This window comes from Megalobrama amblycephala, linkage group LG2 (genome assembly GCF_018812025.1).
Source record: "Megalobrama amblycephala isolate DHTTF-2021 linkage group LG2, ASM1881202v1, whole genome shotgun sequence".
Taxonomy (NCBI): Eukaryota; Metazoa; Chordata; class Actinopteri; order Cypriniformes; family Xenocyprididae; genus Megalobrama; species Megalobrama amblycephala.
This window is the reverse complement of record NC_063045.1, coordinates 1855343-1981610: the sequence shown is the minus strand read 5'-3', so window position 1 is coordinate 1981610 and position 126268 is coordinate 1855343. Positions and strand designations below refer to the sequence as shown.

The 126268-nt window shown below is 41.8% G+C and overlaps 7 protein-coding genes and 3 long non-coding RNA genes across 15 annotated transcripts; 7 read left to right on the top strand and 3 right to left on the bottom strand.

The window, feature by feature from the left end:
* The first annotated feature begins 16590 nt into the window (after positions 1 to 16590).
* On the top strand, positions 16591 to 17420 carry LOC125263153. Of its 2 annotated transcripts, XR_007183704.1 has the most exons (3): positions 16697 to 16715; positions 16786 to 16923; positions 17010 to 17420. It is a non-coding gene; the product is annotated as an uncharacterized LOC125263153 (long non-coding RNA). The 2 variants fall into 2 exon arrangements; XR_007183703.1 differs by having other exon boundaries at positions 16591 to 16923.
* Positions 17421 to 20585: 3165 nt separating this feature from the next.
* On the bottom strand, positions 20586 to 24044 carry sdhb (succinate dehydrogenase complex, subunit B, iron sulfur (Ip)). Its single transcript, XM_048182064.1, has 8 exons — positions 23890 to 24044; positions 22815 to 22948; positions 22657 to 22742; positions 22444 to 22580; positions 22248 to 22364; positions 22070 to 22171; positions 20934 to 21056; positions 20586 to 20860 (listed from the first exon to the last, which is right to left on the bottom strand). Exons 1-8 carry the CDS (start codon positions 23950 to 23952, stop codon positions 20780 to 20782), a joined length of 843 nt encoding a protein of 280 aa, XP_048038021.1. The 5' UTR covers positions 23953 to 24044; the 3' UTR covers positions 20586 to 20779.
* A 315-nt stretch (positions 24045 to 24359) lies between these two features.
* Positions 24360 to 25905, top strand: mrpl20 (mitochondrial ribosomal protein L20). Its single transcript, XM_048182065.1, has 4 exons — positions 24360 to 24581; positions 25314 to 25424; positions 25499 to 25576; positions 25655 to 25905. Exons 1-4 carry the CDS (start codon positions 24495 to 24497, stop codon positions 25826 to 25828), a joined length of 450 nt encoding a protein of 149 aa, XP_048038022.1. The 5' UTR covers positions 24360 to 24494; the 3' UTR covers positions 25829 to 25905.
* Positions 25906 to 26650: 745 nt separating this feature from the next.
* On the top strand, positions 26651 to 37639 carry atad3 (ATPase family AAA domain containing 3). The gene is made up of 16 exons (XM_048182055.1): positions 26651 to 26949; positions 27118 to 27194; positions 31057 to 31158; positions 31239 to 31298; positions 31377 to 31446; positions 31531 to 31696; positions 31791 to 31860; positions 31936 to 32091; positions 32178 to 32234; positions 32317 to 32442; positions 32524 to 32648; positions 32829 to 32880; positions 32959 to 33029; positions 33109 to 33276; positions 36725 to 36833; positions 37027 to 37639. Exons 1-16 carry the CDS (start codon positions 26676 to 26678, stop codon positions 37306 to 37308), a joined length of 1965 nt encoding a protein of 654 aa, XP_048038012.1. The 5' UTR covers positions 26651 to 26675; the 3' UTR covers positions 37309 to 37639.
* A 2283-nt stretch (positions 37640 to 39922) lies between these two features.
* Positions 39923 to 47059, top strand: fbxo42 (F-box protein 42). The gene is made up of 10 exons (XM_048182056.1): positions 39923 to 40077; positions 40727 to 40961; positions 42371 to 42487; positions 42735 to 42869; positions 42948 to 43101; positions 43321 to 43431; positions 43503 to 43599; positions 43677 to 43733; positions 43868 to 43984; positions 45680 to 47059. The coding sequence occupies exons 2-10, from the start codon at positions 40751 to 40753 to the stop codon at positions 46640 to 46642; spliced, it is 1962 nt and encodes a 653-aa protein (XP_048038013.1). The 5' UTR covers positions 39923 to 40077; positions 40727 to 40750; the 3' UTR covers positions 46643 to 47059.
* Positions 47060 to 47918: 859 nt separating this feature from the next.
* slc25a34 (solute carrier family 25 member 34) lies at positions 47919 to 64227 on the top strand. Of its 3 annotated transcripts, XM_048182063.1 has the most exons (7): positions 47919 to 48296; positions 48609 to 49190; positions 51086 to 51151; positions 53972 to 54124; positions 54275 to 54409; positions 54540 to 54761; positions 64177 to 64227. In XM_048182063.1, the coding sequence occupies exons 2-6, from the start codon at positions 48723 to 48725 to the stop codon at positions 54711 to 54713; spliced, it is 996 nt and encodes a 331-aa protein (XP_048038020.1). In that variant the 5' UTR covers positions 47919 to 48296; positions 48609 to 48722; the 3' UTR covers positions 54714 to 54761; positions 64177 to 64227. The 3 variants fall into 3 exon arrangements, with proteins under 3 accessions (XP_048038020.1, XP_048038018.1, XP_048038019.1); XM_048182061.1 differs by lacking the exon at positions 64177 to 64227 and having other exon boundaries at positions 47921 to 48296; positions 54540 to 54951; XM_048182062.1 differs by lacking the exon at positions 64177 to 64227 and having other exon boundaries at positions 48289 to 48430; positions 54540 to 54951.
* Positions 57909 to 65926, top strand: fblim1 (filamin binding LIM protein 1). Of its 3 annotated transcripts, none has more exons than XM_048182058.1 (8): positions 57909 to 58170; positions 58510 to 58568; positions 61889 to 62118; positions 62366 to 62469; positions 62722 to 62809; positions 62884 to 63053; positions 63308 to 63486; positions 64056 to 64373. In XM_048182058.1, the coding sequence occupies exons 3-8, from the start codon at positions 61893 to 61895 to the stop codon at positions 64297 to 64299; spliced, it is 1011 nt and encodes a 336-aa protein (XP_048038015.1). In that variant the 5' UTR covers positions 57909 to 58170; positions 58510 to 58568; positions 61889 to 61892; the 3' UTR covers positions 64300 to 64373. The 3 variants fall into 3 exon arrangements, with proteins under 3 accessions (XP_048038015.1, XP_048038014.1, XP_048038017.1); XM_048182060.1 differs by lacking the exon at positions 57909 to 58170 and adding an exon at positions 65444 to 65926 and having other exon boundaries at positions 58365 to 58568; positions 64056 to 64176; XM_048182057.1 differs by lacking the exon at positions 57909 to 58170 and having other exon boundaries at positions 58309 to 58568; positions 64056 to 64372.
* A 128-nt stretch (positions 65927 to 66054) lies between these two features.
* si:ch1073-335m2.2 (msx2-interacting protein) lies at positions 66055 to 90511 on the top strand. Its single transcript, XM_048182054.1, is given in 16 exon segments — positions 66055 to 66323; positions 67114 to 67434; positions 69166 to 69657; positions 71341 to 71501; positions 72512 to 72864; positions 77634 to 77759; positions 77919 to 78032; positions 78115 to 78228; positions 81004 to 81104; positions 81215 to 81456; positions 81459 to 87785; positions 87788 to 88239; positions 88328 to 88420; positions 89059 to 89253; positions 89549 to 89707; positions 89789 to 90511. Coding segments are annotated over 16 exon segments (9465 nt in total). The 5' UTR covers positions 66055 to 66240; the 3' UTR covers positions 89921 to 90511.
* A 14258-nt stretch (positions 90512 to 104769) lies between these two features.
* LOC125263144 lies at positions 104770 to 105212 on the bottom strand. The gene is made up of 2 exons (XR_007183701.1): positions 105148 to 105212; positions 104770 to 104853 (listed from the first exon to the last, which is right to left on the bottom strand). It is a non-coding gene; the product is annotated as an uncharacterized LOC125263144 (long non-coding RNA).
* A 14613-nt stretch (positions 105213 to 119825) lies between these two features.
* On the bottom strand, positions 119826 to 120607 carry LOC125263145. The gene is made up of 2 exons (XR_007183702.1): positions 120543 to 120607; positions 119826 to 120248 (listed from the first exon to the last, which is right to left on the bottom strand). It is a non-coding gene; the product is annotated as an uncharacterized LOC125263145 (long non-coding RNA).
* Positions 120608 to 126268: the final 5661 nt, after the last annotated feature.

Below are 126268 nucleotides of genomic sequence, written 5' to 3'. Positions count from 1 at the left end.
CCGAGACAGTGCATGCATTCCAAGAACTAAAGGAACGGTTCACCACAGCACCTATTCTCCGTCACCCAGATCCAGAACTCCCCTTCATAGTGAAAGTGGATGCCTCCAGTACGGACATTGGGGCCATTCTCTCACAGGTAACCCAGCTAAAATGTTCCCCTGTGCATTCTATTCTAGAAAACTGTCAGCAGCGGAGCGCAACTACGATGTGGGTAACCTGGAGTTACTGGCAATGAAAGCGGCATTGGAGGAGTGGCGTCATTGGCTGGAGGGAGCGCAACATCCATTCACTATTCTCACTGATCACAAAAACTTGGAATATCTACGATCTGCTAAACGCCTGAATACTCGGCAATCCAGATGGGCCATGTTCTTCACTCACTTCCAGTTCACAGGAACTTACAGACCTGGGTCAAAGAACACCAAGGCGAATGTGCTGTCATGGCAGACAGAGGAAGTGGGACGGACGGAGAATGAGGAGAACATAATTCCCGACACATTACTGCTCGCCCCGGATCAATGGAATGTCATGACCGAAATCACGCAGTCGAACAAACAAACAGCACCTCCGCCAGCATGCCCACCAGCTCGCACATTCGTACCAGCACATCTCCGGGACAAGTTACTACACTTTCCTAGTTCAGGCCATCCGGGTATCACAACCCTACTACATCTCCTGCAAAACCGATTCTGGTGGGAGTCCATGCTGGTAGATACCACACGATTTATTAACAATTGCTCAGCCTGTCAAACCTCCAAAACACCACATCAAGCCCCGGCGGGTCTGTTACAGCCTCTACCCATTCCCCAACGTCCCTGGTCTCATATCGCCATTGACTTTGTCACCGATCTCCCCAAATCCCAAGGCCATACCACCATACTTACAGTCACTGATCGCTTCTCGAAAGCATGCCAAATCATACCACTTCCCAAACTAACCACAGCGTTTGAAACAGCGGAACTGCTGTGTAACTATGTGTTTCGCTTGTATGGCCTGCCGGAGGACATCGTGTTGGACAGGGGTCCACAGTTCACCTCTTGGGTTTGGGCAGCCTTCTTTAAACACCTAAACATCAACATCAGTCTCACCTCATGGTACCACCCCGAATCCAACGGGCAAACCGAGCGCATGAACCAGGAACTCACCAGATTCTTATACACATACTGTCAACAGAACCAATCGGACTGGAGCCGCTATCTGCTGTGGGCTGAATATGCTCAAAACACTCTGCAAAAACCTGCCACTGGTGTCATGTCTTGGGTTTTCAACCTCCACTTTTTCCCTGGTCCGGGGAACCATCCAACTTGCCATCTGTAACCGAATGGATGCAACGAAGTGAGGAGACCTGGGATCTGGCTCACCGTCACCTGCAACGCGCTGTGAGAAGGCAGGAAATGCAGGCCAACCGGCATCGTCACCCCAATCCTCAATACACCGTGGGACAATGGGTTTGGCTGTCCACCAGGGACTTACATCTAAGACTTCCATGCAGAAAACTCAGTCCCAGGTTTGTAGGGCCTTTTCAAATTATCAGACAAATTACACCTGTATCATTTAGTTTAGACTTACCTGCTAATTACCGTGTTTCTCTCACTTTCCATGTATCGCTGCTAAAACTCTCTGGGGTTCCGAAAGAGGAGAGTCTGAGGGAGCCGTGGCCCGCAACCCCCCCACCCTTGATGATCGAAGGCGAGGAAGCCTATCAGGTGCGAGAGCTGCAGGATTCCAGGCGCCGGGGTAGGAGACTACAGTATCTAGTCGATTGGGAGGGGTATGGCCCGGAGGAGCGATCCTGGGTCAATGCGGACGATATCCTGGACCCATCACTCATAGAAGAGTTTCATCGGACGCACCCGGAGAGACCGGCCCCTCAACCATGTGGTAGACCCCGACATCCACTTCCTCGCGTCTGGAGCCACTCACAGGTGGGGGGGCTCTGTCACAAATATGGCTCCCGCGGCTCTTCCTCCGGGCCACCGGAGGGAACCATCACCCGAAAATTGATCATCTCCCATTCGGACTACATTTCCCATAGGCCCCCATTCCTGGGACTGATTGCACACACACCTGCACCACATCACACTCACACTATTTAAGACACACACACGCACACACACACACACACACTTCGCGAAGTCTTGATTTGCCTTGGTGATCATTTCTGAGCATTTTCTTGTGGACTGTTTATCTGTTGCCGTTTGGATTGTTTATTCCCTGTGAACCTCTGCCGCCTGTCCTGATCCTTGCCTGTTTACTGGACTTTGTTTGCTTGCCGTCTGCCCTGATCTCTGCCTGTGACCCGACTCTGTTTGACCGCCGCCTGCCACGACCATTGCCTGTTCCTGTTTATGCATCTGCCTTTGCCCTGTCTGCATTGCACGTTGTTAAATAAAAGCTGAAAATGGATCCCCACTCTGTTGAACCTTCATTACAACAACTGTCATTAAATGTCATTCACTCAATTATGTCATTTTTAATGCAAAGATGACATTGTTTGAGATATCCGAGTTATGACAACTTGACATAAACCAATACATCATAACCTGTCAGTGTCTTTGTCATGACAACCTGACATCATTTAGCTTTATGGGTTAACATTACATTAAACTGTCATGTCGTTGGTTTTGTCATGAGGCCATTATAATAGTGTCATAAATATGTATCTTGACCTCAACTACAGTGGTACAAATTGAACTTGTTATTAAAATGTCATTAAGTGACAATACTCTGACAAATAATTTTATAACAGCGTCATGAATATTTTTCATTTCATGTTTTTTTTTTCTCCAACAGAAGGTCAGATAATAGACAATTTCAAATTTCTTAAAAAAAGATGACACTGTTATAAAATAATGGTAACACTTTATTTTAGGGTCTTTTAACTAGTTGCTTATTACTATTAGCATGCATATTACTAGAATATTGACTATTTATTAGTTATTAATAAGCAAATATTAATGCCTTATTCTGCATAAACTTATTCTAGATTCTTAATCCTACCAATACCTAAACTTAACAATTAACTATATTTAAAAGCAGTAAATTAGGAGTTTATTGAGGAAAAAGTCACATAGTTAATAGTTTATATGTGTTTATATGTGTTTATATTGAAGTGTTACCAAAATAATGTAATGTAATGTTAATCCATAAAACTAAGTAGTTTTTTAAGTTTGATAATTAATCTGCTATGTCATGTTTATGACAGGTTATGATGTCTTGGTAATGTCAAGTTGTCGTAACAAAGACATCTCAAACAATGTCATCTTTGCATTAAAAATCACATAATTGAGCGAATGGGACTTAATGACAGTAATCATAAACATGCATAAAACCTCCTTCATATTCATGACACGTGTCATGACATGATAATGAAGGTGTCATGTCAGTCTTATGCACAAGTAAAGTGTTACCGTTTTTTGTTTTAAAATTTATTATTATTATTGTTATGTTATGAACATATGGAGCCCCGCACATGACATGCAAGAAAAAAATCAAATTGTGCGCACGATTTACTATTTAGTTCCCTTGATTTATAAATCATGCGCATACTCAACACTGAGGTACATAAGCTCAGATAAATAAGGCCTACGATCGATCTGTTCCAAAAATAAATATAACACACGTCACACTTCCTGGATCTAGTAAGAACTCAACACAGGCAAACATTATACATGTGATTTACTGGCTTTTGCGTCAAGTGAACCCTGTGATATTTTCTCTTTATTTGATCTGTTCAAGCATCAGTGTGTCTGGTTTGATCTGTCGGTGGATAAACAGCTTCTGCTGGATGTTTGTCGTCTCTGTGTGCGTCAGCAGTTTGAGGCTGAAGTGTTTCTTCATTTTCTCTCCTGATAATAAGAAGATCACAATCTTCCACTCCACACTAAACATCTTTACACTGAAATAAAGTGAATCCATCAACTGTCAAATAAGAGTCGCAGGTCAGAGGTCAAATATGATTGACAGCTCACAGCACTAAATAACACACCAGTAGATTCAGATATCTAGTCCAATATTTCACTCTTCTGCTATTAGTTTTCATTCAGGCCAGAATTCATTTGAAAATGCAAGATCAGCAAAAACTTGTTGATTTTCGTGACGGTAAAGGAGACGGATGTGTGAGCGGAAACTAACTGAGGATGGGGAGGATTCACACACAACCAGATAAATATCACAGTTCAGTGTGTTTCAGATCAATCTGAGGGTTTTCAGACATTTTAAGAGTCACTATCGTGGGCTTTTCAGTGAACCGATGAAGAAAATGTTCCTCAAGTTAGTTTTGCTCTGTTTGTGGCGTCTGGATGGTGAGTTTTGAAATGTGTTTTTATGGCTTCAGTTGTGTCTGTTCTGGTACCATGTGATAAATTACTGGTTAAATTAGTTAGAGAAGATTGAACATTCACTGTTAGTGTCAGCGACGGTGGCTGTAGTGAAGCGCAGGACTCAGGAAATAACTCAAAGAACAGTCTTTAATCTAATAATCCACACAATACACAGGAGAATCATGAGGAGAAACACAACCACGTAACGTAGACGATACCGGACGATGAACTGAACAGAACTCAGGCTTTAAATAACAGGGACTGTTAAAGATTTGGTGTGAAGAGAGTATTAAGTGCCTTCAGGGTTGTTTTGAATGTTCTTTGTGACCTACAAAAACGTATAAAATATATCCTAATAACAAACCATGTGTATCAAAGAAATTTAAACAACTATTAATTCAGAAGAAAAAAGCTTTCAAAGAGAAATCAAAAAGTCAAACTAAAGTAGATAAGGCCTTAATCAAAGAATTGATGCTAAAATGTCACAAGGAAATTCTAAACAGGTCTGGGAGGGAATCAGGACGATGATTGATATCCCACATAAGAGTATAGAGAAGAAAATTAGCTCAGATCGCTCTGTCACTGAATCATCTGAAGAGGTTTCTCGCTCAGTAAAACAAACAGACCGTATATCAAGAGAACAAATAGCGCTGTTGTTGAGTTGATTCACTAGTTTGATCTACGCTGCACAGCCAAGTGTCAATCATTTAACAGCGGTAGAGAGTAGCCAGTACGGTTTTACCTGTGGTTACCAAGAATCAGTCTTCACTGTCAGAATAATAAATTCTTACCAATAACTATGAGCTTGTATAATTAATATTTTTTTTAGAATTCAAATAGTTGTACAAATCTGTAAATTATTAAGTTTTTACTTATGGTCTTATATAGTGTTGCTTTCGTCAACGAAAATTATGACTAAATATCGTCGTCAACGAGGAGACGCGACGTAAATGCTGGTCATGTGACGATGACTATAATTAAATGTATAATGCAATATTGTTGACGAATAAAAACGAGACTAAATGTGGTTTACAAAATAAAAACTATACTAAAATGTCTCTTAATTTTCGTTGACCAAAACGAGACGAGACGAAATGTTATAACGTTATTTCGTCTCATTTAGTTGCGTTATTATTATTATTTTGCAGTATTTCTGTTTCTCACTTCAGACCATAGACTGTAAAAAATATGGACGTAGTGTCCGTGACGTCACCCATAGAGTTCTGAACAGCAGTTTTGACGCAAAAATGAGGCCGCGGCCATCTTAGCTGCACGTGACCGCACGTCACTCACGGATAACTGAAAATGGGCAAAGAGGCGGGACGTAGTTGGAGCCCATGCGACTTGTTGCTGAAACCACGCCCGCCTAGCATATCTATCTTAGATACTATCTAAAATATTAATAAAGATAACAATATCATTAGAAAGTACTAAAGGTTTACTGTCAATCTACGGTGATTTTTAAGATAACGTTATAGATGCTCTAACACCAGTAGGCTAATTAATTTGTGTGGGGTGTGCAAATAACACAAAAAAATCAACTGGGACTTCATACCTTTAATGAAATAGAGATCGCGAGATGAATCCAATCCGTTGCACTTGGGTAAAATGTCCATTTCAAAACATAAAACATCGTTTATAATGTAAAACTCTATACGTACATATATAGGTACCAGATATCTGTATAACTCTCAAATGTTCTCTCAAACTAATGAGCACGTGTCCAAAGTATAATTTTTCAAAATAGTGCAGCAGTTTTAGTTATAATATACAAGCAGTGCTGTCGGAGTTGTATATCCTCCTGGTATTGTCATTGTAGTAAATCTCAGGAACAAAACCTTTAGCCAATGCCACGATGATCCAACAACGTGTGTTCCGCATGCGAGCACATGTAACGTTACACAGACTGACATCTGTCTCGAGTATGCAGCAAGCCATATATTGTATAAAATAATCCAGAAAAAAGGCACAAACACGGCTGATATGCCAAATTCAGCGGCTAGAATTAGCTGAGGTAACATGACGGCTCACAGACAGCAGCGCCGATCCACCTGTCACTCAAGTGACCACGCCCTTAATTATGCAGAACTTTAAGGCTTAATATAATTTAAACGGATGAGTTATAAAAAAATTCACCCCCCTCAGAGTTGTCATGAAGGACAAAATTAGCAGTATAGACCAAAACACAATGTGAACCAGAGTGTAAACATGTTTTTTTCTGCTGTAAACTTGGCTGTTTAAACATTATGGTCAATGAGATTCTGCTCCCTTTTGCAGCCTGTCCCTAGCGGCCAGTCGATGAATCGCAGTTTAAGTTACTTCCGTATTGGCTTCACGAGAAACTGGGGGAGGTTGCCGCTTGCTTCAGACTCGCATCAGGTCGCACTGCGCAGACGCAGGCGACGTCACTTTCTCAAGCCCCACTCGCAGCATTATTTAGAAGATGCAGCTGCAGTGAGGTTAGCATAAATGACAACAAACAAAGTTAAGTCTGACACAGAGAAAGGGAAATATGTATATTTCACGTGCTCATAACTTCATAAAAAACGCACAGATCATAGAACATGCACATCATTATTTAAAGCAGATTCTTACGATTCTTACGAAATGAATCCAAAATCAACATAATATATTGCGTTGTTCACAAGATATTACACAGGAAATGATTTAACATACTTGGCTAAAAACATGTCTCTTTCCAGGATGCAGTGTGTATCCAATGCATGTACCCATCCATGTTCGTTTTCCAACGTGGAATAACACAAAATAGGTATTATCTTAAAGCTTAGAAACTCGACTTTTTAATGCATCTAACTCCTAAGGAGTCCTGAGAAGTGCCTTTTAAACCTGAGTTTACCGCCCGTGGGCACCATCGAGCTGCGAAAAAACGAATAACACTTTATTTAACTATACTTTATGCAACAAAATTTGAACCAGATGCAGCTCACATATAGGAGAGCATCACCAAAAAATAATTGTTCTCTGATCTTATTGCCTTCCTGAGTTATTCCATGTCAAACAAAAAAAATAAAATAAAAATTATAAAAATGTTTGTCTTTTATCAGCAGTTTTTCAGCATGAAAATGTCCAAATGTAATGTAATTTCTATTTTCTAAAAAATTAAAAAGTGTTCTATCAAATGATACCTACCTTTTGACTCTCCTTGCTACAGTTTTGGAGTTATGAGTCTTTACTTTTGTGTTTGTCGCTCAGAAAAAAACCCTCTAAAAAAGCCTTCAGGTCTTAAAGGGTTAAGAGACATCGCAAGGCATTATAAGATATTATCTATAAGATAACAATAATATAATAAGATAACCTTGTTTGAAATGGGTTTGGCTAAAAGAAAATTTTGGTTTTGTCTATACTACTAGGTACTAATACTATATTGACTGGGTTAAATAGAATTGCATTACTAAAAAGAGACTAAAATACAATTTTCATTGACTAAAATTAGACTAAAATGTCATCAGTTTTCGTCGACTAAAACTAGACTAAAATAGTCATGGATAATTCTGACTAAAATAGGACTAAAATGCTCAGACTTTTAGTCGACTGAAACTTGACTAGACTAAAAAGAGTATGAACGTGACTAAAACTAATAAAAACTAAAATTACCGCTTGACACAAAGACTAGACTAAAACTAAAATTAAAACAGGCCGCCTCTGTATACTGTTGGGTTTCAAGTTTCTAAGTAAATATAATACTTTTAAGGTATATTTTAGCTCATTGTATTGAAAGTGTTATGCGTCACCACAACCCTCAACTTTTCGGTTTGAAAATCCGACCCTCAAATTAAGCTAATTGAATAGTCCTGCAGTAAACTAATAATGAGCAGTGGGTTCTGGGAAATTCTTCTGGGATTAACAGAGTCTACAGAGACAATAATGGACGAGGCTGCCATCTGCTGGTACACAATGGCATCTGCAGCTGACAGGTAAAACATAGCCCTTCCTCAAGGGGCAGCTTCCAGATGCTCCAACACAGAAGAATCGGTGGGAAGCAGAGCAGAGGTGGAGCCGGCAACAGGAAGGTGGGCCAGGACCATGGAGCAGCAACAGATGCAGGAGGAGAAGCAGGACCAAGAGCCAGAGACCAGCAAGCCGGATGTGAGGAGATCATAGACTAGAACAGTTTCAGACTTAGGCTCAGGATCAGACTCAGGATCAGATCTGCAAACTAGGTCTGGGTCAGGAACAGACTTAGAAACAGGAAAATGCTCTGAATTGTGTGCAGCAGTCTTATTCAAAGCCATTTTGACAAATGTTCACCAAACACACCATAGCGCCACTGCTATTACTGAAAGCACCAAGGAAGGCCAGATGAATTCGGGAACCAGAAATACGTCAGCAGAAATACTAGATGATAGCGGCTTAGGAAATCCGGCTTCTCTGACCATTCTCAGCAGGGCTTGACATTAACACCCACCAACCTGCTAAATGTGGGTGGATTTCAGCTGTGGCGGGTAAGACAGACAGGCACGTGCACACATAGACATAAAAGGGGGCTTGAGTTGCAACTTCTTCATCCGGTGCTTCTCCATCCAGATCAGATTCTGAGTCAAACTGAAACGCTTGAAGGACTGCGTGTCTACGAGCCATCACGATACATCCACTGTAAACATTAGCACTTGGTACCATGGCCGCAAGCTGGTTAAGGCCACACCCACCCTCCACCTTGCCCCGCCTCTCTCCTCCTCATTAGCATTTAAAGCTACAGACCCAGAAACGGCACGTCCTGAGGAAAGCTCATTGTGGGACTGGCTCAACATGGCTGAAATTCTGTACCAAGGCTGAATTTCAGGAAAGAGACTTCAGATACAGTACTTAGGCCTATATAAAAGCATCCAAAAAGTAGCATGTCATGGGACCTTTAAAGGAATCAGACAAACAGATTTAGAGAATCTGTCAACAATCACCAGAATACAGGTACAGTTATTGGAAGCAGGGAGGTCGGTGATGAAGTCTACTCCTAGGTGTGACCAGGGTATGTTGGGAACGGGCAGAGGATGGAGTTTATAGGAGGGAAGATGACGAGGGCTCTTTGAGATGGTGCATTCCTTACATCCCTGCACGTACCTTCTGACGTCAGCTGCCATGTTTGGCCACCAGAAGCACTCTTTCAGCAGCAAGAGAGTTTAATTGACCCCAGGGTGGCCAGTGCCCAGTGACGTGTGGGATGAGTGGAGTGCGCTGTGTCCCGGTGATGTATTGGAAACCTGGCGGGCAACCCGGCGGAGTGTTGGTGGAAGCATTGGAGGAGGGTATGGTTTCTTCGGACCAGGTGATGGGACTTACAATGAGTTTTTCAGGTAGGATGGGCTCATGTTCTTTGGTGTTTTCTTCAGGACTGTAGAGACGAGATAAGGCGTCCCCCTTGACATTCTTTGGACCAGGATGATAGGAGATGGTGAAACTGAAATGAGGAACAGTGCCCAACGCGCCTGTCGTGGGTTAAGTCTCTTTGCGTCTCTGAGATACTCCAGATTCTTGTGGTCAGTTAACACCAGGAATGGGTGTTGTGCACCCTCCAACCAATGCCTCCACTCTTCCAGGACCAACTTGATGGCGAGAAGTTCCCTGTTGCCGTTGTCATAATTTACCTTCGCCGGGTTGAGTTTGCGGGAGAAGAAGGCATATGGATGGAGTCTACTTGGATTCCCCTGCTGCTGAGATAATACCGCTCCCACTCCAGTGGTTGAGGCGTCGACCTCCAAGACGAAAGGTTTGTCTGGGTCAGGGTGAACAAGGATGGGAGCGGTAATGAAGGCTTCTTTCAGGGTTATGAAAGCGTGGGTGGCAGCTGGTGTCCAGGACAGAGACTTGGGCCTGTTGCATAGTAGGATGGTTAATGGACTGGAGATGATGCTGTAGTCTTGTATGAACTGGCGATAGAAATTGGCAAATCCTAGGAAACGTTGGAGTTCTTTGATGGTAGAAGGTGTTGGCCAGTTCCTGATGGCATCCACTTTCACCTCGTCCATCCGGATGCCACTGCTGTCGATGTTATATCCAAGGAACTGCACTGTGGGTTGGTGAAAGGAACATTTCTCTGCTTTGAGGAACAGGTGGAACTCTCTCAGGCGTTGCAGGACCTCCGCAACGTGGTGGCAATGTTCGGCCATGCTCCGGGAGTAAATCAGGATGTCATCGATATATACCAGCACGAACTTGTGAAGGAACTCCTGGAAGCAGATCGATGGCACAGTCCCATGGCCAGTGTGGAGGCAGCTTGAAGGCTCTCTTCGGGCAGAAGACGTCACTGAAGGGGGCATAACAATGAGGGATGTCAACGGAACGTTTCTCCACAGGACTTTCAATGGAGGTGGCACAGACAGACAGATGTTTGGAACATGGAGATGATGGTAGTAGTACTGCAGAGAAACAGTTAGGAAAGCAGTTATTGCCACTTCAGGACCTCGCCGGGTTCTCCAGGAAATGACGGTTGTGCTGCTCCAACCATGGGCGCCCTAATATCACGTCAGCGGTGGATTCCTCCAGAACCAGCAGATGTAGATGTTCACTGTGTAATACTCCAACTTGAATCTGTATTGGTCCAACACTGTGATGCACCCGTGTTCGGCTGAGAGGCTTTCCCGTTATTGAGTGGATCTGGTAGGTGGACGGCGTTGCTGTAGTCTTAAGCTTGAGTTGGCAGCAGAGGGCACCAGAGATGAAATTGCCTGCTGACCCAGAGTTGAGGAGTGCATTGACTGGAATGGAAACATCAGCAGCAGTAAGGTTTACAATAGTGGTGAGTGGCTTCATTTTATTTATAGGAGGAAGAATGGCACTCACCATGGGACAAGGAGGACGAATGGGGCCTACGGGGATAACATGCCCAGGAGATCGCAATATAAGCACAACTTTTGGGTCAGCCGCCTCTGCCGCTCTGTAAGCGTCAGCCGAGTGTTGTCCAGTTGCATGGGTTTATGAGCTGGTTCTGGAGGGCTGACGGATTCTGGTCGGCGGAGGGATGTCGTAAACTGTGGCTGGCCCTGGTGTTCTTCGAGACACGACGGCATACGAGTGGCGTAGTGTATGGAGAGTTGGAATCCTCATATGCAGCGAGATGCAACCGCACGCGTGGATCCAATCCCTGACGATAGGTGGTTAGTAATGACTGTTCGTTCCACCCACTGGCAGCTGCAGGAGTCCTGAACTGAAGAGCATATTCATCCACAGTCATAGAACCTTGTTTTAAATGATACAGTTGCTCACCAATTGACCCTTCACCGGGAGATTGATTGACAAGCGATCTAACCAATCAGAACACCGAATCCGTCATTTTGTCCGACAAAGCAGCCAGGAGTTAACCTCGGTGGAGTTAAACTTGAAAAATTGTGTATATTGACATCTTTCTGCGTTTGAAACAACATTGATTCTCATGTTCATTCATGTTTACATGATGCTATAAATGAACTAGTAGGAAGAGATGATCGGTTCACGAACCTCTTGAGCTGAGGCGCTACAGCGATCTGTTATGACACATTAAAGAGCCACAAAATGGTTTTTATTGTTCGAATTTCTTAAAAAACTACACAGTTTGAAAGCTGGGACTTTGTTTAATATCATAGGTAACCTGGTTTGTCTTGTCTGTCGATGTGTTGTCCGTGTCTTCTTTGCTCCACGATGTATTTTTCACTGTGTGTGGCATGACAGTGCCATGGCTTGTCGGACAAAGCAACAGTAACTAAGGGGGACGGGTCTTTGCGAAGGGTCAATTGAAGAATCCCATGCAGGTTTTATGAAAACCTCCTTGAAATGGGTGATGAAACTGGTGAGTGACTGGGTGATAGCATTCTTTTGTGACCAAAGCGTTTCAGCCCATCGAAGCGCCTTGCTGTTTAACTGTGACATGATGAATGCTACCTTTAAATGGTCATCGGGGTACAGGTGCGGTTGCATCTCCAGGACCAGCGAACATTGCAGAATGAATCCGTTGCAATCCTCCGTCGAACCAGAGAAGGGCTAAACCGGAGCCATGGGACTGGTGTATGCAGGTGGTGAAGGAGTGACGGCGGTGTTTGCTGAGGTGATCGCTGGTGGACTGGAGGTGAATGTTCGGCGCAGAGCGTCTCAAAGTGCTACAATAGAGGGAGAAAAAATAAAGCAATTTAGGAATTAAGTTAAAAATCAACTGCCAACTAAAACTAACACACAAAATTTAAACACTAAAAGAGTTTTAAACATTAAATTTTTTTTAAAAGATACGTTTTTCGGCCCTTTTTAAAACCATTAGTCGTTTGTGGAGCCCTCAAGTGTTCAGGGAGGGCATTCCAGAGCCGAGGGGCAGTTCACTGTGATTAGTTCTCTTTCAAATAAAATTGTCCTGATAATTTACTCACCTCCATGTCATCCAAGATGTACATGTCTTTCCTTCTTCAGTGGAAAAGAAATGAAGGTTTTTGAGGAAAACATTCCAGGATTTTTCTCCATATAGTGGACTTCACTGGGGTTCAACGGGTTGAAGGTCCAAATGATGATGAGTTTGAGCTTTTGCCTTCAGGTCCAAGATTGAGGATGCCAGAGTTTCTCAAAATCAGGGGGAAAATCCTTTATTCCACAGGCTGTGAAGTGTTTAAATGAAAGAGAGTGAAAGAGTTTTCAGAGAGAAAACTAAACCTAAACAGAACAAACACGTTACAGTTCGTCTCATATAGAAATAACTGAACTGTGATTTTACTGTCAGATCAAGTTTGAATTCAGCTCTAAACTCAGTTATTATGGATTGATTCAATAAAATAATATAAATATGAAGCTCAGATACTCAACAGCATTAGTTTTAGTGTGACATTAAACATTAAAAGTGTCTTTTTTAGTTATTGATCCATATATAAATCTATTTCTCTTTTCATTCATCATCTTTTGTCTTTGTGCTGCTGCAGAATATTATTCACGTCACATTTAAATGATTCAAAGTATTTCAGTGAAGCTTCATCAAACCAACATCAAGTGATTTTAAAGCTTTAATCTGTGAAAAACTCTGTTCTTCAGGAGGGTTTGGTCATGATGTAGTAGATTATGTACGGTGGAGAGTGTTTGAGGGAGATTCAGTCACTCTTGACTCTGATCTTACTGAAATGAAGGATAATGATGTGATTCGGTGGAGGTTTGGAGATGATGGAAACACTTTAATAGCTGAAAAAAATAAACGGGTCGACAGATTCACTGTATATGATGATGTTCTTGATGGGAGATTCAGAGACAGACTGAAGCTGGACAATCAAACTGGATCTCTGACCATCACAAACATCACAATGAAACACACTGGACGTTATGAACTAAAGATCAACAATAAGAAAGCTCTTATCTTTCTCGTTGTCACTGGTGAGTTAAATATCAGTTTCACTTGTTTTATATTTTGATCATCACAAAGATTCAATTATTAATCCAAACTCAATTTTGCTTCTGTTGTTTAATGATGATATTCATTTAATAAATTTCAAACTATTTACTTTTGTAAATGAGTGTCTTAATCTGTGTTGAACCTGTTTCTGTTTGTTCTCCATGTGTGTGTTTGATTCAGTGTCAGTGAAGGAGGGAGATTCAGTCACTATAAACTCTGATCTTACTGAAATAAAGGATGTTGTTCTGATTCGGTGGAGGTTTGGAAATGCTTTAATAGCTGAAATCGATAAACGGGTCGACAGAATCACTGTACGTGATGATGTTCTTGGTGGGAGATTCAAAGACAGACTGAAGCTGGACAATCAAACTGAATCTCTGACCATCACAAACACCACAATGAAACATGCTGGAGAATATCAGTTAGAGATCAACTATAAGACTGTTGCTTTCTATCTTGCTGTCATTGGTGAGTTCAAAAATGTTTTCACCTGTTTTTAATGACAAAATTGAAATTAATTCATACGTCATTTTATTTCTTTTTGCTCTTTTATGATATTGTTTATTTCAAATTTAAATTTTAAATATTTAATTTACAAACCCGATTCCAAAAAAGTTGGGACACTGTACAAATTGTGAATAAAAAAGGAATTAAATAATTTACAAATCTCAGAAACTTTTATTTTATTCACAATAGAATATAGATAACATATCAAATGTTGAAAGTGAGACATTTTGAAATGTCATGCCAAATATTGGCTCATTTTGGATTTCATGAGAGCTACACATTCCAAAAAAGTTGGGACAGGTAGCAATAAGAGGCCGGAAAAGTTAAATCTACATATAAGGAACAGCTGGAGGACCAATTTGCAACTTATTAGGTCAATTGGCAACATGATTGGGTATAAAAAGAGCCTCTCAGAGTGGCAGTGTCTCTCAGAAGTCAAGATGGGCAGAGGATAACCAATTCTCCAATGCTGCGGCGAAAAATAGTGGAGCAATATCAGAAAGGAGTTTCTCAGAGAAAAATTGCAAAGAGTTTGAAGTTATCATCATCTACAGTGCATAATATCATCCAAAGATTCAGAGAATCTGGAACAATCTCTGTGCGTAAGGGTCAAGGCCGGAAAACCATACTGGATGCCCGTGATCTTCGGGCCCTTAGACGGCACTGCATCACATACAGGAATGCTACTGTAATGGAAATCACAACATGGGCTCAGGAATACTTCCAGAAAACATTGTCGGTGAACACAATCCACCGTGCCATTCGCCGTTGCCGGCTAAAACTCTATAGGTCAAAAAAGAAGCCATATCTAAACATGATCCAGAAGGACAGGCGTTTTCTCTGGGCCAAGGCTCATTTAAAATGGACTGTGGCAAAGTGGAAAACTGTTCTGTGGTCAGACGAATCAAAATTTGAAGTTCTTTTTGGAAAACTGGGACGCCATGTCATCCGGACTAAAGAGGACAAGGACAACCCAAGTTGTTATCAGCGCTCAGTTCAGAAGCCTGCATCTCTGATGGTATGGGGTTGCATGAGTGCGTGTGGCATGGGCAGCTTACACATCTGGAAAGGCACCATCAATGCTGAAAGGTATATCCAAGTTCTAGAACAACATATGCTCCCATCCAGACGTCGTCTCTTTCAGGGAAGACCTTGCATTTTCCAACATGACAATGCCAGACCACATACTGCATCAATTACAACATCACGGCTGTGTAGAAGAAGGATCCGGGTACTGAAATGGCCAGCCTGCAGTCCAGATCTTTCACCCATAGAAAACATTTGGCGCATCATAAAGAGGAAGATGCGACAAAGAAGACCTAAGACAGTTGAGCAACTAGAAGCCTGTATTAGACAAGAATGGGACAACATTCCTATTCCTAAACTTGAGCAACTTGTCTCCTCAGTCCCCAGACGTTTGCAGACTGTTATAGAAAGAAGAGGGGATGCCACACAGTGGTAAACATGGCCTTGTCCCAACTTTTTTGAGATGTGTTGATGCCATGAAATTTAAAATCTACTTATTTTTCCCTTAAAATGATACATTTTTTCAATTTAAACATTTGATATGTCATCTATGTTGTATTCTGAATAAAATATTGAAATTTGAAACTTCTGCATCATAGCATTCTGTTTTTATTCACAATTTGTACAGTGTCCCAACTTTATTGGAATCGAGTTTGTACTAAATTATAATCTGTTTATCTGTGATAAACCCTGTTTCAGTGTCAGTGACGGAGGGAGATTCAGTCACTCTCGACTCTGGTCTTAATAAAATAAAGGATGATTATCCGATTCATTGGAGGTTTGGACATAAAAACATTTTAATAGCTGAAATCAATAAACGGGCAGACAGAATCACTGTATATGATGATCGTGTTGGTGGGAGATTCAGAGACAGACTGAAGCTGGACAATCAAACTGGATCTCTGACCATCACAAACACCACAGTGAAACACACTGGAGAATATGACCTAGATACCCACACTTTCAATTGGCCTTCTTATATTCATCTCATTGTCTATGGTGAGTTAAATATCAGTTTCACATGTTTTATTTATTACAGATAGATCTAAAGAAGTATCTTATCATGACTAATGAGTTCAAATGACTAATTCTCTCACTTTCACATGAACAGCAGGTTTATATTTAACTTTCTATTCAATAGTTTTAAATGCTCTACTTTTGATCATCTTGGTTCCTCTGGATGTTTCTTGAATCTCTTCATTCATCCTCATTTCTCTTTATTCTCTCATGTTTTCAGCTCGTCTGCCTGTTCCTGTCATCAGCAGAAACTCTTCTCAATGTTCTTCATCATCATCATCATGTTCAGTGGTGAATGTGAGTCATGTGACTCTCTCCTGGTACAAAGGAAACAGTTCATTGTCCAGCATCAGTGCGTCTGATCTCAGCATCAGTCTCTCTCTACCTCTGGAGGTGGAATATCAGGATAAAAACACCTACAGCTGTGTGCTGAACAATCCCATCAGCCACCAGACTCAACATCTGAACATCACTCAACTCTGTCACACATGTTCAGGTACGGCAGCGCTGATGATATTAGCGTTTATTGACTGAGCTGATCTCACTTTGATGTTTTTGTTCCTCAGTCCACTGTTGTGGTCCTACTGAAGCTGTGATCCGATTGGTCCTCTCTGCTCTGGTGGGCGTGGCTACTGTCATTCTTGTGGTTTATGACATCAGATCCAGAAGAGCTGAAGGAGATCAAGCACATATTCACACATCAGGTACATGATTGATGATGACTGATTCAGCATATATTAATATTGGTGAGATTGATTCATTTATGGCTTTACATGTTCATCTTTTTCAGGAAGTGCTTAAATCTGAAGCAGAACGCTGAACTTTAAAGGTTCTTCAAGTGTGTTTTTGTCATAATAAATACTGATGATTATTTGAGCTTCTCTTTCAGGGTCAGATTTGTAAAACTCTTATTTGTAAGGCTTTATTGTTTATATTTCTCTCAGAGACACAGATCTCACTTTACTACTACTGCTGTATATTTGTCATGTGTATTTTACACTGTTGTTGATGATCAAATTAAAATAGGATCTTTTTAATGTGTCTGACAAATTAAGTTCTGAAGTGAATAAATGTACATTTTTAGAAGAAAACATTTTCAGAAAAACCTGTTCCCTTACATGTTCATTAGCTGAGACCTTTGTCTACAAATATATCAGTTTATAATAATGTGTTATTCAATAATAAAAACTAACATCTCAAACATGTTTGGTCTCTTCTCTCAAGAATCAGTGAGATTAAGTTCAGACTTCTATTCTTGCCATAACTCTGATATCATTTCATGATCACTACATTGCAATTCTAAGATACATTTATTGATATTATTAAATTATAAAGGAACTCCAGGTGAAATTCACTATTGTATGGAAGTTTATTAATGCCAAATGTTTCTGAAATAAAAAGCCTGTTGAATTGCACTAGCTAACTGAACAAATGTGCATTAACCCTAAAATTCAACATGGTCGTATACATAAGCTGTGTATATTTCAATTCAAAACATTTCACACACATTTTCATTATTAAAAATTCAAAGATTCATATTCACCTTTGAGATTTCTCTGCCAAAATATTCATTCTGTTTAAAAATACAACCAAACATTTTCAGTCCATTTTATTACACTTCATAAATTCACTTCCAGAAATTCAGTGGTTCAAATTCGACAGCAAATCACATTTATTTTCGCTGTATGTACCGTTGGCTCGTCACGTGACCCTCATCGCCCTCATGTGACCGAACAACAGCAGTCGTCTAAACCTATGGCGTTATTTTACTGTCTAATGTCGAGAGCACATTATTGTGACGCGAGAGCATATCAATGTAATGCGCGAGCGCAAATCTGTCCGCTCGCGCGCGGATTTCCTTTGCTCTCGCGCAAATCTGTCCGCTCGCGCGCGGATTTCCTATGCTCTCGCGCAAAACTGGACGCGCGCTCTCAAATATACAGGGCTCTCTCATGAACTGCCTCTCCTCTAGCTCAGATATTGCGTGTGCACACTCAAACTGTTTCCTGCGTGCTCAAACGTGACCTGCGCGCTGAAACTGCACACGTGCGCTCACGAATCTCTCCGTGCTCTTGCAGAAATTAATTTGCTTTTGGATTAAACGCTGTCAAAAGTTATCAACCAATCAGAAGAGACGACTGATCCATGTAAATGATACGTGGAATCTTATTGGCTGAGAGTGAACTGCGCCTGGAATTCTTTCGACAAAAATGGATATTTCATAATATTTATCAAATGTAACCTAGTAACTGCATCACATTACAGGTCAAACCCCAATTTATCTAAACAAACAAACAAAAAATGTTTCTTAAAGTTATTGTGGTCATACGTTTTGTGTTGAAATTTATATAAAAAATAGGTAACATTTTACAATAAGGTTTTTATTTGTTAACATTAGTTAAATGTATTATCTAACATAAACTAACAATGTGCAATACATTACTGTAATTATTAATCTTTGTTAAGGTTAAAAATACAGCTGTTTGTTGGTTGTTTACTTCACAGTGCATTTACTAATGTTAACAAATACAACTTTTGATTTTAATAATGTATTAGTAAATGTTGAAATTAACATGAACAAATATTAATAAATGCTGTAGAAGTGCAGTTCATTATTAGTTAATGTTAACTAATGCAGTTAAATAATGTTAATGAAACCTTATTGTAAAGTATTACCAACAAATATCTTCTGATTTAAGACCGAACAAGATCAGGTCAGATCATCATTCCCTTAATACTTAAAATGTGGAGATCACATATACCACCATAGTCAATTTCTTTTGAGGTCGGGTATAAAACATGACATACAAAAATACTTAAGCTCGTATGTATGCATGATTAATCAAAATAAAACGATCTTATTCCTAAATGACAATGATTCGGTTATGTCTATTAAACCTTTGAAATTACGAACATATTGGAATATTTAAACCTGGTTTTGCATTGCCGCTGAAAGCAGTGGTCATAAACTATATGTTTTAAACAGCTTCACAAAGCGTTTTCAACAACACACTATTGCTACTTCTGTGTTGCAAACATTAAATAATAATGCAAGTATTGCAATAACAATTTATAGTCCGAATATACACTGATTTTAGCAATAAATGACCTTTGAAACTAATGTTATTACACTGTTCTGCCAGTAGGTGGTGACCAGTGACTGTTAAAATGTATTTGATGATCAGAATTATTAATTCAAGAAATTCATTTAAAAACACTGGACGAATCATATCTTCATTAATTTCAAACGATATTGTAATGAATTCATTTAAATTAATACATATTTTTAAATAGGCTTTATAACATTTTACACATTTCTAAATAGACTGATTTATAACATTATTAGTTGTTTAATCTTTTGTTTTTAATTAATGTTTAATTTAATGTTTTGGTCCATGATATTGGCTAATATGATGGTTTTTGATAAATCGTTCAGTGGGGTTTGACCTGTAATGTGATAGCTTATTAATATAGAAAACATCCAAGCGCCCCATTCCAAGCCATTTCTAAGATATGTCCTGCATTTTGATTAATATTATTAAATATTATTAAATTGTAAAGAAATGAAATATCCATTTTTGTAGAAAGAATTCCAGGCGCAATTCAATCTCAGCCAATAAGATTCCACGTATCATTTTCATGGATCAGTCGTCTCTTCTGATTGGTTGATAACTTTTGACAGCGTTTAATCCAAAAGCAAATTAATTTCTGGAAGAGCACGGAAAGATTCGTGAGCGCACATGTGCAGTTTGAGCACGCAGGAAACAGTTTGAGTGTGCACACGCATCTGAGCGAGAGGAGAGGCAGTTCATAAGAGAGCACTGTATATTTAAGAGCACGCGTCCAGTTTTGCGCGAGAGCATAGGAAATCCGCGCGCGAGCGGACAGATTTGCGCGAGAGCAGAGGAAATCCGCGCGCGAGCGGACAGATTTGCGCAAGAGCAAAGGATATCCGCGCGCGAGCGGACAGATTTGCGCTCGCGCATTACATTGATATGCTCTCGCGTCACAATAATGTGCTCTCGACATTAGACAGTAAAATAACGCCATATAAACCTGCTTTATTTTAGTTGGAACAGCTAGAAGACAAACACAAATTGTGGCTGTATTTTTACTTTAATGTTTGTGGATGTATGAGTTGTACTGTACAGTAAAAGACATGAATCTTTCACCTTTAATCGTTTTAAAAGCTGGAAATTAGACCAAGATGAAGCTCAAATCTTAGCGTTTACTCCATACTTCCTCTTGTGTTGAGTTGATCTTCACTTTATTTATCATTCGATCATCAGAATAAGAGTCCGAATGAGGAGACGTTTCAGTGTTTGATAGACGTGTTTTCAGATCAAGTCAGTAAAAACACAGAACATTGTGAACTATAAGCATGTATTTATTTAATATACAGCGAGATCTCCAGATAAAACGAGTCTCAAGCGTCTCTGAAACGACATACACACGTGTCTGTTTATGGAGTGATGAACAGATCACATGATCTTTGTCCTGTCGAGAGTGTCTAGGTGTGCGAGAGCTGGTCTGTACATCTTCGGTTTGAACACGAGACGTTTACGCCGATGCCGCTTTCTTCTCCTTGTACGTGGCCATCATCTTCTTGATCTCAGCGATGGCTTTGCCTGGATTCAAACCCTGCGGGACGAGAAACTCTGATCAGAAACAAACCTCCGCCGGTCAGACGTCTCCTGAGCTCAGTGCGGTTTACCTTCGGGCAGGTTCTGGTGCAGTTCATGATGGTGTGACAGCGGTACAGAGAGAACGGGTCCTGGAGTTTGGAGAGCCTCTCCTCGGTGAAGTCATCGCGCGAGTCGATCATCCAGCGGTACGCCTGCGACACAAACACAAAACCACACGGTTGCCAAGGTAGGTCAGTTTTAACCCTTTAAGACCTGAAGGCTTTTTTTAGAGGGTTTTTTTCTGAGCGACACACAAAAGTAAAGACTCATAACTGCAAAACTGTAGCAAAGAGAGTCAAAAGGTAGGTATCATTTGATAGAACACTTTTTAGATTTTAAGAAAATATGAATTACATTTTCATGCTGAGAAAAGACAAAAAATATATAAACATTTTTAAAATAATTTTTCTTTTTTTATTATTTGACATGGAATAACTCAGGAACGCAATAAGATCGGATAAAATTTATTTTTTGGTGATGCTCTCCTACATGTGAGCTGCATCTGGTTCAAATTTTGTGGTGATAGCATAAAGTATAAATTGTTATTCATTTTTTCCGCAGCCAGGTGGCGCCAACGGGCGGTAAACTCCGGTTTAGAGGCACTTCTCAGCACTCGTTAGGAGTATTTCAAAATGGTTAGCTGCATTAAAAAAGATTTAAAATAATACCTATTTTGTGTTATTCCACGTTGGAAAACGAACATGGATGGGTCCGGGAACATTGGATACACACTGCATCTTTCACAAGTGTGTTAAATCATTCCGTGAGTAATATCTTGTGATCAACGCAGTATATTATGTTGATTCTGGGTTCATTCTAATCGTGAGAATCTGCTTTAAATATTCTCCTGTATGATCTGTGCATTTTTCCTGAAGTTATGAGCACGTGAAATATACATATTTGTATTCAGTTAGCGGCTGTGCTGTTTTTGGTGTAAACGCATATTACTCAGACTCATTAGAGGGTGAAAGCAGCACAACAGGAGCATGTTGGAGGCTTGATCTGAGCATGTAAAGTCTCTTGTTTTGTATGCAAAAAGAATTTTTGTGCTACCTATATGGATTCAGTTTTTATTGGCTCTTAAAGAGAGACACGCAAGTGGGAGCGCCGGCGCTCCATCCGGTCTTAAAGAAGAACAGCGAAAGCGACGAAGGCGATCTCTCACCTGCATGAGGACGGCCGGGCCCAGATACTTGTCTCCGTTCCACCAGTAGCTGGGACAGCTGGTGCTGCAGCAGGCGCACAGGATACACTCGTACAGGCCGTCCTGACAGAGACGGACACGTGAGAACACGGACACACTCCTGCACACGTGTGTGTGTGTGTCGATGCGTTCACCCTACCAGCTTCTCCCGGTCCTCCACGCTCTGCAGGTACTGCTCCTGCCCCTGTTTGGACTCGTCCTTCTTCTTCAGGTACGGCTCGATGGATTTATACTGAGCGTAGAAGTTGCTCATGTCCTGCAGGACACACACAGCGTCTCACACACACACAGACGGACACACGGACAGAAACACACGGAGCGGTTCGGATACTCACGGGCACCAGGTCTTTCACCACATACATGTGCGGCAGCGGGTAGATCTTCGTCACTTTGCTGGTGTTGCTGTCGATTTTGTTCAGACACGCCAGCGTGTTTCCACCGTTGATGTTCATGGCGCACGATCCACAGATTCCTGCAGACCAGATCAGAACCGGATCAGAACCGAAACACACCAGAACGAGTTCAAACGCGACGGGTTATCTCCTCACCCTCTCTGCAGGAGCGTCTGAAGGTCAGCGTGCCGTCCATCTCGTTCTTGATCTTGATGAGAGCGTCCAGAACCATCGGCCCGCAGCTGAGGGACACAACACACGCTCAGTCGACAGACACACGGACTCTGGAGTCACGCGCGGACGGCTCGACTTACGTGTTCAGGTCCACCTCGTACGTCTGCATGCGAGGTTTGTCTCCGACGGTGTCTGGATCCCAGCGGTAGATCTGGAACTTCTTGATTCTGGGCTGAGCCGCCGGCGCCGCCGCTGTCTGCGCGAACCGCACCGCCTGGAGAACAGAAAACACTTTAGAGGATTAGTTCAGTTTCAAATTAAAGTTTCCTGATAATTTACTCACCCCCATGTCATCCAAGATGTTCATGTCTTTCTTTCTTCGGTTGAAAAGAAATTGAGGAAAACACTCCAGGATTTTTCTCCATATAGTGGACTTCAATTGACTCCAAACGGTTGAAGGTCCAAATGTCAGTTTCAGTTTTAGAAAATGTCCGATGGTTTCTCTAGATAAGACTCTTATTCCTCGTCTGGGATCATGTAGAGCTCTTTGAAGCTGCACTGAAACTGACATTTGGACTTTCAACCCGTTGAACCCCAGTGAAGTCCACTATATGGAGAAAAATCCTGGAATGATTTCCTTCATTTCTTTTCCACTGAAGAAAGAAAGACATGAACATCTTGGATGACATGGAGGAGAGTAAATTATCAGGAAATGTGAATTCTGAAGTGAACTAATCCTTTAAGTTGATGCTGGTCTGACCTCTAGTGTCCACAGACGGAATTACACTCTGATTACATCACTGACATTGTTACCAAACACAGTAAACATGAAACACTCCTAATTAAAACATCGATCACTAATGAACTGAATGAGTTTTATTTAATTAAACGCCTGAGAGAGTTTAATCAGTAACTGTGAGGAAGCGTTAATTAATAAATTAAGCGTTATTAACATCGACAGCACTCACACACAGCAGCATAAATGGATAAAATATGAAATATGTAACATCATAAGTGCTCACACCTTATCATTTCATATTCACACGACAACATTAATCACAATAAAGGTTCCCTCATCTTTATAAAACAATGTTAATCTCTACAGAACTCCCGTGTTTGTAACTCTACAGACTCTGATCTGATCTCAAACTCTATCGATCATCAGATATGCTCGATCAGATCCAGCGCTGATGAGCGTGAGGTGATGTTGCTCACCGTGATCGCGGGTCGGTGAACGGCAGCGCAGCAGCGGCTCAAGGAGAAACACACAGCAGCCATGATCGCGACAATCTGACCCTGCGCTCCTCCAGCAGCCCACAATGCACTGGGGCCGCGCCTCAATAAGCGCGCGCAGCTGCCTATCGAGACAGCACTGCGTCTGTAATGAGCACACATGATGTGTACTAGGCAGGCGAGATCACTAAGTTTTGAAACACAGCCCGCGAGTGATATAACGATGATTGTAGATCGCTTTATATGAATTCCTGCTTGTTTTACTCAGTGTAAATGTAAAAATTATTAACCGCACATTATAGCACAGTGAAAAACATGGTGTGTTGTCTCATTCATAATTCTTAATTATCGTATATTTTAATTCATAGCGATTATATAATAATAATATTTGTATAATATTAGTATTTTTTAAATAAACTTTGAGCTTTTATAAGACTTTTATTTTCGCACGCTGACGAGGCCCCGGATATGACGTCGCGTCACCGGTGCCGGCAAACAGCGAGCGCACGAGAGAGAGGTCACACATGTAAAATCAGTTGACATTCATCTTCAGTCAGTTATCAGATCGATCTGTCTGATTGATCATCATGGTGTTCCTCACGCTCTCCTGCTGGATCCGGAACCGCGGACCGGACCGGTACTGGAAAGTCCAGGAGCTCCTGAAGAACGCGCGGGTGAGATGATGGAGGAATATCTGTCCATCTTTATTATAGTTGCTCAGATCATAACTGTGAGAGTTATTATATCTCCCAGCTAACAGAAATGTTATTTGCTAAGTTATGAAAACGTTTTCTGAATGTTCAGTTTATTAAATGTTTTAAAAACGTTTCTTTTTGGTTATGTGAAGGTTAAGGAATCTTTACATTGTATCATTCTTCAGACATTATGGGAACGTTACTTTTGAATGTTCTCTGAACGTTCTGAAACAACAGTGTTACTTTTAAAAGTAATGCATTACAATACCGCGTTACTCCATAAAAAAGTAACTAATCACATTACTTAGTTACTTTTTATGGAAAGTAATGTTACGTTACTGTGTGTTTGTTTTTATAACAACAAAAAAGTTATATTTTTGGCAAGGCCATTTCACACCAAAAGTGAATTGAATATAAGCCTGAAGTAATGCGTTACTTTACTAGTTACTTGAAAAAGTAATCCGATTACATAACTCGCGTTACTTGTAATGCATTACCCAGAACACTGTTCAGAAACGTTCCATGAACGATGTATGTTTTTGTGCTAACGTTTTGAGAACATTATTAAAGACCAGATAACTATGAATGAACGTTCTATTAATGTTACTGGAACGTTTGATCGTAACTTTAAAAGAATGTTCCGAGTCACCCCCGATTCTTCTGTGTTCAGTGAAATAAAGTGAACGTTATTCCGATTTTTGTGTTTTCCAGCATTTCCGCGGCAGGAAGAACCGCTGCTACAGTCTGGCGGTGCGCGCAGTCCGCAGAGCGTTCATTTACGCCAGCAAAGCGCGAAAAGCCAAACGACGCAATATGCGACAGGTAGAGAACACACCTTTCTTTCAGACGCATGCGCATCACACCTGTCAATCACTCATGACCTGTCTGTGCCGCAGCTGTGGATCTCGCGCATCGCCGCGGCCTCCAGAGAGCACCACATGAAGTATCCCGCGCTCGTTCACAACCTGCTGAAGGTCAGTGCGCATGCGTGCTTCTGATTCATCACTGTCCGCGCGCGATGGCGGTTAAATACCTGTGTTTGTCCCTCACAGAGCAGCGTCCAGCTGAACAGGCGTGTGCTGTGCGACCTGTCAATCACAGAGCCGCGCTCTTTCCTCGCGCTGGCCAAACTCGCGCGTGCGCGCCAGCAGGAGGGGTTCAGAGCCGCGCTGGGCGACGGGAACGAGCCGCCGGGGGTTTTCTCCCGCATCACACAGCTGTCCTGACCGACCAATCCATGTGTTCCTGTAAATAAGTGTTGTTTGTGTGTGTTTATGAATACCAATAAAACATTTTCCTGTAATGGCTGCTGTGTTGTGTTTATAATGAAACTCCACCTATATTAGAATCATACAGAACACTTTCAATCTTCTCAGATCCTTCATAACATAAACATTTCATCTTTGGGAAAATCAGTTTGCATGAGAAATTATGAAATGTCTCCATATAAGCCTTGTTATATTATAATGTGGTTTGACTCGTTAAGTCAAGTGTGTGTCGATTACTAAACTTTTATTACATTTAAAATAAGTACAAAAATTATCTGAAAATATGACTGATGTTAAGAAAAAAAATAAAGACAAGTTTCTTCATCATTCTAAGCCGTTTACACACATTAATACTTTACACATCACTTATAAATGGAAATATTTCTTATTTTATTATTCTTATTGCGTATTGTTTCTTATTATTCATACTCTATCGTGTAACACTGTAGTGTTATTGTTTATTCTTAAGCCCTTATTATGTATTCGCTTATATTTATTGTTTACCCCATCTTTCTTGAGAGGAACAACAACAACTCACGTGTCTGATGTATTGTTATAAAATAAATCTGTATTTATGATTATTATGCGTCATCACTTGCATAATTCATAGCAAATGTTTTATAATTTCTCTCTATTATTGAACGCATGTGACGATGAAAACTGACGCAAGACTCGCGCAGATGCTTTCAGGCATCTTTCGGCCGCCGTATGCAGTGAGGGAGGCGTGGCTTCCTCTCTGACCTTCTGGAAGGACGCGCGCATCGGCCAATCAGCGCAGAGCGGCTGCGCGTGAGGAGCAGGGCGCATGCGCAGAGCGCGGCGTGACACTCGTGTGGAGTGGAAGTCTGTCTGTACCCGGTGGTTCTGTGTCTGTCAGCGGATCATGTCGTGGCTGTTCGGGCTCAATAAAGGTCAGAGTGGCGCTCCGCCGGAGGGCCCGGTTCCGCCCGCTCCTCCTCCTCCTCCGCCCGGCGGCTCCGGTTCTGGTTCTGGTGATAAACCCAAGGACAAATGGAGCAACTTCGACCCGACGGGGCTGGAGCGCGCGGCGCAGGCGGCCAAAGATCTGGACCGATCCCGTGAGTACCAGAACCGAGCCGCGTTTCTGACGCGACGCGCGCCGCTTAATTCATTATAACGGAGGAGTTGAGATGCCACAAGCATATGAAGGGTATTAGGTCAAAGGTCACGCAGTGTGACTGTACTACAATGATGCTGTTAATGAGGTTTGACCCCTGTGACCGCAGGTCATGCCAAAGAGGCGCTGGATCTCGCGCGCATGCAGGAGCAGACCGTCCAGATGGAGCATCAGAGCAAAATGAAGGTATTATAATGTTCACATACAGCGATAAAGATTAATAATATATTCTAATTCAAAGGGTACATTTACTCAACAATGATGTACAAAAAAAAAAGAGGAAAAGTCTTTCACATACTGATGACAACATTGTCAAAACAATCCCACAAGAAGCGTTCACACAAGAGCGACATCCAACTCCGCCCACATTCTGGTGTGATGTCAGAAGCCACGCCCATGCCATCCTGCAGCCGATTCTTAAGATTTTATTGGTCATGTCAATCATAGCACTGATTGCATACACCAATGAGATGCATCAGCACTGCACAGACCGATCTGCGTATGATGTCAAAGTACCGTGAGAGCGATTCAGATCCGTAAGGAGTCGTCTGCTCTCCAAACGCACTCGCGGAACTTTAATATCATACGCAGATCGGGTCTGCGCAGCTCCGATCCGTCTCCATCAAACCTATGGATTCCTAAACCTAACCATCACTGTAACCAATGAAATGACCTGCAGGGCGGGATTACTGGTGAAGTGGTTTAGTGTGGAGTCATGAGTAGTGATCGACCGATGTATCTGTTTACCGATATTTTTCCCGATATTTAAGCATTTTTCCATAATCGGGTATCGGTTTTGTAATATCGGATTAGCCGATTTACGGCGCCATCTTGTGGCCGTTTTGAGATTTCCGCCATTGCAGCCCGGGCGTCTGAGGAGATCAGTCAACAACAACTCAGTGCACAGGTAAAGTATATGTTCTACTTGGTTTGCTTTAATTAATCAACTTTATTTAACATAACAGATATGCACAAATGAGATCTGAGACATAAATTCCTGATATAGTTAATTTATGCAGCATGTTTCTAAACAATTGAGACGAACTCATTGAGTCACGTAGTGTAATTCGTCATGTCCTGCCCCAATAAAGACGTAACTTTACATGACTTAAATAAAACAGACATGAATGAGTGCATGTTGAAAATAAAAGCGCTGAATTTAATTCTCTATCTGTTGTATTTGCTCACCATTAGTCTAGAAGAAAAAGTTCGTTCATATTGCTTAGCAACTGACGGATGATCAGGAGGCTTAAGCACGGCCACTGAATGAAACTTTTGACAAGATTATCTTGTTTAAACACCCTAGATTATATTATCATTTACTACATAACAATTATTTCGCTAATACACATATAAATATAGCCTACCGCTTTGTGGAAATTAATTATTTATTATCTCCATGCGCGATCGCGGTTGATTAAGTTATAGTCAAACAGCACTTTGTCAGTTGGCATTTCATGATTTAACGTTAGATTAAATTTAGATCATAAAATGCCAACTGACAAGTGCTGTTTAACTTTATATAGTCTCGGAAAAAAAAGTTCGTTCATATTGCTCAGCACCTGAATGGGTTGATGATCAGGAAGCCTCAAGCACGGCCACTGCATGAAATTTTTGGCAAGATTATCTCGTTTAAACACCCTAGATTATATAATCATTTGATTTACTACATAACCATTATTTAGTTAATTGCACTTTAATTTTTTGGACTCAGACCCCTCTATTTATTTGTGTATAAATATAAAGTTTTTTTTTTTGTATGCAAGGAGGGAGTGATTGTTATAAATAAAATGGTTTGTTCAGCTCATTTGTGTTGTAATAATTGTCAAAAACAGAAGTATAACAGTAAATAAATATCGGTTCTGCATATCGGTTATCGGGTACATAAACATGCAAATAATCGTTATCGGTATCGGTTATAAAAAATCAATATCGGTCGATCACTAGTCATGAGGTGATGTTTTGGGCGTGGGCGTGGCTTTTGATGTCACACTTGGAAGTGGGCGGAGTTGGATGTCGACCTCAGGCTGGAGCAAGCCCTACTTTGTTCATACAGGTCTGTGAAAAAGACTAAACTTGCTGTATTCTACTGTTATATAGTTATTGTTATAGTTATCGTTCGCTGGTATGGACGCTAAATATAGTTATCGTTACGGTTATCGTCCACTGGTGTAGATGCTAATATAGTTATTGTTATAGTTATCGTCCGCTGGTGTAGATGCTAATATAGTTATCGTTATAGTTATCGTCATTAGTGTGGACGTTAATATAGTTATCGTTACAGTTATCGTCCGCTGGTGTGGACGCTAATATAGTTATCGTTATAGTTATCGTCTGCTGGTGTGGACGCTAATATAGCTATCGTTAGTTATTGTCATTGGTGTGGACGTTAATATAGTTATCGTTACAGTTATCGTCCGCTGGTGTGGACGCTAATATAGTTATCGTTATAGTTATCGTCTGCTGGTGTGGACGCTAATATAGCTATCGTTAGTTATTGTCATTGGTGTGGACGCTAATTTAGTTATTGTTATAGTTATCGTCCGCTGGTGTAGATGCTAATATAGTTATCGTTAAAGTTATCGTCATTAGTGTGGACGTTAATATAGTTATCGTTTGTTGGTATGGACGATAATATAGTTATTGTTACAGCTATCGTTCGCTGGTATGGATGCTAATATAGTTATCGTTACAGTTACAGTTATCGTTACAGTTATCGTCCACTGGTGTGGACGCTAATATAGTTATTGTTATAGTTATCGTCCGCTGGTGTAGATGCTAATATAGTTATCGTTATAGTTATTGTCATTGGTGTGGACGGCAATATAGTTATTGTTATAGTTATCGTCCGCTGGTGTAGATGCTAATATAGTTATCGTTATTAGTGTGGACGTTAATATAGTTATCGTTACAGTTATCGTCCACTGGTGTGGACGCTAATATAGTTATCGTTATAGTTATCGTCTGCTGGTGTGGACGCTAATATAGCTATCGTTAGTTATTGTCATTGGTGTGGACGCTAATTTAGTTATTGTTATAGTTATCGTCCACTGGTGTAGATGCTAATATAGTTATCATTATAGTTATCGTCATTGGTGTGGACGTTAATATAGTTATTGTTATAGTTATCGTCCGCTGGTGTAGATGCTAATATAGTTATCGTTATAGTTATCGTCATTAGTGTGGACGTTAATATAGTTATCGTTTGTTGGTATGGATGATAATATAGTTATTGTTACAGCTATCGTTCGCTGGTATGGATGCTAATATAGTTATCGTTACAGTTATTGTCATTGGTGTGGACGCTAATTTAGTTATCGTTACGGTTATCGTCCACTGGTGTAGATGCTAATATAGTTATCGTTATAGTTACCGTCATTGGTGTGGACGTTAATATAGTTATCGTTCGCTGGTGTGGACGCTAATATAGTTATTGTTACAGCTATCGTTCGCTGGTATGGATTAGGGCTGGGCGATATATCGCATGAGATTGTCATGCGCATTTCGTCAGTAAAGCCGGTTCCCTGATTACCGCTAAATCGCCATCACCTGCTTTCAAATGGAGCGGCATTTAATAGACAGAGCCGTAGATCACTGAAAAGCCACGCAATATCGCCCTCATTATCGAAGGCGATTAATCTGCGATATGAACGCGATATTGCGTAGCTTATCAGTGATAACGAGACTACGGCTCTGTCTATTAAATGCCGCCCCATTTGAAAGCAGGTGATGGCGATTTAGCGGTAATCAGGGAACCAGCTTTACTGACGAAATGCACGTGACAATCGCATGCGATATATCGCCCAGCCCTAGTATGGATGCTAATATAGTTATCGTTACAGTTACCGTCCACTGGTGTGGATGCTAATATAGTTATCGTAACAGTTATTGTCATTGGTGTGGATGCTAATGTAGTTATTGTTATAGTTATTGTTTACTAGCGTGGATAGTAATATTTTTATTGTTACAGTTATCGTCTGTTTGTGTGGTTTATATGGTTTCTCCACACACTGTTTGGTTTGAATCTTTTGTTATTATTGTCGTTCAGGAGTACGAGGCGGCCGTGGAGCAGCTGAAGGGTGAGCAGATCCGCGTTCAGGGTGAAGAACGCAGGAAGACGCTGAACGAGGAGACCAAACAGCACCAGGCGGTGAGACGTCAGACTGATCACGAGCGTTTGAGCAGCAGATTCATGATGATGATGATGATGATGAATGTTTCCGTCCACAGAGAGCTCAGTATCAGGACAAACTGGCGCGGCAGCGGTACGACGACCAGCTCCGACAGCAGGTTCGTGTCCTCAAATTCACTCGCTCTTGATTCAGACATGTGACTCTAACATCTCGACGTCGTTCTGTTCTTCCACAGCAAATTCTAAATGAGGAGAACCTGCGCAAACAGGAAGAGTCTGTGCAGAAACAGGAAGCCATGAGGAGAGGTGAGTCAGCACTCGTGACGTTATCCTAAAGAAATCAGTGTTTTTCTTCATAATGTGAACGTTAATTGGTATTTGTTCCTGAAGCGACCATCGAGCACGAGATGGATCTGCGGCACAAGAACGAGATGCTGCGCGTGGAGGCGGAGTCTAAAGCTCGCGCCCGCGTGGAGAGAGAGAACGCTGATATCATCCGCGAACAGATCCGACTGAAGGCGGCCGAACACAGACAAACCGTACTGGAGTCCATACGGTAATATTACTTCATATATTACTACAATATTTACTTAAATAATATATATACAAATATATGGCTTAATTAACATTGTTGTGTTTGCGTGCTTCAGGACGGCAGGCGCCGTGTTCGGAGAAGGTTTCCGCACGTTCATATCCGACTGGGATAAAGTCACAGCTACGGTAAGCACCCGTGTGTCTCTTGCGTCTCAAGACGCCCGTGTCAGACCGTGGCTCACACTCCATCTGCTCCTGTAGGTGGCGGGACTGACGCTGCTGGCGGTGGGCGTTTACTCGGCACGTAACGCGACGGCTGTGGCGGGACGCTACATTGAGGCTCGGCTAGGAAAGCCTTCGTTAGTACGAGAAACTTCTCGAATCACGGTGGGGGAAGCCCTCAAACACCCAATCAAGGTATGACAGGAATGTGTAGGATGAGCTCTTCCTGCGCAGACAGGAAGTGAGGTGTGTTGCGGTGCTAACGTGTTTGTGTGTTTCAGATGGCAAAGCGTTTGAAGAGTAAAGCGCAGGACGCGCTGGAGGGAGTCGTCCTCAGCGTGAGTGTTTGCGCATCGTTCACTTCCTGTTAGCGAACATGTGCGCGGTGAGAAACGTGTGTCTCTTCCTGTTTCTCTGCAGCCGTCTTTGGAGGAGCGTGTGCGCGACATCGCCATCGCCACCAGGAACACCCGACAGAACCGCGGACTGTACCGGAACATCCTCATGTACGGCCCGCCGGGGACGGGGAAGACACTCTTCGCTAAGGTAACGCACTCGCACTCACGCGCGTTTGTATCATCGTCACGGCAGCGGTGCATCTAACTGTGTCTGATTGGCTGTGAGCAGAAGCTAGCGATGCATTCTGGGATGGATTACGCCATCATGACCGGGGGAGACGTGGCTCCGATGGGGCGTGACGGAGTGACGGCGATGCACAAGGTGTTCGACTGGGCCGGAACCAGCCGCCGCGGGTGAGACGCTCCGCTTGTCACATAATTCGCTGAATAATCATCAGAAATTGTATTTGCCGCTCAAAATGATAATATAATTTTATTCTTTATATTAAATGTAAACATTTACAAAGTTATAGTATGTAATTATACAAATTGCAGTAATGATCATGTGTTGAATTGTGCTGTTGTGTGTTTCAGGCTGCTGTTGTTTGTGGATGAAGCCGATGCATTCCTGCGCAAGAGATCCACTGTGAGTCATTGTGTGTTCACTGTGTGTTTACGCGTGTGTGTCACCGCATCAGCTGACGTGTGTGTGTGTGTGTTTCAGGAGAAGATCAGCGAGGATCTGCGCGCGACTCTAAACGCATTCCTGTACCGCACCGGAGAACAGAGTAACAAGTAAATGCACCTGTCTGTCTGTCTGACACACACCCGTCTGTCTCTTGCTGGTGTGTTGATTGTGTGTGTGTGTTTGCAGGTTTATGCTGGTGTTGGCCAGTAATCAGCCTGAGCAGTTTGATTGGGCCATAAACGACCGAATTGACGAGATCGTGAATTTCATGCTGCCGGGACCCGAAGAGAGAGAGAGACTTGTGCGGCTGTACTTCGACCGATACGTGCTGGAGCCGGCCACTGGAGGACGCCAGTGAGACACACACTGAACACACTCATACACTGAACACACTCATGCACTGAACACACTTGCACTGAACTCTCGCACTGAACATACACACACTGAACACGCTTGCACTGAACTCTCGCACTGAACACACTTGCGCTGAACACACACACTGAACACTCTCGCACTGAACACACACACACTGAACACGCTTGCACTGAACTCTTGCACTGAACACACTTGCGCTGAACACACTCGCACTGAACTCTTGCACTGAACACACTTGCGCTGAACACACTCACACTGAACACGCTTGCCCTGAACACTCATGCACTGAACACACTCACAGAACACTCGCACTGAACACACACACACACTGAACACACTCGCACTGAACACACTCGCACTGAACACACTCGCACTGAACACACTCGCACTGAACACACTCGCACTGAACACACTTGCGCTGAACACACTCGCACTGAACACGCTTGCACTGAACATGCACTGAACACACTCGCACTGAACACACTCGCACTGAACACACTCGCACTGAACACACTCGCACTGAACACACTCGCACTGAACACACTCGCACTGAACTCTTGCACTGAACACACTTGCGCTGAACACACTCGCACTGAACACACTCGCACTGAACACACACACACTGAACTCTTGCGCTGAACACACTCACACTGAACACACTCGCACTGAACACACTCGCACTGAACACACACACACTGAACTCTTGCGCTGAACACACTTGCGCTGAACACACTCACACTGAACACACTCGCACTGAACACACTCGCACTGAACACACTCGCACTGAACACACTCACACTGAACTCTTGCGCTGAACACACTCACACTGAACACACTCGCACTGAACACACTCGCACTGAACACACTCGCACTGAACACACTCGCACTGAACACACACACACTGAACACACTCGCACTGAACACACACACACTGAACACACTCGCACTGAACACACTCGCACTGAACACACACACACTGAACTCTTGCACTGAACACACTCGCACTGGACACTCTCGCACTGAACACACACACACACTGAACACGCTTGCACTGAACATACACACACTGAACACTCTCGCACTGAACACACACACACACTGAACACACTCGCACTGAACACACACACACTGAACTCTTGCACTGAACACACTCGCACTGGACACTCTCGCACTGAACACACACACACACTGAACACACTCGCACTGAACACACTCACACTGAACACACTCGCACTGAACACACTCGCACTGAACACACTCGCACTGAACACACACACACTGAACTCTTGCACTGAACACACTCGCACTGGACACTCTCGCACTGAACACACACACACACTGAACACACTCGCACTGAACACACTCGCACTGAACACACTCGCACTGAACACACTCGCACTGAACACACTCGCACTGAACACACACACACTGAACACACTCGCACTGAACACACACACACTGAACACACTCGCACTGAACACACTCGCACTGAACACACACACACTGAACTCTTGCACTGAACACACTCGCACTGGACACTCTCGCACTGAACACACACACACACTGAACACGCTTGCACTGAACACACACACACTGAACTCTTGCGCTGAACACACTCACACTGAACACACTCGCACTGAACACACTCGCACTGAACACACTCGCACTGAACACACTCGCACTGAACACACTCGCACTGAACACACACACACTGAACACACTCGCACTGAACACACTCGCACTGAACACACACACACTGAACTCTTGCACTGAACACACTCGCACTGGACACTCTCGCACTGAACACACACACACACTGAACACGCTTGCACTGAACATACACACACTGAACACACTTGCACTGAACTCTCGCACTGAACATACACACACTGAACACGCTTGCACTGAACTCTCGCACTGAACATACACACACTGAACACGCTTGCACTGAACACACTTGCGCTGAACACACACACTGAACACTCTCGCACTGAACACACACACTGAACATACACACACTGAACACACTCGCACTGAACACACTCGCACTGAACTCTTGCACTGAACACACTTGCGCTGAACACGCTTGCACTGAACTCTTGCACTGAACACACTTGCACTGAACACGCTTGCCCTGAACACACACACTGAACACTCTCGCACTGAACACACACACACTGAACACGCTTGCACTGAACTCTTGCACTGAACACACTTGCGCTGAACACACTTGCGCTGAACACACTCACGCACTGAACACGCTTGCACTGAACTCTTGCACTGAACACACTTGCGCTGAACACACTTGCGCTGAACACACTCACACACTGAACACGCTTGCACTGAACTCTTGCACTGAACACACTTGCACTGAACACACTTGCGCTGAACACACTCACGCACTGAACACGCTTGCCCTGAACACTCATGCACTGAACACACACACACACTGAACACGCTTGCACTGAACATACACACACTGAACACACTCGCACTGAACACTCATGCACTGAACACACACACACACTGAACACGCTTGCACTGAACATACACACACTGAACACACTCACGCTGAACACACTCACGCACTGAACACGCTTGCACTGAACACTCACACACTGAACACACTCATGCACTGAACACGCTTGCACTGAACTCTCGCACTGAACATACACACAGACTGAACACACTCGCACTGAACACACTCACACACTGAACACACTCGCACTGAACACACTCGCACTGAACACACTCACACACTGAACACACTCATGCACTGAACACGCTTGCACTGAACTCTCGCACTGAACATACACACAGACTGAACACACACTGAACACACTCGCACTGAACACTCACACACTGAACACACTCGCACTGAACACACTCACACACTGAACACACTCACACACTGAACACACTCACACACTGAACACACTCACACACTGAACACACTCGCACTGAACACACTCACACACTGAACACACTCGCACTGAACACACTCACACACTGAACACACTCACACACTGAACACACTCACACACTGAACACACTCGCACTGAACACACTCACACACTGAACACACTCACACACTGAACACTCACACACTGAACACACTCACACGCTGAACACGCTTGCACTGAACATACACACACTGAACACACACTGAACACTGAACGCACTGACACTGAACACACACACTGAACACACACACACTCTCTCATACACACACTTAACACTTTAATTAATGTTGTATTTTAGCTTTATTTCAATTAAAGTTCATTTTTACAGTTCTAGTTTTAGTTTACACTAACAACACTGATTCAGACATTTTTACACAATTGGGTTATAAATTCTTTATGAAATGTGGCATAATGAGGTTGATTTGATTGATTGATTGATTGATTGATTGGTTGGTTGTGTGCAGGCGGCTGAAGCTGGCTCCGTTCGATTACGGGCTGAAGTGTTCAGAGATTGCGAAGCGTGTGGACGGCATGTCTGGACGAGAAATCTCTAAACTCGGAGTCGCATGGCAGGTCAGTTCCTCGTTCAGCAACTCTAAACATGAAATGATAAACTTTAATTCATTTTGGATTTGTATTAGTTGAACTGAATTCAATATGATTAAAATCATCATCTTTATAACTTAAGTACAAATAGAACTGATGTCCCACAGAGGCTCATGGTAATATGTATGTGTGTGTGTGTGTGTGTGTCTGTGTGTGTCAGGCGGCGGCATACGCGTCCGAGGACGGGGTCTTGACTGAGGCCATGATCGACGCCCGTGTGGACGAGGCCATCCGGCAGCACCGGCAGAAGATGGACTGGCTTCATGGAGAAGGAGTTCTGGACAACGAGGGCCGACCGGCACCAGAAACACCCACTAAAGGCATGAAGACGGGCTTCACACCAGCGCTGAAGGCACAGGAAGTGCTCAGCCCTCTGCAGGAAGTGCAGGAGGACAGCAGGAAGACATCAGAACAGAGCAAACCTGACGGGACTCCTGTTTAACGCTCGTTTAGAGTCGCGATCATGTGTTAGTAGAAGGAATGATTAAAACCGCAGTAACTGCGTCTGTGTTTGTGTCGGTGGCTGATGTTTACTTCACTGTCAGTGATCACAGAGACTGGAAACAACTTCATGAAATCAGATGGAAACTGTTTTTATGTCTGACAGTAAAGCAACATTCATTTCTTACGTCTGTTCGAGTTTGAGTTGAACCATGTTTTTGTCTGCCTGTTGACTCAATCAACACGAACTGATTCAGAAATGTTTAACTTGAATGTAATGTAAGACGTTTTGGTGAAATGTATCTGCAAATGCATAAACTTGACTAACAATATGCACATGATATTTGGTTATAAATTATTTACATACATATATATTTAATATAATTAAAGCAATAATACAGAGTCCAAGAAGTAGTGCTACAAAACAAGACATGCGGAATCTGTTCATTTACAAGAACTGTCCGAATGAACCAATTCACAAAGATGAGCCAGGCTTTGCTGAGCTACGTGAGGTTTGTTTAGGAATCGATTCACTGGAATGAATCAGACTTTCCAAAGCTACGTATGTAGATGAGAGCCATTTAGAACGAACTGAATCACTGAAATGAATCATACTGTCCAAACCTACATGTAAGAGCCATAGACATCTTGTGCTGCTTTGGGACCCGAGTCTGCGCAGTAGTGAGCAGGAAGTGGAGTCGCACGCTATCAAGGCCCTGCCCACACTCCAGCAGAATCATTTAGTACAGTTTACTTTGGAACAACTCATTATATCGTGAAATAAGCAGTTTTGAAAATGTAGAAGTCAATGCTCCAATCTCCTCCTGAAAATCCTGAAAAAGTCCATTTGTGCCTCAGTGACTACTTCACTCAGAGGAGCTGTCAATCATGTCGTCACATCCCTGTTTTTATAGGATCAAATAACCAACTAAAACCAAACTTATTTTAAAAAACGAACACCTGAATTTACATCAGCGTGAGATAAAAACTACTAAATGACAGAAACCGTCTTTGGAAAATAATTATTTGAAGTGTAATTTAGTTGTTTAGTTTGTCGCACATCCCATTAAATTTCATAAGGAGGGTGGGGTTTATGACCTATACTGGGACCAACCACCTGGGGGCGATCGAGACGCTTTTGCTTCACTTTTCACGACTTGTGCGGCACGCTTGGTAAGACTGAGGTCCATTTAGAATGAACTGATGCACTAGAACGGATCTGACTATCCAAATCTACATATGAGATTGTGATGTTTGGAACAAAACGACTCTAGAATGATTCAGACTTTCTGAAGCTAAATGTAAGAGTGAGGTCTGTTTTGGACGAGTTGACTCACCGAATTGAATTTCTTAAGCCCTGGGTACGCTACCGCTTGTGTACGCACACAGTCAAATGCACAATCTTGCAAACTACACTTCACTTGGACGCGTACACAGGCGTTTAACGCATGCACAGTTTTGAGCAATCTCTCACCATGAGTTACAACCCACATAAATATATTTGTATTCTTTCATGCTAGAGTTGTACAAATGAGGGTACTTTCTAACCTCTTCACACAATCTCTCGTCTATATAGGCCTCCATCGTCGCTGTAGCTCGCATGTGTTCTGGTCTGTTCTGTTTATGCAGCAGTGTTGCAATTGCTTTCAGTTGAATGTAGCTAAAACTTGTCACTAAATGTCGCTAGATGACGTCACACTTGTGAGTCCACTGATCTATATTAATATAAATATAGATCAGTGGGAGTTACAGAATCTAGATAAGGTTTGCAAGAAGTTGCTAGATTTGTAGCTAAGCTTTTGAAAAAAGTCTGAAAAGTGGCGGGGAAGTCGCTAAATCTAGCGACAAAATCGCTAAGCACTGTTATGCAGGTTTTCTTTGACTGCCTTTTGAATTAATGCCCCCAGGCAGGGTTGCCAGGTTTTCACATTAAAATCTGCCCAATTGCTCCTCAAAATTTGCCCAATCGCATTTTAGCGGGGTCCCACAGTAAAAATCACGGTCTGGGGCCTAAAATTCACGTTTTTGGCAGGACTCCACAAGTAAAACTGGCATTCCAGGGGGTAAATATCACTTTATTTTGAGTCGATTCAACCCGCGGACTTGGCAACACTGTCCCTAGGACATGGTCGCCACCTTGTGTATAAACTAATTACTGCAAAAAAAAAAAAAAAAAGTGCATGTGCGACCTGCATTAAAAGTAAATTGTACACAACAAGTGAGGTATACTTTGGGGTTAAAGCTACATATGAGCTCGCTCGACAGTAGATTAATATAAACATGACATTACGGTGATTGTTCCACTAAAAATAAAATCGCATTGGTAAAAATGATTTACTTGGTTAAATTATTGGTTGAAATATTTACTTTAAACAATTGAGGACATAGAGGTCAAAGAAAAACTGGATCATTTTCACATTTTTAACAACATCATATAGAATATGACAATTGACACAAAATTGTATTACTTACAAATGGCCAAAAATCAATCCTTAGACAAACAAAATAAGTCTAAAATATATGACGGATATATCAATAAACATTTACTTCAGAGAAACTGCGGGCGCGCCCAAATGTAACGGACGTCGCCCCGCGCGCGCGCGCTCTGAGACGTGTGACGCGTGTACGTGCGCGCTCCCGTGCGGAGGAAGATGGCGGATGTTTGGAGTGAGGAGGTTCATGAGAGCAGCTGATAAAGAGAAACACAAACAACAGCAGAAAAACAGAAGAAGCGCGCGGACGAGAGACGGACAGAGCGTCCAGCAGACAGGTAAATCCACGCGCGTCAGTCTCGCGCCCCTCACAGCGTCATCATCAGCGTTAGACGCGAGTGAACCGGCTGTTAGCGCTCAGCTAATGAAGCAGCTGCTGAAAATACTCTGAATTTACTCTAGTAAACACGCCTGATGCGGTGCACGAGTGAATGTGTGGAGTTATACTGTACTGTGATGAAGATCAGATCAGGGAAACACTGACACACATCCAGAAACACTTCTGTTGTTATAAACGACACTGTCATGAAGTTCACCGTCACAACTGCTTAATTCATAAATGCTTGCTTTTTAAAGAGATTATTGCAGAAGCACTTCTAAAAATTAAAGTGTAAAGTTATAAAAGTCTAAGTTTACTGTAAAGCAAATGTACTGAACTAAACATTTTTATTTTATTCAAAAATTGTTTTATTAAATAATTTGGTCTTTATAAATGCTAGAAAATCAAAGCCTGTCTGACCAAATTTGAAGTTGATATCACAAAATTGATGTACCGTTTCCATGGTAACGCGGTTTCAGAACGGTTTTCACAGGATGAATTTATGATGATTATTAAAACATGCCATAGTGGAAAAGCAGTTTTAAATGTTCGCAATCCTAAAACCGGTGCGGACGATCAGTCACATGACCTCTGACGTTTCCCCTCAGATCCGCAGACAGACAGACGGCGTCATGTCTCGCTGCTCAGACGGTGAAGACAGCTGCCTGGTTGCCATGGACACAGAGGAGGGCGGGGCTCCGGCGAGTGGGGGCGGGGCCAGCGCTCACAGCATGGGCGAGCTGCCGGAGGAAGTGCTGGAGTACATCCTGTCCTTCCTGTCGCCCTACCAGGAGCACAAGACGGCCGCGCTGGTGTGCAAACAGTGGTACCGCCTCATCAAAGGTCAGGTGACCCTGAACACGATCAAGGGCCGCTCACACCGAGAACGATAACGAGGGTTTTATAATGGCAGAGTCACTATAACGATAACAACACAGACGAACGATATCACTGGAATCACTGTCATAACAATTTTTTTTAGCTGATGAACGATTAAAACACTGACAGCCAATCAGAATCCACCCTGATTTAAACAGATAGAGCATTTAAAGAGACAGATGACAAAACTGCAGAAAAAATATTGTTATTGTTATAGTTATTAGGGCTGGGTAAAAAATATTGATTTCTCGATTTTAATCGATTCTCATTTTTACGAACCGATATCGATTCTTAAATCCCAAGAATCGATTAGTCTAGTCTGTTTTCAGTTGATGAATGAGCAGAATATGTAGCTCCTCCCATCCAATAAATCACAATAATCTTTGTTACTTTTGATATGAAGCAAAGTCTCAGATTTCAAATGACGTCCATCTTATTATGAGATTCAGAAAATAAATAGCGTTTTGGCGCTGTTTAATGTGGCGTGACAGATCGCTTTAGCGCCTCAGTTAAAGAGAAGCATGTGATCATCCTCTCCTCCGCTTTAATACCAGTTACAGCGAAATAAACATGAACATCTGAAGGTATGTTAAAATATACAGTACAACTTACTGAAATCCGTATCATGTCTCGTGTAATCGCTCAATCACTGCTTCAACCTCGGAAAGACGTCAATAAAACAGCTTCAATGTCACGTGACGTCACATTTACCTCAGAAAAACACATTCAGTGACCATAAACTCATTAGTCAGGTAGAAAAGTGACTCTAGAAAGACAAATATAGCTATGCACTGTTACATATTTATTATAATTTTAATGTTCTTCAATATTTAATGCATGTTTGAATAAATCAGGCGTGATTTAAATGTTTATATTTCAAAAAACGAATTGGAGTAGAAATATGATTATGTAATTCTAAGCTTTATTTATAATAAAAACATCATTGAGTGTAATTTAAGTGTTTGTATATAAATAAGTTAATTTAACCTTCAATATTATTACAGTAGCACCAGCTGACTCTCATGTGTCGTTTACAGCATTAGTGAGAGATTTTTTCCTCTAGAAAATTTGCCATGAACTGAAACTGAAATACTACATCCAAAATAATCGATATCAAATCGAATCATGAAAATTGTCAATACCCAGCCCTAATAGTTATCATTATTTTTTCATAGTTATATATATAGTTATAGTTATATAGTTATCATTGTATTTATGTTTTTAGTGTGGCGCTGATGCGCTGTGACGGTCATGTGACACTGAGATGTGTTTAAGTGTCAATCAGACATGTGACACAGGAGCAGGAAATCTCACCTGTCTGTGAATGACCCTCTAAACACCTGACCGTCTCTGTGTGTGTGTGTGTGTCTCAGGTGTGGCGTATCAGTGTTACCATGGTTTCCTGCGGGCCATTCAGGAGGGAAACATCCAGTGGGAGAGTCGCACCTATCCGTATCCTGGAACACCCATAACACAACGCTTCTCGCACAGTCAGTAACGCCACACACACACACACACCAGTTTGATGTTCAGCACTGTGCGAATCTGCTGAACTGCTTCAGAATGTATTTTTTTAAATGACTCTTTTGAACCAGTTCTTTCGAAATGAATCACAAGTTATCAGTTTGAATCATTCTAATGAATCACTCACTGATGGGATGAATCTCTCTGTGAAAGATGAAGTTTTGACTGTTCCTGAAGATGCTGGTTGAGTGACGGCAGGTTGTTGTGCTGCAGGTGCGTGTTACTACGACTCCAATCAGTCGATGTACGTGTTCGGCGGCTGCACTCAGAGCAGCTGTAACGCGGCCTTCAACGACCTGTGGCGTCTGGACCTCAACAGCAAAGAGTGGATCCGGCCGCTGGCGTCAGGTCAGACAGAGTCCCGCTGCAGCGCTCCGATGGGAGGCGTTCACTCGCTCACGCTCTCTCTTGTGTCGTTGTGTTCAGGCTCGTACCCGTCGCCCAAAGCCGGAGCCACGCTGGTCATGTACAGAGATCTGCTGGTGCTGTTCGGCGGCTGGACGCGGCCCAGTCCGTACCCGCTGCACCAGCCCGAGAGGTTCTTCGACGAGATCCACACCTACTCGCCCTCCAAGAACTGGTGAGAGACGCCGATTCGTCACATGATCATTCGTCTAATCAACTGAAATCCTTCAACTATAACAGTTTAACAATTCCTGTGTTCTGTGTTTTGATTTAATACAGATTTATCATCAAAAGATTTAATATTTATTGATTTCATCAAACTTGAACATTTCGATAATCAAATGAAAATACTCAATTTATTTAGGCAGTAACCCCGCCCCTTTCTGTCCCGCAGGTGGAACTGCATCGTGACGACTCACGGGCCGCCGCCCATGGCAGGCCACTCGTCCTCGGTGATCGGCAGCACCATGGTGGTGTTCGGAGGCTCTCTGGGCGCGCGGCAGATGTACGTATGACGCTCTGAGCGCCGCGGTCAGCTGACGCACGCGTGCTTCATGATGTGTGTTTGTGTCTCAGGAGTAACGAGGTGTGGCTTCTGGATCTGGAGCAGTGGTCCTGGTCCAAACCCGCCGTCAGCGGCCCGTCTCCTCACCCGCGCGGAGGCCAGTCTCAGGTAACTCACGCTCTTCAGTCTCTCCGCCGCTTCCCATGATGCCTCTGAAACTGATGCGCTCACTGTGTCGCCCTCAGATCGTGATCGACAGCGAGACGCTGCTGATTCTGGGCGGCTGCGGCGGGCCCAACGCTGTGAGTATCTGCTGTGTAATGAGCGGGAGATCGACCTGCATCAGTGCTCCACGTCAGAAAGTTGATAAAAAGATTGAATCCAATATTTGTTGACATACAACCAGAGATTTATAAGAGTGTGTGTGTGTGTGCAGCTGCTGAAGGACGCCTGGCTGCTGCACATGAGCGCCTCCAGCTGGACGTGGCAGCAGCTGCGGGTGGAGAACGAGGATCACGGCGCGCCCGAGCTCTGGTGTCATCCGGCCTGCAAGGTGAGCGAGACTTCCTGTGTTTGAGGAAGCAGATGTGATTCAAATTTATTCACTCATCAATGCTACTGGTTTTATACCACATCTGTTATATTTAATAGTTAATTCACACTAATAATTTAATAACACTGTTCAGATCTTAAAATGATTAATCATGCAGCTCATTACAATGTTGTGTTGCCTACATTTATTTAATTTCAGCATATAAAAACATTAATTTTTATTGTTTAATTTCATTTTAGACAAAACAATACTGAATTTTAACAATATATGGGCATTTATTGATTATCAATCAGCTTATTATATCTGCCATTATTTTAATATTGTTGCATCCCTATGAATAAACAGTCATAGATTTGAATTTAATTGTATATTTTTTTTATTTAGTTATTGATTAATTGATAAACAGTTTCCTATAAAATGGAAGATGATTTTTATTTCACAGAATTCTCTGATCCATCCATTAACCAACTGTTTTGATGGCTGTTACTTGTCTTAAAGGGTTAGTTCACCCAAAAATGAATCTTCTGTCATTAATTACTCTCCCTCATGTCGTTCCACACCCGTAAGACCTTCATTCATCTTCAGAACACAAATTAAGATATTTTTGATGAAATCCGAGAGACTCGTCCATAGACAGCAATATAATCAACACTTTCAAGGTCCAGAAAGGTACTAAAGACATCGTTAAAACAGTCATGTGACTGCAGTGGTTCAACCTTAATGTTATGAAGAGACGAGAATACTTTGTGCACAAAAACAAAAATCTCTTCTCTTCTGTCATTATCTTACGCAGGTGATGCAGTAACACAGTGAAGCTTCCGTGTTTACGTCCGAATGCCGGCTCAGAATTGGCCGAAGCTGATCACGTGATCAGCACGAGGCATGAGTTACACTGATGCAGGAGCCGGCCAATAATGAGTCAGCGTTCTGACATAAACACGGAAATGCAGCACTGCGCCAGCTGTGTAACAGACGTATTCTCATCTCTTCATAACATTAAAGTTGAACCACTGCAGTCACATGACTGTTTTAACGATGTCTTTAGTGCCTTTCTGGACCTTGAATGTGTTGATTATATTGCTGTCTATGGATGAGTCATAATTTTGATTTCATCAAAAATATCTTAATTTGTGTTCATAAGATTAATGAAGGTCTTACGGGTGTGGAACCACATGAGGGAGAGTAATTAATGACAGAAGATTCATTATGGGGTGAACTAACCCTTTAAAAGAGTTAGTTCATAGAAAAACACTTATTTTAAAAAACGGAATAATTGGACATCAGAATTAATGATGTAATTGTGTCTGTTGCAGAACTAGTGTTGGACTATAAAGTCTCTCTGTTGTTTGACTGTTTAATTATTGATTCAATTATTTCCACTTGATATTGTCGTGAACGATTTGTCCATGTGTTTCATTTTTAATCTGGTGATTTTAATCAAAATGTCATAACCTGATCTTCCAGTGAAACGACTGACTTCTCCAATCATCTCGTCCGCTTAAACTCCGCCCCTTTCTTACAATCCACTGCAAGTTCACATTCAGATCCACCTCCTTTTGAGTGCCACGCCCCATTTTCAACATCCAATGAATGGACAGAAATTTAGCAAATTTAGTCCTAGGTTTAAATCACTGCATCCTCAATATTCACATTAGCTCATGTCTCTCTCTCTCTCTCTCTCTCTCTCTCTCTCAGGTGGGTCAGTGTGTGGTGGTTTTCTCTCAGGCGCCGTCGGGTCGAGCTCCTCTCAGCCCGAGTCTCAACTCTCGGCCGTCTCCCATCAGCTCTACACCCGCCCCTCTGGGCCCGGACCCGCCCTCTCTGCGCTCGCAGTCTCCGGTGCGCAGCGGCGCGGCAGGCGTGGTGCTGGGCGCGGTCGAGGAGGCGCCCTGTGTGAACGGTCGCTGGGGAACCCTGCGGCCGAGAGCGTCGGCTCGAGCGCGGGACGGCAGTCCGTCGTCGTCACAGCAGCAGTCGCCCTCGCGAGGTCCCGACAGCCCGCCGCTGCTCAATGGCTCGTCGCCGTCCCCCCGCACCAGCCCCGTCCAAGTGGCGTCCCCGCCCACGCGGCCACACGCACCCACAGACTACAGCTGGGACGCCGATCCGCTCAGCTCCAACGGGCTGCACACTCCTCCGCAGGCCGCGTCGCCGCGCACCCCTCCGGGCGCCGTTTCTCCCGCCGCCCTGCGCCGAGGTCTGGAGGCCGTCAAAGCCTCGTCATCGCTGCCATCCTCGTCCTCGCAGTCCCAGCCTGCCGCTTCCGCGTCCGGCGGCACCCCTCCCGCCTCCTCCAGCCCGCCGCAGGCCGCAGCGGCCGACGGACACTCCATCCCGCCGATCGCGCGCCGGCTCGGCCACCACCCGCCGCAGAGCCTAAACGTGGGCAAGCCGCTGTACCAGTCGCTCAACTGCAAACCCATGCAGATGTACCTGCTGGACATTTCTCGTGCCAAGTCGGACGGCGTGGTGTCGTGGAAGGTGTACGGGAGCGGCGGTGCACCCAGCGCTGTCACAGGACCCCCGGAGACCAGCCTGCACACGGTGGTTCAGGGGCGCGGAGAGCTCATCATCTTCGGCGGCCTCATGGACAAAAAGCAAAACGTCAAATATTACCCCAAAACCAACGCCTTGTACTTCGTCCGCGCGAAGAGGTAATGGAGGAACGCGAGCCGGCGCGACACTGACAGGAACGACTGCTGCCCTTACACTAATTTACCTTAAAATACAGCTCAACACATATAAAGGACACTCAAACATAGTTGTTGTTTCAATTTATGAGTGAATGAATGATGTTTTTGCTATGTGCTCTGCAAGTGTGTGTGCGTGTGTGTGAGAGAGAGAAATCTAGAAGGGAATGTTTTATTGTTTCTGTCGCATTTCACCCTCAGAAACGCTGATCTGACTGAAGGAAACACGATTGTAGGACGAACCGATGAAATGGACCTTTTTTACCGCTCTTTCAGCCTGCATTGTTTACATTAAACGTGTGTATGTGCGATGGTGCTGTTGAGGGAATGAGACCGTGGATTGTAAACGGAAATAAAGAAAGTTCTCCATGTCTTAATTCTCTGATATAATGTTGAGTGCGTTTTTACGATCTTTACTGTAACGGAATAAAGCCGTGTGACGTCACCTGATCTGCTTCTCAAACATCGTCTCAATAGAGGGTATGTATCGACGTCACTTTCCCGCCGGCGCGCTCCCTCAGCTGGACTGAGTGGCAAAAGAACCTGCTTCATGACTGGATTTAATAGAGGAAACTGCGAAAACGCGAGTAAAACAAAAGGTTTACACTAAAGGTTGGACTCGAAAGTGTTCCTTATGACATGCATATTGACATGCAGCCAGGAATCGTGTTTCCTGACGTTTCGTGTACCTGATTTCGACGCCGGGGAAATACATAAAGCAAATCTGCCTGTGAATATTTTATATAACTACAATATAGGTAGGTTTAAATCCGAGTAATCACTTATATCAATGTTATATCGTCATACTGTCCAGCCCTAAAACTTGTATAGTTTTTGTCAGTGTTTATTTAAAAACAACCAATTATGCAGAATATAAGATGGTAATTGATGATTTGTCAACACAATATATAACAATACAATATATACGGTATGATTTTACCTCAAAATCCAACATTTTGACACAAAATGATAACTGCAAATTCGTTTCTCTGAGCGGAGTTCAGCTGTTTCTGTGAATTGCAGCGACATTTGCTTCTTTTTTCTGTAGTGTTTTGTGTGTTTTTCGCGGCATTTACGTCTCTTGCCACTCAGTGGGCGTGACCGCAGTTATAATGGGCGACGGTGACGTCACGTACATACCCTCTATAGTTCTACACACTGGATTTTGAATGTCATTATTATGTTAAAAAACTACATCAGCTTATATTTTCTTTTAATTGGCTTCAGCTGAAACTGTTGAAACCTGACATTCACAGAGAGTATTATTGGTATTATTTAATATATTCCTCACAGTTGAGTGAATCTTAATAATGTTCTTATATGCGTTTGTGTGTGTAACTGCAGAGATTTATACCCATTTTTTGTCCTGGATTTGAGTCAAGAATGCGAGTTTAAGATCTGCAGCGGGACTTTAGTCCGGATTTCACCCGCATCATTCACCTTTAACCCATTTGAATTCAGTCTGTGGTGCTCCGACGCGATTGGCTGTCCGCTGGGGAGGCTGTGAGGTGGCGGAGGAGCTGCGCGGTGATTGGTCGGGCAGGAGGCGTGGGCGGGGCGGTCTCTGAAGCGCTTCGTGTTTACGAGTGTGTGAATCACAAACAGAAAAGCCATCAGACTCGGTAAGACACGCGTTAATACTGAGAAAATGGTCATGTAAAGTTTATCGTGCGGTTTAATTGTTTGTATGTAGCGTATATTAAACACAAAACATGCTTCGATGATTTCCTGTATGTGCAGATCGTATGTCATAAAAGTATGTAAATATTATGCTTCATAACATTCTTTCCATGTCAGTATGTTTACTTATGTTTTCAGTACCAGTGTTGTTAGAGGATGACTCGCCATGTAAATGTTCTTTTTTAAATGGAAATGTAGTAGTTGTTGATAAATCAACCAGTAAATCAATGACAGTAACTTTTGAACTGTTGTAGATTTGAATCCTGGACACTGGACACATTTCTGCAGTGTGGAAACATGATAATACAGTATAATGTCACATACGTGAGATAACACACACCAGCAGGATCTACAGTGTGTTTCCGGACATGCCTGTCATGCGGTTCATAAACTCACCATTCGCCCCGCAGCCCTCCATCGCGCCCGTCGCCCGAGCGCCGCCCGGCCCCGCGCACGCCCCTGGGGCCCTGTGGCTCCCGCTGGACTTCACCCTGGGCGCGCTGGCGTGCTGCGGGGCATGCGTGTTCACCAACCCGCTGGAGGTGGTGAAGACCCGACTGCAGCTGCAGGGCGAGCTGAGGGCCCGCGGCTCCTACCAGCGGCACTACCGCGGGGTCCTGCAGGCGCTCTGGGTGGTGGGCAGCACGGACGGCGTCCGAGGGCTGCAGAAGGGGCTGACGGCGGCGCTGCTGTACCAGGGTCTGATGAACGGGGTGCGGCTCGGGTTCTACTCCTACACGCAGGCCTCGGGACTCACGGACGCCCCGGGAGGGAGTCTGATCGCAGGGGCCGCGGCAGGAGCCCTGGGGGCGTTCATCGCCTCGCCCGCGTATCTGGTAAAAGACTAATTTGCTGAGCATCTGTACTGGTGGTGGTGATTTCTCGCTTCTAATCACTAGCTATGTTTCCATCCACCTGTTTTTATGCCCATTTTTGGGATCAACTGTGAAAGCAGAGGCTGTGATTGGATAACTGGACTAACCAGCAGACCAATCGCATCGCAGCATCTCAAATGTTGGTTTGATTTTACTAAAATGGCTGTAACTCATGAGCAGAATGAGATATTTTCACCAAACTCAGCACACTCATTCTGTCAAAAATGAGGCGGCAACTGGCCACTTGGTGGCACTATAACATGAAAAAAACAAGAAAACGGCTATAACTACTTCACCGTTAGTCCGATCGACTTGAAAATTGGTATGCAGTGTCTTCGTCCGATGTGCCATGACTGTCTATGAAGACATTGACGCATCTCATAAAACATGTCCGCCATCAGCCAATGAAATTTGAGCAGCTATCAGACAAGGTTAACGTATCAGAACGAAACTCGCGGGGCCTGTTTGACTCACGGCTCTAGAGGACTGTGAGAAATTAAAAAGAAATCGGCCCCCAGGGGGCACCTTTGTGTTTTTCACATGCGTAAAGGATTGTGAAGCGAACGATTTTCATTCGTTAAATATTGGAGATTATTTCACAATCCAACTTTGGTGAACTAGTCCTAAGGTTTTTCGCTCAACCTTGATAACAGTTTAAAAGCTTTAAAAATGATATATATATATTTTTTTTTTTGTGGTAATTTGCCTGTATTTGCTGTAAATAGTCTTTTCCATCTATGATCGAGATGCAGGCTTGCTTGATAAAACATAATACCATTTTATACATTTACTTAAAGGCCTTAAAGCTGCTCACAGCTGTATTTATTACTGATGTTTTGTGCCAGTTTCACAGAAAGTGACAATATTGTTCTCTTGAACACATGGGATGGAAACTCTGCTTTATTCACAAATGTTTTATGTCTTATTCAACAAGTTAAATTCACAACTTTGGATGGAAACTAGCTAGTGCCATAATCTGTGGGCTCAGCATTGTGTTTCCGTCATGGAATAAAAAAGTGATTGAACTTTTTATCTCTCGATTCTGACTTTTTTTATCAGAATTGCGAGTTATAAACTTAGAATTGCAATTAAAAAAGTCTAATTGATTTAAAGTTTAATTACGAAATTTAAAAACTTTTTATCTCATAATTGTGAGTTTATTTTTTAAAAATTCTGAGAAAAGTCTGTTTGAGATGTAAACTTTTTTATTCCGTGCTGGAAACAAGCTTCACACGCGCCACACTCCTGGTCCCTTGACTTCCATTGATAAGCATGTGAATGCAGGAGACTGGAAATGCAACGCATGCGAATTTCACTGCATTCCAGACTTTCAGTTGGGCGAACTCTGCCTTCTGAAGCCATGTGACTAACAGAAGATTGACACATCACGGCGTGACCTTTTAGCTGAATCAACAGAATGCAAGCTTTAAATATGCAGAATTGCAGCATTTCCAGTATTGTGGTTGTTTACCGTCTTCAGCCGACTCATTTTCAGGAACAATCTGAAGCAGTAACTCGAGCTGTTGTCCGTTTGCTGCTGCATTAATCACTGCAGCGCTACATACATAGACAGGGTCACTCACACACACACACACACACACACACTCTCTCACACACACACACACTCTCTCACACACACACACACTCTCACACACACACACACTCTCTCACACACACACACTCACAGAGTGTTGACAGTAAGACAGCCGGAGACGGGCTCAAATATCAAAACAGCAGAGGAAGTTAAGCATTTGAGTGTTTTACGACAGACTCAGAGTCAGTGTGTTACAGTGCGGCTGTGATTAGTGTGTGATGCGTTTCCTGTGAATGTCACACTCTTGTGTGAATTTGTGCAGGTGAAGACGCAGCTGCAGGCGCAGGCGGTGGCGGCCATCGCTGTAGGACACCAGCACAACCATCAGGTACAGAGATCTGCGGCACCAGTCATGTGACTTGCATCTAATTCAGTCTTGTTTTCCGTCAACCACCCAAAATATGTGACCTGACCGGAGTGTGTGTGTGTGTGTGTGTGTGTGTGTGTGAACACACCTCTCACTGTTCTGCACTGGCAGCCAATCAGAGTTCAGCGCACAGAGGCGTGCATCAGCATCACATATTACAGCTGAACTCTGACCGGTCACCAGTGCTGGATTTTTATCAGCCAATCACAGAGGAGACGCCGTCGTCAGTGTGACGTCATCATGGGTCGGTGATTCTGATCATCGCTGATATCTGACGCTCAATAGTTCATCTGTGGCTCCATGGGAAATCCCTTTCATTAATTTAATGACTTATAATGTGTCTGCAGCCATAAGTTTGATAATATACGCTTTTCAATCTATATTTGTTTGTTTGTGTATATTTGAGTGTTTTTGAGTTTGAGTGTATATATATTATAAATACATTTGAGTATATTTTAGTTTACATATATTTGAGTTTGTTTGTTTGTTTATTTGTGTTTATTTGAATTTTTTTAGGTTATTTGAGTTTGTTTAAATATATTTAGGTTTGAGTATATTTGAGTTTATTTGAGTATATATGAGTAAATTTGATTAAATGAGTTTGAGTATATTTAAGTTTTTTTTTTTTTTTAGTATATTTGAGTTTATATAAGTTTAAGTATATATGTGAGTAAATTTGTTTATATGAGTTTGAGTATATTTAAGTTTATATGACTATATTCAAGTTTATCTGAGTATATGTGAGTTTATATAAGTTTATTTGACCATATTTGAATTAATTTGAGTATATTTGAGTTCATGAGTAAATTTGTATATGAGTTTGAGTATATATGAATATATGTATATTTGATATTATATTTAATAGTTTAATGGAGTATATTTGAGTTTTAATAAGTTTATTTGACCATATTTTAATTTATATGAGTATATTTGAGTATATTTGAGTTAAAATATGAGTTTGTGTATATCTGAGTATATATGAATATATGTGAGTATATTTGATATTATATTTAATTGAGTATATTTGAGGTTAAATGTGTTTATTTGACCATATTTGAGTTTATATGACTTTGAGTAAATATGAATATATGTGAGTATATTTGATATTATGAGTTTGAGTATATTTGAGTTTTAATGAGTTTATTTGACCATATTTTAATTTATTTGAGTATATTTGAGGTTAAATTAGTTTATTTGACCATATTTGAGTTTGAGTATATGTGAGTATATATGATTTTATATGAGTATATTTGAGTATATTTGAGTTAAAATATGAGTTTGTGTATATTTGAGTATATATGAATATACAGTATGTGAGTATATTTTATATTATATTTAACTGAGTATATTTGAGTTTATTTGACCATATTTGAGTTTATATGACTTTGAGTAAATATGAATATATGTGAGTATATTTGATATTATGAGTTTGAGTATATTTGAGTTTTAATGAGTTTATTTGACCATATTTTAATTTATTTGAGTATATTTGAGGTTAAATTAGTTTATTTGACCATATTTGAGTTTGAGTATATGTGAGTATATATGATTTTATATGAGTATATTTGAGTATATTTGAGTTAAAATATGAGTTTGTGTATATTTGAGTATATATGAATATACAGTATGTGAGTATATTTTATATTATATTTAACTGAGTATATTTGAGTTTATTTGACCATATTTGAGTTTATATGACTTTGAGTAAATATGAATATATGTGAGTATATTTGATATTATGAGTTTGAGTATATTTGAGTTTTAATGAGTTTATTTGACCATATTTTAATTTATTTGAGTATATTTGAGGTTAAATTAGTTTATTTGACCATATTTGAGTTTGAGTATATGTGAGTATATATGATTTTATATGAGTATATTTGAGTATATTTGAGTTAAAATATGAGTTTGTGTATATTTGAGTATATATGAATATACAGTATGTGAGTATATTTTATATTATATTTAACTGAGTATATTTGAGTTTATTTGACCATATTTGAGTTTATATGACTTTGAGTAAATATGAATATATGTGAGTATATTTGATATTATGAGTTTGAGTATATTTGAGTTTTAATGAGTTTATTTGACCATATTTTAATTTATTTGAGTATATTTGAGGTTAAATTAGTTTATTTGACCATATTTGAGTTTGAGTATATGTGAGTATATATGATTTTATATGAGTATATTTGAGTATATTTGAGTTAAAATATGAGTTTGTGTATATCTGAGTATATATGAATATACAGTATGTGAGTATATTTTATATTTAACTGAGTATATTTGAGTTTATTTGACCATATTTGAGTTTATATGACTTTGAGTAAATATGAATATATGTGAGTATATTTGATATTATGAGTTTGAGTATATTTGAGTTTTAATGAGTTTATTTGACCATATTTTAATTTATTTGAGTATATTTGAGGTTAAATTAGTTTATTTGACCATATTTGAGTTTGAGTATATGTGAGTATATATGATTTTATATGAGTATATTTGAGTATATTTGAGTTAAAATATGAGTTTGTGTATATTTGAGTATATATGAATATACAGTATGTGAGTATATTTTATATTATATTTAACTGAGTATATTTGAGTTTAGTTGACCATATTTGAGTGTATATGACTGAGTAAATATGATTATATGCCAGTATATTTGATATTATGAGTTTGAGTATATTTGAGTTTTAATGAATTTATTTGACCATGTTTAAGTTTATGTGAGTTTGAGTATAGTTTTCTAACGGTTGGCGTGTCGTTGTTCTTCAGGGCGTGTCGAGCGCGTTCCTGTCCATCTACCGCCGTGAGGGAGTGACGGGTCTGTGGCGGGGGGTGAACGGGGCCGTGCCGAGGGTCACGGTGGGGTCAGCGGCTCAACTGGCCACGTTCAGCTCGGCTAAAGACTGGGTCACACGCGCACAGGTCAGCACACACAGCTGCTCATTAACACACAGAGACTTTTGCTATAAAAACCTTCATTTATTGGGTTTATCTTCCTCAACTGGAGGTTTAGTCCTTCAGGAGGCAAACTTGTCCCTAACTGTGAACTGGTGTCTGAATGTGTGTCTGCAGTGGTTCAGTCCTCACAGCTGCCTCACCGCTCTCATCGCCGCCATGATCAGCGGAGTCGCCGTGACGATCACCATGACGCCGTTTGATGTCATCAGCACTCGACTGTACAACCAACCAGTGGACGAGTTTAAGAGGGTAAAACACACACACACACACACATTGTTTACCAAGCAGGTATAACATTGCAAAAATAAAAAGAACAAAAATGATTATATAAAATACATTAAATGAAATGCACCCCGCTGTGTCTCTCTGTGCGTCTCAGGGCCGTCTGTACCGCGGGTTTGTGGACTGTCTGATGAAGGTTTGCGCCACTGAAGGGATTGTGGGTCTGTATAAAGGAATGACGCCAGTGTTTGTGCGTCTGGCTCCTCATACGGTTCTCAGTATGCTCATATGGGACGTCCTGAGACAGCGAGCACTGCTCTACACACACTGACACTCCAGAGCTGTGTGTGTGTGTGTGTGTGTGTGTGTGTGTGTGTGTGTGAATGATGCTGGAGGACGCTTGTGCTTCATCACACACAGATTCATCCAGATGCTTCAGCTTGAAATGACTCTTAATGCAGTTGAAGAGGATCATGGGTTTTACCTCACCAGTGTGTCTTATATCCGATATAACTGTAAAGACTCTTTGTATTTTTATCATGCAGTTGATTAAAGTTTTTACTGACTGACTTCAGTGTGTCTGTGATTATTAGTGCAGCTTCAGACTTCAGTTCATGTCTGTCTTGAGCTCCGAGGTCAGAATTTGCAAATGTTTTCTCAGATAAACCTTTTTTTATCTAAAATACTTGAGAGTTTAAGTGAATATTTCAATAATTTTCGACACATTGCACGGTTCTGATGTCAGATAATGGTCACGTGACATGCAGCTATAACATCTTTTTAGTAATTGTTTTTATTTTGATTGGTTTTAATATAAAATTGTTAATTTGTTGTAATTTTGCATTTTTATGGTTTCATTAGCTATATGATTATCTTCATCAACTCACGACTCTGCAGCTGCCCAGTTCCAGAAACACGGTGTTAAAATACCGGTAAAATATGACAAAATAAACTTTTAAGCATTATACTTTTGTTTATAATCTACAATGTTTCTCTTCTAGGAATAAACGGATCAAAATATAGATGGCTTCGCAAATCCCGCCATTCTGCTCTGAGGTAAAACTTGTTGTATCACGTGACTGGTGTTTCACTGATAGTTAAATCCACTCGCCTCTCGTCGTGTCCTCTCATTTCTCTCATGGTTCTGAAGTTCTGTGTTGGTTCCGAGGTTCTTTCTTTGATAGTTCTCCGCTGCTGCTGGTTGAAGCTCTCCGCTGTTTCTCCAGCAGGTGGCGCTGCATATTGAGTCACTGCGGCTGTAAACGCGCCTCTCTGTCCGTGATGTTCTTCTCTCAGTCTTCGAGATGTTGAAGTCAAAGAATAAACACAAACAAGAAGCGACACTCAATAGAAGGTTCCATTGCAGCACCGGCGCCCAGCAGCAGCCCTGCGCTTCCGCCATCCTGGAGTGAAAGCGAGTCGGCGATCCACTAGTTTCTATGGCAATATCAGCTGCTTTGTTAAAACAAAACGTACATTAAAGCTGAAATCCAACCTGAATGATGACAACACAGAATAAAATACTATCACTAGTGATCATCAAATCCTTTTAACAGTTTATTTTACACACTTTGTGTTTAAGTCTTCCACTTTTTTCACAAAACCTTTGCTCTCTAGAAAATTAAAATCCTTTAAAGGGCTTTAAAAGGCTTATAAACACTGAATTATTACCAACATATGAAATTAAATTAAGGACATGCATCAGAAAAATTGGGAATGTTGGACAATAAATATGAATATAACAGCTTGATTTTGCAGTGTTGTCTAATGTCCATTAAAGCAAAAGTGTCCAAAAGTGTGAATTATGGGATAGCGGACACAGCAATGCATCATGTATTATAAGATCATTATGTTTGTAGCGTGATCCATTAAAACATACTATATATATATATATTTCAATTTAGACCTAGATATTGTTACTATTACTCCACTAGGTCTGAAATATATTGTTCGCTGCAAACATGATGATCTTAAATGTATTAATTATTAATTTACTATGAATAAATGTGTAAAGTTTCATAAAATGGAAATACTCAGTAAAGTAGGCTAACTACGTTACCTCAGATGGTGAATGGTTGGATTCCACAACTGGTAAAATAAAACATATATAAGACAATACAACATTTACTGTAGGATCATACAATTCACTGGTGACTTAATTTAAAAACTGTTCTATTGCGCTTCTGATTTGACAGTGAAATTCGCTGATTTTGGGTGCGTAAGATGTGAAGGATTCAATGGTCCAGTTAGTTTCACCCCATAATGGCGGCCGCGCTACCGGAGCGCCATCTAGTGGCTGTTACCCAAAAAGTATCAAAGTGTCGCCTCTTGGGTTCTAAGCTCTTTGTTGAAGTTCACTCACTCTAACTTTTCTATTTTAGTAATTAGCCATCATCCGCAGGTATGAAAAAACAAAAACAACGCCTTTTGCCGCGTTTAGATCGAAATGATTGCTTACTGCACAGTGGACGTGATTTACGAGGGCCACGTGCTGTTCACTGTGCTTACTAGAGCCTTCATAAATAGTAAGGATAGTTTGGTGGTGTACGAGTTAATCTACAACAGGAAATGAAGGAATCTAAATAATTGAATCATTTGTTTTGGTGTTTGTACTTTTACCTCAGAGAGCATTCATAAATGTTTACGGTACACCAGTGCAGATAAATTCCGGTTAATCACTGACTAAACAGGTTAAACGTCTTGCTCAGTGCTGGCAGATCATGATTCACGACATGATTCAGGGTTTGAACCAACAACCTTTCAATTACCATGTCATCAGCCCTCATAAGTCTATGACCTCACAGACACTTGTGTAGTCGTGTGATTGACGCTTATATTAGATAATGAAATGTCAAAGCGAGGCATGGACGCTGTTCTTCTCTGTTTCTGCTCAGATGTTCCTCATCTGGACTTTCTGCAGGCCTGATGTCTTGTGGGCGGAGCTTGTGTGAGGAGGATGATGTCATCGCTGAGCATGCTCCCTCCTGCAGCAGTGACATCACTGATGCATTCCACAGACCCTCCCCCTCTCTCTTCTGTGTTTCTTCAGCTCCGCCCCTCCAGATTCCAGCATGATGGAGGTTCTTCTTGTGCTGTCGAGGTTCAACTCACACAATCCCACTCAAACTTCACAGCTGCATGTAGTTTGTGTAGTTAATTCATGATGTTATGTAGTTCACATCGTTCACATATAGTTTCCATAGTCTATATAATTTGCTTTATTCACGTAGTTTATGTAGTCTGAAGTTTATATAATTTTAGATCATATAGTTTATATAGAATAAGTTGTAAGTAGTTTGTATAGTTTATGTATGTTTAGTTTATGTAATTTGTTTTATTTCATATAGTTGAATATTTTATATAGTTTGTTTATAGTTTGAAAAAAGTTTAGGAAAATTTGTGTATAGTTTATAATTTTAGGTCATATAGTTCATATAGTTTGTTTAGTTTTTGTAATAATTTTAGTTCATACGGTTTATATAGTTTGAGTTTGTATAGATTGTAGTTTGTGTGGCTTATATAGTTTGTATAGTGTAAAATTTGTTTAGTTCATATGATTTGAATAGTTAATGTAGTTCAAATAGTTAAAAGCTCATTTGTTTGATGTCGTTTTCACTGTGAAGTCTGGTGAGTTTAATGTGGGAGAGATTGAGAAACGAGTGAAGTGGGGGATGGGAAGAGAAAAGAGGGCAGACACACTGAGGGAGGTAGAGAAAATAACACTGACAGAACAATGAGAGAGAGAGACGGACAGACGGACAGACGGGGAGCTGAGCTGGAAAAGGCAGGTACAGTCACATCCTGTTGCCTCTGTTTGATAAAGCAGAGAAAACTGTGTGTGTGTGTGTGTGTGTGTTCAAGTAACTGCATGCCTTTGTGTGTTTGTAGACATGCATGACTGCCTGAGTGTGTGTGTGTGTGTGTGTGTGTGTGTGTCATTTTACTGCTCTTTGTCAGTCAGTAACTGTTTAACTCTTCACCTCTGCTGATCTGAGAGACAGACAGGCAGAGAGAGAGAGACAGGAGGGAGGGAATGAGGGAGGAAAAGGCGTGTCCTCGTGCAGATACGATCCTTACTGCTACAACTCTCTCTCAATCTCTCTCTGTCTGTGTTTGATTCACTACAGCGCTGCAGATCGCAAGGAAAGAGGAACAACATAGTGGAAGAGTTTGATCTGCTGTTCAGGTACGTTTGAGAAAGAAAAGAGACTCTATCAGACTCAAACTCAGTGATTTCTCAACAGCTGGAGAGAAAAGAAACAGAGATTCAGCATATTAATAGATGTGTTTGTGTGTCAGTGTGAGCTGAAGGTCTGAAGTTCTTCATCTGTCATTCAGTCATGTGTGTCGCTCTTCAGCTCGTTCATGTGTTGTTCTCCAGCGCAGGTGAGAGTCTGTGACGCGTCCGACACACTGAACGTGTGTGTCTTTTCTGATTTATTCTGTACGTGAACTTTATATCACTGCAATACGAGCGAGAGCTTCTGAGGAACATGTATTCCACCTAAAACAGCGTCGCTCGACACATTCATGAGTGATCTTTGGTATTGAAGACATGGACACGCCTAGTAACACACCTTATTTGATGCTTACTTTCTATTTGTGTGTAATACTACATACTAATTGTAAGTGTTCAGTAATTGTATATAGTGTATGTTGCATGTAGTTAGGATAGTTCATGTGTTTGTATACTTTATATAGTTTAAGTTTATGTAGATTGGATAGTTTATATAATTTGCTTAATTCTTAGTTGTAACATGTACGTTCTGTTTTAGTTTAGTTTTCATTCTGTTTGCTCTGTTCCTAGCTAGTTCCCTAGTTTGTTGATTAATACCCACACCTGTTTCATTTTATCTTTGATTACTCTGTTAGTATTTAAGCCCGTAAGAGTTTCCCTAGTTCATTTGTCTGTTATGTTTATGTGGTTGTTTGTATTATTACTCCTGTTATCTCCTGCGATCTCCTGAGCGCTTCAATATAGCCACTCAGTGACCGAACAACGGACCCTCATAGCCAGTAAAAAAGAAATGCACTTACAGGCAGCCCAGCTTCTCTGCCTGGAGCAGGGGCAATCCCTCGAGGTCCACACCAGTGGATTTTTACAACTGGCGTGCTTCACTTACTTTCCCGATCACTGTCTGTGCGTCTTCTATCATACCAGTCTCAATGCGGAAATAAAAGCACGCCTGCCCAGTGTGGGTCTTTGGGGGAATTTCGCAGACTTTGTGGAGTGGGTGCTGGTGAACTTGCAGATCCCTATTCACCATCTGCCCGCGCAGAAAAAGTCTTCACCAGCCCCGCTCCAGTCCCAGAGCCCAGCCAGTTGTCCACACTGCTCTCCATGCCTGAGCCCACCACAGACACTGAGCCCAAGCCCGCCATGGAGAACGCACCAGAGCCAACGCCTGAGACATAATTCACCCCGGAGCCCGAGCCCAACGGACCGTCTGACCAGGTACGTGAGGCAACTACATTGTCCATTCCTGTGGAGTTGCTTGTGGAGTTCAAGGGCATGGAGGGAAGCCCCGTCCACACCCTGCTGATGTGGAGTTGTGCCTGGCCTCTGAAAATTGTTTAGAGGAATTGGAGGAGGTAATTTCCCTGTTACTTCCGTCCCCACTGGTTCCGCCCAGCTCGAAGTCTCCTGTGTGACCCTGGCTCCACCTCAATCTTCTGGCACCACCTTAATCTTCTGGCACCCTGGCTCCACCTCAATCTTCTGGCACCACCTTAATCTTCTGGCTCCCTGGCTCCACCTAAATCTTCTGTCACCCTGGCTCCACCTCAATCTTCTGGCACCCTGGCTCCACCTCAATCTTCTGGCACTCTGGCTCCACCTTGGTCTTCTGGCTCCCTGGCTCCACCTCAATCTTCTGGCACCCTGGCTCCACCTCAATCTTCTGGCACCCTGGCTCCACCTTGGTCTTCTGGCTCCCTGGCTCCACCTCAATCTTCTGGCACCCTGGCTCCACCTCAATCTTCTGGCACCCTGGCTCTACCTCAATCTTCTGGCACCCTGGCTCCACCTTGGTCTTCTGGCTCCCTGGCTCCACCTCAATCTTCTGGCACCCTGGCTCCACCTCGGTCTTCTGGCTCCCTGGCTCCACCTCAATCTTCTGGCACCCTGGCTCCACCTCAATCTTCTGGCACCCTGGCTCCACCTCAATCTTCTGGCTCCCTGGCTCCACCTCAATCTTCTGGCACCCTGGCTCCAGCCTGGCTCCACCTCAGTCTTCTGGCACCCTGGATCCACCTCGGTCTTCTGGCTCCCTGGCTCCACCTTAATCTTCTGTCACCCTGGCTCCACCTCGGTCTTCTGGCACCCTGGCTCCACCTCGGTCTTCTAGCACCCTGGCTCCACCTCAATCTTCTGTCACCCTGGCTCCACTTCAGTCTTCTGGCACCTTGGCTCCACCTCAATCTTCTGGCACCCTGGCTCCACCTTGGTCTTCTGGCTCCCTGGCTCCACCTCAATCTTCTGGCACCCTGGCTCCACCTTGGTCTTCTGGCTCCCTGGCTCCACCTCAATCTTCTGGCACCCTGGCTCCACCTCGGTCTTCTGGCTCCCTGGCTCCACCTTAATCTTCTGGCACCCTGGCTCCACCTCAATCTTCTGGCACCCTGGCTCCACCTCAATCTTCTGGCTCCCTGGCTCCACCTCAATCTTCTGGCACCCTGGCTCCAGCCTGGCTCCACCTCAGTCTTCTGGCACCCTGGATCCACCTCGGTCTTCTGGCTCCCTGGCTCCACCTTAATCTTCTGTCACCCTGGCTCCACCTCAGTCTTCTGGCACCTTGGCTCCACCTCAATCTTCTGGCACCCTGGCTCCACCTTTGTATAGTTTGTTTAAGCAGTTTAAATAGTTTATAGTTAATTTTATATAGATTGTATAGTTTATATAGGTTATATAGCTTAAGTTTATGTTGTTTGTGTAGTTTATTTTTTGTAGTATGTATATTATTTTATTTATTTAGTTAATCTCTTTTATGTGTAAAAGTGTTTAGTATAATATATGTGTTTAGTGTATATATATGTTTATAGTAATTTATATATTTGTTTAATTCACATAGTTTATCTTTTTGTTGTTTGGATAGTCTATGTGGGTTATATAGCTGTTAAGTTTATGTATGTGGTTTGTGTATTATTTTATTTATTTAGTTAATATCTTATGCCAAGTTTACACTGTAATGGTGGCCCAGAAGCGCACCAGTTCACTTTGATACGAGGGGCTGAAGTGGGTCAGAGCAGGTATAATTAGTTCTGACTTTTATCCGGCATTTACATTGAATTTTGAGCAGGCACAGAGCAGCCTTAACTTGTCTGTGTAAAGATGCCTTTACATGTGCAAAAGTGTGCAGTAGCTCAATGTGGAATAACACAGATTTTATTTAAAAAATATTCAGTGTGAAATAATGTCAGTTGTTGCTTCAGTATTGAAATAGCATTGGCAGAAATCTCTCCCATAGCACTTTGTTGGTTTGATTTGACTCGTTTGCTCCGTTTCAGCATCATGGCGTCTGCGGCCCCTCAGAAGAGGATGGTGTCGTCTGTCTTCATCACTCTGGCGTCTCCGTTCAAGGCGACTGTCACCCCGACAGCTCACGTCCACAGCAGCCCGCGGCGCCGGAGCTCTGCGTCACAGGACGGACGGACCGGCCCGTCCACACCCACCAGCCCGCTCTACGCCCAGCCCACCGCCGCCCCCTACAGACGGGACAGCACACGCGCTCCAGACGGTGAGAAGACGCTCGCGTCAAGTCCATTTCTGTAGCGGTTTTACAATACGCATCGTTTCAAAGCAGCTTTACAGGAAATCATGTTAATGTTTATAGTCACATTAGCAGGTTAGGCCTTATATTTTGTGATAATATAAACAATCTCACAGTTGAGATTTGCTGTACAGTACATGTCACTTTATGCATTGGGTGTGTGTTTATCGTGGGTTAGTAAAGATGATTTGCTCATTGATTCTTGATCTGTTAGCGGTTGTAAGCAGTTACCCTGATGACCTCCCCCTCCCGCCTCCTCCACATGACCCCTGCGACCCCTGCGACCCTGAGCCCGGACCACCAGACGCCCCAGCAGAGGTCAGTTTGTTTCCCAGGATGAGTCTTGATTTAGCACACCGTACATCTTATTCAAGTTTCCTGCATTTGTGTATTACATATCTGTACATATATTGTCTATTTTGTATATTGTGTCATTTTTATATAGTTTTATTTTCTAATCATCTGTGTCACTGTCATTCTGTCTGTACTGTGGAAGCTTCTGTCACCAAGACAAATTCCTTGTATGTGTAAGAGTGAGTGTGAATGACACTGCTGTTGCTCTTCTGGCAGGAGAGCGCTGTCGGTGGAGCGGCGCTGAGATCGGCGCCCTCTGCTGGAGGGATCGTGAACGAGCCTTCAGCTGGACCGCACTGCACCGGTGAGAAACCTGGTGATAACAGGACGAATCCTTTGAGAGGATAGTCATTTAGACCTGCTCTCTGTGTGCCTCAGATGTGTGTGGATTCTGTCGGAAGCTGGTGCCGCTGTCCGAACCTGCCATCGACGCTCTCAACCGGACGTACCACGCCGCGTGTTTCCAGTGCCGGCAGTGCCACGCGCCTCTGGCAGCCAAACTCTACTACAATAAATCTGGGATCCCTCTGTGCGAGGACTGTTACCAGGTACTGTTATCAAAGAAGAAGAAGAAAGATTTTTTCCCTTATTGTGCCGTATATCCAAGTGAAATGCTTCTCAAACAAGAACAAATCTAGGGCGGGGCTTGATTTTATCCATGTGGAACTGATTGGATGGTTGTGGTTTGCTATTGGTGGAGCTCATGTGAGTGACAGGTTGCCCCGCCCTCATCATCAGAGAAGAGAATATTCTGTATATAACATACATTATAGTTATCAAGTTTTGTTGATGTGTCCGACAGGCCAGCCTGGAGCCGTGCTGGGCGTGTGGTGACGTCATCAAAGACCATGTGATCCGAGCGCTGGAACGAGCCTATCACCCGCCCTGTTTCGTGTGCACAACGTGCAGACAGCCAATCGGAGAGCAGCGGTTTGCGCAGGGGGAAGTGGGTGAGGTTTACTGCCTACAGGACTACTACAGGTACAGACTCACCTCAACCACATATTTATATGAGAATTTTGGGATATTGCATAGAAAAAATGCTGAATGGAAACTCCAAGAACACATAAAAAACGTATGCGCTCAATCACATTTACTGATTTACCCTCAAAACCCTCATGTGACTTTTCCTCAGCAGAGGCTGTGATTGGATAACTGGAATAACCAGAGGTCCAATCACATCGCAGCATCTCAAATGTTGTTTCTGAAACGCCTGAGTCAAAGTCTGTCATCAGAATGATTTGGTTTAATTCCTCCAGTAGCGATTGCGTTCCCAAACACCAGCATCCGAACGCGAGATCACATGTGTTTCGTCTGATGATCTGAGACCAACTCATTTATGATGGAGGAGAAAAGAGCCTGATTAAAGAAACTTCTACTTTTATTACTGATATTTTGCAGCAGTTTCCCATGAAGTGGCCGTTTTATTCTCTAGAACACATGGGATGGAAACGTGTTTTATTCCAATTGTGCGCATCAGTTAAACTCACAGCTAGTATTGATGTTGAGCGAGAGAGAATAACATGCACTAAACACGAGCTTCTCTGCAGGAAATACGCACCGCAGTGCCGCGTGTGCGCAGAGCTGATCATCCCGCGCGAGGACGGAACGGACAGCTTCACTGTGGAGTGTTTGGGTCACTCGTACCACGAGGACTGTTACCGCTGTGAGGTGTGTGTGTGTGTGTGTGTGTGTGTGTGTGTGTGTGTGCGTGCGTGCGTGTGTGCACAATATGTATGGATTTTTAATGCACAAAATACCAAGATGACCCAGCTGACAAGAATGTTTTACTAATGTTCCCATAAATTATTGAAAACGTTATTTCTGAAACGTCATTTTTTTCTTGGTTGTGTGAATGTTAAAGGATTAGTTCACTTTTAAATAAAATTTTCCTGATAATTTACTCACCCCCATGTCATCCAAGATGTTCATGTCTTTCTTTCTTCAGTGGAAAAGAAATGAAGGTTTTTGAGGAAAACATTCCAGGATTTTTCTCCATATAGTGGACTTCACTGGGGTTCAACGGGTTGAAGGTCCAAATGTCAGTTTCAGTGCAGCTTCAAAGAGCTCTACATGATCCCAGACGAGGAATAAGAGTCTTATCTGGAGAAACCATTGGACATTTTAGAAAAAAATGTAAATGTATATGCTTTATATAAACAAATGTTTGTCTTCTAAGTGCCTCCGCTTTCCCTATTTTACTTACGTAACGAATGCAGCGCAGTTCCATTTTTTCCGTAAGTAGAATAGGGAAGGTGTAGGACATACAGCGTAAGCTTTTTCAAGAATACGGAAATGCGGTTTTGGCGGAGGCACTTAGAAGACAAACATGTTTATATAAAGCATATACAGTTATATTTTTTTAGTAAATGTCTGATGGTTTCTCTAGATAAGACTTATTCCTCGTCTGGGATCATGTAGAGCTCTTTGAAGCTGCACTGAAACTGACATTTGGACCTTCAACCCGTTGAACCCCAGTGAAGTCCACTATATGGAGAAACAATCCTGGAATGATTTCCTTAATTTCTTTTCCACTGAAGAAAGAAAGACATGAACATCTTGGATGACATGGAGGAGAGTAAATTATCAGGAAAATTTAATTTAAAAGTGAACCAATCCTTTAAGAAACATTCAGTTTTTGCAAACATTATGGGAGTTACTTTTGAATGTTCTCTGAACGTTAGAGGAACGACCAACTAAAGCATTCTGTGAACGATGTATAATTAATGTTTTTGTGCTAATTTTGAGAGCATTATTAACTCTCGGGGGTCAGTAGTCGCATTCACTAAGATGAATTGATGAACAAATGTTCTCTTAACGTTACTGGAAGAATGTTTGTTCATAACGTTGAGAGAACATTGCCAGAACGTTCTGAGAACACATGATGCTTTGCAACATCAGCATTCACTTCAGAAGACTCTCTCTCTCTCTCTCTCAGGTGTGCCGTGTGCTTCTGTCTCCGGAGCCCAACGAGAACGGCTGCCACCCGCTGGACGGGCAGATTCTGTGCAAACCGTGTCACGTGTCGCTGATCCAGAGCGCGGCGCACTAAACCTGCACATCACTGTGACGATGATGACACACCGATTGTATTAGAAACTGAAATATAACATTGGGACCATGGCTAATACTTGCTTTCTTTTCTTTTAACATTCTGAAAGAGTCTCTTCTGCTCACCACAGCTGCATTTATTTCATCAAAGTGAAATATTATTACAATTTAAAATATCTGCTTTCTGTGTGAATATCTTTTGTCCTGAATCAGACGTATCAAGTAGTCTTTTGCACTCTTTTTTGTAATATGCACAAAATGCAAAGCACCAAAGATATTTATTCAACAGCAGCGACACCAAAATCCCATATTCATTGTTATTTCCATTGTAATAGGAATCTGACTACAAATAAACTACTAATATATGCCATCTCGAGCTTGACTGCTTTATGATCTCATTGTCACTGTGATTTACTGAAATATTAAATAAAATAATCAGTATGTGCTGTGAAATATTATGCTGTGGCATCATTCATGACATTTGCTTAGATGTCGCAGAGTGACGGGGGCGCGCAGGGTTGCGGTGCTCGTCGCCGAGGGTTCCTTCGCGCGCTCCCGCTCGTGCACGCGCACGGCCGCGAGATCTTTTTCCTCACACGAGCTAGCAGTGGATTTTACCTCACGGTCAGAGATTAAACGACGCGAAAGCGCATATGTGCATGAACGGGACACGGTCGACGCAGGATGGTTCGGGAAACCAGACACCTCTGGGTGGGAAATTTACCCGAACATGTTCGTGAGGAGAAGATTGTGGAGCATTTTAAACGGTGAGTTACACAAGAAGCGGAGCTGCGCGCGCAGTGACGCGGCCTCGCGCGGACACAAACAGCCTCAGCCCGCGATGGCAGAAAATTAGCGACGAAACGCCGATGAAAACGAGCTAAAGCACCAACAATGAGCCCCAAACACGATTTAAAATCTAAAAACAAACTGAAGCGATCTCTGATGAGCCGCCAGTCCGCTAACATGACCAAGTTGAGCAGTTAGCTGGCCGCTTCACTAGTGACTAGTTAATGTTTTGCTGGTAAATTAGTGAAATCTGTGGTCTTTTCCACAGAAAACGTCCGTTTTGAGTTCACGCCACAATTACGCCTCACGAAAAGTCGCATAAAACGCGCTTTCAGCAGGAGAACAGCGAGTGTTTGTGTCGGTGTGCGGTAATTAGCTCGCGGCTAACAGCGTCCGGACAGGCTGAGCCGGTTTAACAGCGAAACCGATTCAGTCCGAAGAAACAGAAACTTGATTGAGGATCTGCGGTTCGTTCTGCGATAGTTCTGAAGTAAACACAAAGTTCACATAAGTACTGTTTTACGTCAGTAAACTGAATTACTGTAAGTGTTGTGAAATCGCGTTGCGTTTGCAGTGTGAACGTGCGCCGGAGCGTAATAAAAATGATTGGGTGCCATTATCAGCTGTCGAGCAAACAAACATTATGAAGGTCTCAAGTTTTTGGATGTCAGAAATTGAATAACGTTAACCTGTTTGTTTTCTGTGGCCGACGGTCACGTGATTCCTGAATGTGCGTAACGTTTACGGTGGCTTGTCTCTCTCTCGCAGGTATGGCCGGGTGGAGAGCGTCAAAGTCCTGCGGAAGCGCGGCTCCGAGGGCGGCGTGGCGGCCTTTGTGGATTTCGTTGACATTAAAAGTGCTCAGAAGGCGCACAATGCCGTCAACAAAATGGGGGACAGGGACCTTCGCACCGATTACAATGAGCCGGGTTCAGTGCCCAGCGCCGTGCGGGGTCTGGAGGACGGCACCCCCTCTAGCAGTCATGGAAGGGAGGTTGCGGGGTTCTCGAGGAGCACCGTGGGGCCGGTGTACGGGCCTCCGGTGTCTCTCCACACCAGAGAGGGGCGCTATGAACGCAGACTAGACGGGTAAGTGGACACAGGCTCCCTCAGGGGGACTATGGTGTCAGATACAGGGGTTGAGGTTGGGTAAAACACAATACTGATTGCTAAGACCAGATTCTAGGGATCCCTCTCCATTCTCTGAGGCCTGACTTCCTGCACACGGAATTATTAATCCTTGTCTATCATGTAAGAATGAGTGGATTAGATTGGTGTGTTCAAAATGTGGGATTACTGTGTGAGCCATAGCCCTCGTCTGAGTTGGATATTACCCACGTGGAGAATATCCCGTTCGGTTTGGATATTACGATGTCTGGCGGGTGAGTTTGGATATTAGGCGTTCTCCAAATCTCGGATATTACTCCCCCTTGGATGGTGCTCTTTGGAAGTATGTGCCGATGACGGATTAAACACAAGATTTTTAACGGGGAAAGTAGTTACGAGATATCGCAAACCTTTTTGTCAATTCTCATTTGCCTTGCACGATTATCCCATCACCCATTTGGTCATTGTGCTAACTGTCTGTCATGGTCAGCCGTGGATGTGTATCACTGCCGTGGATTTAAGAGCGAAACGCACCAGCGCCGTGTGGAGTAAGTGTGTCAGGGTTCATCATCTCCATCCTCCTTGTCACCGCACATCATTCTTAGAAAGGGCCACAAACGCTCGTCGCTCGCTCGCTTGGATATTTCCGTGAAGCTTCGAAGACCAGAAGACGTCACGGGAAGATTCCCACTGCCTGAATGTTGGATCTAACCTCATGTTGGATGTATAGGTGTAGATCGAACTGGATTATCTGATCTCGAGTGGATGTACGCAGCCGGTAGAAGAGTTTGCTGAAGTCTCACCGCTGCCGTTCGGAGGAACGTAATGCGCTGGAATTACCAACTGTTCGTTTTTTGTTTTGTTTTTTTGTCCCGCAGAGCCGTCGTCTTTTTGTGTGCGCCGTTCGGATTATTCCTCGCCAGTGGAAAGCTATGTTTTTCTTGGAAGAAGATCGTTTTTTTTTTTTTTTTTTTTTTTTTTGTTAAAGACTTTTTACTATTTTATTTTTGTTAAACTGTCATCAAGTCTACCGGTACAGAAGGCGTACGGATGACCGGTGCGACCTTGATTGGATGAAGACCCTTTTTGCATAGTGGGATTCGGGACTTTTTCGCCAGGCACCGCTTTACGCCGTCGCTGTTTTTGGCTCACACAAAATTCCTCCTATATTGTATTGGGAATATGTAGGGTCAGTTACTGCTCTGAAAAGGTTGGTATTGCCCTGCCTTACGCCTCACTGTGCTTTCTCTCTCTAACCTAGACATGCACCCTGTCTCTTAACCCCTGTTCTTTACTAACCCTAGAGCCTTGTGTTATTTTTAACTCTTCTGTCCCTCCATACTTGTTTCAGCTCTCGATCTTCAGTTCTGTCTGATTTCCCCTCCAGTGTTCAGAGCCAGATAGCGAGCATGATTCAGTTGATCAGAGTAAACGTTCCTCCTCAATCCGTTGTAATAATGTCACAGCCGGATAGAAACACTGCATGATTGGTGTAGAAGTCCGTTTTCAGCGCTAGAGCCTCAGTGTAGCTCAGTCCACCAGCCTCTCGGACGTGTGCTTATGATTTCTTTCGTTAAATTGTGGCTCCCCAACCTGGCCCGCTAGATTTTGTACGATAAGGTGCACTTGTGTTAGCTGTTTGAGATGGATCCAGTTCGTATCTAAGTGTGTATGTTCCCCCTTCTGTCGTGTCTCTTTCTGTCTCTCTCACAGCAGCAGCTCTGACAGTCGGGAGCGAGCGTACGAGCACAGTCCTTACGGACACCACGAGCGCAGCGGCACATTCGACAGGCCGCGGCACTACAACACAGACTATTACAGGGACCGTTCTATGTTTGCCTCCGGGGTCAGCTCCAGCCCGGCCGCTAGTGCTCTTAGCGGTGGCTTTGATGCGTCCGAGTCTCACTTTGAGTCTCGGATTCGTGACCCTTTTACCCTTTCCAGTTCCGCTCGCCGCGACCCGTACCGGGACGACAGGGGCCGGCGCGCTGACCGGACGTACCACCATCATCGGCGGAGCCGGTCCTCGCACTCTTCCCAGTCCCGGCACCCGTCGCCCCAGAGGAGCGCGGGACAGACCCCTAAAGCCGCCCACTCGCCCAAAAGAGCGCCCGTGTCTCCCAGCCGGGGCCCGCGCTCACGCTCACGCAGCCCGTCTTCAAGCTCGGACTCGGTCAGCAGCACCAGCAGCACTGGCAGCGGCAGGTATCGTACCAGCGCTTCAACCGTGTTTTATGAGATTTTACTTTTGTCACAACCTTATTATCAGAATCCTGCTATGTCTGAATATAGTTTAAAATAGGAGCTGTATATTTTTGTCATCTAACCATTTGAATTCATAAAATGTAAGTAATTTAGTAAAATTTTAACAATGAAAAGTTTTTATTTTTTTAGCTGTCTAAATTTTTCTGGATTCTGTGTTTTAAGATTTATACAAGTTTATTATCAAAAACAGTGGTAATCAAATGAATGCATAACTAACAGTTTAATTAATCTTTTGTCATTTATTATTTGCCCTAAGGTTTGAGGGTTCCTTTAAATAAGGCCTTAAGAAAAATCCATTTGAATTTTTTTCACTTCTGTTTTAATGGATTCATTTAAATTTTTGTCATCAAAAACTTTGTCTAATCATTGAATTCATAAAATGTAAGCAATTTAGTAATTTAGTAAAATTTTAACAATGAAAAGTTTTTATTTTTTTAGTTGTCTAAATTTTTCTGGATTCTGTTTTAGGATTTATACAAATTTATCAAAAAGTGGTAATCAAATGAATGCATAAAACTAACAATTTAATTCATGTTTTAAGATGCAATCTTTTAAAGTGTTTTATTAATATTGTAGTTATTTTTGAGATTTTAATTTGTTACAACCTTATTATTAGAATCCTTCTATGTCTGAATACAGTTTAAAATAGGAAATGAAATCCATTTTATTACAAAGGTAGTCTAATCAATTAATTTCATGAAACAATTTAGTACAATTTTAACAAAAATCTGTGTTGTCTGTTTAAATACCTGAATTCTGTGTTTTATGATTTAATACAATACGAATTTATCATCAATCACAGTGGTAATCAAATGAATGCATAAAACTTAAACAATTGAATTTATCTTTTAAAATGTGAACAATTCCTTTTTTGCCAAACAAAAGTACAGCGCAGCAGAAGGTTAGTTTTAAAATGATATTCCTTAAATGTTTTAATGTTTAATTCTATTATTATTTGTCCTACTGTACAATAGAAATAAATTTCCATCATAATTTCATATAGTGTCACACGTGCTTGAGTTTGTGTAGAAGAGCAAACTGCACAGCAGTCTGTAATATTCACACACACTTGTCAACATCACCATACTTTTGATTCATACAGAATTTTGCAAATTCAGTAACATTCCATTTTATACCGCAAATCCATGTTATGTTCGAGTCCGTAATTCCATCTGTGTTTCGTGGATATCATGGTAATTTCAAGCATTAAATAAACATTAAATGTAAATATACTCTGTAATTCAGGTTCTGCCTGAATGAAGCTGTCTATCAAATTAGACCAAACTCAGTTTTCTTTTAATTTCGTAAATTTGATAACACAATTGAGGGGTTGAGCTTGATGAATTCAGTCAACACTTGTAAAAGATGTGTAAAAACAGAACCAAAATGACTTATTCCTTCTAAATTAACATGATTTTAATTGTTGGGTTCAGTTGAGGAAGTTCAAAGAGGTGTTTAATACTCTCATACTGTAATAATGCTAAATGTTTATAGTTTCTCTAACATAACTAATGGCATACACTTTAAATCTCGCTGGGTTTGTTTATTGCCCTTATTTTGTATGTTAGTGGGTGTTTTTGTTTGTTGGGTTTGTCTGAATGTGGTCCCTCTGTGTTCTGGCAGCAGTGATTCGAACAGCAGCTCCAGTGAAGGGTCGCGAGCGCGCTCAGTGCAGTCTACGGCCACTCACGCTCCTCCGGCTCCTCCTGTGCTCGCGCTGGACTCCGACGAGCCACGGAGGAGCTTCGGCATCAGAGTCCAGAACCTCCCGACACGATCCACAGGTGACCGTTTACTGCTCGCTTCACCTGTTCCTTGGGCTGTGTTTTTCCATCTTATTTAAAGGAGTCTATGCTCATTTATACTTTCAATATTTTGTATAGGGATCTTTTAATCAATTAGTGTTCAAAAAACAGTATAAGGTAAGACCTAAAACTTTGATATAGAGAAGAAGTCCCACTGGAGAGATTTTGTAGAGCTTCATGCTCAACATTACACACTAAAGAAAGATGAACATGGACAAAGAGCAGAATAGGTGCTCTTGAATGAAGCTCAGTCCATGTCAAATCAGAGCGTGTTGCTGTTTAATTCATAGTTTGCTCATTTGTTGTTGGTGTCGTCTAATCAGGGAGGCATGTTTAGAGTTTGATATCTGAGGAATTATGATCACTAGCCTGATGGAAATTGGTGGACATGAAGACAAACTTGTTCCCTTAAAGTCCAAAGTAGTTCAGATTCTCTCGGGTACAGATATTTTCAGAATCAAAGTTGAAAAAAGGTGAACAATTTCAAAATATGGGTTATTTGGGGGAATTAATTACACCCATAAATAGACCAAGGATAATTTAATATATGCGTTTGATATTCAGACATATAAGCTTTGATTGAATTTCTGACAGGGTTAGTTCAACCAAAAATGTCCAAACCCATAACACTGTCCTTCATCTTCATAAACACAGTTGACATGGATTAAATGGCTCTATTCATATGGATTTATTTTGCCATCTCTTTATTGTCATTTTGAAGCGTCAGTTTTGTGAGTATAGACAAAAATCTCACGGATTTCATTTAAAATGTCTTCATTTGTGTTTCGAAGATGAATGAAAGTCTTACCGATTTAGCTGATGACAGAATTTTCAGTTTTTGGGTGAACTAACCCTTGTCAGAAATCCAGTCAAAGCTTATGTTTGAAGATTACACGCGTATATTACAATCCTTGGTCCTTTTATGGGTCTCTTTCATGATCAAAACATAACACTTTAATCTAAAAGCGTCTGCGTTTTACTCTCATCAGATACGAGTTTGAAAGACGGGCTCTTTCACGAGTTTAAGAAGTATGGGAAGGTGACATCGGTGCAGATCCACGGGGCGTCGGAAGAGCGCTACGGTTTGGTGTTCTTCCGACAGCAGGAGGACCAGGAGAAAGCCCTCAGCGTGTCCAAAGGGAAGCTCTTCTTCGGGATGCTGATCGAGGTCACGGCCTGGAACGGCCCCGAGACGGAGAGCGAGAATGAGTTTCGTCCCCTGGACGGACGCATCGACGAGTTTCACCCCAAGGCCACTCGTACGCTGTTTATCGGAAACCTGGAGAAGACCACCAACTATCAGCAGCTACTCGACGTCTTCCAGCGCTTCGGGGAGATCGTGGTATGTTAGCATTTTTACTCATTCTAGTAGAGAAGAGTGGCGTTTTGAGGTGGTTATGTACTGAAATGAAGTCTCGGACAAGAAACTTCTGGACTGGATTAACAATAAGCAGTTCTGTTACTGACTTAACATTTACTGAAGTCTATTCATTACTGTAAAGTGTTGTCTATTCATTATTACTGTAAATGTATTTCTGCGCCTGTTGATCAGTGTGATATTGACTCTCTCATGGATTATACAGACAGTGAGAGATGAACGCAGCATCTCATGTCATACATTATAGGTACAGTTCAAGATAGTTTGATTGAAGTCAGTATTCACATCGATCTACAGAATTCATTAATTGCGGTTACGCACCAGTGGCTCTCTGCACCATCACAATGGTTTTGAAATCAGGTATTATTCAATGCAGATTGTTTTAAAGCGGCTTCATCATAATAAACTGGAAAATAACAATGATGAATCGATGATGCAAACTTTATTAAATATGAGTCAAATTCTGCTGTATGCAGATCTACAAAAGACAATAGTGTCATCATTCAGACCAATTCAGTTCAGTCGCCATTGGCTAGTAAGTATTAAAAAGTAGTATTTTACTTAACAGACTTTTTACGTGGAATGCAAGAACAATGCAAATGAGAGAATTCTATGTAAATAAAATATAAATTTCAAACATTGTTAAAGACAAGTAAACAGTCTGTTATAAAATAAGAACAATTAAGAACAACAATTAGTCACATCTCAGGAAAAACGATGTCAGGTGTCAGGTCTCGTACATTTAGGCATCGAACAAAACAGCCTCAGACAAAAAGGCATCAGACATAAAACCATCAGACAAAAAGGACTTAAGGAAGCAAATTGCCCTGCCTCAAAGTGACGTCACATGTACGCGGTTTTCTAACTGTTAAATGTTACACCAAGTTGTATAAAACGTACTCAGTTATTTTGTAAATTTGTATTATTCACTAGTTTTATTTGTTTGTATAAAAAGTTAGATAAATAACACATTGTTTGCATTGCAAACTATTAGGGCTGCACGATTTGGGGAAAATGTCATATTGCGATTATTGAGGTCAATATTGCGATTGCGATTTGCGATAGCGATATAATAAATAAATAGTGTCATGAGTCATCTTGCTTGGTTCTCAATGAAAATACACACACAGATTACTGATAATGCTGAAATGTGTATTTCTCAACTCAAACTAGCAACAACAGCAAACAAATGCACAGCGTTTTCAAATTAAAATATTTTTATGAAATTAAATAACATCTTTGCATTACTGCAAACTTGTTATAATCCCATTTAAGATATTTGTTTCTTTACTAATCTGTAGTGGTTCAACGGATCACAAAACTCACGGTTCGGATCACATCACGGTTATGACGTCACAGATCGGATAACTTTTCGGATCAGCAAAAAAATAAATAAAAAATTGGATGGGGGTAACTTAACTTTGCATTTATTACTTAGCCCACTTAAACTATTCTGATGCCACAGCATAAACTACTAGCCTAAATAATACATTATTAAAGGCAAGTGAACAGACTGTAAAAAGAACAAATACTGTACACCAATTACAACAAGCATAGATAAATACTACATAAAGTCTAGCTAAGGTCTAACTGTAGTATTAATTTTCATGCACAGAAATGTAATAATTAAATGTAAAATGACACTGTTCATTGTATAAATTTAATATAGATTAATCTTTGTTAAAGCTGTGTTTTGTTGTTTGATTTACATGACAGACAACAGCAGGTATTTATAGGTTGCTGTCACTTTAAGAGTAAGACATGCACGCACACATCGGACAGATATACATCCGAATTCTCACCTCGTTCAATTAAGACATAACTGAATGTGTTTACATGAATACTTGCTGAGAGGGGTATTTTGACTGACATAGTGCGTGTATGTGACCATCCAAGTGCACTGAGGACGCGAAAGAGAAATCAATTTGGAGTTAGCGAGCTATAACGCGCCTCTCTCTCTCTGTGCGCGCGAGCCTTGTATGTATGTGCGTCATGTGCGCACTGATAACAGCGCTGCGTGCGATACCGAAATAAATCCTCTTTCCTCTTCAACCACTACTAATCTGGGTTTCTAATCTTATAGCCAAAATATCGTCATATAACAGAGGTAGCGTTTTTTCTTGCCACCAGTTCAGTGACCGTTTGCTCCGCATCCATCTTTACCCGTTCACTGCGCTGCACACCGGAAAAGTCATGACCATGTGCGCCACACAAGCCACTGCCTAAACTAAAACTGACTGGTCTTCTTTTTATTAGCGGTGTATAAAATGGGCAAACAGCTCTCAGATAATGGGTTGTTGTGTCCACACATGTATTTTTTTATTTATTTATTAACTTATTATTATTATTATTATTATTTCATAAAATCGCAGCATTTTGCGTCATATAATCGCACAAGCTTGACATCGCGATTGCGATATGATTAATCGTGCAGCTCTACAAACTATCAAGAACACTTATGAAAATGAACCATGGTTTTATTATAGTAAAAGTATAACAATAGTTTTACTGCAAATCCTACCATAAACTATTTGTGGTTACCATGGTTAACTACAATAACCATGTTTTTTGTTTTATTTGTAGTAAGACTTTAATTCATTTTCATAAGCGAAGTAAAAAATCGTTAGAACTATTAGACTGCATTGTTATAACCACAGCTGCTTTGTGTACAGACGTAACCAGGGAAACGGCTTTATTTCTGCTGTTCCAGCGCCACCTACTGTCGATTACATTTTAATTTAGATAATTGCTATTTTTCTGCAGAGCGCTGACCAATGTGAAAATCGCCATGTTCTTTTCTGTATAGAACCTAACCAGTGTAATACTTAAAGTTTTAAGAATAAAATATCATCATATAGCCTACAGCTTACACCTTCACCTTCTTTTATTTATATATATAACAAAAACATAAAGAGCATTGCTAAGGGATAAATAGCCTACATGAATACCATCAATAGATAGATTCTTCATAATTAACATGCATGCACACACACTAACTGTAACAATTTTGTAATAGTTACAGATAAATATAAAAAGGGGGGAGAAAGAAAAAGATAACTGAAGGATTGCATTATGATGGGATAAAAGCCAATAGAAAGTTATACAAAAACATGGCCAAAAAAAAACAAAAAAAACTGAAGACTTTTAGTCTAATGCCTTTTTGTCTGAGTCCATTTCATCTGATGCCTTTTGGTCTGAGGCTGTTTTGTCCGATGCCTAATTGTACGAGACCTGACACCTGACGTTGTTTTTCCTGAGACGTGAAGCCTCTCAGTCTGAGGCACGATGCCGCTTTGTCCGATGACTGAAGCCTTTTAGTCTGAGGCATATGACGCCTTTTCGTTGTATGACTGAGATGTGAGAATGTCCTAAAATGAACACCGTACCATAGACATTGTTTTTTTTTTGCACACAAAAAGTATTCTCGTCTCTTCATAACATTAAGGTTGAACCACTGCAGTCACATGACTGTTTTAACGATGTCTTTAGTATCTTTCTGGACCTTGAAAGTGTTGATTATATTGCTGTCTATGGACGAGTCATATACCTCTCAGATTTCATCAAAAATATCTTAATTTGTGTTCTGAAGATGAACGAAGGTCTTGCGGGTGTGGAACGACATGAGGGAGAGTAATTAATGACAGAAATTACATTTTTGGGTGAACTAACCCTTTAAGCACAGATACAACATACTGATTCTGTTAACTTACACGTGCGTTTTCATTCGCGACAGTTTACTTTCACTTAAGACATAACCGACCGTGTTTACTGGAATAGGGTTAGAAATTGGTGCGTTTATAATGATTCCCCAAAATAGGCAGTTAAAAAAATTAATTAAAAAAATATATGGGGTATTTTGAGCTGAAACTTCACAGACACATTCAGGGGACACCTTAGACTTATATTACATCTTTTAAAAACATAATCTAGGGCACCTTTAAGAACTAAATTCTCTTGAGGTTAAGCCGCTGCATTGACATTGATGAAGTCATCTCTACACGTTAACAGTGGCTTGATACTGTGAAGGGTTTTTCTCCATCATCGTCGTCCGCTCCTGAAGCTTCTGCATCTCTTTGATGGATTTTTGTTTTCTTCAGTCTTTCTGCAGCCGCTTGTGAATGCAAATCCCACATTACGAATCTCCTCCTGACCGTTTAACTGCTTAATTAACAAAATGGCCAGGGAACAGCCATGAAACGGCTTATCGTCCAATTGCTTTTGCTCCCTTGAAATGGAGGGAACTACAAATACAATGTGCTGTAATTGCTAAACCGTTTGCCTAGTTTGGATATAAATAACCACAACCACAACTTCAATCTTGATTGCTTCATTTCAGATCCACTGTGGTGGTGTACAATGTGAATGGCATTAATTGACAGTCATAAGTTTTGTCAAAATTGTGCAGTCATGCAGGTGTGTATATATAAATAAGTAAAGAAAGGCCAATTTAAAATGAGCCTTCTCAGTTGCAGCCAAGAATTTGTTTCGGTGTATCACTAGTCACTGTTTTTCCTGTAAATTCCTTCGTCATGTAAACTGTTTGTCCTAGAGAGACTATAAATCTATTACATGGAAATTTCTGTCTGTTTGAGGGGGAAAAAAGTCAAATGTTGTTCATTATGGTTCCAACGAGCGAAAAAACTAAACTCCACTCTTCTTTGAAGTTTCTTAGTTGCTCCTTATAATTGTTGCAGTCTTTTTTTAAAGCATGTATTTGTCTTGATTGATTTCAGGATATTGATATCAAGAGGGTGAATGGCATTCCCCAGTATGCATTTGTTCAATACTCTGATATTGCAAGTGTTTGTAAAGCCATTAAGAAAATGGATGGAGAGTATCTCGGCACCAACAGACTGAAGGTATTGAGATGCGTGTTCTCGGTAGATACTGTGTGTGTGTGTGTGTGTGTGTGTGTGTGTGTGTGTGTGTGTGTGTGTGTGTGTGTGTGTAACCATATTGTTTGTCAGAGTGAAATTGGCTTGGATGCTCTGTAATGTTTATTTTTGCCTTGATTCCAGCTTGGGTTTGGGAAGAGTATGCCGACAGCATGCGTGTGGTTGGACGGGCTGACCTCGAACATCACAGAGCAGTACCTCACACGACACTTCTGTCGCTACGGACCCGTCGTTAAGGTAGATTTTGGCATGACATTTGAATATATTGATTTTTACTGGAATTGTGTGGAGTTATACTAACTATTGGCCTCTTTTACAGGTTGTGTTTGATAGGTTAAAAGGAATGGCTCTTATTCTGTACAACAACACTGATTTTGCCCAAGCAGCTGTTAGAGAAACCAAAGGATGGAAGATAGGAGGGAACAAAATTAAGGTGCGTGGAACTGACTGGTGACTTTTGAACTTTCTATTCATCTAGAATGTTGAAAAAAGTATGAAGCAGCTCAACTCTCAACATTGATAATAATGATCTGAAATGTTTCTTGAGCAGCAAATGGAATAATGAAGCTTTGATTTACAGGAATTTCTCAGTATGTGCACAAAGAAAACAGTTATTTTAAATTGTAATAGTATTTCACAATATAACCGTTTTATTGTATATGCAATACTTGCAGCCCAGTGCTAATTTCTTTACCGAAATCTATGACAAAAAATATTCAGTGATGACCTTTTTATGGCCAACTATATCAACAAAAAAGACGAGACGGAAATGTGGTTAAAAAAAAAAAAAAAACTTGGTCAAAATCACTCTCTGTTTTTGTCGAATAAAGGAGGAGACAAAACAGACATTTTTTATGAGCTTTCATACTTACGGTTGCCAGATTTCAAGAATTTAAATCCCCCAATCAGAACTTTTCTGTTAAAAGAACACATTTCTACCTGGTGTTTTACTTAATCTTTGCAATCTGGCAACCATGTGCACGCGCTGTCTCTACACTTAGATTGATTTGAAAGTGAGAGCAGGAGTGTTTGAAAGCAGGCGCCTTGCAGCGGACTGGTCCGCGATAGATGCCTACTTTAAAACTCTCCTGTGTGAATCGGTGCAAGCGCTTGGTGAAGAGCTTCATTGATGTTTATTTACAATGTTTTTACAGTGTTGATCATTGAAACCAATCACAGACATATCCGATGAGCCGTGAACGCACAATGGGCAATCAGGTGTTTACGTATATGCTCAACAGCGGTCAAAAGCGTCACATTTTTAAAAATTCAGTACCAATGTCAGTACTTTTGACAACTCTACTTTAGTCCAATTTCCCATAAGCTTAATTGAAGTGGTCTAAAGAGAAAAATTATAATGACATTGTTGTCTAAAGACTACATACAGGTGCTGGTCATATAAGTTAATTTTTTTTATTGTAAATTATTTTAAAAAATGAAACTTTCATATATTCTAGATTCCCTACATGCAAAGTAAAACATTTCAAAAGTTTTTTTTTTTTTTTTTAATTTGTTGATTAGAGCATACAGCTAATGAAAGTCCAAAATCCAGTATCTCAAAATATTAGAATATTTACATTTGAGTTTCATTAAATGACCATCCCTACAGTATAAATTCCGGGTATCTGTTGTTCTTTGAAACCACACTAATGGGGAAGACTGCTGACTTGGCAATGGTCCAGGAGACAATCATTGACACCCTCCACAAAGAGAGTAAGTCACAGATGGTCATTACTGAATGTGGTGGCTGTTTACAGTGTGATGTATCAAAGCATATTAAATGCAAAGTTGACTAGAAGGAAGAAATTGGGTAGGCAAAGGTGCACAAGCAACAGGGATGACCACAAGCTTGAGAATACTGTCAAGTAAAGCCGATTCAGACACTTGGGAGAGCTTCACAATGAGTCAAATGAAGCCGGAGTCAGCGCATCAAGAGCCACCACACTCAGACATCTTCAGGAAAAGGACTACCAAGCCACTTCTGAAACAGAAACAACGTCAGAAGCATCTTACCTGGGCTAAGGAGAAAAAGAACTGGACAGTGAACAGTGGTCGAAAGTCCTCTTTTCAGATAAAAGTAAATTTTGCATTTCATGTTGAAATCATGGTCCCAGAGTCTGAAGGAAGACTGGAGAGGCACAGAATCCAAGCTGCTTGAAGTCTAGTGGGAAGTTTCTGAAGTTAGTAATGATTTGGGGGGGCCGTGACGTCTGCTGGTGTTGGTCCATTGTGTTTTATCAAGTGCAAGTCAATGCAGCCATCTTCCAGGAGATTTTGGAGCACTTTATGCTTCCATCTGCTGACAAGCTTTATGGAGATGCTGATTTCCTTTTCCAGCAGGACTTTAGCACCTGCCCACAGTGCAAAAACCACTTCCAAGTGGTTTGCTGACCATGATATTACTGTGCTTTATTGGCCAGCCAACATGCCTGACCTCTGAATCTATGGGATATTTTCAAGAGAAAGATGAGAAACAGTCGATCCAACAATATACAGATGATCTGAAGGCTCAATAGTGCCTCAGCAGTGCCACAGGCTGATCACTTCCATGCCACACTTCACTGATGCTGTAATTTGTGCTAGGAGCAAGTCATTTCCTGTAATATGTGCTGCCGACCAAGTATTGAGTGTACAAATGAACATACTTTAAAGAACTTGAACTTTTCTGTTTTGAAAATCCATTTTTTGATTGATCTTAGGAAATATTCTAATATTTTGAGATACTGGATATTGGACTTTCATGAGCTGTGCGCTCTAATCATCAAAATTAAAAAAAAAAAAAAAAAACTTTTGAAATGTTTTACTTTACATGTAGGGAATCTAGAATATATAAAAGTTTCATTTTTAAAAATAATTTACAATAAAAAAATTAACTTTTTCACGATATTCTAATTATATGACCAGCACCTGTATAGTAGCTACCAAAATTAATGTTGGTAACTTTAGTTTGACTAAAAGTATTCACTAAAAGTCGACAAAAATGCAATGAATTTTCATTGACAATCTATGAAAGACAAAAATTACTAAAATGTGACTAAGTCTAATAAGCATTTTTGTCTGAAGATGAAGACTAAGGCAAAATTAGAAATGGCTGGCAGAATTAACACTGATGCAGCTGTGGTGAGCAGAAGAGACTTCTTTCAAACTTTTGACCACCAGTGTATATATACAATTATACGACGTAATGTGTTTTGCTTCTTCTGTCCAGGTTGATTTTGCCAGTCAGGAGAGTCAAATGGCTTTCTATCGATCTATGCAGGCATCAGGGCAGGACATCCGTGACTTTTATGATATTCCATCAGAGAGGAGGTGAGTGCTGCCTTTAGTAAAACACCTTAGAAACTATAATGCCTGCTTGCAGTTTGTTTATCTTCAAGCACTTGGCTAATTGTTTCCCAAATCTTGTTTTGTTTTGTCAGGGAAGAGAGGCGAACTCCTTATCATGAGTTTTCAGCTGAGCGGGCATATTACGAGAATGTAAGGACTCCTGGCATTTACGCCGAAGACCCCCGTCGAGACTATCCTGGTCGCAGTCGCGATCGCTATGCAGAGTTGGATCATTACCAAGGAGAACATTACGATCCCCGCTATCATGAGGACCCACGGGAATACAGAGATTATCGAGACCCTTTTGAGGACATCAGGAAGTACAGCTATATCCAGCGGAACGGGAACGGGAGCGGGAGCGATTTGAGGCCGATCGAGGCAGATGGAGCCCGTCTCATCAGCGTCGTCCCTTAACTCCCTCTGCTTCACCCTCACCTTCTGATCGTGTCTCACGAGAAGCTGAAAGACGCGTGTACAGACACTCCTCTGAGAGATCTGGAAGCTGCAGCTCACTGTCTCCACCTCCACCTCAGTTTGAGAAGTCTGAGAAATCGCCAGTAGATTACAAATCAGAAGGACTGGAGAGAGAAATGGAGCAGACCGAGGCAGAGCGTACAAGTGGATCGGAGAGCAAGAAGCGTAGCAGACGCAAGGAAAAGGCTGACAGAGAGAAGGGAGAGAAAGCAAAGCAAAGGAGAGGCAAAGTGCAGTCTCCCACTGTTCCTCATTCTGAAGCAGAGAGAGAGGCTAGTCTGGATTTGGGTTCTGGGAAAGTAAAAGTTTCAGATTTGGAGAGTCAAGAAAGGCAGAAGCATAAAGGGGAAAAAGAACCCTCTCCTACTGACCACGTTACTCGCCTCGAGTCTCAAAAGGGAGAGCGACTCGATCAGTGCAAAAGTGAGTCGTTAGACAGGGATGGGAAAGGAAAGTCAAAGAAACATTTAAAATCTGACTCTGGTAGTGATGGCAAAGATTCCCTTTTAGATTCTGACAGACTTGCAGCGAGAAAGAGGCGGTTTGGTGATCCCAGTGGGAAAACTATAAGACAGAAAAGAGGCCGTCTAGAGGATGATCCAGTTTCTGCGATTAGCCAACCTGCAGAATTTGCAATGAACACGGGATTTGCAAAAGAGACCGATGTTGATGTGAAAGCAGAGAAAGAGGCTCAAAAAAGAGAACACTCCAAATCCAGGATTGGTTCTCATTATAGTCAAAGGGAAGAGCTGGATAGTACTACGAGAGGGACGTCTCAAGGCCCACCGTTACGACCAGGTGAATTATCTGAAGTGGATATTTTGGACTCAAAATCGCACCCTGTGCCTAGGCGATTTTCAAACGATGGAACCTCAGATAAGGACAGCAAAGTAAGGGACGAATATCTAGAAAATATTGACCTTTCTCAGAGTTACCGCAAACAGATGGAGCAAAACCGGCGGCTACGGCAGCAGCTGCAGACGCCTGATAAACCAGGAAAGACAGAAACTCATCAAGGTATAGATGCAGAAGATCTTGAGCATCGTAGTCTGGTACATGAGGTTGGCAAGCCTCCGCAGGATGTAACCGATACCTCGCCTCCAAGTAAGATCAAGAAACAAGAGTCCTTTGAGATGGAAATGAGTGCTAAGAGGGAAAGGATTTACCGAACGGTTCGGCAAAAGAGTGAAGACCTTGAGTGGAATAACACAAACTCTCCAAGGTTTCAGCATGCCCCGCTACAAAGAGAGGAAGAATATGCAGACCCCCGTATTCAAATGACTGTGAGAGAAATAAAAGAACCCTCAAAACCTGAAGATAATGTTCCATTAGATCTGGAACTTGCCAGTAAACGGATGCACACCTCACAGATGTCAAAGATGAGTACATCGCTACAAGATGAACAGCAAAGACGATGGGAGAGTCAACTAAAGCAAGACTTGTTACCAGACTTTTCAAGGACCTCTGAGAAAAGGCGTCTCAATCGGAAGTACTTGGATTATGGACTTTGGCCCGATTTGGAACCTGGTGAAGTGCGTTCTGACTCTGAAGAGGATCGTGAAAATAAGCCCAACTCTCCTGCGCCATCAACTTCTGTATCTTTCTCTGAAAGGCATCGTCCAGACAGGTTGTCAGAGTCCAAGCTAACATCCTCTCTAGAGAGACACAAATTCCGTTCTTTTGCAGATGATCAGACAATCACTCCAGATACTAAAGCTTTGTTAGAGCGTGCAAAGTCTTTGTCCTCCTCAAGAGAAGACAACTGGTCTTTCCTTGATTATGATTCACATTTTGCCAGTTTCAGAAGTAGAAAGGACACCGAAAAGGTAGAGTCAGCACCAAGACCAACTCCCTCGTGGTACATGAAGAAGAAAAAAATTCGAAGTGAGTCTGAAGACAAAGTGGATGACAGGAAAGAAGATCCAAAGCCAGAAGAACAGGAGAGACGAGAGTTGTTTGCATCACGTTTTTTGCACAGTTCTATTTTTGAGCAGGATTCAAGGCGTCTCCAGCATCTGGAGCAAAAGCATGAGGACCCTGAACATGGTATTGGATATCTGTACTCTCAGCAAGGCCCAGCAGAAGGGCAGCCTGACCCAGAACCAGTTGTGCTTTTCCATAGCCGTTTCTTGGAGCTAACAAGGTTGCAGCAACAGAAGAATAAAGAACAAATCCCTCAAAATTCCAAGCATGAAGAAACCATAGATGCAACTAGAGTAAGTAAAACACCAGAGGAAGAACAAGCTCCACAGCAACAAAATGCTACTGAACCTAGTATCCATCAAGCTGAGATCAAATCAATTAGCCCTGTTCAGGCTCCTCAGACTAGTCCTGTCCAAGCTCCTCAAATATCACTGCCTGCTTTAGCAGCCAAAGAATCCTTGCCATCAGCAGAAACAGAATGTGCTGATACTCCTACCTATAATTTGCTTGATCCTTCCATGAAGGAGGAAGATAAAGAGCATGAATTGCCCTCCGCTCAGCCATTAAAGCCTTTACTTGAGGACCCCTCAGAACCCAATTGTTCTCCAGAATGCCAAGAGTCAAAGATACCAGTCGAGGAGATGGTATTGAAGACTAATGACTTTGAAAGTGCTCCTGAAACCAACAAAGATGTTGCAGAACTGCTCTCGAGCAACGAAACACCAGCCAGCAATTCGCAACCAGAGACTGAGCCTCCAGTCAAGTTTCCTGAATCCCAAAGTCCCCTCTCAAGTATCCCTTCTGAGCAACATGAAAAGGAACCTGAGCCACCTGTTACAGAGGCTGAATCTAACAGTACAGATGATCAGAAAGTTGCTGATAATTATCCAGTTGAAGAAGCTGTGTCTCCCCCTCCAAAGTCAAGAAACAAAAAGGCTAAAACCTCTCCTACCACACCAGTAACTACACCTCTGCCTGCTACCCCAGACAAACAGAGTACCCGCAAAAGTGTGCGCATTGACAAAGAAAAACTGAAACGCTCATCTTCTCCAAGAGGAGTGGCATCCAAGGCAGTACCTGATTCAAAGTCAGTAAGTAAGTCCCCTGGGCACAGCACAGAAATGGAGCAAGGTACAGAGCAAAATGTACCACCTAGGGCAAGACGTAGGAATGTGCGTTCTGTTTATGCTAAACCATTTGAAGATGAAAATGCTCTGCAACCTGGAAAAGATGCTGAATCACCTCGTGCTGTGCGGAAGCGTGGCGTAGATAAAGATGTGGGTACTGATGTAGAGACTGTTACTGCAGCACCCTTGAAACGGGGACGCCCCCCCAAGAATCGACGCCAAGCAGAGGATGTACCAGCAGGAAAAACTGAACGGTCAAAATCAACTGAGTCTAAAGAATTGGATGCAAGTGAGATGAACAGTGAGGATGTTCCCAAAGTAGGTAAAGGCAAATTTTCACCCCACACACAAAAAGGAGTAAGTCCAGTGAATGTATCCGCATCTGGAAATGGAAAAAAGGGAGACAAAATGGAGAAAATATCAGAAAGTTCCAAACTCATTACTGAAGAAAACTCTCTTGTTCTTAAAAACCTTACAATTCGGCTTGATGTGACAGAGGTAAAGGCAATGCTTCAGACTAGTGAAGATGAACCTGGAGCTGATGATTCTCCCAAAAAGAGCTCACCTGGTGTATCTTCAAAGGATGAGGTACTAGAAGCTAAATTTGAAAATGATGCCATGGATGAAGTTAATAATAGTGAAGGAGAAACATTGCTTGCTTCAACAAAAGCCATTGAGCCAGATGTAGCTTTGCTGTCTCGAGAGCTGGAGCTTGAGCAAGCTGTTGAGAATATTGCAAAGCTGACAGAAGATGCATCTCCTCCTCCGTTCAAAAGTAACTTGACAAAGGCACAACGTTCATTAGCTGAAGAACCAGAGCGAGACTCAGAAGAAGAAAAGCCTGCAAATCCATCCAGTGAAACAGAGCTTGCTGCTGCTATAGATTCCATTACGTCAGAGGACACATCTTGTACCCTGCCACAAGAACAAATAATCAACTCTGCTGTAGATTCGGATGCTGATATGCAGACACTTGGATCCAGTTCAAAAGTATCTGAAACCTGTGTTAGCACAACAGTTGAGGAGACCATAACCACTCCTAAAAAAGTGTGTAAAGGCAGAGCAAAAGCATCAAAGAAGGGCAAAGGCCAAAAGGGTGCTGGAAGCAAAAAGGAACCCTTCAAAGATGCAGTTTTGGATGCTGAAAACATCCCTGTGAAGTCACCAGAATCCATACCCACCGAACTTCCAACAGTCACAGAAAGATCACCCACAAGTACAGCTGTTGTCATTACTTCCTCGTCCAAGCAGGGTGTAACTTTAACAGCGCCTAATGCAGACATTCCAAATGAACCTGAGTTGCCTCTTAAAACTGAGATGGATATCCCAAAATCTTCTCCTGCTCTCAGCAGAAGCCCAACATCCAAGTATCAGCCTTATTCATACAAAAACACATCCCCCTCAATGTCTCCAACAAGAACTTGCCTCAAGAATTTATCCTCATACCCAAGCAGGATTTCTGTTTCCCCAACAGAGCGCTTCAATCAGCCAAAAGAAGCTGGGGTCCTCTCCCCTCCACAGACCTCTGTGGAGAGCCCGACATTACCCTCTGATACCCCTGTTCATGATGCCAACTCAGGTGATTTGCGTAAAATCCTCACAAAGCCTAGAACTGGCCCAGTGTTGGACATTGGTGCTACATCTGGGAATATGCATCCTCATTCTGTAAGGGAAAGTGACATTACACCAGAAGTGGTAACCAGCAAAAGTGCTCATCAGGATAACAGGCAACCCTCCGTTTCAGCCCAACCTGTAGTTCGACAACCTGCTTCTATACCATCCCCAGAAACAAAGCAGATCTTCAGTGAGAAGTCTGTTATTTCGGTTATTGCTTCCACTCCTACCTCTGTCATCAGTCGAGTTTGCAATCCCCCTGACTCAGAGGATAAGCCAAATGTTCCCATTGGAAATCCCTTTCTCGACAAACAACCTCCAAAACAGATTTACCAGCCAAGCTTGGAGGAAAGCAGTACTTACCATGGTCCACCAGTCGGTGAGGAAGGTGGAAATGCTGGTCGTTATATTGTGGAGAGTACATCGCTGAGTACAGGTTCAAGCACAGGACTGAGAGTTCAGACGTCAGAAGGTGTAGTGGTGCTGAGTCATTCTGGCCAGAAAATGGAGGGGCCACATCGCATAAGTGCCAAAATCAGCCAGATCCCACCTGCCAGTGCTGTGGACATAGAGTCACAGCAGCTGGTGTCCATGCCCCAGATCAAGCAGGAACTTTACAGTGCCTCCCAACCACCATCTTCGAAATGCTCACTTCCTTCAGATCATGGGCATTCAATGAAACCACAACTAAATGTCTCCACAATTAAACAAGAGTCTGCACTGGACAAATTAGAATCCTCTTACACTCCAGTTCAAAGTGGAGTTGTTAAAATATTGCAACAAACGCCTGGCCCATCACAGGTCATGAGTTACCATCATACAGTGATGAAGCACCCCAAGAAGGGAGATGGGTCAGAGTCCCTCAGCGTGGATGGCGTGAAACCTGCCTGGGTCCCAACTATTAGTCCTGCTATAAGTCCACATCTTCCCCCAGCAGCAAGCAATCATGTTGGGTTCATAGCTGGCACGTCGACAGATCGAACTCCGTCACTTATTCAACCTAAGCAGGAGCCGCGATCTCCCAGGAAATCTGGACACCCTCATTCTCCTTTTGCCAAAGTGTCGTCTCCTATAGGCTCTTCATCTCCAAAAGGTGTGTCTATGGTCCTTCCCCCTGGATTACCCCCTCTGTCCCCATATGTTTCCACTGTCCACCACTCTGAGCAGTCTGTGATCATGCCCCCACACAATGCTCACAGTGGTATTGGAAGAATGTCACCGCACCGTGTTGGCCCAATAGGGCACCTCACTCAGGGTGAGGTAAGAGTGAACACTCCTCCCCTCTCTATGATGAACTATGCCATTCACTCTGAAAGCCTCACTTCCTCTTGGCCACCTGGCCAGCAGCGGCCCACATCTCCCCAGGCTGTGGGGAACAGGGAAATGGTCCTCAAAGTTAACACAGCCAATGCAAGAAGCCATGATGGGGGGGAAGAAGAGGCAAGGCGTTTCCATACATCTCTTGGAAGACCACCAGCTGCTCAACTGAAACCAGAATCCATACCAGCAGAATATCGAGGAGCTCTCCCAGTGGTTTACCAATCGAACGATTCAACATGTCACCAAGAGACATGCGAGTACTCATTCATCACCAGCAAAGCGATCGTCCCACTGCAGAATTACACCAGGTGCATGTCCCTGAGAACATACCACCCTCTTCAACTCCTACCAGCATGGCGGCATCTCTTTCCCCTCGGCCACACTTGTTAGCAAAGGGAGTATCTGAGAAGGACCCCTCGAAAACATCAGAGCTTAGGAGGGCACAGACGCCTCCCAATAAGGAGGGAATGATGGCAATCCGTAGTGCAATGCCTCCCATGGCTTCTCCTCAGAGAGTTCAGCTGATGACACCAGGAGCTGGAACGTCCTTCCCTGAATATTCAGCCATGTATACAAACCTACGGCCCACCCACGCTCAGTTTGCTGATAATTCTCCAATGGGGATTAACCAGTCCACCCATAGCATCCCACCATCACAGGTAAGTTTGTGTATGCATCCATTTTTAAATGTTTACTAGCTTTTAGAGCTATGCCAATAACATTTTGTCCCTTTTATTTGAAATAAAGGGAGCTCAGGAGCCAGAGTCAAGTCAGCCACAAGCTGAAGCTAAAGTGGAGTTGGTTGGACATCAGCCGGTGAATATGGTGCAGCTTCTGACGGTGAGTCTCTGTCATTACCTGCATACAGCAGGGCTCAACAAGGATTTTTTCTGTCGACCCAGAACTCCTGATTTTTACTTGCCAAGCCATTATTTTCACTAGCCCCACATCAGAAGAACAATCAGTATTTACTGTTAGTACCATGTTTTTTTTTGTGTTTTTGTTTGTTTGTTATAAATATTTAAAATATTTTTTTATTAAATCTGTACAAAATGTGAATTTGCACCAAGCTGGATATTATATATTATAAAATGAATGCAAACCATTATTAACTGGTTAGTAGTTTCCAACACATTCTTACAAATACCTCGATAGTTTTGAAAGCATTTATTTGTATAGCACTTCTCACAATACACATGGTTTCAAAGCGTCTTTACACAAAGTTCTAGTGAAGCACTCCTTATTGTTGAGTTCTGTACAGTGACCAGGGAAAGTATTTGGCCTCTTAATATCATCATATACTAGAAAATATCAAGTCAAGTGTTCTAGCAGACTAAACGCAGGTTTAGTTCATCACCTTAACACATTCCACTAACAGACACAAAACTTTGTCCATCTATGTGTTGTGGGTTAGATGTAAATGTAGACCAGACCCTTGAGATTGACTGTGTTTTATAAACTCTATTGTTGTCATACAGAAATACCCTATTGTGTGGCAAGGCCTACTGGCACTGAAGAATGATACAGCAGCGGTTCAGCTGCATTTCTTATGTGGAAACAAAGCTCTTGGCCTGCGGTCTTTGCCTCTCCCGGAGAGCGGAGGGATTCTCCGCATCGTACAGAGAATGAGGCTGGAGGCGCAGCAGTTGGAGGGAGTCGCTCGCAGAATGACGGTACGTGACTGTGGAATATTCAGTTTTCCACCAAGAGTCTATTTTGGTGCATCGCCTGTTGGTAAAGCTGAGGACAAAGGCTCTAGTTGTAGCTTATTAAAATCTATTCTTCCAGTATCCAAGAGGGCTATCAGTTCTAGAAAAAATATCAAATGTATCAAATGTGTTTTTCATGCTCAAACAGAAGAAAGATGGGTCCTCTTTAAAAACAACGCATTCAACTAGTTTGCGCTGCTGCTGACTGAACGTTGGAGAAGACTCTCAGTATATGGCTTTTTATGTTCTGTGTTGTCAGGGGGAGAGTGACTTCTGCCTCCTGTTGGCCATGCCGTGTGGCGTCAACCAGGACGACGTGTTAAACCAAACGCAGGCGCTCAAGTCTGCCTTCATCAATTACCTGCAGGCCAAACTGGCGGCTGGAATCATCAACGTCCCCAATCCCGGCTCCAATCAGGTAGGTGCCTTTCCTGTGCCAGTGCACTTATTCTCAGGTTTTGTCTGGTCAATTAAAACAATGTTTTTCCTCCATGTCCAGCCTGCCTACGTGCTGCAGATCTTTCCACCGTGCGAGTTTTCCGAGAGCCACCTGTCGCGCCTCGCTCCGGACCTCCTCAGCCAGATCTCCAGCATCTCTCCGCACCTCATGATTGTCATCACCTCTGTGTGATTCACCTGTCTCCTCCACGGATCTCTCCTCGTGTCTGTGGGCCACGGATGCTCTTCTGCGTTTCTGTACAGTCTGACTTCATGTCTCTGCAGTGTTTGTATTTATTGATCAATTTCATTTGTTCATGGAAATGCTTCATTGGGCGAAAAGAAAAAAAAAATCACAACTGTCTTGAGCGACGCGTGACGTTTTCTTCATTTGTTGATTTTGAGTCTATTTTTTGAAGAACGAATCATAGAAATTATTGTAACATAAATGTGTTTTTAACCAGTCATGTGGTCCCGTAGAGGATTGAACATTGAGATCGTCTCCGATCACCCGCAGCAAACCGACAGGATCATGGAGTTTCTGGTTTGCCGGACTGTAAATATTTTAAATATTTAAAACCGTGGCGAGATGAAACGAGCCCAAAAGAGTCGCCCTTTACCTTCGGCTGTGGATCGTACAGTATCTGGAGGACTGAAAGAAATACAGAATCAAACCGCTTTTGTGATGTAAATACTTGTGAGACTTTGGGGCTGGCAGCTCTTTGGTGGGTTTGTTGCGGGCACTTCAGATTTTCTTACTCAAATAAAAAAAAAGGCCATAAAACTTGTTTTGTGTCACTCTTTCAGTGTTTATTCATCAAAATAATACACGGAGTATAATGAAGGGTAAATATCAAGACTAAACGTTATATATCTAACATATATCAAAAAGGAATTTAAGGAACGTTTGTTTGGGTTGAAGACATCTGAAGCTCTGTGTACCTCATGTCTGTTACTACAGAAAATAACTTCTGTCTGCAAACGTGATTTCTGCTTTTGTAAACTGGAAATGAAGTGTTTTTGTTGAAGTGTTTCTAATTCTGTCTTATGATGAACGTCTGGGGTGTTCCTTCAGGGTTTGATCCATGTAAACAGCTCTACTGTTGTGGCTCTTACTGTTTATGGGACTTACAGGATCATGAGAGGAGTTAAACTATTAGCTGCATCATTTGCTGATGCTTTAATGGAAAGAGAGAATATATCTTAGTTCATGTGGTCACGTTTTGTGTAGGCTACTTGTGTTGAAATGTATATAAAATGACCAAACTAGATCAAGGTCGGATCTTCATTCTCTAAATACGTAAAACGTGGAGACTAAATACACCACCATAGCAAATTTCTCAAACATCAAAATAACAGTATTATATTCTATGGATTTAATTTTGCAGACAATTTAGTGACCTGTAACTATGGAGTCAAAATCATGCCGTATAGTTTTGCAAAAGAAAAATAAAGAGAAAGAGAAAGTTTTGCAAACAAAAAGAATTGCAAAAATCAATGACAGCTTGAACAGAATGAACTTTGATTGTATTTTCTCTCTGCAACAGATATTTTCCATGATCACACCTACTGATTCATTTGCAACGCTCCTTTTATTCTTCATTCAAGCATGAGTTCATGATACCGTTTTCCCTTCGTGTTGCCCTTTTCTGTGCGTTTCACTTCATGGCATGTTTTGATGTGGGTGGAGTCAAGAAACTGGGGCGTGTTCAGTGGGCCTGGCCACGCCTCCCTCCAAGTGACATCATCTGCTCGAGATGCAGATCAGCACAGATGATGAAGGCAGCATTGTAACGGGGTTTTCTCTGCGTTGTGTAAAACTCAGAATGGACACCAATTCGAGCTTGAAGACTTATTCTGTTGACAGCATTAAACCAGTGTTCAGATTCGCAATTCACCCTCGTGCATGTTCTATAATGAGGTGAACTTGATGCTACCACAAATGTAGCATGAACAGAATTCATACAATATTCATATAAACACACAATATTAGTCCATAAGATGGTTAAACAATTAATGCAATATACTTTTATCATGGAGCACTCACTCTCCGCAGCCATTCACTCTCTGGCGCCGCCCAATGCACGCCCGTGCAAAAAAAGTTGCTTGTCTGGATAAAACAGGATTTTTATTTTATGTATTATTTATTTTTTGTGGTGTAAATATAATTTATTCTGAAGCAATATTCAGAATATTGCAGCTTTGATATATTTAAATCCACATATTTGTGATGTTTACCCCGAAGGCATTTTTTAAATATAAAGGGCGTTTTCCCCTTAATCTTATTAAATGTATGATTAATTTTAAATTCTTAAATTTGATCAATAAATCAGTTAGAATAAGACAATATTTTTAATCATTTAATCATTGACTCATCTGATTCGTTCAAAACGTTGAATCAAAAACACGGCTGAGTGTTGCTGTGAGTGAGAAACGCTATGATTCTGCTGTGATATTCGTATGAAACTATTTTCACTGCTGAACAAAACAGTCAATAAAGTCAATAGTGCGAATAACATGACTTAAAGACTTAAAGGTGCAGTATGTAGGATTTTCTGTCTCCTAGAAGCTTATTCAAAAAGCTTGATGATGCCAAGTTTGAGCGCGGAATCTTGGGACAATGCTTCCGCTTTTTTGGTCATGAGTATGAGGTAACGCAGCTCTGTTTATCATATTAGATACATTTGAGAGTGTTGAAAATGATGTTATAACGTTACTCTGAGCGTTCGCTCGGCGGCTGCTGTGAGACACTGTTACACACTGCAGTAAGATAGATCGATTTTACAATATCATATTAAATGCTGGATGATTGTGTTGATAAATGACATGCAATTAATTTAAAAACGTATTGTATGATGGAGAAAATGCTGTATTACTGTTACTAAAAATAAAGCTGCATCTGATTATGCTATGCTAGCTACTTCACTAAATAGTGTTTTTCTCTGAGGCATGGTAAAGCATGGTACTCACAAAAAATGAAGAAAATTAGATTTAAACAATAAGACTAAACGTGTTGAGCTATATAACAACAATTAGTTTTCTGTCTATAAATATATCAAAACAGTTGTTCCCTTGTCTATTAAAACATGTAAATATTAAAGTGTCTTTGGTGTTTCCATGGTTTCTACAAAATAAACCGGAAACCGAGGGTAACGCGGGTATGACGCCATTGACAGGCGACTCCTCACACATCCCGCAGCCTTGAATAAAACTGCAATTTTCTCATGATTTACAAATAGTTGGAAACATTTGGGATATTGTAAGTACTCAAGTGAACAAAATATATAACACTGGCCTAGTGGTTTCTAGATCCAACTCCTCCCACTTTACATATCCCTAAACCTACCCGTCTCCGCCCCCTGGCTCTAGATCCAACTCCTCCCACTTTACATATCCCTAAACCTACCCGTCTCCGCCCCCTGGCTCTAAACTTACCTGTCTCCGCCCCCTGGCTCTAGATCCAACTCCTCCCACTTTACATATCCCTAAACCTACCCGTCTCCGCCCCCTGGCTCCAAACCTACCCGTCTCCGCCCCCTGGCTCTAGATCCAACTCCTCCCACTTTACATATCCCTAAACCTACCCGTCTCCGCCCCCTGGCTCCAAACCTACCCGTCTCCGCCCCCTGGCTCTAGATCCAACTCCTCCCACTTTACATATCCCTAAACCTACCCGTCTCCGCCCCCTGGCTCCAAACCTACCCGTCTCCACCCCCTGGCTCTAGATCCAACTCCTCCCACTTTACATATCCCTAAACCTACCCGTCTCCGCCCCCTGGCTCTAAACCTACCTGTCTCCACCCCCTGGCTCTAGATCCAACTCCTCCCACTTTACATATCCCTAAACCTACCCGTCTCCGCCCCCTGGCTCTAAACCTACCTGTCTCCGCCCCCTGGCTCTAAACTTACCCGTCTCCACCCCCTGGCTCTAGATCCAATTCCTCCCACTTTACATATCCCTAAACCTACCCGTCTCAGCCCCCTGGCTCTAAACCTACCTGTCTCCGCCCCCTGGCTCTAAACTTACCCGTCTCCACCCCCTGGCTCTAGATCCAACTCCTCCCACTTTACATATCCCTAAACCTACCCGACTCTGCCCCCTGGATCTCAAGTGTTCTGCAGTGAGGGGCTACTGTATTTTATTGCAAAATTCTTACATATTGCACCTTTAATATAAACTACTTGTTTATTGCACTTTTGTTTTCAATCGTGATGGTATTCACAATCCCTCATTTCTCCTGCAGGGCTGGCGCTCTCTGTCCTTCTTTGACTTTGTATCAAATGTCCTTCTTTAACCCCTTAAGCCTGAGGTGTCCTGCTGACGGAAAAATTCATAATCAAATTACTAAGCAACCACTGATAGGGATAAAACAAAATATGTATCATTTTAAAGCTTAGAAACCATTTTGTTCAACTCTTAACGAGTGCTGAGTCATCACTCTAAAATGGAGTGTACCCCCCGAGGGCGCCACTTAGCTATAAAAAAATTAATAATCATATTTTTCAAAATTCTAGATCATCCCAAAATAGGTGTCATTTGAAAGCTTAGAGTCTAAACTTTACAATTTGATTAACTCCTAAGTACTCCAGAGTTATTGCTGAAAAATAATAATAATAAAAAAAACATAATTTAAGAAATTTTTTTTTACTATGTACTCCAATGTGTCAAAAGCATCATACAGCTCAGATAATCATGTGTTATATGTCATTTGAAATGTCTCACAGAGTAGAATACAACGAGTGTAATTATTTTGGGCTTTGACTAAACTTGAGCGAGTTTTTGTACGTGAAGCTCCGCAAGACCCATATGTAAATAATAAACCGATGCAGCAGTTATGTCACGTTTTCGCTCGTAACATCAAGTCACAATGCTCTGATTGTGGAAAATTAGACATTATTTACAGCAGATTAAAATAAGTCCAACATCGGCATAATCCAATAAGCTGATCATGAAATATTGTTCACGCAATTACAACACATAAAACCCCACAGGTGAACAGATGCTAGCTAAAACTAAAATGTAGCTATTACTTGGCATTTCCGCTTTTAACTTCACGAAACAGGCACACCAGGCAGATTATAACATAATAATAATAATAATAATAATAACTTTATTTTTATATAGCGCCTTTAAAGTAGCTTCTCAAGGCACTTTACATAAAACAAACAAATGAGAAAACAACACACAAAGCAAAACAAGTTATACATATACATATGAAAGATAAAAAACAAGACAATTAAGAAAAAGCAACCCTAAAAAAATGAAATGAGTTTTTAAATAGGATTTAAAAATACTTAAATTCTGTGCGTCTCTGATGTGAGGAGGGAGTGCATTCCAAAGCCTAGGAGCGTAGGATGAGAAGGCCCTATCCCCTACAGAACGCAAGCGTGTCTGTGGGACTGCCAAAAGACCAGCTTGTGAGGAGCGTAAGTGACGCTTGGGTGTGTATACGGTTAAAAGTGCAGACGGATACTGGGGGGCCAGACCATGCAGTGCCTTATATGTGAGCATGAGGACTTTAAAATCAACTCGGAACCTGACCGGAAGCCAGTGCAAGGACTTGAGAATTGGTGTAATATGCTAATTTCTCCTGACTCCGGTCAGGATCCTAGCAGCTGATTTTTGCACATATTGTAGTTTGTTAAGTGTGCATTTAGGAACCCCAGCCAGCAGTGCGTTGCAATAGTCAATGCGGGAAAACACAAAAGTATTAATAAGCCTTTCAGTCACTGAAAGCGATAACATAGAATGGAGCCTAGCAATATTTCTGAGATGAAAAAAGGAGTTCTTTACAGTGTACTGAACATGAGAGTCAAAAGACAAACTTGAATCAAATATTACTCCTAAATTTTTTAGTTTGGTTTGTGATTCCAAAACAGACCCATCTATGTTTAAAAATAATGAACCAGCTTTACGAAGCTGATGCGAGGTGCCAATAAGCCAGACCTCTGTTTTGTCACTATTGAGACACAGAAGGTTTTGGGACATCCATGTTTTTATCTCAGAAATACAGTGTGTTAAAAAAGTAAGGTCCAGGTTTTGACTAGGCTTAGAGTGAATGTAAATCTGAGTATCGTCAGCATAAAAGTGATAATTAAGCCCGAGTGATCTTAAAAGCAATCCAAGTGGAAATATGTAAATGCTAAAAAGTAAGGGGCCTAAGATGGAACCTTGAGGAACACCCGTACAGACAAAGACGGTCACAGACCGGAATCCACTCATACATACAAACTGTTGATGATCAGAAAGGTAAGATCTAAACCATGTTAAAACAGTCCCAGAAACACCAAAGACAGTTTCCAAACTCTTGAGTAACAGATTGTGATTGACAGTATCAAAAGCGGCACTGAGATCCAGAAGGATCAGAATAGAAAGAGAACCAGAGTCTGAGGCTGTTAACAGATCATTGGTGACCTTGACCAAGGCTGTCTCAGTACTATGAAATTTTCGGAAGCCAGATTGAAGGTGTTCAAAAAGATTATTTACTGTAAGATGAGTGTGTAGCTGCAGAGCCACAACACGTTCAAGAATTTTTGCAAGAAAAGGAAGATTTGATATAGGACGATAATTATTTAAGTTATCCAAATCGACATTATGCTTTTTTGGAACAGCTGTTACAGCAACAGTTTTCAATGCCGCTGGTACGACACCAGTACACAGGGAATCATTAACAATGCTGAGAACAGCAGGGCACAATGAATCCAAATAAGATTTAATCAAGCTTGTAGGGAGGGGGTCAAGTAAGCAAGTGGTGGCTTTCATACATGACACCTCCCTAGTGAGCAGCTCAGAGTCGATTTGAGAAAAGGTAGAGAAGGATATGCCAGAGAAACTAGACAAGCATAGACATTGGAACAGGGGGGGTGGGGGGGCTGCCGCCCCCCCTCCCAGCCCGACCCCCTCCACCCCCCACCCTTCTAGGGGTCAGCCAGCTGTTTTTTTCGTTCAGTGGCTTGATATTACCGGTATGAATTTTCATGTTCCAAAATGTTGTGAAAATAAAACAGCTCGCCCTCGTTCATTTCAGGGGTTCTATTTAATTACCATTTGTGCATTTCATTCATTGTGCCTTGACACCAGTTCAAAACTGAGTCCCAAAAGTCCGCGTAAGAAGCATAAAGCCTCGTTTACACTGCACGCGTGTGCGTTGCATTACGGCTCCGGCAAGGTTTTGTTCCGTCTTCTGAGCGGTGTCAACTCACACCAGAAGCATTTCAGAAGCGAAGCGGCTGGATTCCCGATACCACGAGATTTGCATGTCTGACGTTTTTTTCATTAAACACGAGCATTGACTAGAGTGGCCGCGAATCAGCTCCGGTAGCCGCGTCGCAGCCGTAACGCGCCGCACACGCGTGCAGTGTAAACGAGGCTTAACACGTACAGACTCCATGTAGGCCTATGATTCGCTCTTTTGTTGTTCTGTTTTCTTTCAGGATCAAAAATATAACAAATGAAAGTGTTTATCTGTATTTCCGACTGATGAGAACTATGCATATACATTCATAAATCAGTCAATTTTGTATTTTATTATGAGATATTTTATTCTAATGTGATCAGTGACTCAAGCACTGATGGACCAAAGAGCGCGCATTTCGACATTTGCAGTAAAAACTTGAAATATAAATTCTCAGAAAATGCATTTAATACCAATATATTGAAACGTCTGTTTATATGCTCCATTAATAAAGGAGTCCAGACATTGGAAAAATATCAGTCCACATGCGTTTTATATTTAATATGAGGGAAATAGACATGCATGCATGCGTGACACAAAAAAAAAAAATCTTTAACTTTTAGGTAGCAAAATATTTTTTAGTAATTCTGTCAATTACACTAATGGTGCGTTCAAGTCATGTCGGAAAGATCGTATTTACGAGCAGAACCGACATGAACACCACCACAATGTCGTAAATACCAGTGGGAAGCTCGTAATTTTCTTTAAGCTCCGATCTATACGAGTTGGGGGAGTGTCAGTCAGAAACATAGCGAAATACCACAATACTTGCAGGTATTAGCAGTGACATTGTCAGGCTTTTCTATTTACAACGAAGTAAGCTGATTCCAAGCAAAAATACGATAGCATCACAATATAAAAATGTAATATGTAACAATAAATTTTACAATGGCTTCATAAATTAATTAAAAACATAAAAAAGCAACATACAACTAATGCACATTCTTTGCTCTACATTTTCTAGAAGCAGAAGTGTTGTTATTTTGTGTAATTAATTTAGAGAAGGCACACCGCCATCTTACTCCGACGAAAGTGACTTGAACGCACCTACTGTCGTACACACGACTTCCCACCTCGTACATACGAACTTCCCAGGAAGACTTGAACACACCATAAGGTTATTACATTGTCTGCTATATATTTGCTTCTTATTTATTAAATACGGGCAATTGATTGATAAAACATTGATCAAAATTAAGATACAATTTATACAAAACGAATATCTTTTAAAAAGAGTTTTATATAAAACAAAACTTAATGAAGTCGTCAAAATCATGTTTTACCAAAAACAGCGCCGTTGCTAGGAGGGCGCCAGCGCCTCTGCCTTTCAGCGCCTATGCCTCACGAGTGGATGATAGCCCTGAAGACGCCTAGCAATGATATACCTTTAGTGGTAGTATACCTTTAGTTAAGTTATACCTTAAGAGTCTTCGTAGCGCGCTAAGAGACAATGTTATCGGGAAACGCAGCCCAGGTATGATGCGTTTCATGCGTAATGGAGATTCCAAAGCGCTCTTCTTTGGTCAGAACCATGCAGAGCGATCGCGGATAGGTCTGTCCTATGCAGCGAAACTTTTAACAATGCAACAAAATATTTAAAGAGCATCAAGCTATTAAAATCTATATTATGTAGCTATGTATGCACAGATAATATAACAGTAGGCTATATTAGTCAATATTTTTTTATTAGGTTAAGCAGTGATTGGATAACTTTTTTTATTTTTTTTATTTAACATTTTTAATTTAAGGCCCACCCACAGTCGGTCTGGCCCATCCAAAACTGGAATCCTGGCGCCGTGCCTGGGCCACACTGAGCTGTGCGTAACGCCCACAGACGTGAAGTGAACACCCCCCCCCCCCATCAAGAAGAATCCCGCCCCCCCTCTCACAATATAGTTCCAACGTCCCTGTAGACAAGCATAATGTAGAAGCAGAAACAGGTGCAGCATGAATAAGTTTAGAAACATTATCGATTTTAGAACTAAATAAATGTAGAAAATCATTACACAACTGATTTGAGACAGGGAGAGAAGTGCCAACATTAACTTTGAGAAGTCTGTTTATAGTGTGAAAGAGATGTCTAGGTTTACTTTGATTGTTATCTATAATCTGAGAAAAATAAACAGATCTTGCAGACTCAAGTTCAGCTTTATAAACCCCCAAGTGGTCTTTCCAGGACTGATAAAATACATTCAAACCTGAGTCACGCCACTTGCGCTCCAATTTACGGCAGGCTGCTTTCTTAGAACGCAGGTCATCATTATACCAAGGGGCAGAACGAGCAAAAGAGACACTGCGAGACTTCAAGGGAGCAAAAGAATCCAAATTAGATGCAAGAACAGTATTCAGCTGTAAAATCTTATCTTCAAGAAAGGCCGACTGGAGATCACTAAGAGAGGGAACAACAGAGCCTGCAAAATCTAACAGATTAATTAATTTCCATTTACGGAAATTAACAGTGTTTGAAGATGGCAAACATGGAAGAGGCAGTTCAAGGTTAAAGAAAATCACCAGGTGATCAGAAAGACCAATGTCAACAGAAGACAACTGTGACACAATTGCACTGTTACATAACATAAACGAATAAGCATGAGTTACTCCACGTGAAAAACAATTTAAAAAATGCCCATCAGGGGGCGCCAATGGATAAACAAAAAGGCTACCTTGGTTCCAAATGCTGTAACTTCTGATTTCTTCATGCGATCACCACATAGTTTGATCCAGATACAGCTCACATATAGGAAAATATAATAGCTCCTGATAACAGGTGCATATTTTAGCATAGCACAACATCAAAACACAAGTTTATATGATTAAAATCATGGTTTTCCTCTAAATTCGCTTTATAACATCAGTCGAGTGTTGGAAAACCTTCTGTGATCTGATGTAGCTTCTAGTAACAGAATAAGACAGTAATTGTGTACTTTTATAGAATACTGTGATAAAGGCTATGTCGATTAACATTGCATTAGAAATACACATTATTTTTATGTAAATACCTGAGATGGCTTTAAGAACACAGTTTAAATGAAACTGTTACATCCAGAGACGTATTGTGTATATGTGTTGTTTTGCTGGTCCTGTCTCTCTCTCTCTCTCTCTCTCTCTCTCTCTCTCTCTCTCTCTCTCTCTCTCTTTCTCTTGTCCTGTCCTTTCTTTCACAGGATTGGATTCTACCAATCCAATCCTCCTGATCTAATTGGTGTGAATGGGACAAGGGAGCAGCTATAAAAGATCTGGATGGCCTGAAGAGGGAGCTCTGCTCAATTTGAGATTTCCTGTTGTTTGTTCGCACATGTGCTATCTTGTGTTTGCTGCAGTGTGTTGTTGCTGTTAGCTTGCCTGTTGTGTGCAGTGTTATTTTGGGGTTTGAGTTGATAAGTTGTTGTCAATCCCATTTCCTTTTTGTTTATTTTTGTATTGTAACATCTGGGAGCTGTAGGGTGTGAGTGCTATTTCTTTTGTAAATACTGTTTTTCATTAGATAGGGTAATTTCTTTTCTTTTCTTTTGTTAGGGAATTTTTCTGTTAGGAGTTTGTGTGGAGTTTGTTTGTTATTTTGGCCTTTGCTCACCCCTAAAGTTGTGCTTTCACTTGTGGTTTAAATAAAAGTGTACAAAGGATCTTTCATTTCACCTGCAGTGTATGTTTGTATCCATCTATTCTTTAAGAGCTGCTGTGCAGCCAAAATAATGTACCAGTTATCAGTGTAAAGCTGCTTTGACACAATATGCATTGTAAAAAGCGCTATATAAATAAAGGTGACTTGACTTGACTTGCACCCTTACCCTAGACGGGGTCATAACACAACATTACATGCCAGTGTTTAGAGCTCCGTAATGCTCACATTGCCTAATTTTAGGAAAAATGTAATGAATATTACTACTCTTTAAGACAGTGGTTCTCAACTCCAGTCCTTGGGACCCACTGCTCTGCACATTTTGTATGTCTCTCTTATCTGACACACTCAATTCAGTTCATACAGACTCTCCTAATGAGCTGATGATCTAAATCAGGTGTGTTAAATAAGGGATACATACAAAATGTGCAGAGCAGTGGGTCCCGAGGACTGGAGTTGAGAAACACTGCTTTAAGACATTTAAAGTAAGCATATGAATGTTTTATACATAATAAAATGTAAAAGTAAGTCAAGTATTTGGCGTCTCTTGAACCCAGATTTGAACTTTCCTTCATTTAAAACATGGTTCCTCTCATGAGATTTTGTCACACTTTAGGAATCTGAAAATCAGGAAATTTCCACACAGAAACTAAGGCCTGGTACTAGAACACAAATGACATTTGGAAGTGTAGTGATCATGAAATGATATCAGAGTTATGGCAAGAATAGAAGTCTGAACTTAATCTCACTGATTCTTGAGATAAGAGACCAAACATGTTTTAGATGTTAGTTCCTTTTCAGTCGGTCACATTCGAAGTACGTCAGTAGTGACAGATGAATTGGGATATCGCCAGACAGTAAAATAAAACAAGCCACTGGAATTGGTGTGTGATATTTGGATATTTGCCAGGTGGTATAAATAGGGAAGCAGATGCAATCGCACTCTGTCTTTCGCTTCGGAGCCCACCTTGGTGTTCCTACAAGAGTTACTAGACTGAGTTTGTTGGCAGGGTGATCTGAGGATTATGGTCAGGGCTTCCCCACCGCTCCGCGGGCCCCTGTCCCCTCTACAACACTGCAGCCTGTGATGTTGCCGTTGGATCGTACTGGTCCCTCTGCTGAGCGACCAGCCGTGTCCTTCGGTGCACCTCCGGACAACCAGATGTTGATTGCGGCATCGGAAGGTAAGCAAGAGTCCTCGGGAGATGAAGACTTGGCTGCGTTGCTTCCCTCTGGGACTGTAGCGTTGCCTGAGGCTGATCCCGAGTTGACGGCTATGCTTTCCCGGGCTGCCGAGAAGGTCGGGCTTGTCTAGAATCCTCCACCGCATCCCGAATCTTCTCGGCTGGATGATTGGTATCTCGGGGTGGCCTGTGCTGGTCCTCAGCGCCCCAGTGCCATTCTTTCCTGAAGTGCATGAGGAGGTGACCAAGTCTTCGTGCCAGGCCTGGCCCCTCCTCCGCCTTCACCTCCCTGGATGGCGGGGAGGCCAAGGAGTACACTGGGATCCCCCCAGTCGAGCGGTCTGTTGCAATGCAACTGTGTCCAACGGCCGCCGAATAGCGCGGTGAACCACGTCTCCCATCCCGGGCCTGTAAATTCTTGTCAGGCTTGACAGAGAAAGCTTACAGAGCCTGCGGACAGGCCGCCTCTGCCCTGCATGCCATGGCCCTGTTACAGGTCTACCAGGCCAAAGCACTCATGGACATGCCTCAGGGTGGTCTTGACCAACAGCTGCTGGGGGAGCTGCGCACTGCCATTGACTTCGCCCTCTGGGCGACGAAAGTGATGACATGAGGGAGACATGAGGTTCCTGGACTCCCCCGTGTCTCAGTTCGGCCTATTCAGTGACGTGGTCGAGAGCTTTGCCCAGCAGTTCTCGGCTGCACAGAAGCAGGCTGAGGCCATCAAACATGTCCTGCCCCGGTGGTCTGATGCTGCCTCCACCCCTCCACCAGCCGCACAGCCTCAGTCTGCTCGTCGCCGAGGGTGCCCACTAGAGATTCCACTAGAGCTCCTTCCTCAAGGAACCTCTATGCGTTGAAGTGGAACCTGTTTATCAAATAGTGTTCCTCTCACTGAGAGGACCCCCGATCATGTTCGATCAGATCTGTGCTTTCCTTCCTGCAAGAGGGCTTGGAGCGAAGGCTGTCTCCCTCCACCCTCAAGGTGTATGTTGCCGCTATTGCCGCACATCAAGATGCAGTTGATGGTAAGTTGTTGGGGAAGCACGATCTGATTGTCAGTTTCCTGAGGGGGCGAGGAGACTAAATCCGCCTCGCCCTTCCTCTATACCCTCTTGGGATCTTTCCCTGGTACTTACATCTCTCCGGGGTCATCCCTTCGAGCCTTTGCAGTCAGTGGAGTTAAAAGCACTGTCCCTTAAGACTGTCATCTTGGTTGCAATGGCCTCGGTGAAGAGGTTATGGGACCTGCACGTATTTTAGGTCGATGAATTGTACCTGGAATTCGGGCCCGGTGACTCTCTGAGATCCCGGCCTGGATATGTGCCCAAGGTTCCTACCACTCCCTTCAGAGATCAGGTAGTGACCCAGCCTTAGGCTTTGCTCTGTCCCGTCCACGCTCTGCGCCTGTACGTGGATAGAACGCGAATCTTTAGGACCCTAAGATCAGCTCTTTGTCTGTAACGGAGGCCAGCAGAAGGGAAAGGCTGTCTCCAAGCAGAGGATGGCCCACTGGATAGTGGACGCCATCACCTTGGCTTATCAGTCCCAAGGCGTGCCTTGCCTGCTTGGGCTGAGAGCTCACTCCACCAGAGGAGTTGCCTCTTCCTGGGTGCTGGTGCACGGCGCCTCGCTGACAGATATCTGTAGAGCTGTGGGCTGGGTGACACTCAACACGTTCGCTAGATTCTATAGCCTTCGTGCGGAACCGGTATCTTCCTGTGTACTCGCTTCCTGTAGCCGGTAAATGCGAAGAACTGTTCTAGTGTCGGCTTGCAATGCCATTCCCACCCCCTGGGCCAGATACGTGCATCCATTTACTCCAGTAGAGTTCCCCGCTTGGTGAACCCTGTCGAGTTCCTCCGCCTCCCCTTGTGGCTCGGATATTGCAGAGTGTCTGATGCCAGGCCAAACGTCCGTCACTGACGTTGATGTTTGGCTGGGTGCCATGTCGTGACCCCTCCACGTCAGTGGTCCCATATGTGTACTGTCCACGGTCAAACTCCCCATGGTGAGCCCGTGTCTTTCCCTTAGCAGAGCCAGCTCTGCTGTCACCTGTCAGATGAGTCTCCCCCTACTCAGGCTGGAGCCATCCCAGGGACTCCATACTGCCCACGTCCAGTCCATATATGTGTTTCCATGTAAATTCCTCCCCTGCAGGGTAGGTTGTGGCCTCCGCAGCATCTCCTACGGGTTCGCTTCCCCAGTGTTGTCTAAGTCTTTCTGTAGTGGGTCTTGCGGAATATCAGTAGACTCTCTCAGTGTAAGCTTGCCCCCTTTTCCGCCCCCCAGGTGCGCCGGGTGGCTGGAGCTTACGCTCGGCGCTGGAAGGGGTCAGTAACTGTAGCGCTTTATTTGGGATCCCAATTCGTGGGGATACATACTGACGTATGTCGAACGTGACCGACTGAAAGGGAGCATCTCAGTTATGTATGTAACCCTCGTTCCCTGAAGGAGGGAACGGAGACGTACATCTCGTCGCCACAGTTCCTTTGCCCTCGCTGCAGTGCAAACTCAAGGTTGTCTCCTCAGTGAAAAACAGAGTGCGATTGCACCTGCTTCCCTATTTATACCACCTGGCGGGGGCGGTGTGCATTATGGCTCTCTGGAGATATCCCAATTCGTCGGTCACTACTGATGTACTTCTCCGTTCCCTCCTTCAGGGAACGAGGGTTACATACGTAACCGAGATGTTTTTATTATTTAATAACACATTATTATAAACTGATATATTTGTAGACAAAGGTCTCAGCTAATGAACAGGTTTTTCTGAAAAGTTTTCTTCTAAAAATGTACATTTATTCACTTCAGAACTTAATTTGTGTTAACTCCGTCAGACACATTAAAAAGATGCTATTTTAATTTGATCCTCAACAACAGTGTAAAATACACATGACAAATATACAGCAGTAGTAAAGTGAGATCTGTGTGTCTCTGAGAGAAATATAAACAATAAAGCCTTACAAATAAGAGTTTTACAAATCTGACACTGAAAGAGAAGCTCAAATAATCATCAGTATTTATTATGACAAAAACACACTTGAAGAATCTTTAAAGTTCAGCGTTCTGCTTCAGATTTAAGCACTTCCTGAAAAAGATGAACATGTAAAGCCATAAATGAATCAATCTCACCAATATTAATATATGCTGAATCAGTCATCATCAATCATGTACCTGATGTGTGAATATGTGCTTGATCTCGTTCAGCTCTTCTGGATCTGATGTGATAAACCACAAGAATGACAGTAGCCACGCCCACCAGAGCAGAGAGGACCAATCGGATCACAGCTTCAGTAGGACCACAACAGTGGACTGAGGAATAAAAACATCAAAGTGAGATCAGCTCAGTCAATAAACGTTAATATCATCAGCGCTGCCGTACCTGAACATGTGTGACAGAGGTGAGTGATGTGCAGATGTTGAGTCTGGTGGCTGATGGGATTGTTCAGCACACAGCTGTAGGTGTTTTTATCCTGATATTCCACCTCCAGAGGTAGAGAGAGACTGATGCTGAGATCAGACGCACTGATGCTGGACAATGAACTGTTTCCTTTGTACCAGGAGAGAGTCACATGACTCACATTCACAGCTGAACACACCAATGAACATGATGATGATGATGAAGAACATTGTGAAGAGTTGCTGCTGATGACAGGAACAGGCAGACGAGCTGAAAACATGAGAGAATAAAGAGAAATGAGGATGAATGAAGAGATTCAAGAAACATCCAGAGGAACCAAGATGATCAAAAGTAGAGCATTTAAAACTATTTAATAGAAAGTTAAATATAAACCTGCTGTTCATGTGAAAGTAAGAGAATTAGTCATTTGAACTCATTAGTCATGATAAGATACTTCTTTAGATCTAGCTGTAATAAATTAAACACAAGAAACTGATATTTAACTCACCGTAGACAATGAGACGAATATAAAAAGACTTGAAAAGGTTGATCTGTAGGCGATAACGTCCAGCGTGTTTCACTGTGATGTTTGTGATGGTCAGAGATCCAGTTTGATTGTCCAGCTTCAGTCTGTCTCTGAATCTCCCATCAAGATCATCATCATTTACAGTGATTCTGACGTCCCGTTTATTGATTTTAGCTATGAAAGTGTTTTTAATTCTCCACCAAATCCAATCATCCTTTATTTCAGTAAGACGAGAGTTTAGAGTGACTGAATCTCCCTCCATCACTGATATTTCATCTGTATCATCAAACACACACATGGAGAACAAACAGAAACAGATTCATCACAGATTAAGACAGTTATTTATGAAAGTAAATGGATTGAAACTTAAATATGAAATGAATATCATCATTAAACAACAGAAGCAAAATTGAGTTTGGATTAATAATTGAATCTTCTTGATAATTAAAATATAAAACAGGTGAAACTGATATTTAACTTACCATAGAGAGTGAGATAGAAATCAGCTCTCTTATAGTGGGTCAGTAGTGTATAAACTCCATCATGTTTCATTGTGGTGTTTGTGATGGTCAGAGATCCAGTTTGATTGTCCAGCTTCAGTCTGTCTCTGAATCTCCCATCAAGAACATCATCATATACAGCGATTCTGTCGACCCGTTTATTGATTTCAGCTATTAAGTGTTTTCAAACCTCCACTGAATCTCATCATCATCCTTCATTTCAGTAAGAGAAGAGTTTATAGTCACTGAATCTCCCTCCTTCACTGATATTTGAACTGTATCATCAAACTCTAACATGGAGAACAAACAGAAACAGGTTCAACACCGATTAAAGCACTCATTTACAAAAGTAAATGGTTTGAAACTTAAATTTGAAATGAATATCATCATTACACAACAGAAGCAAAATTGAGTTTACTATAGTCACTACCATTCTCCTATTAGCCCAGGGATATATATGTGGCATTACTGCTCGGTAAGTATGGTAAAACAGCTCGCAACCCTCCCTCCCCCCTGAGAGACACTCATAACCAAGCTACAGTATAGACGTCCCACTGCCACATCTGTACGATTACTACTGTACGCTTTTAAAGACATCACTAAACTACATGTCTTAATTGTCTGTATTCCCAAGCCAATGGTTCCATGGGGGGTTAATGTTAAAGCTCTTGTATGTTCAATTAATTTCGGAGCAAGAACTCATAATAAGGAACCATACCGCCAAAGATAACGTGTGTTTCAATAAAATCAAAGTAATTTGCCAAAGTGGTCCTGTCTGAAATATAAAATATGTGAAAATGATATTTAACTCACTTCTGACATAGAGATAGAAATGTTTAATCCAAAATTTGATGTGTAGAAGATATCGTCCAGTATGTTCAGCTCTGATGTTTGTGATGGTCAGAGATCCAGTTTGATTGTCCAGCTTCAGTCTGTCTCTGAACATCCCATCAAGATCATCATCATATACAGTGCATATGTCGTCCCGTTTATTGATTTCAGCTATTACATTGCTTCCAAAAGTCCACTGAATCTGATCAGAATTCTTCATTTCAGTAGGATCAGGGTTTAAAGTGACTGAATCTCCCTCAAACACTGATACTGTCTTCTCTCCATAATGACCAAACCCTCCTGAAGAACAGAGTTTTTCACAGATTAAAGCTTTAAAATCACTTGATGTTGGTTTGATGAAGCTTCATTGAAATACTTTTAATCATTTAAATGTGACGTGAATAATATTCTGCAGCAGCACAAAGTCAAAAGATGATGAATGAAAAGAGAAATAGATTTATATATGGATCAATAACTAAAAAAGACACTTATAATGTTAAATGTCACACTAAAACCATTTGAGTTATTTCCTGAGTCGTGCGCTTCACTACAGCCACCGTCGCTGACACTAACAGTGAATGTTAATCTTCTCTAACTAATTTAACCAGTAATTTATCACATGGTACCAGAACAGACACAACTGAAGCCATAAAAACACATTTAAAACTCACCATCCAGACGCCACAAACAGAGCAAAACTAACTTGAGGAACATTTTCTTCATCGGTTCACTGAAAAGCCCACGATAGTGACTCTTAAAATGTCTGAAAACCCTCAGATTGATCTGAAACACACTGAACTGTGATATTTATCTGGTTGTGTGTGAATCCTCCCCCAAACTCAGTTAGTTTCCGCTCACACATCTGCCTGGGTTAAAAAATTTTTTTTTAAAAATCCTGAGCCTGAACTTTTTTTGGGGTGGGGAGTGGTTTGGAGGACACGTACGTTTAAAACAGCAATACCAAGAAAGGTTGCTCACTACAATATGGTGCAAACACATGTGACATTTAGGATGCTTTTGATAAAGTTTCACTGGTTAGCTTTGTGCTTGACAGTGTACAAGACGACCTACAATCTAAAACATGTTACAAACCTCCCAGTTTGTCTAGGGGTAGGAGGCTGTAACACTTATTGAAAATAAAAGAACAATAAACTAAATGAAAATGACTAACGGTCACTTCAATTCCCTGATCCAGAAAAGCAACAAGCACTGAATTAAGAAAAATAACTTTATTTAATAAGTTCAAAAACAACATTGTAACACAGTTCGTAAGTGTGGGAAGAAGGAGGCGGGAACCGGCGAACATTCAACAAAACTTTAATTCAAAATAAACAAAACGAAAGTAATATCGGCAGACCCTCGCGAACATCTGCCGGCCACACAAACATAATAAAACATAATGTAAAGTCCAGGCCTGGTCCTCTCTCGTCCTTCACTGCTGTCGCTCCTCCTTTTATGCTTCTGGAGCTCCTCCGCGAGAGACTCAAGGCTGGTGCGCCTCCCAGGTGATGCTCATTATCACTTGCGCCACCGGCCTCGCCGCCACCATTCCCTCAGGGCTCTCGCTCACCACAAACATCAACAAAAAAGAAAGAAAAATAGGAAGCAAATCTTCAAGAGAGGGCCAGGCCAACATAAACAAAACTTTCTAACTGACAAGGTTAGCATTAAATAACCTATACAAGGTAAACAAATAAACAACAAAGTCTTACCTTGCTCCCTGTCTAACAGAACAAAAGCAAAATTACAATCTTTGAAACTATCTTTGAATGAAAACTAATAGCAGAAGAGTGAAATATTGGACTAGATATCTGAATCTACTGGTGTGTTATTTAGTGCTGTGAGCTGTCAATCATATTTGACCTCTGACCTGCGACTCTTATTTGACTGTTGATGGATTCAATTTATTTCAGTGTAAAGATGTTTTATGTGGAGTGGAAGATTATGATCTTCTTATTAGCAGGAGAGAAAATGAAGAAATGCTTCAGCCACAAACTGCTGACATGCGAATCAACCACAAACATCCAGCAGAAGCTGTTTAACCACCAGACAGATCAAACCAGACACACTGATGTCTGAACAGATAAAATAAAAGAGAAAAACTTCACATGGTTCATTCGACTCAAAAGCCAGTAAATCACATGTATAATGTTTGTGTTGTTACAACAAAATCCATGAGTGAACATTAATGCAAACATACAGTAACCTGTAAATGTAATCGTTCATTTAGAGAAATATCATTTGGTTACCAGAAAGTTTTGGTCTTGGGGAAATTTGATGAGAAATGAGTTCATAATCAGATGTTTTGCTTTTGATTGCAGGCTTTGGTATTTTGGTGAATCTGAGCAAAATAACTCTTTTAAAACTCTAGTTGAAACACATGTGAGTTTATCTTGGTCTTTTCATCTGGAGAAACTGAGAAGTGTAAATTTGCTACCAAAGTGTAGAAGTGATCTTTGATGACAATCTCTCTTTTGAAAACCACATTTCTGGCACTTGTAAAACATCTCAGTTACGTATGTAACCCTCGTTCCCTGAAGGAGGGAATGAAGACGTACGTCAGTAGTGAACCGACGAATTGGGATATCACATGAGAGCCCTATCACCTTTGAGTGTCTACTAAAAGAGCCAATGGTCATTGGTGTTCGAGATTTGCATGTCGCACTCCACCCCGCTGCGTGGGTATAAATACGGAAGTGCATGCAAGCACACTCTGTTTTTTGCTGAGGAGACGAGCATGTGGCCTGCGCTCAGTGGTGGTACATGAACTGTGGTGACGGGACTTACGTCTCCATTCCCTCCATCAGGGAATGAGGGTTACATACATAACCGAGATGTTCCCTTTCAGTCAGTCACGTTCGGCGTGCCGTACATCAGAAGTATATATAATGCATGTTTGAATAAATCCATCAAGTTGACTGCCTCCATTTAAATGTTTATATTTCAAAAAAATGAATTGGAGTAGAAATCATTTTAAAGTTAGTAGGCCTATTACAACTTTATTATTACTATAATAAAAATGTAATTAAGTGTATTTTACGTTTGTATACAAATCAGTTCATTTTAATCTTCAATATTAATGTAGTAACAACTGATTATCGTGTATATTATACAGCATTAGTAAAATTGACCATGTACTGGACCTGATATACAGTATCCAAAATAACTGATATTGACTCGAACTGCAAGCTTGTGAATCAAAATGCATAACGTCTCGGTTACAAAGGTAACCCTCGTCCCCTGAAGGAGGGAACGGAGACATACGTCGGACAGACCGACGAATAGGAATCTCGCTAGAGAGGCCAATCTACTTTGAGTGTAACTACAACGAGCCAATGCACATTGGCATGCAATCATATGCATCAGCTGCTCGCCTCGCAGCGCGGGTATATAATGAGCAGCAGGTGCGTTGCATCTTCAGGTTTTCGCTGAGGAGCCGAACCAAGCAGGCGGCAGCATCAGCAGGACAACGACTGTGGCGACGGGACATACGTCTCCGTTCCCTCCTTCAGGGAACGAGGGTTACCTTTGTAACCGAGACGTTCCCATTCAGTTGGTCACGTTCGACGTACGTCGGACAGACCGACGAATAGGAATCCCTACCAAAGCGCCACAGGAGCTGCCCTCTTCCAGCGCTCTGTTGTAAGCCACCTGAACCCCCTTGCCTGAGGACGGTGGGACAGGGCTAACACACAGAGAGGGTCGATCACTGCTGTTCCCAAACCCAATCAGTGAGACTATTGGATAACGCTGGGAAAGCGTAACCTTTCGTTAGAAAAGGAATGCTGCGGAAGCCACATCCTTCCCCGAAGGAGTTATGTGGAGAAGAACATATGGACTAACCTTGTAAGTTGTACAACATATGGAAGAACTGGGGTGACTCCAACTCGATGAGAGATGGGTTCTCCCAGAGGGAAAGACACGGGCTTCGTTTAGGAGCAACCGTGGAACAAACCATATGGGATCCCCGTAGGGTCACACATATGGAACCCAGCCTAAATCCGGTTCTCAAGGATGCAACGAGGTATAGGCCTGGCGCCAGATGCTCCGCCACGTCGGCTGCCGAAAGGTAACCGGAGGACTCAACAGGGTCTGCCTGTAGGGACTCTCTGGAGCAAAAGAGAGCGCATGTAGCGCAGCAAGCTGACACTAAGCCGGGGCCTCTCCGTGCCTCTGACCTGAGGCGAGAACAGGGGAGGAGACCGGCTCGACACGAAGGCTATAGTATGTAGCGAACGTGTTAGGTGTCGCCCAGCCCGCAGCTCTACAAATGTCTGTTAGCGAGGCGCCACGAGCCAACGCCCAGGAGGATGCTACACCTCTCGTGGAGTGAGCATGCAACCTGAGCGGGCAGGACACGCCCTGAGCTTGGTAAGCCAGGGCGATGGCGTCCACTATCCAGTAGGCCATCCTCTGCTTGGAGACAGCCTTTCCCTTCTGCTGGCCTCCGTAACAGACAAAGAGCTGGTCTGAGGTCCTGAAGCTTTGAGTTCTGTCTATGTACAGTCGCAAAGCGCGGACTGGAAAGTGCAAAGCCAGGGCTGGGTCTGCCTCCTCCGAGGGCAGCGCTTGCAGGCTCACTGCCTGGTCCCTGAAGGGAGTGGTAGGAACCTTGGGCACATAGCCAGGCCGGGGTCTCAGTACCACGTGACTGTCACCTGGCCCGAACTCCAGGCACGATTCGTCGACCGAAAATGACTGCAGGTTCCCTACCCTCTTGATGGAGGCCAATGCAACCAGCAGCAAAGTCTTCAGAGACAGAATCTTTAAGTCTGCTGATTGCAAGGGCTCAAAGGGAGCAATCTGAAGTGCTCGAAGCACCAGAGCGAGGTCCCAAGAGGGTATGGAGGGAGATCGAGGAGGATTTAACCATCTCGCCCCCCCCTAAGGAACCTGGCGACCAGGTCGTGCTGACCAACAGTTTTGCCATCTATGTGGTCATGGTAAGTGGAGATAGCAGCAGTGTGGACTTTGAGGGTGGAGGGAGACAGCCTATGCTCCAACCCTTGCTGCAAGAAGGACAGCACAACTCTGATCGAGCATCTTCGGGGGTCTTCTCGGCGAGAAGAACACCACTCGACGAACAGGTTCCACTTCGAGGCGTAAGCACGTCTTGTAGACGGTGCACGTGCCGAAGTGATGGTGTTAAGTACCTCGGGGGTTAAGTCACCTAGAACCTCCGCGTTCCGTCCAGGGACCAGACATGGAGTTTCCAGAGGTCTGGACGCGGGTGCCAAAGAGTGCCCCGTCTCTGAGAAAGAAGGTCCTTCCTCAGAGGAATGGGCCAGGGAGGGGCTGTCGCGAGGAGTGAGAGTTCCGGGAACCAGGTCCGGTTGGGCCAGTAGGGCGCAACTAGCAGGACCTGCTCCTCGTCCTCCCTGACTTTGCACAGTGTCTGTGCAAGTAGGCTCACTGGGGGGAACGCATATTTGCGCAGGCCCCGGGGCCAGCTGTGTGCCAGTGCATCTGTCCCGAGTGTTCCTTCGGTCAGAGAGTAAAACAACTGGCAGTGAGAGGTTTCTGGTGAAGCAAACAGGTCTACCTGAGCCTCTCCGAACTCTCTCCAGATCAGCCGGACCACCTGGGGGTGGAGTCGTCAGTCGTGTGCTCTCTCTCTTAGTAGCCGCCCTCTTACCAGCTGTGAGAACAGCTTTTGAGTGCTCAAAGCGCACCGTTCACCAGCCGTGAGAACGGCCTTTATACTGGCTTGCTCTTTTCAAAAGGCAAAACAAAACAGAAAGTGAAAGTAAAAGAGATCGGTCCTGCTGCAGTGCTGTCCGCCTGCACCAAACAAAAAGAGAGATCAACCAAAAAAAGCTTTTTTCTGTACTTTCAATTTTAAAACATTTGAAAAGCAAGTAATGTAAAGATTGCGTTCAGATTATAATGTTAATACTAATTCAGTCCAGGAGAGGTCGCTATTTCCAGTCGATCCCCGTATTAATAACAGCATAGGATGTACATGCTAATGTGAAAGTTTACTAAAATTAGCAAAAATAAATGAAAAATTGACAATAAGAATTGTGTTTTACCATCCAATCAGGATGGTTAACTGATTATCTTTTTACCAAGTTCAAGGGGTCCCCCATATGATTGATTTGTTTGGAAACTAAATCTGTAATGAAAGATTTTATTGTAAATTGCCATTACACCACTGCACTGCTCACAATATCCGTTTTCCACCATCGGGCCGAACAGAATGGTAAGGAACAGTTCCAGTTGTATTTCCACTTGAGCCTGGTATTGCACGGCACGATTACAAACCATTCTTTGCCCGGATTTATCCAATCTTGCCGAACTGTACTGCTAGAATGCGAGTAGTGACGTCGCCACGGATCAGTCACTTGTCTGTTGCCTGGCTGCCCGTTTCTCCATAGCTTGCTAAACATGATATTTGAGCAACGCAACCACAAATTAATCATACAATTAAACTGATTAGCCTCCATAACGCAGTCACTATTTACATCGCATATCATGTGGCAATGACTGAAGAGCTCCGTTATCACCCACACAGTGGAAAACAAAACCATATCCACACCGGCTCAGATTGGCACGGAATGGAACGGTAAAGCAAAGAGAATGGTTTGACCCCTCAGTGGCACTTATCTTAGATTTCAAAGGTAAAATGCATAGTAAACAAAACCTTTTTGCCAAATGAATGACAAAAATGTGTGCACTTAATTATGTTCTTATACATTTTTAAAAAATAGTATTTTTCATGGTTATATGTGAATGTGGATTATGGCAATGCCATATTGAACAACTATTTAATAAATAAGCACTTTTTAAGGAGGCTGAGTTGAAAATGTTCTCTAGGCTTGTAATCAAGGACATCTGTTCATTTGTTTGTTGCAAATTTACAGACAATACAACTGAGATGTTTACGTTTGCTGTTGGGGTAATACTTTTGCTTGTCAACTGAAAACAAAGTTTCCCATTTGCATTAGCAAAATTGCACAAGTTTTATAGTTAATAAAATCTTTAAAAACCAATTTTATATTAATTATACATTGATTTCCCTGAATAAAAAGTAAATTGAGTAAGACGGTGTAAAAGGTGCGAGTGTTGATGGCCCTCATCAGTATCAAAGTTGCCCATCACTGACCTAGAACCTCCGCGTCCCGTCCAAGGACCAGACATGAAGTTTCCAGATGTCCAGATGCGGGTGCCAGAGGGTGCCCTGTCTCTGAGTAAGCAAGTCCTTCCTTAGAGGTGCTGTCGTGAGGAGCATGATTTCTGGAAACCAGGTCCGGTTGGGCCAGAACGGCACAACTAGCAAGACCTGCTCCTCGTCCTCCCTGATTTTACACAAAGTCTGTGCAAGTATGGTCACTGGGGGAAACATACCTGTGAATGCCCTGGGGCCAGCTGTGTGCCAGCACATCCGTGCCGAGGGTCCCCTCGGTCAGGGACTAAAACAACTGGCAATGGGTCATGTCCGTTGCAGCAAACAGATCTACCTGTTCGGACGCCATATCAGCTGGACCTCCTGGGAATAGAGTCTCCATTTTCCTGGAAGAGGAAGCTTCCGTGAGAGCTCATAGGCTGCACGGTTGAGCACATCTGGGATGTGAATGGCACGAAGCAACCTTAGATGCTTCTGACTCCATAGAAGGAGATGGCAGGCGAGTTGTGACATGCGAAAGGAGCATAGACCACACTGGTGGTCACACTGTGTACGCCATGGTCATAGTGGTGTCTGTATGGACCAGTACGTGCTTGCCTAGTAGCAGCCCCTTGAGGCGGCACAGCACAAGACATACTGCTAACAACTCGAGGCAACTGATATGCCACTGCAGTTGGGGCCCCGTCCACAGACGCAAGACTGCATGCCCGTTGTACGTGGCTCCCCAGCCGGTGGTGAACACATCCGTGGGGACCACAGCATGCCTGGACACTTGTTCCAGGGGGACTCCTGACCGCAGGAATGAAAGGTCTGATTAGGAGGTGAGGGTACGACGCAGCTCGTTGTGATGGCCACACGGCCACGCCCATCTCAGGACTCGGCCATGGAGCCAGTGCTGAAGCGGCCTCATACGAAGCAATCTGAGCAGTGTGACTGTGGCTGCGGATGCCATATGTCCCAGGAGCCTCTGAAACAATTTTAGTGGGGCCGCTGTCCTGCTCTGGAGAGTACTCAGGCAGTTCAACACTGACTGGACGTGCTCCTCGGTGAGGTGCGCTGTCTGGTTGCCTGGGTCTAGTGGGGTCGTATGGATTACTGTATTTATTGCTGTATGTGCTGTTTGATGCTTCAAATTTTAAGAACTCATGAGATTGCGTTATAAAGCATTCCCAGAGATTTTTTTTTTTTTCTAAAAACCTTTGTTTGTGTTCATCCGAAGAAGGAAAGTCGTACACATCTCGGAAGGCATGAGGGTAAAATATGAGTAAATGGTGAGGTCATTTCTGGTTGTACTGCAATCTCTTTTAATACATACAAAATTTCAAGAAAGAAAAAGAAGACAATATCACTGATTATAATAAGTTCCATTATCTTTTGATGTGTCGCACCACTCGCGTCCGGTGTAGACACGGTGGGACTACATGAAACAAGAGGGTAACAGGCACCACTTTAATTTACTGCCTGCAATGTCATATTTACCCTGTAACTACATGGAACAAGAGTATATTAATCAGAAGAGTTAGTTATATATGAATTCTATATAAAACCTTTACGCCCAAAATAGCTCCACCTCTATTGAAAATGTTTGAAAGCTCTTTAGAAAATACAAAATTACCACAAACCCTCACAGAGCCATTTATAATACTTATTATAAAACCAGGAAAAGACCCATCCAAGTGTAGTTCTTACAGAGCAATCTCATTGTTAAATGTCGATGTTAACATACTAGCCAAAATATTAGATTTCAGAATTGATTCCCTCATACCAGAAATTGTCTCCCTGGATCAGACAGGTTTTTGTCAAAGTTGTTACTTGTATACCAATCTACGGAAACTCCTGGGGGTCCTGTACTCTCCTGCTTCCAGGGAAACCCCAGAAGTTGTGATTTCCCTGGATGCAGAAAAAGCATTTGATAGGGTCGAATGGGACAAATTATTTTTAATATTGAAAATGTTCAGTTTTGGCCCAAAATATGTAAATTGGATTGAGTTGCTTTATTCTACCCCTAAAGTCTCTGTTATAACAAACAAAGTACACTCACAATTTTTCCCTATACTAAGAGGCACAAGACAAGGATGTCCTTTAAGTCCCCTTCTTTTTGCACTAGCGATAGAACCACCTTCTATAATGCTTAAATCTTTACAATCAATAAAAGACATTTATAGAATGGCTATAGAACATAGAGTTTCTCTATACGCAGACGACCTGTTATATATTTCAAACCCAGTTGAAAATGTCCCAAAAATAGTGCAAAATCTTTCTGTTTTTGTTTCTCAGGATATAAACTAAATTTTTCTAAAAGTGTATGCTTTCCCATTAATCCTTTGGCTCTACAAATTAAAACCTCATCCCTCATTTTATATCTCCAAATCTGGTTTAAATACTTAGGAAAACATATAACCCAAACATTTTACCCCTTATAAATAATATTTAAAATTTATCTACAAAGATGGGATACATTATACCTATCTTTAGCAGGTAGAGTAAATTGTATTAAAATGAATGTCCTACCAAAATTTTTATACTTATTCCAGTCCCTCCCAATTTTTATTCCAAAATATTTTTTTTTTTTTTTTTGTACGTTAAATAAGCTCATAACATCATTTTTATGGAAAGGGAAGAACCCAAGAATTCATAAAGACCATTTTGAAAGACAGCGATTTCAAGGAGGTTTAGCTTTACCTAATTTTATGGGATATTACTGGGCAGAAAATCTTCAAAAAGTAAATTGTTGGTATAATTTCACACAGACAGATTGGTGTAAGGCAGAAGCATGTTCTTGTACTTCTATAACACTTCCCACCTTACTAACAATGAAACTACCCTTTTCCCCTGTTCAGTATACCTCAAACCCAGTCGTAAGTTCAACGCCTAAAATATGGTCTCAATTTAGACAAACATACAAACTTAAGGACTTCTCCATGTTAAGCCCTCTCAGTAACAACCCTCTATTCCCCGCTGGTAAAATGGACCACACATATGTACAATGGCATAGTACTGGGTTGGCTAAATGTAGTGATTTTTACATAGATAACATTCTCTCTACCTTTGATAGAAATTTCAGTTGACAGAGTCTGATCTGTTCCAATATTTTATTCGATCTCAAAGATTCACCTTACCCCCTACCTCACTGATGGATAAAATTTTACATAATCCTGTAACTCCCAAAGGTCAAATTTCTGCATCATACAATATGATTTTGTTTGCAAGAAATAATCCAATTGAAAAAATTAAAGAAAAGTGGACCAAAGATATTGGCTCTGTAATAATTGATGAAATATGGGATGATGCTCTAAAAAGAGTAAATGGATCCACTTCCTGTGCACGTCTTAATTTAAAACAATTTAAGATTCGTCACCACATATATTACACTAAATATAAACTGTCAAAAATGTATCCAAATGTGTCAGATGTGATCGATGCAAAAGTGATAAAGCTGACATTATTCATACGTTTTGGTCCTGCCAAAAGCTAAAAAACCATTGGACACTTGAACATGGAATACATTTAACTAACAATATGATATGTTTTTGCTTTTGCTTCATTATTAGCAAGAAGGAGAATATTGTTGGAACGGAAGTCAAAAAACCCACCAAAGATTTCAATGTGGATTTGTGATTTCATATTATTTTTAAAACTAGAAAAAAACAAAATGTCGAAAAAGGATCCATCAAAAATTTTTATAAAATTTGGAAACCTATTATTACATATTATGAAGAGATAAAGACCCTACCTTCTAACTAGAGGCCATCTGACTCTAATATACTTGATCATGTTTTAGTATGATCACAAGTGTTTTATGGTTGTACTGTATATGTATAGACCACAATATATCTGTAATGATATGTAGACTCAAGGAGCACAAAGGGAGAACAGTTAAACCAGTTTATTGTTACGATTTGAGTTTATAGACGGCATCGACAAGGTCACTGAATGCAGCAGAGGGATGTGTGAAGATGAATGGGAAGTAACAGTCTAATGTTGAATGCAGCAGATGAGGATTGAAGGGGATGGATGGAGCACACACCTCAGTTGCCGTTGACCAGGGAGAACACACGAAGACAAGGGAAGTGCACAGAGAACACAGGAGATGAAGGAGATGGAGTGGAGATTGAGGAGCGCTGGGATAGGTAACTTCTTCAATGAATAGTAATAAGGTAAGTAGAGCAATAGTCTAGTATCCGCTAGGGAGAACAGACAATGAGTGTGACTGAGGTGTGTGCTTAAGTATCAGGGACAGGTGAAGCTGATTAGTGATGGGTGGCTGGGTGATTGCTGAAGGAGTGCAGGTGATCAGAAGGAGGGATGATGGGAAATGTAGTTTGAATAGACTGGTGACCATGACAATATCAGAGTTTAAATGTATCATTATGTACTTTTATTTATTATTTGTAATTTATCTTTTCTTACAATAATATTTCTGTTAATACTTTGAAAAAGTTTATAAACAAATATAAAAAAAAAAATGATTAAAAACACGGCTGAGTGTTGCTGTGAGTGAGAAATGTTATAATTCTGCTGTGATATTCGTATGAAACTATTTTCGCTGCTGAACAAAACAGTCAATAAGGTCTTTTTTTTAAAATAGTTTTTTATTATTATTTTTTTTTTCCTTTTTTAATTATTGTCCACACTGCTCCATTTCTCTCCTTCTTTTGTCTTTTATATTTACTGATGCTTTTCTATTTACAGCTTTCACAATCCCTCATTTCTCATGCAGGGGCTGGTGCTCTCTGTCCTTCTTTGACTTTGTATCAAATGACCTTCTTTAAAAAGAAACACTGAAATGCTCTTTAACTTTTTAAAACAAGATAAAAAAATAAGCTTTAAAATAAGCTCCTGATAACAGGTCCATATTTTAGCATAGCACAATATCAAAACACAAGTTTATACGATTAAAATCATGGTTTTCCTCTAAACTCGCTTTATAACGTCAGTCGAGTGTTGGAAAACCTTTTGTGATCTGATGTAGCTTCTAGTAACAGAATGAGACAGTAAGTGTGTACTTTTATAGTATACTGTGATAAAGGCTATGTTGATTAGCATTGCATTAGAAATACACATTATTTTTATGTAAATACCTGAGATGGCTTTAAGAACACAGTTTAAATGAAACGGTTACATCTAGAGACGTATTGTGTATATGTGTTGTTTTGCTGGTCCTCTCTCTCTCTCTCTCTCTCTCTCTATCTCTTTCTCTTGTCCTGTCCTTTCTTTCACAGGATTGGATTCTACCAAAGTGATCTCTGGATCTGGGGTGCGTTTCCCGAAAGCATCGTTGGTGAACTATGGTCGCAAGTCCCATTGAACTCTATTGGTAACGACGGAACTTACGACCATAGTTCGCTTTGGGAAACGCACCCCTGATTGGTGTGAATGGGACCAGGGAGAAGCTATAAAAGGATCTGGAAGGCCTGAAGAGGGAGCTCTGCTCAATTTGTGAATATCCTGTTGCTATTGTGTGTTTGCTGCAGTGTGTTGTTGCACCCTCACCCTAGACGGGGTCATAACAAAACATTACATGCCAGTATTACAGAGACTCTGACAGGAGGATGTTAGTGAACCCAAAACACAAGACGCAAGTGAATGTAGTGATCATGAAATGATATCAGAGTTATGGCAAGAATAGAAGTCTGAACTTAATCTCACTGATTCTTGAGAGAAGAGACCAAACATGTTTGAGATGTTAGTTTTTATTATTGAATAACACATTATTATAAACTGATATATTTGTAGACAAAGGTCTCAGCTAATGAACATGTAAGGGAACAGGTTTTTCTGAAAATGTTTTCTTCTAAAAATTTACATTTATTCACTTCAGAACTGAATTTGTGTCAACTCCGTCAGACACATTAAAAAGATGCTATTTAATTTGATCATCAACAACAGTGTAAAATACACATGACAAATATACAGCAGTAGTAGTAAAGTGAGATCTGTGTGTCTCTGAGAGAAATATAAACAATAAAGCCTTACAAATAAGAGTTTTACAAATCTGACCCTGAAAGAGAAGCTCAAATAATCATCAGTATTTATTATGACAAAAACACACTTGAAGAATCTTTAAAGTTCAGCGTTCTGCTTCAGATTTAAGCACTTCCTGAAAAAGATGAACATGTAAAGCCATAAATGAATCAATCTCACCAATATTAATATATGCTGAATCAGTCATCATCAATCATGTACCTGATGTGTGAATATGTGCTTGATCTCCTTCAGCTCTTCTGGATCTGATCTCATAAACCACAAGAATGACAGTAGCCACGCCCACCAGAGCAGAGAGGACCAATCGGATCACAGCTTCAGTAGGACCACAACAGTGGACTGAGCAATAAAAACATCAAAGTGAGATCAGCTCAGTCAATAAACGCTAATATCATCAGCGCTGCCGTACCTGAACATGTGTGACAGAGTTGAGTGATGTTCAGATGTTGAGTCTGGTGGCTGATGGGATTGTTCAGCACACAGCTGTAGGTGTTTTTATCCTGATATTCCACCTCCAGAGGTAGAGAGAGACTGATGCTGAGATCAGACGCACTGATGCTGGACAATGAACTGTTTCCTTTGTACCAGGAGAGAGTCACATGACTCACATTCACCACTGAACACACCAATGAACATGATGATGATGATGATGATGAAGAACATTGAGAAGAGTTACTGCTGATGACAGGAACAGGCAGATGACGAGCTGAAAACATGAGAGAATAAAGAGAAATGAGGATGAATGAAAAGATTCAAGAAACATCCAGAGGAACCAAGATGATCAAAAGTAGAGCATTTAAAACTATTGAATAGAAAGTTAAATATAAATCTGCTGTTCATGTGAAATTAGAGAATTAGTCATTTGAACTCATTAGTCATGATAAGATACTTCTTTAGATCTAGCTGTAATAAATAAAACACGAGAAACTGATATTTAACTCACCGTAGACAATGAGACGAATATAAGAACTGCCGAGAGTGTTGATCCATAGTTGATAAACTCCAGCATGTTTCATTGTGGTGTTTGTGATGGTCAGAGATCCAGTTTGATTGTCCAGCTTCAGTCTGTTTCTGAATCTCCCATGAAGAACATCATCACGTACAGTGATGCTGTTGAACTCTTTCAAGATTCCTGCTATTAAAGTGCCTTTAAATCTCCACTGAATCCAATCATCATCCTTCATTTCAGTAAGATCAGAGTTTAGAGTGACTGAATCTCCCTCCTTCACTGACACTGAATCAAACACACACATGGAAAAACGTAAAATATTTAAAAATCTTTCATGTCATAAAGATATATGTATAATTTTCCCTTTTATCGTTTCATAGATAAATGTAAGATCCCTAAACCCCATCCGGAACATAAACATACCCATTTTATACAGATTATTAAAAGAATAAAACATAATGGACAGAAATGTGACAACTTTAGTAACAAGGCAAGGCAAGTTTATTTATAAAGCACATTTCATACACAATGGTAATTCAGAGTGCTTTACATGAAAAGTAAACAAATATCTCTGTTGATGATCCATGAAGGCATACACTCAGTTCAAATGTCAATCCACTGAAACAATCTGTGACGAAGCTGATGAGAACCAATGAGCGTTCGATATCAGTGCCGTAAACCATGTCATAACGCTTCTCGAGGGCGCGACTTTCAAATTTGAATCATAACGAGTGCAGGCTTTGACTGTGACGGTCATGCTGAGAAAGAAGATGAAGATCGCCAGATAAAGGGCTGAATTTGGATCTGTTCCTTACAAACATGTGGATTCTAAAGTTTTGGAGTACAGCGAACAAATAAAATTGAATTCATGTCGTGCTTTGGTGTATCTTATGGTTGTATTGTCAGTCGCTGCATAGGAGAAAACACCTTCTGTGTCGGACAGCAAACAAACTAAATGTTACAAAATGGTTAAACAATTACAGAAATGTTGTTCATTTTAAAGTGTAGTCTTCTTTAACATTATGTAATCCTCCAAAATGAGTTTGTAGCACAAGTCACGAACAGAAATATTATTTCATATTAAGTAGATGAGTAAATTGCATTTAATAAATGCGACTAAAAACATGATATTTAACTCACCAGTGACAACGAGAAAGAAATCAAGGCTCTTATCTTTGATCTGTAGTTCATAACGTCCAGCGAGACTCATTGTGATGTTTGTGATGGTCAGAGATCCAGTTTGATTGTCCAGCTTCAGTCTGTCTCTGAATCTCCCATCAAGAACATCATCATATACAGTGAATCTGTCGGCCGTTACATTGATTTCAGCTATTAAAGTGTGTTCAAACCTCCAGTGAATCTCATCATCATCATCCTTCATTTCAGTAAGACGAGAGTTTAGAGTGACTGAATCTCCCTCCTTCACTGACACTATCTTCTCTTCAGCACCAAACACTCCTGAAGAACAGAGTTTTTCACAGATTAAAGCTTTAAAATCTTGATGTTGGTTTGATGAAGCTTCACTGAAATACTTTGAATCATTTGTGACGTGAATAATATTCTGCAGCAGCACAAAGTCAAAAGATGATGAATGAAAAGAGAAATAGATTTATATATGGATCAATAACTAAAAAAGACATTTTTAATGTTTAATGTCACATTTAAACCATTTGAGTTATTTCCTGAGTCGTGCGCTTCACTACAGCCACCGTCGCAGACACTAACAGTGAATGTTAATCTTCTCTAACTAATTTAACCAGTAATTTATCACATGGTGAACACAACTGAAGCCATAAAAACACATTTAAAACTCACCATCCAGACGCCACAAACAGAGCAAAACTAACTTGAGGAATATTTTCTTCATCGGTTCACTGAAAAGCCCACGATAGTGACTCTTAAAATGTCTGAAAACCCTCAGATTGATCTGAAACACACTGAACTGTGATATTTATCTGGTTGTGTGTGAATCCTCCCCCATCCTCAGTTAGTTTCCGCTCACACATCCGCCTCCTTTACCATCACGAAAATCAGCAAGCTTTTGCAGATCTTACATTTTCAAATGAATTCTGGGCCTGAATGAAAACTAACAGCAGAAGAGTGAAATATTGGACTAGATATCTGAATCTGCTGGTGTGTTATTTAGTGCTGTGAGCTGTCAATCATATTTGACCTCTGACCTGCGACTCTTATTTGACTGTTGATGGATTCAATTTATTTCAGTGTAAAGATGTTTTGTGTGGAGTGGAAGATTGTGATCTTCTTATTATCAGGAGGGAAAATGAAGAAACACTTCAGCCTCAAACTGCTGACGCACACAGAGACGACAAACCTCCAGCAGAAGCTGTTTATCCACCGACAGATCAAACCAGAAACACTGATGTTTGAAAAGATAAAATAAAGAGAAAAACATCTTCATTCGACTCAAAAGCCAGTAAATCACATGTATAATGTTTGAGTTTTTACATCAAAATCCATGAGTGAACATTAATGCAAACATACAATAACCTGTAAATGTAATTGTTCATTTAGAGAAATATCATTTGGTTACCAGAAAGTTTTGGTCTTGGGGAAATTTGATGAGAAATGAGTTCATAATCAGATGTTTTGCTTTTGATTGCAGACTTTGGTATTTTGGTGAATCTGAGCAAAATAACTCTTTTAAAACTATAGATGAAACACATGTGAGTTTACCTTTTCATCTGGAGAAACTGAGAAGTGTAGATTTGCTACTAAAGTGTAGAAGTGATCTTTGATGGCAATCTTTCTTTTGAAAACCACATTTCTAGCACTTGTAAAAACACTTTATTCCATCTTAAAAATGTCTCTAAACTACAACATATGCTCTCAATGTCAAATGCAGAAAAATTTGTTCATGCATACATTATCTCAAGACTGGATTATTGTAATGCTTTACTGGGCGGTTGCCCCGCAGGCCTAATAAACAAACTCCAGCAGTTCTTACCAGAACCAGGAGGTGTGACCATATTAGCCCGGTTCTGTCAACACTGCAGAGTAGAACTGTTTCAGCAGCTCCTGTGGCAGGTTGAACTTCCTCAGCTGGTGAAGGAAGTACAGTCTCTGCTGGGACTTTTTCACGCTGGAGTCTATGTGGAACTCCCACTTCAGGTCCTGAGAGATGGTGGAGCCCAGGAACCTGAATGACTCCACTGCTGCCTCAGTGCTGTCCATGATGAAGAGTCGGAATAATGCTGGAGTGTTTCTCCTGAAGTCCACTATCATCTCCACTGTTTTGAGTGTGATCAGCTCCAAGTTGTTATAACTGCATCAGACGGCCAGCTCTTTAAGCTATAAATATAGTGTTGTATACAGTGCAGTATCAGTTTGAAGAATTAAGCTTGTTGATGGACACTAAAGTTCAAAATAATAAAGAGGATGTAAAGAACAAGAACTGTTTTCCAGATTGCAGATGCCGTTATTGAGAAATTAAGAAGTACCTGGTAGAAATAAACAGTGACTGGATGACATGTGTGTGTGAATAGAGAAGGAATAATCAGAATCAGAATCAGAAAGAGCTTTATTGCCAGGTATGTTGTTTACACATACTAGGAATTTGTTTTAGTGACAGAAGCTCCACAGTGCAACAGAGTGACAGCGACAAGACAAGACACATAATAAAAAGAATAAAATAATAATATACAAATTTACAAGATAGACAAAGTGCAAAAAAAGCAAAAAACAATATATATTATAGACAATTGTATGTACAGTTATGTGTGCAAATTGAGATATAAATAAGTGTTTAAGTAAATAATGTGTAATAGTGTTGTGTGTTCCGTGTTTGTCAAGTGTTCATGAGATGGATTGCTTGAGGGAAGAAACTGTTCCTGTGTCTGGTCGTTCTGGTGCTCAGGGCTCTGTAGCGTCGACCAGATGGCAACAGTTCAAAGAGGGAGTATGCTGGATGTGAGGGGTCCAGAGTGATCTTCTTTGCCCTTTTTCTCAATCTGGCTAAGTACAGAGAGAGAGACAGAGAGAGACTTTGACAATATCTTTATTTACAACCGATTTTAGATAAACATTCCTTAAATATTAAAAGGAAATAAAAATTTTATAAAAAAATAATGATGAACATAAATAACTGTACACGCATTAGGAACAGCAGGTTTACAAACTTTCATTTCTCAGACACAAATTTGCAAGCAACCATAATAATTAATTTCACAAATACATATTTATACCCCATTTAAATCTAAAACTATCCTAATCAACAACCAACTTATAATAAGCATACTCTATGTTAATATCAATATTAATTTTATTAATCGGTCCATAAATAAAAAGCATAGGCGTAAAAGCCTCCCCCAGAGTTTGACATTATCCTTCTGATTGATGAAAACACAGTTGTAGTCTAAAACAATTAAGAAATAAGTGAGACACTGTCTCTTGTACCCCACAGAATGGACACCCTTCCCCTACCTGTGGATCAAGGTGTGCTGTGTCTGTTTGTAGCTATTATACCACGTACTGTCCTCAACTGAAGGTCTCCAGACCTTTTCTCAATGGGAAGTTTGTACAGAGTCCTCCAGCAGCCTTTAGGGGAAGTGCCTGAGCCAAAAACATTGTGCCACTTGGATTCCCTCAGGTTTTCAAGCATGTGGAAATGTGCCACTTTAACACACAGTACATATAGAGCCTTCTTTCCCATATCAGCAAAAAGACTTAGCTGAGGTGTTCTGAAAGCAGTCCTCCCTCTGTTTCCTGCCATTCTCCCATGTCTGCTGAAAAAGTCAGCTCTGGGAACACAGAGATATCCACATCCAAAGCCTTTAAAATCAGTCTATAGTCCACTGGTTAGTTAACAGTCTCTCTGCCACTTAAACTGACCTCATGCATAGTTTTAAGGCTAAGGCCTCAGCAGATATCTATCCTCCCTCAGAAATTAAATGTCCAATTTTAGTGATCTTTGCAGACCACAAGGCTTTTCTGAGGGAATCTGATTTAAAGATATCCAGGTCCATTAAGGAGTTAAAAAGCAATGGTTCCTTCAGCCAGAGTCTTTGTACAACATTGAATTCTCTAGAAAACCTAAAAAGTGACCACGCTGTTAACACTGTCCTGTAAAAAGATGTTAAACCAGTCAGATCCAGCTTATTAATGTTCAACAGAAACAGGTGACGATCCTGCTCTCTTCACGTCTTACTGTAGAGTTGACCTGAAAGGGG

What these genes read in the sequence shown, in the direction of transcription:
- sdhb (XM_048182064.1), bottom strand. Translation starts at nt 23,952, where the DNA reads ATGGCTGCTGTGTGTTTCTCCTTGAGCCGCTGCTGCGCTGCCGTTCAC. An exon ending in TGGTGAAAGACCTGGTGCCC is followed by an intron (nt 22,365 to 22,443) that starts GTGAGTATCCGA and finishes TGTGTCCTGCAG; the next exon opens with GACATGAGCAACTTCTACGC. An exon ending in GCACCAGAACCTGCCCGAAG is followed by an intron (nt 20,861 to 20,933) that starts GTAAACCGCACT and finishes CTCGTCCCGCAG; the next exon opens with GGTTTGAATCCAGGCAAAGC.
- mrpl20 (XM_048182065.1), top strand. Translation starts at nt 24,495, where the DNA reads ATGGTGTTCCTCACGCTCTCCTGCTGGATCCGGAACCGCGGACCGGAC. An exon ending in AACGACGCAATATGCGACAG is followed by an intron (nt 25,425 to 25,498) that starts GTAGAGAACACA and finishes TCTGTGCCGCAG; the next exon opens with CTGTGGATCTCGCGCATCGC. An exon ending in TCGTTCACAACCTGCTGAAG is followed by an intron (nt 25,577 to 25,654) that starts GTCAGTGCGCAT and finishes TGTCCCTCACAG; the next exon opens with AGCAGCGTCCAGCTGAACAG.
- atad3 (XM_048182055.1), top strand. Translation starts at nt 26,676, where the DNA reads ATGCGCAGAGCGCGGCGTGACACTCGTGTGGAGTGGAAGTCTGTCTGT. An exon ending in ACGACCAGCTCCGACAGCAG is followed by an intron (nt 31,299 to 31,376) that starts GTTCGTGTCCTC and finishes GTTCTTCCACAG; the next exon opens with CAAATTCTAAATGAGGAGAA. An exon ending in GCCGGAACCAGCCGCCGCGG is followed by an intron (nt 32,649 to 32,828) that starts GTGAGACGCTCC and finishes TGTGTGTTTCAG; the next exon opens with GCTGCTGTTGTTTGTGGATG.
- fbxo42 (XM_048182056.1), top strand. Translation starts at nt 40,751, where the DNA reads ATGTCTCGCTGCTCAGACGGTGAAGACAGCTGCCTGGTTGCCATGGAC. An exon ending in AACACAACGCTTCTCGCACA is followed by an intron (nt 42,488 to 42,734) that starts GTCAGTAACGCC and finishes GTTGTGCTGCAG; the next exon opens with GTGCGTGTTACTACGACTCC. An exon ending in GGTGTCATCCGGCCTGCAAG is followed by an intron (nt 43,985 to 45,679) that starts GTGAGCGAGACT and finishes TCTCTCTCTCAG; the next exon opens with GTGGGTCAGTGTGTGGTGGT.
- slc25a34 (XM_048182063.1), top strand. Translation starts at nt 48,723, where the DNA reads ATGCCTGTCATGCGGTTCATAAACTCACCATTCGCCCCGCAGCCCTCC. An exon ending in TCGCCTCGCCCGCGTATCTG is followed by an intron (nt 49,191 to 51,085) that starts GTAAAAGACTAA and finishes GAATTTGTGCAG; the next exon opens with GTGAAGACGCAGCTGCAGGC. An exon ending in GACACCAGCACAACCATCAG is followed by an intron (nt 51,152 to 53,971) that starts GTACAGAGATCT and finishes GTTGTTCTTCAG; the next exon opens with GGCGTGTCGAGCGCGTTCCT.
- fblim1 (XM_048182058.1), top strand. Translation starts at nt 61,893, where the DNA reads ATGGCGTCTGCGGCCCCTCAGAAGAGGATGGTGTCGTCTGTCTTCATC. An exon ending in CAGCACACGCGCTCCAGACG is followed by an intron (nt 62,119 to 62,365) that starts GTGAGAAGACGC and finishes TTGATCTGTTAG; the next exon opens with CGGTTGTAAGCAGTTACCCT. An exon ending in TGCCTACAGGACTACTACAG is followed by an intron (nt 63,487 to 64,055) that starts GTACAGACTCAC and finishes GCTTCTCTGCAG; the next exon opens with GAAATACGCACCGCAGTGCC.